Below are 144,179 nucleotides of genomic sequence, written 5' to 3'. Positions count from 1 at the left end.
TAAAATGCAGCCACATTCATTTGCACTCCAGACTGATGCCCAAATCGAGCTCATGTGTGCTAGTAAGGAATATCAAGGCTTTCAGCTGCAAAACACACAGGCACAGGGGCCGAGGTTTTTCCTTACTGCAAAATCTGCAAAAATCTTACTGCAAAAAAAATGCAAAATGCATTTCCCCCACCTCTGTGCACTCAAGGCAGAAGCAGCCTGGGATTTGCAGGGGGGCCCTAGTCTGCTGCAGAGGGGAGCTTATGTGGGGACATCTAAAGAAAATCCGCATCCACACATACAGCTGTCCAAAGATAGCTACTTAGAAGGACAGTGAGTAAGAAAAAGATAGTGATGTAGGTAGTGTGCCAGACAGCAGCGACAGTAACCAGGAAAATGGAGAAGCGGAAGAGGTCCTGTGGGGAAAAATGTGGAGCTGAGGAAGGAAGGGAATTAATAACGTAATAATACATCAACAGAAGAGACAATAAAAAACAGATGGAAGAAAGGGGGAATCTGAAGATTAGACTGAAATATGGAGAGATACTGGCTAAAAAGGGCCACAAATATCTGCATAATGTTAAGGTCTGTAAAGGTCACCATGTCTTTGTCCTACATCTCCCATCGGAAAATCTTCTCTGGGAGAAAGGGGGTGAGGGAAGCAAAGGGAGTTCAGAGGCAGGAGCAGGGAGCACGTCAGCACCTGGCTGGGGTCTGAACTTTTATAGCGAAAGGCCCATTTGATGTCTTTCCGTTTAAAGTTACAGCCAGCGGCTATCCAGCTCCAGCGGCTCTGCTGATCTGGGGCCTTCACAGACTGCAATGTGGAGTCTCGGCTTCCCTTTAGAAAAACGATGTCTGCAGCCCTTCTGCTTTGCCAAGATACAGACTTCACTATGTAAATCAATGCTCTGCTGTCTTGTTGAATCTGCAGCCTGAGGTATGAACATCTCCCATTCATCTTAATGGAATGTTAACCTCAAAGCCTCATTGTGACTATCCGAATGCTAATACTATATTAAACAAGTTGTTTAACATACAAATGCTGGGCTTAAAGCCACTCACATTTGTACTGGAGAGCTAGATCTAGCTTTGACTTTGCATCTGAGACCTACAGAAAAATCATCCGAACAAAACAAATACCTGAAATTCCAGTCAATCTGTGGTTGTCTCTGAGAATTGGTTTTGTTTTGGTTTAGACATTCAGGGAGGGGGCTTTGGTTTGAATGACTGCTGTATTTCCTTATTTATGATCTCCAGATAGGAAAGCGTTTCTTCTGTTTGCTTTCAGAGTTTCTCTTCCCTCTTCTCCCAGAGCTGGTCTCCGTACCACTTGGGTTTACAAACCTTTTCATTCATCTTTCTGGGCCAGCCTGTGCCGTGTTTATTCCCTTTCTCTGCTCTGTAAGAAAGCATCAATAAGGCATGGAAGAAAGAGTTCAACTACGAGGCCTACCAGGACTGTGAGAAGGCCCCAGGTGCCCCTTCGCTCTTGCCGTGGGCTGCAATGCTGCAGGGTGATGGGAGAAGACCCACTGTTGGTTACCTAACCAACGTCTCAGGCCCCCCGAATTCCCTGGTAGCCCTAGGAAGCCTCGGAATCGGCCTCGCTCGGAAGTCCCAGTCAAGCCCACAGCACGGACTTGGCCTTGAATCAGGATTTCAGTGCTGGGCTAACTACCAGAAGCGTACACACATCCATCAAAAAATAGATCAAAAGACAAATGAAACTGTCTCCTCAGATAAAGCCCTTTTCAAAAAGTTATGGGGGAGGGGGAAGGAAGGGGGGAAAAGCATGCAAGAGCATTTAAAGAAATATCTGTTGAAAGATAAAATAAGCAAGATACTGTGATGAAGAAAGTGAACAATGAAACAGAATCCAGCACAGACAGAGCAAGTGAAAAAAGCCCCACATTATTAATTACAGTAAAGATCACGTGTCTAACATGTATAATTAGAAATTCACACACACAAAAAGATAAAAGTGACCAGTGAATGCTGCTGTAATCAAAAATAATACAGCATTGTATATATTTAAAAAAATTCTAACACTCTCCAAAAATAGGCATAATGGGGCTCATTAATAGTTTTCATCTGAACTAAACAAGTTCCCTTTATCCACATCTTAATTTTTCTTAGCCTGCCAAAAGAAGCCCTCATGATAAGGCATTGCAGTCCAGCCCCCCCGTCCCACACATCCGTGGGGGAAGTTTAGCTACAGACCGGACAATGATCCCCAAAGAAACCCGCTCGCATTTCACAGCCTTTCCTTTTCTCCTGAGCTCATGTTGCTTGGACTGTGTCTGGAAATAGAGCACAGAATCTGCGTTTGCCTCTTTGTGCAGAACAACAGCTCACAATATGTCTCAACTCCCCCCAGTGCTCACACACACCTTTGGCTGAAATGCAGATGTTCAGTCAGTATGTGACAACATGCTACAGCAGAAAATCTTCAAGTGCTTTAGACTGACTAGTTAGAGGAAGTATTAACATTTCAATAAAATCTGGAAGGCTTAACATACCTGCTTAGGAAAGCATCATTTTTTTTTCTAAAAACAAACAAAACCCCCCATTTTTCAACAATGGAAGCAAGCTCTTTCCTCTTGATTTCTTGGAAGTTTAATTATAACGTATTATTATTTGCATGCTGGTATCTCAAGCAGACACACAGGCAGAGACAGCTGCTATTTTGAACTTAAAATTGGTTAGAGGGTCAGATTTCCATGCAGGTCACAAGCAAGAGGCCTCCTACCTACCCAGAGTCCCAGGTAAGTCACCAAAAATTCAGCTGTGAAAGCAAGCAAATCTAAAGAAGAGGGCATGATCAGGGTGCAGCTGTATTATCATGACACTAGAAAATTACAGTTTAGTATCTTATTTACTATTATTTCCAATTCTGATTATATGCTAACAGTACTGTGCACTTAAAGTACTCTCAAGGGCATTCATGACTGCTAATATTGCAACATTGAATCTCTACAGAGTGAAATTATTCTGGAAAGGCCATAATCTAGCAAGCTGGATTGTTTCTAGTCCCTCTGGACTATAAGCCTAGCAGAAATAGAGTGATGTGGAAACCTGTCTCTGAGCAATTGCCAACTCTTCCTGTTGTGCTACAAAGGACAATAAATATTGTTACACTGCACTAGATTTATCCTTATTATGTCTCCTAGGTGCCATTTTATGACACATGGAAAAACACTCATCAAAAAAAGCACTGAAAAGGAAGGCGACAGATAAAATATCTAGTCTATGGTTCTTAATTTGACTTTACTCCCTGTGCAATTTGTGTTTTTTGTTTTTTTTTTTTAACCTAAGCAGCCAAGTGTTTTGTGGATTCAGATGCTGAGCAAAGAGAGATGTTAGTGCTCAGCACCTCTGAAAAATTTATTTAAGGACCTAAATAAGAATCTAGTTCAAGTCCTGCAGGTTTAACATTTTGGGCTCTTGAAAACAGTGTCAGTAAGTCTCCATTCTTCAAAGGAAGTGGTGATTTTAAACCTAAACTTCTGTCCCCAAAGTTGGTTATTAATAATTGCATCATCAGTGGAAAAGAGAGACAAACATAAGACAGGAACTGAAGTTCAAAACCATCCAAATAGTAGATTTAGATATTATTTGTCTCTTATTAAATACACAGCACATCTCAAGCACTCTCTCTCATTAATATGATTCACAAGCAGCCAGGCTAACAAATACTAATTGAATTCACACCTTAAAAAAAAGAGAGACAGACAGACAGACAGACAGAAAGAATATATCAGTGATTCAGGAAAACAGCTATGTGATCTTTGAGTCAAATTTTCTTGCTGGAAACAAACATACAAAAAGTTTCCAAAGCTGTTCACAGAATAGTAGCAACTGCCAGTAACCTTCCTGCACAACAAGCTTTTATACACATTTTCTTCACCTCCGACAATCCGTGAGCTGTCTACGGTGAAGAAGGGATGAGGACACAGGAAGACGAGCAGTACGTGAAGAAGGGCATGGCAGTCTGGTAGGGTCTCCTAATGCAAGGGGTTCTACGGAACTGAGGAGAAAACACCTCAAGTTGCATATATGCTCCAATAAATATCATGAAAATCTAAATAGCAACTTATGAAGATAATAGGACCAATGCTTTTCTTACTGAAGTCAACAATAGCTTTACTGCTGACATCAGTGGGAGCAGGACTGGGGCCAATAAATTATTACAGACACTCCTGAGAGAAGCATTCCCAGCAATTGCCTGCAGTGGTTTGGATGAGAAGCTCTAAAAGAAGACCTTATTCTTCCCAGTAGCCTGCCCTGCAAAATCAAATACATTATTTCACTGGGACAGGGGAAAAAAAAAAAAATCTAAGTCATTAAAGTTATTAAAATACCTATCTTCAAACAACAAAAAAATCAGATCCACTTTATATTCTTCAGGCTAGAATAAATATATTTCAGTCTTAAATTTACCCGTTAAATATTTTTTGCCATCATACTGAAATATCTCCCCCCTGTTTTGCTGAACTTACACGTACAATGTGGGTTCAGATTAGCATATGATCAGTCACCACAGATGTTAAGTGCATTATTGAGATTAGTCAAGTATGAAATACTATGGAGGAAAAAATATTTCAGAGAAGATGTAAACTGACCTACTTTCACAGCCCATTGTTCCGAATTATCAGGATTTCACTAACGATTGTATTTGTTTCATCTTGTCAGAATGACTCGCAGCTCATGAAGTGCATTGATCTACAGGCGAGATTTAATCGTAGAACCCAGTGACTTCTGTCAAAGTAATATACTTCGTTAAAACCTTTCTGTTGGATATCTTTGTTGGTGTCTCCAAAATTAAAATTCAAAACTTAACAAAAGCACAACTCCCTAGAAATCTCAAAGTATCAACTAGAACTTAACAATTCTTTCTCATTTTGTATTCCACACTAAACCCAAGGTCAGTTAACAAAATATATTCTGTGAATAAAAGCATAATTATTGGTGTAATTTGCAGTGCAAATGAAAGAAAATCATTACTGCCTAATTAACAGTACATATGTCAAGAATCCAGTAAGAAAAATAGACTTAGAAATAAAATAATAATAATTTTAAAATCTAGAAGCTTTTTTATCTTCTGCTCTGAACAGAAACCACAAGCACTGTATGTTGCCTAATTCTTTTATAAATAATTCACTCCAAATTGTGGACATTTTCCATAGCAGACGTTTAAATCTCAAGAAGGCTTAGTGCACTAAATAAGAGGAGCTTCATTAATCATTCTCTATTCCTTGAAGCTAATTTTTAACTACGGCTTCTTGCTGCAGAAAACATATTTTTCACTTTAAAGTTCCATATGAGAACTTTTAATAACATCTCCTCTAGGATGTATAAGATCCTTTAGATATTTTTCTTAAAAAAAGCTGAGTGCTTTTTAGCAGAACATCTCTAAAAATTCTTTAAAATAGAGCGGGATCCAATTCCAATCAAGTTCTGCTGGACGCTGGGCCGAGCCCAGAGGGTTCACCTCTCCCATCGCTCCCACACCGAGGCTCCCAGGTACAGCAGCATGAGCTTAGCAACAAACATCTGGCTCAGCTCACAATGGCCAAAAGAAACCGCTGATTTGCTAACTGCTGCTTGGGGAGACGAGCAGAGAAGGCAGCTTAGCCTGCAGGGGTAGCAGCGGTCGCCCCAGGCCCCTGCCTGCCCTGCTGCGGCAGCGTTCAGCATCGTTCCCAGGCTCCCTCGCCTTGCAGCCACCCTCGGGGGGCTCGGTGGGGACCAAGGCTAAGAGCAAACCCCACGGTCGCCGGGGTACTGCTTGCAAAATAACGGCAATCCAAATCACTGGCTGTTTCCAAATAACGGGCATAGAGCAATGACATGAAGGACTAGTACAGAAGGAAACGGTCCTGCAAACTCTCAGCTAAAGAAATACTTTCTGTCAATAATCTCCATACCAAGGAGAAAGTGTTCAGGCTGAAAAGCACAAGGCTGCTCAATGTACAAGACCTGTCCCAAAACTGACATACTTCAAAGATGAGTATTGTTTTCCAGGATGGAAATACAGCTATGCTGCTGGTTTCTGTGACAGCTTTTGAAAAAAAATAATATTTGTAATAAGTTTTTCATTTCGAATATCAGGCAAGTGGTTTATCTTTAAAGATATACAACTTTAAAATGAAGTTTCCCCCAGGCACCATAACAAATAACAAAGTTCCAGACTAAACTATTCTAATAAAAGCCACAGTGGGGTGAAAGATATTACCATTACTAAGTTATGATGAAAGTGTATCAGTGAATAGTTGAAATCAAAGATAATTTATTCCTGCCAGTATACAAGTTAGTTAAGGCTTTTCTTCTATCGCATGTCCTATGGGCTCCATGAATACTGAGCACTGGGAGTGCCTAGACCACTCGTATCAATCCCTCCAAGGAGGTGAACATTGGGGATTTTGTCCACAGCCTGCTGTACGGGTAAACCACAATTACCTGTCTCTACAACTCTGCCCTAGAAATACTCCAGAGACAATAAATACTCTTTTTAGGTTCCCCACTCAACGCAGTCAAAAGCTTACTCTACAGGTAGGTTTTTAATAAACTAGGGACAACAGAAAACACAACTACCAGTTTCTAAACAAAACAAAGCACATTTAAAGCTACCCACCCAACTTGTCCAGAACAGACATGACTGTCCACGAAGCTGGGCAGAGGGCAGATTCAGAGACAGCTTATTACAAACTGGCCTCAAGAGACAGTATTCACTGGGTGAAACCACAGGGTGGCTCCAGATCATTAAACCCTTGTCTAGAGACATTCAGCTCTTCAGAGGACTGACACAATATTAGGAATAATTAACTGCATTAGCATTCACTACAGTGCCAAGCATTGTTCATCCCCTAGTAAGATGAACTTTGTATTTTGCCGTGATTAGCGGCCACAATCAAGGAAAACAAGTCTGAACACTGAAATCTGCAGACAATTTTCATGGCTGAGGAGAGAGCACTGTCTTATTTTGCAGCACAAGCACTGTATTATCCTTCAGTTCTACAGAGGAAGATGTCAGCATCAGACATACTATATGTGACAATTTAAATGCGTGCCCTAGGGCTTAAAGTAGCACAGCGCCAAAGTCTAGTGATACTAGCAATCACAGACAGGCTGACCTCAACTGCAAGACTCAGAAAATAGGCTACATTTCCTAAATTCTGAGCTGGACAAGGCCTCTTTATAGAAGATCCTGGGAAGGAGCTCATTTTCTTTTTTTAAATTAGATAGTCTGCCAATAACTTCTCAGAAGCTTGAAAGTAAATAGAAAATTTTCTTCCCTAAACCTGTTGTTTTTCTCCTACTGAAAATGATATTGTGTTACAATTTTTTGAATTGTTCCTGCTCAGACAAGGTACCATATGAGAGAACACATGGATGACATGCTCGGATAGCATGGAGCAGAGCCAGCACGGCAAGGAGAGTCAATCACTCCCATGCCAATTGGCCTTCTCCAAGGGGGCTTAGGAGCAGGACGGGGTAGAGATGTGTAGGTGAGGCCATCTGAGGGATTCAGGGGGGACATTTACTGACATCACTGCCAAACTCCCTTCGACTTCGATGGAAGGCTGGGCTGCAATCACAGAGCTTGACTGCAGCGGGACTGAGCCCTGCTAAAAGGCCTTGCCCCAGCTTCTGGTGCTCACCACGTCTGCAGTGCAGGCCCACTTCTCACATGAGGTGTTTGCCTGGCCTGCAGGCAGCTTCTCTAACAGCATAACTGTTTCAGTGAGGTTTGCAGTCTGGAGCAATGTGTAGCAATGCCTCCCAACACAGAAACAGCGCTAGGTTGATATAAAATGTCCTTAAACCATCATTGCAGCTCATTCTCCTCATGTGAGCACTTTAACAGTGGTATCACCACATAAACACACAGCACTATTAAGGTGGTACAAGCCTCTTAGCACACTTACAGCTATGTAGCTACAGCAATATGCTCCAGCTATTCTTACACAAGAACCAGGTGGCGTCTTTTCCAGGCAAAGCTATCCTAACCCAGGCAGCCATTCATGCCGTACTGTCAGATGCCTGTAAACAAATACTGCTCATTTTGCTTTGTGGTTTGAAAAGAGTGTAGATTAACCCTGCTCTGTGCTTTCCTCACGTCTGTACTTGCCTGGACCTCAAAAAGGGGGTCTACACCCACCCACGTTATTTCTGTCAGAGGCATCACGTCACTTCCAATGTGCCAGTGAATCTGCTGATATCTGAAATCCAAGGCCATTCCCCTCACAGGCTCTCCCTTTGCTCGTTTTAAATGGGTATTTGTGGATGCTTGTTACAGGTTATAATGTGGGGCCAGCAGAAGAAATTCTCTCACTGTAAATCTCCTATTGTCAACTCTTCATCCATTGAATAACACCCGGACTGTATCAGACTGGAGAAGGGCTCTCTGATTCAAAAACCAACAGCTTTGTATAAAAAACATACAAACATGCAGAAGTCTCTGTACACAGTTCAAGACATCAGAAGAAATCCATTTTCAACTATCCTTCAATGAGGATAGAGCAACCAGAGCTCTGCAGCTGGACCTTTCCAACTGAGTTGTGCTTTCCTGAGCCCACGGAGCTGGTTTTCACATGTGTCCTCCTCAGGCACTGCAGGCAGCAGTGTACAATTCTGCCTTCTGCAGGCTCCATTCATGCAAACTTCTGCCCTGGAATAACTTATCCTTGGCTGCTTAGATATGTCAAATACATATTACTGGGGGCTTGGTCCTACAAGGTGCAGAGATGTTATGAAGCCAAAGCCCTTGGCACCTTCTAGACTAGAGACGACACTATTCTATTATTTTAAAGCACCATTGCCAACAGGCTTGGCCACTTCTCCGGGCACGCCTGTCAGCTATTCAAAGACAAACAGGCTGCCTGCATTGCATTCCTTTTGTTCTCTCCAGCCTTTGCCTATCATCTGTTTTCCATCTCATTCCTTTACCTCCCGTTCTTTAAAAAGTATTTGTAGGGCTGAAAAGTATCCATTGGTCTCCTGGTCTCTGCTGCTGGAAGCAGACTCGTTTTTGCTACTTGTTCCAGGGAGCTGGCCAGAAGCAGCCAGTTGCAGAGATGGTCAAGCCAAGAGTTAGGGTTTTGTGGGGTTCACGTTTTTTCTTATAATCTCTGCAGCCTGCCTTGAGATTTTCCAAGCACGCCCATAGCCACTGGGCCTGCCTGTGACTCGTGCTTCTGGCTGGTCCCCAGCGCCCCAGGTAACTGCCCCACACACTGCTGCTGCTGCAAACCACCGAGCTGGGAATGACACTAGCCTTCCTGCACACACAGCTGCCCTGAGTTCAGTTAAGAATTTTAATTGATTTTAATTAAAATAGTGCAACTCCTGCACAATGCTCTCAATTTAGTCTAAGAATAGCTTATTTAGGTTTACTTTACATTTGTGCCTAATTGATTAAACCCAAATAAGCCACCTTCAAACCAGATTCAGTGCACAGGTTTAACTAACCCAGAGCTGGTTTGTCCTTCCAAATGCGTACAATAACAACGAGCATACAAAGGCATGGAGTGAGTATTAACTTGGATGGTGAAACACAACATTAATCTGTCACCCTCTGACCCTGCACTGTATTGCCAATATGTCAAACATCTTCACTCTGCTCAGCCAAAGTACATTCCTTGCACTCTGCTCTTTGTCAATAGCTGTTCAAATCCTTCTCTGCCAGTGAAAGTCTCAACATTTTCCTGCCCCCTCTAGCATCAGCAGAGTTTCTTAGCTGTTCATGAAAAATACAAATTAAAAATATCGACAAGCTTTTCACTGCTTTTAGGCGCATACAAAAAGCAGCTTCATCTGCTTTTTCCCTTCTTTGCAAAGGGAATGCAACGCCTGTGGATTTTTAATTCCATCTTCATCTTCAAAGCAGACTTGAGAAACTGAGAATCTGTTTTTATGTGGGTTTTATAAGAGTGATTTCAGAGCTTCTCAGAAACAGCTTAACTAAATTTCTGCAGTCCTACATGTGAACTGTTTTGTGAACAGCTTTGAGATCCTTCAGCACAAAAAATGCTCTGCAAATGGACAATATTTATCATTGCCACAATACACACACAAAAAAAACTGACAGAAAAGATCTCCCTGTAAATCAGGACACTTTCCACTTATCAAGCCCAGCTTCTCACAGCAGCGACCTTCTACTGCAGCTCCCCAGCACACCCTACCACCATCTAACAGAGCACCAAAAGCTCATCTCAGGGGGACACAGTTAGCTTTCAACTTCTTTCTGCTAGGAAGTACCTTGTGTTTTTCTTTTTTGTAATTATGCTAGTGACCAAGAGAGTTAACAGCAAAAGAAAAGGAGGCATCTTTTGATGTCTTGCAAAGAGAAGACCATCAGTGGAGTGCACACTTTCCCTCCCTGCTTGGCAGCTCAGCAAAAGGCCACAGCACAGCTCTGATGGATCAGGCATGGGCCACTGCACATCTGCACCCCTGCGCAAGCTATGGGCTGCCCTGGCATCTACCTCGCAGGTACCCAAACTACTTTTTAATATTAGAAATTTAAGAAAGCAAATGAGGGGAGGGAAATAAGAGAATACCACCAGACTAAAGTATTTGGGGAGAAGGTTTCTAATGGTTAATTGATGACTCTTGCTATTTTGGGGAAGGGAGAGAAAACATCTGTCTGATCCTTTTTGGAAGTGCAATGAAACCCCTCGTTCTCCACAGCCTCTTCCAAATGGAGCCCTAAGTTATTTCTGGAGAACTCTTCCTTGAGAGAGTTGCATTTATTACTGCTCTAGACCCCGTGCCCTGACTGAGGCCTGCAAAGTTGCACTGACTGCAGTGGTGCACTGCAAGGGTGGAGGGACCTTGCTCTGGGATGAAGACACTAGTGAATTAGTTGCTCTACTGAGACTACACATACTTTCTAAATAAATCATGCAGTTTGCTCCACAAGGGATTTGCAACTGCAAAGGCACAGACTTCCTTAGACCTTTAACACTCCCCTTGTAAAAAGATTGTTTCTCAAGTTCTCTCAATACTTACTACTGATCTAACAGTCTGCTGATGGTAGTTTCAAAGAGGAGGGAGCAAAGCAATGAGAGAACAGAGCACAAGTTACATTTTTCTGAACCTCCCTGAGTTTTTATTTAAGCTCCCTTAACTCAAGCATCTATGCCCTATTTCTCTCTGGAAGCTTCTTTTGTGTTTTTTGTACAGTTTTCCCAAATAAAAAACATAGCACATCAGCTCCAATGGCTCTGCACTGCATGCTGCCCCAGAGTTCCGAGCCCTGGAATAACTTCTGACGAGCCATGATTTATCTGGCTGGTCAGAGGTTACTGTACATAGAAATGCAATTTCTTCCCCACACTCCCTCTATCTTTCTTTGGCAACTCCAGCTGTCATCAACAATCTGCTGCATGCCATTTTATGGCCTTTCCTCCAGTATTTTATTCAACTGATGTCCCTTTTGCTGAACAACATCGCCTAGAAAGGTCCAGAGCTCTTTTCTCCATATATATTTAATTAGTGTAACTGCCGATTTATGCACTAAAGAGTTGAAAAGTCATTCGCCATAGTTCTGTTTCTGCATTGCTATCTGTGTGTTGCCTGAGCTTGACATTTGAAGAAAATGTCTTTTTATTCCTGACTGCATTCATGCCTGGAATGATGCTCCTCTCTGGAAATTAGTGTTCAAAATTACCTGTTTTCTCCTTAGTTTCTCAATTTCAAGTTACATTAAATACCTTTACGGTCTTGCATTAGGCTTTTTGAGTTCAGTGCCTTGATGACCCACTTGAGCCTGGCAACTGACAATCTCAGTCATTTTAATTCTTGGAAAATAAATAAATTTGCCCATGTTCCTGGTGTTTTAAACAGAGGGCAAAAAATTCTGTATGATGAAATAAGCCTTTACTACTTTCTTTGCAACAGTCTGTTGCTATGCTGCTTTGCCCAATCTCCTGTTAGATAATGAACATATATTATCAGCAGTCCTATCATGTACATATATAAGAATTTTCTTGGCTTTCTTCTGGTTTTTGATCAATGTCCCACGATAACCTACAGTAAACCACTCAGATCATCAGACTCGTCGTCTGCCTCAGCTTCTTGCTAGTTAAACCTGGGTGAAGAGGAAGCCTGCAACATGGCTGAGTCCAGTCGAGTCACAGAAACCAAAAGAAGTTTTTTCTTCTTAATTACTCATTTAGGATATTGTCAGTGACAAGGACAAACTATCATCTTTGGCTTTATCATATCTTTATTTGGTAGTGGCCATGCTGCTCTTTCTGCTACAAAATTTTCAAAATATTTCTATTGCCAGCCACCCACCCTTTTAAGGATGAACAGAAACAAAGAGAACTAAGAGAATGTAAGACCCAAAATACATTTCATTAAATAATCTTGATAAGTAATTGCTTGAGGATTTGCAGATTATGTAGGAGCAAGTTTGACACACAAATACTGCTACTCTGTCAGCTATAGTCTAGACCTGTGCTCCTAGGGAGGATGGGAATTTTCAGCTCCCTTCAATGGGAACACGATGAAGCTCAGGATACCTGAGAATGCAGCAATGACCCAAGATCAAAAGGACAATTCACAGTAAGGAAAGATATTTACTCCATAGCAATATAAAAGTTCTTCCCATTTTTCTTACTAGGTGCTCTAAGACGCTCTAAAGCCTCATTTATGGTATTCAAGATTTACAGCATTCAAAAATCCTATGCACACAGAAGCTTTTTTAATTTTTTCTTTTTTTTAAATAAACACAGAGGCCTTTTCCCCCTGTATGAAATAAAACCGATGTTAGATTACTGTCTGAGGCAAATTTACATGCCAGCATTCATCAAATGAGGCCACTGTTAGCTCATTTTAAAAATGCTTCCAGCTAGGTTTGCCTAGCACTTTCACCAAACCAGATGTACAATTATGGCTTTAGAAGGCTAATTTTTAAGCACCGGGGACTGAAAATATTGACCTAACGACAAGTCAAGAACAATACTCCCTGTCATTTAAAACTCACTGAATGAGAATGAAGGTGGCACAAAGAAGTCAGCCAGCCAGTGATCACATTAAAGAACAGACAGAAGAAATAGAAGCAGGCTCTGAGCACTGCTAAACCACTGGAGAAACAACAATAGACAATTTTAGCACTCTATATTACTTTTTAAAAGATTTAAATTCAAGCAAGTACTTCACAGGCATACTTTAATCTGACATTCAGTTTACAAATTATCTTCCAAAATGACACACACAATTCTCTTGAAGTCTCTCTAGGAAAAAAAATAGGCATCAGCCCTCATAGTATTAGGCACAATTTCATAGAGGGTCAAAAGGCTGAGCAAGCACATGAACAAAGTAAATATTATGAAAATGATCAACTTCATAAGTCTCAACATTAGCATCAACCATTTTAACCAGGGTAATAGTAATAAATATATTCAGCAATATATTCAACAACAAATATACTCAGAAATGTATAAACACAGCTTTCTATACCAAAACCCCCTAACAGTCCAGTGAATTGCTGGCGAGCGCTCCCGTTGCCTGCTCGTGCTCCTGCCCTGGCTATCACGGTGCCAAAGCAGGACAGAGTCTCTTCAGATCCATATTAAACTGATCAGGATCTTTACAACTAACTCTTATAGAAACACTTGTCTGGTTTCTGCCCCTTTTCTTTCCTTCTGTTGTTCTTGGTTGTTAGCTTGAACACATGCAGCTCAGACTGCCTGAGGAACAGAGGGCAGATCCATACAACAAACTTGCCAAACCTTTTGCTATATTCACAGATGATAACTCCAGATTAACATTAAGCACATGATACATTGGTTCATGTTACATTACTTCAACTGTAGCATGTCACGTTAGGTCAGCCAAGGTCAACACTCAGTGTGACATGATACGATCTAACACGATGCAAGGTTATTGCCTCCTGCGCTAGGAATCTCGGGCTAAGAAACAGAAATAGAACAAGCAGATACGCATAACAGATCACTGCATAATACTCCTGGGAAAAAGAGTCATTATTAAACACATTGCAAATTTTGCCAGTACCCTTCTTACTGGATTCAACTGGGTCTCCAAGCTACCGTGACGTGTTTGTTTTTCTTTTTTTCTTCTTTTTAAGCAGGACTCAAGACTTGGTGAGTCGGATTGGTACTTGGACCTCACCACAAGAAGAATTTAAAATAATTCAGTGGACTTCACATTCTCTGATCACTCTCCTAATATTTTCTGCTCTCCTAGACTTCAGTGACCTCTTGTTTCATGAATAATGTGAGTGACAGTAGTGAAAGAAAAATCCCAGGGGATTTTGATGACACTGAGTGATTGGGGTTTTTGGCCTGCAGACTGACAAGCCATAGAAAAGAAATGTTTAGCTGCTGCACCAAGCTCAATGTGTATCAGAGAAAGATAAAACTTTAAAAGAATTGATAAGTCCTCCAGGATTTTAACTTATTTTCACACACTGTGCAGCTTGCAAGGAGCAGGCTGAGCTCCGTCCTCACTTCCACCCCGTGGACTGCGCCCGGGCGTTGAGGCCAGCGCAGGACCACTGACCAGCTTATCAAATGTAACCTCAGGCATACGAGGCAAAGGGGCTGGTTATATTCAAGCTACTCCGTTGCATGCGTACAACCTCGCTGATTTTATTATTTGTGCCTACTATAAGCATAACCAATATATGAAGTGTAAGGATCACAGTATTCAGTTCTGCTGACACAAAAGCCAGCCTGATTCTCATAGAATAAAGACAGGAAATTCTCAAATTAGGTTAAACTTTTCTTTTTAAATTAGAAGTAATAAACTCCCATAAACTACAACAGAGTTATCTGTGGCCATTGAGATCATCTAATATCTGGCAAAACAAAAAAGCAGAGCTTCAAGAGCCCATCTTGTTGCTGATACAACACAAGGACGTATCTTTTTGAGAACAAAGGCTAAGCTAATCGCAGCTGACTTCACATTTCTCTATTTTCTGTTCGCCTTTGTAAACATGAAGGTAATGTTTTTCTTTTTAGCATTCTGTGACAACAGAAAACACAAGCATTATTTTATTAACCTTTAAATGCAATTTGGTTGTTCTCTTTCCATTTCAGCTCTGGAGCTTTGATGTCTGACTGACATTGGATATACCTTAAGGGCTCAAAAAAAAGTTCAATAGGCTTCATAGCCTCAGCATAAAATAAAGAACAGGGAGAGAAAATAAATAAATAAGTACATGCACACATTTCCCTCTTTTATGACTTTGAAAAGCCGCAGCTGTCATTTGGTTCCTCACTCTTTCCTCAGGGTAAAGATCATCCGATGAGATAGGAATGAGCATGGTAGAATCCTTAGATTGGAAGCAGAAAAGTCAGTATTTTTTACCTAGTCAGCTGGCATAGCTAAATAACCTCCTCCCCTCCCCACAAAAAACCCCAAACAAACAAATCCCAGCTCCTAAACCCTTAGCTCTAATCTCAGACAGGCCTGGGGAACCACTCCCCAAACCCAGAGAGCGCTGACATCAGCACTTAGCTGCACCACCCGCCTCCTACGTCTGTTTACTTGCCAGAATCCAGCAATAACCTGGACTCTTGAAACTTAATATTCCAAAACCTTGACCCAAAATCCAACAACAAAGCAAACACTAACTCAGGCCAGAAAAAATCAGTCCTTGGAGTGAAACATAAGGCACCGTTCCCTGTCCCTTATTCTGAGAAACCTTCAGCACCACAACCCCAAACCTTAATTCTAAATCGAACCCTAATTACACCAAGACAACCTACCACTACAGAAAGCAGAACACAGGTCTAGACCCCTTGTTGACACCAGCCTCTTCTAGCTCTGCTAGCAATAAACTGGATTCTTGACCCTTTCAATATCTAAATCCCTAACACTAATGCTAAGAAAAAAAACAACCCAAAGCTTAAATTCAGAAGAGGGATTGACCAGACAACAAAGGTCAACATGAGACATGGTCTCTACTAATATCACCTCTCTTCCAAATAATGTGATGTGTGCTCTGAAGGATAAACTGAGTTCTGCCACCCTAACCCTAAACCTCAGGTCTCCTCATATAAATGAGGGACCTATTGCTTCTGTAAAAGACAGTATCAAGTATTGGTCCCTGCTGACATCTGCCTTTTTAAATAGATCAGGCCTGCTTCTTGCAGCTTCTGGTTGCCAAATCCTGCACCCCCCCATCCCAAGCCTAATCCTAGTCTCACTTTAAACACAGCCAGGGAGTCAGTCCCTCAGTGAAAGATAACATATTTTTTTTTGTTTTGTCAACACTGGTCACTTGATGGTAGCTTTGGACAGTTTACAAAATCTAGTAATGCACATTACCCCTTAGACCCTTTTATTCCCTGACCCAGAAAACAAGTACCTAAAAATCTGGGTCATTCCCTGACAACAGTAACACCATCCGCTTTCTCACGTAGCGCAGGCTCCCAAAATGAGAGCAGACCAGAGTGGCCAGACACTGGCTATTAGTGTAATACTCTCAGCTGTTTTAACCTAGAATAATTTAAGACTCAGAATTTTGGTCAGAAAACAACTTCTGTGAAGAAAAGAAACGATAATTTTATAATTAATATTTTCACCAAAACAAAACCATATTTTGACTCAAAAGCCATACTTAAAACCACAACAGTTTTCAATTCTGATGTGCTGTTGGTTTATTGACGAAAATCTAAACAATTTAAAGAAAAAATGTTGAGGATAACTGCATTGTCACCAAATTTTAGTGGAAAGAGAATTCCTGAACCTTATGACTGCAGACTGTGATGAGCCCGGATTGACAGGGAGGTAGCCAGAGCACAGGAAGAACATCTTCCCACATGCCTTGCACAGGAATTTGCCACAGCTTCATGACTAGTTTCACGTGGTGCTACAGACATAGACTGCGCCAAAGGCCAGTTAGCAGCTTCCCCATCACACTTGTCTACAAAGCAGGAGTAGATAAAATGGCATTATTTTGCAAGCCACAGAAGACTAGGAAGGAGCACACTTCTCCAGCTCTCCTCTTTACCTGCTCCAGGGATCTAGAGCACCATGACAGACTAGCTTATCATCAGTGCTACCTATCTATCCGGCTGCTCTCGCTGCCCAAAACCTCCAGGCTACCTGCAGAGATGTAGCACTACAGAACATTGTTAGAAGAGCAAATGTAAGAAAATCTAAGTCATAATCCAACAACATGGTTCTAAAAACCATAACACAGCCATCAGAAATGGAAAATGAAATACGGGAGCCTGGTGGTAAATTATCTTGTTCTAATGAATAAACTTAGAAAATAAACTCTGGTTGGTCAAAAGTGCTGCAATGCTCATCCTGTATAGAATCATGTGGCATCTGCTAGAGACTGCTTCAGTCAGCATAATTAATGTGAAATTATACATTTCAGCAAAAGCAGATCTACAGATGTATAAAGTCAAACCTATCTATTATGCTCAAGATAAACTACAAATCAGCAACACAAATCACAGTCAAGCTTGCTACTCACAAGGAGAAGGCCATTGCATGGGCACATTATATAGATTGTAGAGTACGTATTACAGTAGGCAGCACTGTGACAGTAAATCAATTTGTGTTTCACATGGCTTTCAATAAGGGTGGCACATGATATGTAGTGTCACAGAGCCAACCTCGGGCTGGAACTACAGAGATGTCCGTTCCAGCATAGCAAGTCCCAACTCAGCCTTTGGTAAAGGCCAAGATGACCTGTATCACTACAGAAGCGGCAAATCCTCAGAACATAGTCTTCAAATCAAGGCTGCACCTCTTTCTTCAAGATATGGAACAGCTCAAATAAGTTTGAAACTTGGTTCAGAAATGAGGCAGTAAGCCTGCACCAGACGATCTGATTGTACCGATCCTCCTTTTCTCATTCAACGATCTGTATTGTAAAGATTTTTACACTTAGCTCCTGCCCTTACCAAAACAAAAAGAGCCAAGTTACACATTGCTTGTACTACTCTGTCATTTGTCAGCAAGCAAATGCAGAAAGCAAAGCAGCAGGGTGCTACAGTGACTGTAACTAAAGTTGCTAAACCTCACAACTTTTTCAGCAAGTCTGGATTCTCTCCTAGGTAAACAAGAGACGGTAACTGAGCTTGGTGACAATGAAGAAAAATCCGCTCCTTTGTGGCGGTGGGTGGTTTTGCTGACAGAGTTATGGGAGATCCAGTATCAGTGAGGTATTCTGATTTAAGCTAAAGGCGATTCTCTCCAGAGAGCAGGTAAATTCCTGAGTACTACATACCCAGGCAAAAGATAATATAAAGGACACTACAATTCCTAGCAAGAGATGATAGAGAGGAAATGGGCATTTACATTTCAATCCCACAACAATATTCACCGCAAGTCTTTGCTCTCTTGAAACAACCTGACAAAGAAACACCACCCTTTTTTTTCCCCAAGGCTTCTGCCAGATCTAAGCAGGCTACGATTTTTAAAGAGCATACTGAACTTCTAGAAACACTTAGTAAAAATGTAGACTACAAAATACTGTTCAGAAAAAAAACAGAGCTACAACACTAAGTGAAATCGAAGTGCAAAAGGAAGAAGATCCAGTACAGAAAAGCTATGAGAAAGCAGCAAAAGGGCCAGAAGCATCAGCTATCCTATAGGGATAAAAACAGTGGTCATATTGCCTCCACTGTTAATTGGGTAGGGCAGTGTCAATGCAAAAGTGAATGCAAACACTGCTGTTAAGCGCCTGCCTGAACAATTTAGCATACTTCAAATATTCAAAATCTACTTCCCTTTGAGTTAAGAGAACATTTTAACCCATAGAAGGCTTAAAAACAGAATGAATAACCATGGAACACTTTGCCTGCAAGTAGAATTTTTTGGCTCATACATCACATAGAAGAGAAAATACAGTGATTTAGGCTGCCAACCTTTATTGTAAAAATTCCCATTCAAGCTGAATGGCTGTCTTCTGCTTATGGCCTTGATTGAAGCCAGTCCTCTGCTGGAGATGTCATCATCACTTGTGCACTTGCAATGTCATATGCAAAGGACTATAACTTTAGGAGGGAGACTGGGAGATGGTATAGATGTGCTTTTAAGCAACAGAAAGTCCCTATTCATGTAAATGTTCCAAGCAAATGGACAATAAGCACTGAGAGATGCAGATCATATAAGCTAGTACATGCAGACGGATTTCAAAATAAAATTGTTTTGCATAAGTAGCCTGGGAAATAAGCAATCTTTTAATAAAGTGCTTGGAAAAAAATACCCCACTGAAGGCAAAATTTAAAAACAGGTTATTAGGTTACAGGGAGAGAAAATAAAAGAAAAATAAGAGATTATGTATGGGTCAGATGAAGCTATTCTTGATGTCAGTTTGGATGAGGTTATTGGCAAATATATAAAGATATTTTAATCTTGTGAAAGTTAGGGTCCTGTGCTGTCTTTCCAATCACTAATTGTGCTAAGAAATTTTGATACTGGCTTGACTGATATTTGACATAATGATCTTCAAAGCAGGAAAAAACATCTTTAACCAAGGCTGCTTAAGTAAAGGCAACATTGTCAGAGGATATACTGCAACACAGCAACAACCTCTCGTTATTTCAGCTAATGAGGACTATCCCATAACAGTAACGAGCCTGTGAAAGAAGGGTTGCAGCATTCTGATGTTAAGAGAACCATCTTGCTGGTCTTGAAGCGGAAAAACTGAAGCAGTGCCATGAACAAGACTTAGACTGGCGGAGGGAGGGAGAAATGGGGGATTCCAAGAATTGGATTAGCTTTTACAGGAATTCTTTCATATTGCCAGGATAGATGTATAAGCAGAAAAACAGAAATTGGGTAAACTCTGCCAAAAAGCATCCTGCCCTGGTAGCAATCTGCACAGTAAACTTGACACTCCTGCTTCATCATACATTTTCCAATTCCAGTATCATTAAATAGTAATTGTTCTGCTCTACTTCTCATTTTGAAAAATGCTGCATTTTACTCTGCCTTCATAAGAGGCTCTTAAGTCATTTAAGCTTTAATATTCTCACAATGAATGGCTATGAGAGGGAGCCTTGTTGAACTTTATAAATTTCTTTCAGGACTTTGAAGATGCCATCATTTATATTAGTTCACAATTATTGTAGCTGTCACTTCCAACGCCTCCATAAAGCAGAGCAGTATTAAAAGGAAAAATTTCAAAAGGATTCAAAGTTCCTGTTGTGGTTGCTGGATACAACCACCTACTATATTCAAGGAAAAAGCAGAGAGTTCTTTCAACAACATGACTGTGAATGACTTGGTTTCATGGACGTCCGCATCAGAACTGGGAGCCGACCACGCATCCACAGCAGTGAAAGGACCACCGTTCAAACTGGACCTGGTACTCATGCAAGCTGGGGAACAGCAATAACAGTTTGTAACAGCCCAACATTTTGCCTCTGCAGGATATATGGCAATGCTACAGAATAACATCACCCAAGTCCAAAAATATCAAGCAAGGGCATGCAAATTCAGGTGAGGGTAATGGTTTAGTTTACAGGAAACAAAATACATGATATACTCAGAGGTGGGAAAGACAGAGGTAGGAGGTCATGAGAAAACGACACTGGAAAATTAAGACTGAATGAGTAAGAAATAAGGACTGAGAAGAAAGGGAGGAAAGAGAAACAATAAATATCCATATATGTAAGCAATCTTCCACAGCTACCCTTGCATTCGAATACTCTCTATATGCTACATGTTGTGTTTGGTATATTCGGTGCTATACAGAAGACTCCCTCATCTGTGCACATGCACTTTCCTACTGAACTCCACTCTGTACATGAATCAAACAAGGATCAGCCACAGCAACAGGAGGGAAAATGCACTGTGGCTGCATTGCGCCCTCAGTCCCCCCCGGCTTGCTCAGCCAGCGTATCAGAAACGTAAGCAGAGCAGAAAGCAACATATCAAACGATTCTGTGCTGTCATCGCACTCAGCAAGTTTATAACCACTTTGTAGTGACACACACTCCATCACTGTGCTGCTTTGCAGTTGTCTTTCACAAACAACGCCGGGCGACAGGCGCACGCCAGCCGCGCGGCTCCAGCGAAGGAGTGACCATCGCTCCACCCGCAACAAGCTCTGTGCCTGCTGACACATTTACTGCCGACCTTGCCAGTGGTTAGAGCCTCCACTCACAAGTTCAACGAAGTCGAGCTGGACTTGTTGCCGAGAGGGCTCCTTCACCCGCGTCGACAGCGACATCTGATTGCTGGCCTAACCGCACGCATCTGACAGCCGCGCTGCCCGCTGCTCTGCCGCTCGCTCCAGCCCTCTCGACTCCCGACAGGGGACTCGGCAGCCTCTGAAGCGGCAGGCTGTGAGCAGGCGAACAGCCCCCAGCCCGCTCTGCTTCGCCCCCGGCACAGCGCCCAGGTTGTCACTGGCGGCTCTCTAAGCAGCAAGGGAGTTCACGAGGAAGGCAGAAGATCTGCTGCCGGCTGCCCCATAGGCAGCAGAGGGGATGAAAACACCAAAAGAGGACCCACAGCTCAGACCCGAGGCTGCGTGCCCTGGGATGAGGTGTGGGTATTTATGTGAAAGGAGCTAGAGACCAAAGGAAAGCAAGAGTTCGGATCATCCCAGGAGTCCCAAGGGAAGCGACAAGCGTGCAGGCGCAGAAACTCTCTTGCCTCCCGCTCCAACCAAGTAAAGCCCATTTCCAACACTTAATTATCAGAGAGAGTGAGGAAGCTGGAGAAAGACAAAAGAAAGGAACCTGGAAACTAAGTTAAAATTCAGCTGAGGGCCACTGTCTTGGAGTGGGAGTGAGGAACACAATCACGCGTTCGGGCTCTCAAGAGCTTCCAGGACAGGATAATTGCCTCAAAATTGGGAAATCCTATCTTCTGCAAGAAGGTCACTGACATTGTGCTACCTTATTTTCTGCAGGGCGATCTTAAAAGCCTTTGGTCAGACTGAAGAGCTAGATCACGCACATGCTATATGTCGACGCGTTCACACTCACCAGAACAAGGAGGAGTTGCAGAAAGCCTGCAAGGTCAGCTCCTCCCTACAGAAAGAACATTTCCCAAGGGGCTTGGGGCTTTCCTCCAAGTGACTTTCCACCCTGCAATCTTTCTTTCCAGTAGCCCACCAGCACTGCATTTAGCTATTTACAGATAGGTGTTCTGGAGGATGGTTATGAAGACCAGATTTTCACAGATAAAAGTAGGAATCCCAAAACCAATCTGACTCAGTTAGTGACCAAATACTTCTTGATTTTGGCAATCAGCACATTCAACAATTTTGGACATGTTTCTCCACTATTCATGTTTAGTAGATCCAGGGGAAATAGTTTAGATAATCCCAAGAGAAGAACGTGAAGGTGTGATTGTTTCCTCTGAAAAATAAAATTAATTCTGATCAGTTATCTCTGGAAAACCCAGTTCAGTCAGTGGTGTTACAACAAACACATGCAAATTCCCTGAATTTGTGTACTTCTGAATAAAAATTAAAAATCAGCTAAAGCTGAAAGAAAACTAAGAGAGCTCCTAAGTATAGAATTCAATTAAAAATGGTGGGAGGATAAATGGTGCAATTGCACTGATGTTAAGGGACCTAAAATAAATTAAATGTTCATTTCAACAGTGACAGTGGGTGACACTAGAACAGAACTTACCTAGATGTATATACTCTAAAATCACTATACCAGCTCACTACCCATGAGAATTAATTATAATACAAAACCATCAACCCAGTCTTTCTGTTAAAACAAAACAAAAAAAAATACAGTTGAACTGCAGTAATTTGAGTAGTTGTGCAAATGGACTGAAGTGATTAAATTAAATTGAGCTTCTGACCCTTCCTTCCTACTCGCTGACCTGTAGATAATAGAGGATTACCAGTCAGCCAAAGCTCCCTCAAGATCTCTGCTTTCTTAAACAGTTGTCCTACCATAATTGTGCATAATTTCTCATTTTGAAGTAACCCAATTGTTAATACTGTATTTTTGCACCAGTAACCCTAGTTGTTTCAAATAAAATCTCAACCCTGGTTTCATGAAGGATGCCCCCAGTAAGCTATTTCACTAGCAGAGCTTTCACCACTTGGACAAAGGAGATCTACAAGCCAAATTTAACTACTAGAGACAAGGAGGCAGAAAACCCCATTTACAGAAATAACACAGTGGTGAAAAACATATCTTTGCTTAGAAAGCAGGCTTTCTGGATAAGGCGAAGCGTTCTCAACTGGGCAAGGTTTCTCTACCCTCACAGCAGCAGCAGGAGAGGGGCCCTCGGCAGGCAGTGGGGTTAACTGGCCCCTGACGTTGCAGGGGAGGAGAAGAGGCAGAGGAAGGGCCGGGAGCTGGAAGACGATGGCAACCGCAGCAGAGAGGAGCTGCACCGGCTGCAGGAACACTGCTCCCCTGCCGCTGCGACCCCCTGCCTGCGTGGGCACAACCAAAATCAGCCCACCAGCAGCCGCCTGGGCTCGCAAGGCCCCAAGCTGGCTCTGCTGCTCGCCTCTTGGAAAGCAAATGCCAAGTGTTAGCAATTAAAATGATGCAATACATGACACACATCAGTCAGAAATAACCCAGCAATTGGATGCTTACACGCTGTTCTGCAGATAAGCAAGTGCTGATAATACTTGAACTTTTATGCCTCTTGCTGAGATATTTGCCACAATGCCTATTTTGTTCTCTGCTCCTAATTCTCTATGTTGAGTTAGTCTTATCACTGATCGCGGGAATCCTGTGCGGACAGAGGGGATTTGCCAAGTCCAGGAATAATATAATTTGTGTTTGAAGATGCATTTCACTGGGTTTTTTTTGTTTTTTTTTTTTTTTTAATCTTGGAAGTTATGCAATAATATTAAAAACTGAGCCACTCCAAATAGCTTGGTATGGAGAACTAGAGGGACAGACACAACCTGGAAAATCCCCTTTGCAAGTTGTTTTAAGAACTTGTCTCCACTGTAAAGAATATTAGCACATTTAAACACCATTCGGGACTCTGACAGGAGGCAAGAAGTTCAGTGGAGCACTCACCCCAAGCTGATTATGATAAATTGCAGTGTGAGGCACTGATGGCGACAAGCAGTTGGGTGGCCTGCGAGACCCAGGACCTCTACCAGGCAGCAGCAGACTAGCTGCCGCTGTGGGGGAAGCAGCTCTTCCCTGCAACACCAGCTGCATCAACACAGTACAAGGTGGAGCCAGGCAGAGAAACATGACTCAGTCTCTGCACAGCTCACTCGAGCTACCTCAGATCCTAAAAACAAGTCACGTTAGCATGGCACTCCTGTCTGGGCATGGCTAATGAGCCTTCATGAGTATTGTGCAACACTGCTGTCCCACTCCCTGTTCCACCTAAACTGGTCACACAGACAGATCTTCTGGCTCTCTTACTCTGCCCTGTTGGTTTAGGTCCCCCACACCTTCGAACAGGGCCTGCTGGTCGGTTTAACCGTGCCAGGTGCCAGCCTCAGGACCACGAGATGGACAAACCAAACAGGACCGGTCAGCCAGGATCCCCACAGTACTCGGAGCAGAAGAGGTTGAATGAGGGTTTCTCAGCCTGAGCATGGTTAAAGCTGCATGACCCAAAAGTTCCTAAAAAAGTTGAAAATGTTGCAATTGTTAAACACATGAAAAACCTCAGATCTGTACATGAATGGACAATATGCACCATAGGAGCAGGTGGCTGAAAAGGTTTCTATGTACCATAAAACAAGTGCCTAATTTCTGCTAGAGTAGCCCACATAAAAACAGACGTAAGTTACCTCAGGTCATATTTACTAGTGTTCCCACTTCAAATGAAACACCCACAACAGTTATTTCTGGAAACAAGTTATCTGCATGTGTTTGGTGTCCTACTACTACTCCACACTTAGAAATCCTGGCAATACCTCCTAGTCAAACTCAGTTACAGGTCTTACACAGACAAATTTTCTTCATGCACATAGGCTTATTCATGCTCAGTAGGAAAACGGATTTGAGCGGCATATTTACGTGAGTTTAAGTTTGCAAGAAATGATCTTAAACATGGTGATGGAGAAGTCAGTATTTTCATACCTAATGAAATGAATTCAGAAAGGTATATTGATGAATAGGATTAGACTATTATTAATACAGCAGATCAGCTTTCATTGCCAATCTGTTTTAATTATCAAGGAGCTTTTGGATAGGATTTAGTAACTGCAGAAATTCTGTACTTTGATATATCACATGCTGTCAGGGTGGTTTTTGCCTTTTGTTTGCCTAGGTCAACCAACTACATACCATGCCTCTAGCAAAGAGTAGCCATTGAACTGATCACTCCTTAAATTTCATTTCCCAGTCACACTTAACTGTCTACCCCAAAATCCCTGCTAGGGACAGGACAGTATCAGAGTGATACAGAGCTCACATCAATTTCTGTGACACTGACTTTGGTACTGCTGGCATTAGAAATGCTCCTCTTTCAGATGGTACTGCCTACAAGCCCAGAGCACAGTTCAGGGAATACAAGATTAATTAAGGGAAATCTAGGGAACTGGGACTCTCCGCCTCTTATCCAGGCACTTTTTTAAAAATATGACTTCAGACACAAGCATCTGATATTTTTAAAGATACAGATAACAAGAAACCTAGAAAGAGGCATTATTGGTATATGCACTCAATGCTTACACTTCACGTATTTCCTCCAATTCTGCAAAACAGGTTTTGATTAAATTGGTCACACATACACAACTTAGATTCAACTCTTTCCAAAAGGAAGTAAATCTAACAGTACAGCTTGCAGGCTTTAATGCATCTTATTAAGCCCACTTATTAGGAAAAGTGAGTGATCTCTCCACAGTCCTGTTTAGCGGACAATGAGCAGCAGACTTTGGTAAGGAAAAAGTGGTGGCTTTGAACTGAATTTTCTCCTTACTGGTTTATATGAAATAATATTTTTAATTATTTTAAGATGTCTATCAATTAAAGTAGAAACTACTGAATATTTTGTTCTAACATCATAATAGTGACTTTGCTGAAAAATGGAACAGTGAATCAAGTGTGTCCAGTGAGTAGTGGAGTGTCTTCAAAGAAGTTTCTTGGCAGCTTAAAGGCTCCTAAACATTATGATGTCAATACAGCTGTATTAGATTATTCACATTAATCAACACACATGCGTGGGAAGGTTCACTTCTCTGCATGGTGAAATAGTTCTGCCTCTCTGGTTTCCAATGGGACATTGTTTTATGGCTCAGTCCTAAAAGGAGATCAAAGTTGGTGAGAGCCTCAGCAGAGGCATTCAGTCCTACTGGTGGACTGTGCTTCCAGCTGCCGTTGCAGAGAAAAGGAGCCGTGCAAAGAATTGACACTGTATTTCATCGATGTCACTCGTAATCCTTTTTAAGAGATTAAAATTATGGGCTGCCTGGTTTTCAAACACAGCATCATCCAATTTGCATGGTCCAAGTCCTCTTCTGCGATGACTGATGGGCTCAGTAAGTGATATTTAGCAGCCTGTCATGGCACTGCATTGCAGCTAAGACACACTGAACCTACAGAAAGGCAGTGTGGAATTAATGCTCAGAAGCAATTCGCATTCATTTGACTCTTCTCCTATTTTACCTCTGTATCTCTGACTCCAGTGATTTCACATCAGGAGAAACAGGCAAAGCCTTGAGCACTCTCAGCAAACATCAGAATGTGAACTGCTCAAAATCTATGGGGATACTGCCAAAGGCACAAAATGGCAGCCAGGAATTCAACTTTCACTGATGACCCATGATACAGACGGAGTCAGGAAGCATGGGATAACTTAGCTGGCATTTTTATCTTTGAAAAGATCTCCCTGTGGCCAGTTACACATGTCTGCAATTTTGCATTGTGAAACCAAATGCCATTCTAAAACATACACCCATATAAAGGCACACGCTTGCACACGTTACACAGACTCACAACATAGATCAAATGACTATTTTTTCCTCCAGGAGCCTCAGAGGCTTTCAACTACTGAAGTTAACCCTTGGCCTTCAGTGTGTTCAAACCCGTAGTTTTACAGTGCTGCACAACATCTAAGACACCACCACTATCCTGATCCCTTAAAACAGAAGGGATTTAAAATGCAATACTGCGGTTTAGCGAAGACCACTTCAGAATCTACCCTGTAGCCATTCGTCGTGACAACGGCAGTGTGTAAGGAATACATGCAATACATACAAAAAAACCCACCACAGCTCTGCTGATGTTCACACCTGCCTAAAGGATCTAGGAAACCTACACTGTGCTGAAAGTGACGTTTACCCAGACAAATCTATACGGTTACATATCACTTGTTTGTATACACACAGGTAATATATGCGCAGTACTCCCACACCAAGTCTTCCCTTTGGGAGCAAACTGTTATGAATATAATTGCCATGACTTGTGTTTCAATGTCAGTGGGGCAGGAGAGCTTCCCTGCAATGTACTGTGCGCTGAGGCAAGTCCGAGGCACGACCTGCTCCTCTGCCCCAGGGCCCCCGAGCAGCAGGCTGCCGCTCTGCGTAACTGTGGTCCCTCCTCCAACGCGGCCGAATGTCTCGGAGTCGCGAGTCGGTTGCCGTCCTACCCGCAGGTAGTGCTGCTAACACCGGCGAGGACAGGAGGCGCGCGTCCCTTTGCGGGACGGATGCTGACATTTCCCACAGAAGGAAGCTTTCAAAGCAATCTCTTAGAAATAATCACTGCTTCGTTTACATAATTTCAAAACACAGTTGAGCCTGAAAGCGCCGGCTCCCCAGCTCCGAGACTCTTGGCTCAGCAACGACGCCGAGTGCTGCCAGGCTCCCCGTGCCCCCTCGGCCCCCCTGAACTGACAAGGAGCTGGAAGCCCTGGGAGCCGTAGGAGAGAGAAAAACCACGAGCTCAGGAACTGAGGCTGCTGCACACCTGGCTGGGCAGCACGCTGCCCTCGGAGCACCCACAGCGTATGCCAGGCCTTGGGGGATCTCCGGAGGCAGTCAGCATGTCAAGGCTACCCTAGAGCCACAGACCTCACAGACCGCCAGGAGCCCTGAACTCGGGCAAGAAGCCTGTCAGAACCCATCCCGTGTCTCGGCAGAAAACCACCAAAGCTGACGTCTTTGCAGAATATTTCAGTATCAGTGAATCTGCCTGTTCTGAGGGAAAACTGTTTCATCAGAAAGTTGCCAACTAGCTCCAGACTGTAGATGCCTTAGGCAGGTTAAGCATCAGTAGAGCTGCTATGCCCATGTCCAAAGTTCTTGTATAAAATTATCTAAACACTAATTAATTTAAACCATCGTTGCAAAGAGTCAGACTTCTACTGAAACCTTCAAAAGAAGAACGGTCCTGTAAATGATGTGCTAGATTGGACCAGTGTTTTATTCTCGGCTTCACGACTACACTCTTGTGCTCCCTGCAGCCCTGTTGTGCTTTAACATTCTTCTCTTTTTCTTTGTCCTGGCTACAAGCGCGCTGAGGCCTTTTCCTACTTCTTTCCTCGTGAGATGCTTTTGCAGTCATGCAAGCAACAAGTTCATATCAGTTACAACCCCAGCATTTTCTCTTTCAGAGGAGTGACCTCAGCAACATGTTTTTGCAGTGACTTTGTCCTCAAGTACTAAGCAGTTGCAAGAAAATAAAGCTGCCTATAAACTTAGGCGTATTTTACATTAAAAAAAGATCTCTCTTGTAAGGTTTTGGGCTCTTTTAAGGTACATTGAGAACACCAGTTAAAAGCAGGTGTTTTCATAAAATGAATTCCAGCAATACTATTTCAGTCTAAAGTAAAGTGTTCCCCTTTAAATCTAAAATGGATGCTTTCCTGTTGTCACTGTTGCACTGTCATTGCCTATATTTTGCATTGCTTCTATAAGCAGCACAAACATTCAAGTGACACCAGGCAGGAAAACTCCCCCCGAAAAAGTTTTAGTACGAGGGAGGAAGATATTATCTTTTTGTTCCAATGACAGCCTCGTAAAAGGTCTAAGCAATATTTTCAAAGCCCTGATTTTTCCAGACAAAAGCCATTACTTCTTTATGCAACAGCACAAGGTGTTATTGTAAGACTTCCCTAGTGAGCCCAAGCTACATAAACTAGCTGTAAAGCTTTTAATTTGTCTAAAGAGATACTTAAGCTGGATCAAGCACACTCAGGTGTTACAACTCAACAAAGGTGTTTTAAGATTATTCCTTTGAGAGAATAGGAATTCCACTAACTAGCATCACTTTTGTCTCAGGTGATCCAACACACAGTACCTAGCACAAATATATTTGATTTGGCCTAGTTTTTTTTAGCACTGGAGCAATACTCCTCACCTAAATTGCACACGTTTGCCATAGACTCAAATCCATGCACATAATTATTGATTTTATATATATATATATACACACACACACACATGTGTGTGTGTGTGTGTGTGTGTATATGTATATGTATACACACACACAATTTTTTGGGATGTAACCCACCCATGCACACTACCTGAAATTTGACTTTTGTTTTCAACTTCCAGCTGAATTAATCTGGAATAGCACTATTTATACGCTAAAATATTCCTGGTTCAAAGGGTGAGATTAGTTAGTATTTTATATCCTCAGTCACCTCCTTAAGACAACTACTTAACGGGCAGGAAGACTGAGCTAATGCAAGCAGGCACAATTTTAAATGTACTGCAAGGTCTGAACTAAAAGCCACTGAGACCAGTTGAAAGAAATTCCTTCGACTCCCATGGTTTCAGATCTGGACTCAGTAAATAACCTAATAAAGATGCTGATACATAACCATAACCTCATATTCTTTTAAATTTCACGTTAGTAGATGGACAGGGTTATCTGAGGTTTATCTCAATAAGATCTTTTTCAATCCATTTGGACACTAAAGAGAACAGGGAATTTAATGGGCTCTGGCAGATCAGGATCCCAGCAAGTTTGGATACTCTCTGGCCTAACTTTAGCTACAGCTTCCAGTGAGACCTGAACAGCCGCATTCTTGCTGTCATCCGACAGAAACTTCTAGTTTGGCATACCCCTACCAGCGTTGTTCCTTGTTTTACAGTTCAGCATAGGCTCTGTATTATTTATTGTAAAGAACCAACAACAGACCAACAGAACCTTTAAATTACACGCATGGCAGGCTGTACCACAGGCAGCAAAAGCTGCTTTGCAGCTCATCGTAAATGACTGGCAATCAGCAACTGCAAAAAGGCACCATCTTTATCTTTTATTTTACCCTCTTCCAACCGGATAATGGATTTTGTTGCTACTTTGCATTTCAAACCTTGATTTATATATATTTGAAAGATAAGCAGTACCGTACACTGTGAAGAATGATATTACACTACCTACGGTTTAAGCATCAACTAGCTCCTGTCCTTATAGCCTTAATATTAAAAGATTCATGACTCCAAACATGGTTAAACAGCTGATGAGCTGCCATCACTGCATATTGTACAGCCTGACACACTTCTCTTGAGTCCTTCCATTCCCCCTCTGTACCTAGTGGCTGCCGCTTGTCAGAGCCTCTCCAGAGCTTGTGCAGCGCCTAACACCATGGGTTACGGTCAAGAACAAGGGCTCTTTGGTACTGCTAGGCTACAAATACATTCAATGCAAGATACCAGGCTGATACGCTAGCTTGTTTCTATGAAAAAAGGATTCACAATTTGTTGCTATTTTCATTTTATCATGGTAAAATCTTTGTACATTGCAAAATCTTAATAGGAAGCAACAGGTCAATGAAATGCTGAATTCATTACTCACTAAAAACCACAGAATCCCAGTTTGGCATGAAAAGAATACTGTTAGGAACACAAATAAGGAGATGCTTCAGTTCTTACATATGTATATGTACATACACACACACACACACACATATATATAAAAAAAAGGTCATATCCTGAGCTGTATCAAAACGGTATTTGTAAAATACACTATGACTATGGTCCTTATGTAAGCAAACATTTCACTGATTCAAAAACATACTTTTCAAATACTTAAATGGACCAAGTATTCCAAAAACTAAGACAGAACATGCAGCTACAATGCTACTGGAAAAATAAATAAAACTAATCATTGCAGGTGAAGTCAGTAAAAGAAATGCTGCTAGCTGTGGTACAGCATAATGAAAGGAAAAGATTAGAGTTTGTTAGAAGAATTAGGTTTCCTAATGATTCTAAAATCTATATAGCAGCATAGGTCACATAGAGCTTTCCACTCAGTTTAGTGACTGGAAAATTTGATCCCCCATTTAATTTGATTTAAAGCTCTGGAACCAAAGCATTTATGTGTGCAACAATTTCCAGCCTTTTATTTTGATCAGTTTTCAGCACTTGTTTCAACAGTGCCTACCTCATAATTGCAATTCAGTCACTGACTTGTAGAAAGAAGACATTTAATTAAAAATGCCAATATTAAAACAGTCCAAGAACAGTCCATTGAAAGTTACGTTATTTGGGTCATTGGTGCCATTATAGATACTTTCCTGTTGTTACTTAGGTTGCATGGAGCCACTTCATGCCCATATGTGGAAACCATGCACCGACCACTTCTTTTGATCAATGAAATAGGAGCAGATGTTTTCAAAGCAACAGAAAATACAAAGGTGCACATACAAATTGAGTTACGCTAACCAACAGAGAGCTATTCCTGAACTTTATAGGTTTATTTTCTGAGAATTTGACAGCTGTTACTCTGGCCAGTACATATGCACTGCTGCAGTGTCCTGGGTCTGTTTTCCCAAGTGAGAATTTGACAGCTGTGCAATTATTTCTAGTGCTGAACAAGAAAATGCACCAATTATTGCCTTCACCTTCCTTTATCAGATTCAGTATCAATATGATGCAACATAGCTACTACTCACATCAGCTACTGGTTAGAATTGAAATTTGGCAATTGAAACACAAAAGTAGATGGGCCTTAGGTTAAGACAGGGGAAAAAAAACAAAGAAACAACAACAACAAAAAACTCGTTAATCATTTCAAAGACTTGTTTTTTCCATCCAGGCAGAACAAGCCCAAGATGAGCTGCTTTACTGGAAATGAGGCTGCCATGACCTCAGTCCAGTAGATTTCTCAGTGGTCTTAAAGTTCAAATTAATTTTCTGATTCCCAGCTCTTTACTGCTAATGCTCCTCAGGGACTATTTGACTAAGAAACATCTCTTTCCTATACCCCTTGAATTACTTTGCACTCTCAGTCTCACACTCCTCCTCCTCACCTTCTCCCCTCCATTCTCTTCTGTTTTCTAAATTCTCAAAAAAAAAAAAAAAAAAAAGTTGAGGCTTGGTTTGTGTTTTGGTTTGTTATTAATTTGCTGTGACTGTTCTCTCCCTCCCTGCCACCTCCTGAGAGCCTTCCTCCCCGCTGACCCAAGAGGAGCTGCATGTTGCAACTGGTGGAGCCCCAGTGCGGTTAATGGCTGAGCCAAGGGTGCTGGGGAGAAGAACAGAAGCTGAGACTGGCAGGAAGAGGGAAGCTGGATGATTTTCAAGAAGCTGACTACCATTTTATTCATAATAGAGAAGAATTGATTACAGAGCAATCACCAGCTATTGGCCTTTTACCAGTTCCAAAAGTCCACACAAAAAATAGACCAGAATATTTGCATAGTGTCTCTTATCCACAGGTCTCACAGCATATACCATCATGATCCCTTTTATTTGGGGGGGGGGGGGGAAATCAAGCTACAGAAAAGTTAGATGATTTTCCCACATTAGGAGCAGAAGGGTAGACCCTGGCTAAAATCTTCTGACTCCCAGAATGACCCCACCAGGTCCCTCCAAGGCCTCTGCTCACGAGAGCTCAGAGCAAACCTCGGCAGAAGGTCGAAGCATGGTCGCACCGAGCGCCAAAGCACTCGCTCCACTCCTTGGTGGGACTGGCAGCCCTTCCCAAGGGCTGGGATGCAGCACTGAAAGGCACAAGCTAACCCTGATGCCAGCGGCACAAACCACACGATGCAGAAGGCGAAGCGGGGCAGGCTCCACGTTGCAAGCACACCGGCTCCAATACCCAAGCTAGGCTGCATCTGCTTACGGCCTAACCTTCAGCAAATGCAAACCTAAGCCCTGCGCTACTGCAGTGACGTGGTTACCCGCACTTAAACCAACTAGTTTAAAGCCTGTCTTGCTGAATGCAGGGACTGTAGCATGCAGGTTGCTGAGATTTCCAATAGGGAAAAGGTAAGAAACTTCAACAAACAAACAGATTTCCCAATTCACCATGGTGACTCTTTCCTAAGGGATTATTCAGAATCTGTCATCAGTTTACTGCCTCCCTCAATCTGTCTTAAATTGTGCATGACTACTTTGTTTAATTTTGCTGACATTTGTGTTTTGTTTAAGGGTCTCTTTGTGAAATCCTTTGTGTCTGCTTTAAATAAACACTCTTCCTGTGCTTGTAGCAGCATGCCTGGCTTCAGCAAGATGTCTATCACTTAATAACCAAATGAAAAGTTTAATCACCCAAAAGCTAGCTTTCAACCTGCAGTTAACAAAACAGAAAAGCTAAGGGTGTTCCACATGCATTTTTCTCTCCATTTCTTCTGTTATCACACTTGCTAGTCCAAGCAAGTTTGGTGCTGTGTACTTAGTCCTGTAAATATCACCTCAGCATGCAGAAACAGGCAGCATTTATTCTTACTCTGCAGTTATCAGAATCAGTCCAATAAAGCAAAACAATTACTCATCCCAGTTCTTCAAAAATGGTTGTTTTTTGTTACTTATCACTGAGAATGTATAAAACAGAAAGAATATACACTAATGGCTTGCTGAGCACATTAACACCGGAAAATTGGGCAAGCATATCTGAGCAAAACATGACATGGAAACCAAACAGCAAAAATACAAGTCATGCCAAGGTGTCATTTTTACAAAGTGACTTTTTTAAAAAACCAGAGAGACAAGTTAATGCCCCAATATGGGACAATAAAGCTATGTTAAAAACACTTGCCATTAACAGCCATCTGCTCTCTGCAATTTGGGGGTAATTTTTATGTACAGTTGACAGCTTTGCATCATCCCTCCTCCTTCGTGAAGGATTGTCTCTGCCTCTAGCATGCAAAGCCTCCGAGAAGCAGGATCTGTCCACTACCTTGTGGCTCACAATAAGCTGCTGCTGCTAATAAACATGTAGCTTTCTGTGCTGGATTTCCAAACAGAAATCACACACAAGGTTTGGAAAAAATATATATATGCTAATAATATTCCAGTCCTCCCTCATAATATTCTGTTCATGTCAGCATTGCCTGTAAAAATCAAGAGGCAAAGTGTGCTCACTGCCCTTGACATATTGTGGTGGTAAGGAAAAATCAAGACTGCTTTCACGCTGTTCTCTGAGAACAAGGATAGATCTATGCTTAAGCCTATCTTTCTTGATCAGAATGTCTCTAGTGTCCTTACGCCTTCTCCTTCTGTTTGAACCTGTCTCTTCAGAATATTTAGTAAATACATTTCATGTTCACACCTAAAGTAAAGCTACCTTCTTTTGTTTTGTTATGTGTTAGAAGTCTTAAAATACACACACACAACAAATGGCAGGGTCACACTTCCCTCATTTGCAATCCTCGAAGAGAAAACTAAAATTCTATTAACATTCAAATTGTACTCTGACTACCATTTCCATCCCTCAGATCTGATATAATTTTAATATACATTAGGAATAAGACCAGAGAAGAAGAAGAAAAAAAAAAAAATGGAGCAGCTGCTACAAGTGATTTGCCTATTGCCTCCTGTGCCGCCTTCAACACACAGGAGATAGTGGTCAAACCTCTGTACACTTCCCCCAAATCCAGATGAACCCTGTGACTGTACCTCACCAACCACCCACCCTGTAAACACTAAGCACATTTACAGAGCATCTAACACATGGCAGTCAAAACTGTTGGCTCCAGCCTCAACCCGATGATGGAGCTACACTCAACTTGAACTTATTCCATGTTTTGAGCACCCCAAAGAAAAGGCTTTATTTTTAAGCTTCACACACTGAAACAAGAGAGGACAATTTTCACAATTAACATTCAGAATCAAGTTACAAACATCTTCAGCTACCAAAGACAAGTCTTGAGTTTGGTTTAGCTGAACCCACCTAAAATGCAGCTAACCTAATGTATTTTTCTCTTAAAGAAAACATATTTGCCTTAAGTAATTCTCTTGAGTAGCAATTTACACTTGTACGGACACACACTAAGTCTATTTTTGAGTTGAATTTTCTTTAACTTGTAGTGATCTACAAAATGGGGTCCACAATGTCATGCTAGTTTTGTTTCATGCCCTCATCTTCCTGATCCAAAACCAGAGGTATAACAATGAAAAGACTCAATTCTGACTTGAACTGGCTCTAGATCAGTGTCAAGACCTAATATTTTTCTTCTGTGTAATACCCAAGCCTTTGTCCAGAGGACTTAAGAGAAGGTTTCAGGCAATACTTCCCCATGCAAACTGAGAGCCTTGTGTTCCCACAGCTGTGAAGCAGACACGGTATTACTGCCTGCCATACCACCGAGAAGATGTATAGCTTCACTACCTTGGAGCTGAGCCTTTCTTCAGGTGGGCCAGTGTTTTCCTGTAACAGCAGCCATTTCTGTGGTACAATCCACTACACAACTCACCTCCAAACTGTATTGCAAAAGTACTGCAAATGCTTTTGAATCATGACAACACCACTCCATAATGCCCTCTCTATGAACGTTTCACCCTCCTAACTCTACATTCTGCTTGTAAGAAACATCACACCAAGTTGCAATCATTGCAGGTAAGCCCTCGCTCCCTTGACCCTGTGCTAGCAGTTCTGCAGAAGCCAGTTTCAAAAGGCAAGATTATCACATCCTTGCCTCTCGGCTCGATATTCTGCCATTCCCAAAGGCTCATAACCACATCCATCAGTTCATACCCACGCTGGCTTTCCTGAAATCCTGCACTGTACATGATCACAGGATTCCCAGCATCCCTGCATTCACTCTTAAGTCTATTAACATTTTGCTAGTATGGCTTAGCCCCACATAAATTCCAATTAATGGGACTGAGCACCATTATTGTAATAGCTCTTTTCTCTCACATGGCTGGCACCAGGTTATGCCGTTCCCTGTTTAAGAGTTGCAGGGGTTTCAGCCATGGTGCTCTCTGTCAAGTCACCGGTAAAACACTGGCCGCTGCGAGGCCGGTTGGAGAGGTGTTGCTCACCTCCCTGTCAGCAGGCTCAATGCTAAGTACCCGCAGCTCTTTCCAACCCGGTCTCTCTCCCATTGCCTTTGGGATACCTGCCACAAGTGCTCAGGCATTAATAGCACCATTCATGTTTCCTTTCTCCCTGTCTCCTCCCCAGCTCTAACTTCTTTTAATAGCTGCTAATCTTCTTTGAGAAGACCTTTCTCTGTCTCATTTCCCTGCCTATCTTGTCTTTCCTAAATGTTACACTTTCACTTCTTATAGTGTTTTGTTTCCTTTGAAACATTTTCATTCAGAACAGAAGGAAATTTGTGCTTTTCATGTCTGTAAGCATACAATAAGAATCATGCATGAGCTTCACATTATACTGACATGAATACTTATTCAGTTATCCATTCCAGATATGCATATATCTTACTTCCTTAGACCTCTTCTTTAACTGGAATCCACTAGAACTGAAGGACTCACTGCCTTCAATTCTACTTTTCATTGATTAAAATTAAGTATTGTGTCTTAGCATACCATTCAGTTTGCAGCACACTGAACATTTCAAATGTCTTTGCAAAGCCCAAGGCGTGGAGTATAGCTGGTACAGGCAAGCCATTTAGATTTTGCAAAAAGCTTATCAGCTAAGCTGTGATTCTGCACACTAAAACAGATCCAAAGTCCATTGAACCTGGACAGAATACCTTCTGCAGTTTCAGATTTCCTATTTGGCCCTTTTCTAGATAGAATTATAAGGGTATGAATGACTGAATTGGTTTGAAAACTAACTTCAACCCATGTCTTCCCCCAGAATTAGTCTCAGAGTTTACATGTCTCTGAGATTTTCTAACTGTTCTCATCAGCTTCTTCCTGTGGGGCCTGCAAACACATTCCAGGAAAGAAGCTTGCCAGGATATAAGAGAAATCTCACGAGAAAGCCTGTTGTTGGTTTATTTCCAGGAAAATTCTGCAGACTCAAGACATATAAGTAAATTTCTCCAAGTCTGGGAGACAATACCTGCGATATCTCCAACAGCAACAGTGATCACTTCCTGAAAGTTGTTAATGGTCTCATTTGTCAGACCCTGGTTGGATGTGAAAATGTCATTTCCAGTCTGAGCAGCACAGTCATAACCAAAACTTAACCCAAAATAATATATTTGTTTCGAGCTCTATGTATGGCTGCAGAGAGCTTGCTTGGAATTAAAAAAAATAATAAATGTAGAGGAAGAAAAGCCTTTACTTTTCCTCCTTCCCTTATTTTCTCAGGCATAAGACCTAGGTGTTTGTGGGTCTAGTAGAAACTAATTTTTCTGCTTGGGCCCAAGGCTATGGTTCCATGAACATTTCTTCAGCAACTCTGTCAACCTAATTAGCTCCAGAAAACCTGTGCCAGGCAGCAGGCATCTCTGCTGACACTTTCTGTGGGTACAAATGGAGGCCTCAGAAGAGTCATTGTGCTAAGCAGGGAGCAACACAGCACGCTTGGCCAGGAATCGGTAGTGCTAGCCAAAAGGAAATGGAGAGGATAGGAGGACATCCAAAATCTAGGAAAGCTTTCTTCAGGACTGAGTCTGAAGTTAAGTATCTCTGCCTACCTGTGAGCCACAGCTCAGAAGGCTCCTGCAACAACATCTTCTATCTCAGCAAGACGCACTTAAAAAAAATAAAAAAAAATCCAGGAGTGACAGGACTTAAAAAAGATTCTTTTTTTTTTTTTTTTTTAAACAGTCATTAGATAAAATCCCCAAGGCAGGAACCACAACCCAAATTTCCCTAATCCCAGTACCAGGACAGTATCTAATCCCTCATGCTCTGTCACCTTGCCTAACAAATTAGAGTATACGCAGACATCCTCTTCTGGATCCAGCTGCGCCTGGGGTGAGGTTACTGTTCCCAGCTGCTGTTACAGCCCTCCCCACCACCACCGCCTTGATCCAGCTAAGGCTGCCAATGACAGCCAACACCAATTAGAAAAAGTTCACACAAAACAGCTCTCTGCAGCCTGACCAAGGGCTCTGCTGCCTTCTCGAGTGCCCGGACCCCCTAAAAGGCCACCAGCTCTGCAGAACGCCCAGCGTTGTGGACACGCTACAACAACATCGGGCAAACTGGGCTCCTTGGAGAACACGCGTGAAGGAATCCCACTCCCCAGCGGCTTCGGGTCACTCCTAGATAGTGGCCTGCTCTGACTTGGGGCCTTCTAGACACTGATGCAGAAGTTCAAGCAGCTCAGAAACATTAGTGCTAAAAACACAGAATCAGTGGAATTCAGGCAGCTCCAAGGCCAGGTGGCAACTAACCTGGATCACAGTTGGGATTGGGTTTTTTTTGTTTTTGTTTTTTATACACTAAAATCCAATCTTAGAGACCTACACCTTTTATAAAATCTAGTTCCAAATTATACACCTTATCTGCTATACTTGGATAACATGAGGAGAATGCTTCCATGCTTAAGCCATTTGCATAAAATACACGCTAAATAATTCAGGAGAGTGATTTATAAAAGGTGGAGTCCTTACAAACAAGAAAGGCTACAAACAGAATTCATAGGAAACATCTCAGAGTCCATAAGTGTTCTGCTATTAAGCCTCAGTGCTTTCTTTTATTCAAGGAAGAGAAGGATTTTCATTTCTGAGACAGGTACTAATCTTCCAGAATACACCCCTTGGACACACACACCTCAGCACACCATTAGGCATACAAACTCAATTTCTCTACTGATGAAACACTTTCCTTGCCTTTAGTTGACAATTTTTACCCAATTGCTAGGCCTATCTCTAATCCATCATTTTATTTTTAGCAGTCAGAACACAGCATTCCCAGGCATAGTAAAATTAAGGGCCAATCTAAAGCCCATTAAAGCCAGAAGAAAGATGCTCCAGTTTCAGTGGGGCAGGGAACCAAGCAGATAGAAAAGTGCTGTGCAGCTATTCGCCACTGACTAAATCCTGGCAGTTTGCAATAAATACAGTTTACTTTGTGTGTTAATTTTATACTGAAATATGAAAGGTTCATCCCTTGACACAATCAAAGCAAAGCAGCATATCCAGATCAACTGAATCACAGGAAGTTCCCACTTATGAATCATAAACTTGTGTGGCCACAGAGCTTGCTGAATGAGGGCAACGATGTCAGCCTTTTACATTCTCCTTTAACTCCTTTAGCCTCTTTAAAACGATTTTTGTTGTTTTATAGTGGAATAACTATCGAGTTCATCAGGTCAGAGAACCTTATGAAGTTGCCAATCTAACCCTAACTACTATGGCCCAGGGTCACAATTACACTGCTTCAGCAACTGAAAGCAGGCTGTATGCAAGTCCCTACGAGAAATTCATCACCAGCACACCAGGCCCCTTGCTCTTGGGTGTCTGTTTGCAACCTGGATCTTTGCAAAGTGTAGTAATCGCATTTCAACAATAAAACTTCTAGAGATGATTTGATTTTACACTGCCAGCCAGCACTTCATTGCTAATACTTACAGTGCATTACGTATTTGCCTGAGAACATTAGCACTCAGATAATTAACTCCTCTGCTGGGTGTCCAGTTTATGCTGTTGAGTGAAAACACACTGCTCCCACAGAGACATGCCTTGTATATAAGCAAATCTAATCCCTAAATCTCTTATGTGGTCAGTAAATTAAAATCTAGGTTGTAACAGTTAAATGAATTCCCTTTTCCCCTCTCCCCCCTTTTTTTTTTCTTTTTCTTTTTTGGCACTTTCTAGCAAAACAGTTCACATACAATCACTCAGTGGCTGGAAAGCAGGTTTGGCAGACAGAGCCTCGGCTCAGCATGGCTCCAGTCAAGACAAATGGCTGAATTATTGTGACGTTAGTAAACAGGTAATTAGTTTTGCATGTCATTGTTCGCCACCTCAAGCTCATTACCAAAGTCTTACAACACTCGTTAAAAATTCAGACCTGTTTGACCTGCTACCAGCTATAGTGCATTTCAAGCACCCATGGATAAAGTGCAATCCTGTCAAACTGAAGACACCTGCTCCCAGCAGGAACACTACTTATGAACTGCCAAGTCTTTTGTTATAGTACCTTGAGATGCAATCATCTTTCCATCTGGAATAACCAGCGCTAACTTGGCTGCAACCACTGTAAAGCAATCCTTGAATATTTATTACCCTGTGAAGTATACAGGTACAAGCAGGATGTACATAAATGCAAAAAGCGAAAAGACCACTCAGTATAACTCTTGTTGTTTGCAATACGAGCTTTTGAAATCCATTTTTCTTCGGAAACTGGCTCCTGGCAACAACTTGCAGTTCTTTTTTCTCCAGCACTAGGTCTGTCAGAGTGAAATTCACCCCTGCTCAGGGGTGTATACAGCTTATTTCACAGGTGACAAAATTAACATCTCTCCTCTTTCTGTGTTATTCTCATGCTCAAATCCAGTCAACTGTTGCTTATCTAGGGGTGGAAAATTCAGTTTATGGATTAACCAGGCTCTGTCCTTGCCTCTCCCCCAAAGCCCCTGCTGCAGCAGTGCCATATGCAGCAGAGCACCTTATTCACTTGAGGCTCCACTCTGCCTACTGCTGTTTAAAGCTGCCTCTACTCCCTTCCTTACAGGCCTTTCGGAGGAGAGAGGTGTGTTTTTTTTTTTTTTTTTTTTTTTTTTTTTTTTTTTTTTTTTTGCTCAGGTTTCTGCTTAGTCTCTTTTCTTCAGCTACGCATTCTCCTGGATAGCGGACTGTGTATTTCAGTTTAGTTCTAGATTAACATCTATGTTTAATCTTCTTTGTTCTGAGAAAAGCATTAGTCACTGGGATAATTCTTCCCTTCTCATCTTCATTTTGCAAGGGTGCAAGCACTGATTTAAGCTCATTACTTTTTAGTTATTGTAGTCATTAATAATACAGTAAAAGGATAATCTAGGACTTGGATGGCAGTATCACAGAATTTGGACTTATTTTCCGCATTTTCTTTGCTTCAATGTCTTCCATAAGGGCAATGACAAACCTGATTAGGAGCTCAGTGTTCCTTCTCAGACTTCTGTAGGCAGCTTAATTCAACAATGCATTTCTTGCTATCTTCTCTGCCCTTAAGAAACCTCAACAGGCAGAGTCCATTCTGTGTCACTTAATCATATATATGTAAATGCTGTATTTACAATTTGGGGTCTACCGTGAGGCTATTCTTCTTAAGCTGTTACTTTAAAAATGTACTTCAAATCAATTTTGCAGTAAGTATGGGGTATGTTTCAGTAACAACCATTTTTCTCCTGATTAGTAAATTACTGTTGTTTCCCATGTTTCATTCTAACTACTACTTGCTCAGAGTCACAGGAAAACAGAGCACTTAGTCAAGAGCAACTTCCCTCTATTTCCATCTCAGCAAAGCAAGGTCTAGATTACTTTTGGAAAAACAGTTTTCAGCTGACAAGGTGAAAAATGTTGCATAACAGCAAACTTATAACCTGGGAAGAAAGTTTTAATAGAAGGATTACCACTTTCTGTTGTAACTAGTTTAAAAGTCCTTTAAGACTTTCTGCTAAGAACAGGCGATTATATTTGCAGTATTTATGTAATTTCTATTGGCTGGCTGTGTAATAATTTATGGAAGTTGTGACAGCACAATGCTTTAATACAGATGAAGCTGTATTGAAAGAGGATAATACAGCACACTGGCATTTTGCTACACAGCATACCAATCCCAGGATCACCTAGAATTTTAAAACAATTCTGTTTGAAAATATAAATTGCATTTTCCCAACCAATGGACAATCTCTCTCAAGCACACATTTTTCTCTATGGGGATGTATTATATCCATCTATCTCATTACATGATGTTAGTTGTATTTCAGACCCCATTTAGACAGACTTAGAAAGACACAAGTAAGTCATTCACATCACCTCAGAGAAAATAAATATCCTTAATACCATATCACTATGCATTCAGCATGGGCCATGTGTCTTAAAATTCATATTAGTTCTATTTGTATGCATTTCTCTTTGTAAGGCTGGACAGTCATAACATGAGTCTTAGAGGAAGGTGAAGGTTTCAACTTTCTAGTCCATGGCAAAACTGTCCAATATAGCTTCAAAGAGTCCATACAGAATAACTGTGATTGTATTGGTGCATTGTGGTGTGAAAAAAAAAATGAGGGTTGTCCTGTTGGAAAGCTAGGTAATTCTTCTTTATAATGGTATATAGCTCTCATCTACAGGCCTGATTGGTAGCCAATATTGGAGACCAGTTTTTCATGTAGGATTTACCCTTCAGGACAGTAATTGGAGGATAATCTAGGTTTTTCTTTAGTTCAAGGCTGTTTTGGGCTGCTTAATAATTTTAAGGTCAGGGAGATCAGAGAGCACAGCATCAGTGAATTGAACGAAAGTATAACATAAATGCAGCTGAAGACAAAAAATTCATATGTGTATACCTGTGGATGCATGCAAAAACATACATGCGAGCACATAAAACCTGCAGACCTACCTCTTCATTTGCCAAGTCCCCATTTTAATTAAGATCAACTATAATTGTATGGTAAGCTACGCATAGGAACAGTAATTAAGACCTTGGCCTCTTAAAACACATCAGACCCATACACACAAAGGCAAAATCCAATTTGGAGAAACGCATGGAGCATTCAAAGGTCAGTATTGAGATTCTATATAGGGTAACTAAACAAACATGCAAATCAGCCCTATTTAACAATAAAAGTGTTTTCTTGAGATCTCAAGAGGATTTCCAATTATTCACAAATGGCTAACCGTGCGCTCCCTTCCCAGAGTTATAAACGAGTCACCAGAAAATAGCAAGTTTGACAAAATTGTCTAACAGCCCATTAACTGTACAACTGTGCTAAATAGCCAGAGACAAGTCTAAATCTGCCAGAACCAGTGTCTCTTGAGTCTGCCAAGTGGACAGATATTTCAGCTGCAGAAATATCCATTTGCAGCTTGCCACCATCTGGACCTTGCAAACTAAGCACAGAAATGAAGAGCTGGCATGATTCAGCTCAGTAAATGGCCCTGTAGTTCTTAGGAAAATCTTCATAGTTAAAGATGGTCACAGTGAGAGGTACTCAGGGTTGTTTGAATGAGATAGACTCTGAAGAAATACACGTAACAACATAAAAGTTTTTGTGAATATAAATGTCTACTTGACACTGAATTCTAAAGATTAACTAAAAATACGGCCAGTTTTAGTTGTTTTCTGTTAAAACCCCTAAGGCCCCACAAATGGAATTTTTCATATGTACAGACTTATATATAAATTCACCTCATTTCATTTAATTTTAAGGAGTCCTGGTTCATCCACCTGAATCACACAACATGCCACGGGTGCCTGATCCAAACAGATCATCTGGAAGGAGGGCCATAACTTGCTGTCTGAAGTTAGAGTGGCCACATGGTGCGACCTGAACACAGTGAACAAGTGACACAGCAGGGCAGCAAACTTTTAGACGTATTTTGAAGAACCCAGCACACCCGTTGGTGCTGTAACTCACGTCAAACTGATCAGAATAAATCTAGTCTGTAACACGACCCAGGTAGTAACAAAACTGAGCATTTTCTAAAAGTCAGGTTTTCAGTACTCCAATGAAGCTTTTCAAAAAAAGTCCAATAAATTGGTCAAATAACCTTCACATCTTAAAGCATTTATTTACCAGAAGCAAGGGGGAAAGGCGAGAGAAATCAAAACTTGATTTTTTGGAATAAAATTTAATACTGTCGGTTTTGAGTTCAAGCAGTCTACAGGAGCGTGGGGAGAAGACACAATCACTACAGCTGATATTAAGAAATACGACTATACAAGATTTTCATAATGAAATGCATTCTTGGATATTTTTAGCAATGCCGTTGTTTGCTTTGCTATTGTGAAGACAGGATTATGAGGTCATGCTTATCTCCTTGTGTATTGGTTGAATACAAATACTTATTTAGTTCAGTGTTGCACCCTTCAAGCACAGAGTTCTCTGAAGTTTGTCATTTTGGTAATATTCCTGGAGAAAACTGGCATACCGAATATTGTTTTGAACTTCTGTTGCAGCAACAGAACTCACTCTGACTTGTGAGTGTGCAAATTAGCTTTGTTCATCTCATGTAAAATGATTCATAATCCATTACAGTGCTCATATCAAAGGCTTCCAGTAATCTTCAAGCCATCAGAGAAGCAGCCATCTCATCAGGGGCAAGCATACTTAAAGATCTTGTGAAATCACCCCATTTCTACTTGTGACTTACCAAAAAAGCAGTTCAGCCTCCTTGGAGACTCATGTTTGACCCTGACACCAATGAAACAAGAAGAAATCCTTCAGTTCAAACCTGAAGTTGTTCTCAAGCCATCAAACAAGTCCTACTTAGTCTCTCCAGAGTTGATTACTATCAAACAACATCACTCATCTCTGTTCTAGAAGAGGCATACATAAAAATGAGGGTCAGCCTTGCACATTTAACTTATTAGTTTTAGAAATATCATCCCTGGTTTACTTCCTTGAGCATTACAGGGCTTAAGAACTGCCTGTCTTTAGAGTTCTGGGGATGTTTCCGCATTTGCATTCACTTAACATTCACAGACTTGGACTACTGAGCACTCTTAAATCACTTAAATTCATTAAACATTTCTCTGAGGATGACTTCTTAGCTCACTAACAAAATCCTGGATTCATAAAGTTATTTAGGAACCAAGTTCCAGATACATCAACAGGACTTTACTTTTGAAAGTGGGCCATAGAATATGGCCTTAAGAAAGGCTAAGCACCCTCTCCTAACCCAGACTAATAGGCACTTGCACACTGGCAACTATCTGTAGATTAATCTCAGTCCTGACTTTAAGAAGCATTTCTTATTTATTGGCAAATGCTAAGCAGTGATTGAAAAGAATGGGTACTGCCTTTTTAGGGCCCTTGTTCTTTCTCTAAAGACATGTTATCAATTTCCTTAATTATCACAGTGACAGGAAAAGTTGGTGAAATATTTAAAAGGGGGAGGGAGGGAAAACCTGTGTTTATGTTCATTTAGGATCACTCAAAAACAGGTTACTTCAAAAATGGAAAGAGAAATCATTGGACATTTAAATAATTAATTTCAGCAAATCCATTAAATGGGAACCAGTGTAGCATTTTGACTGATTCAGCACAATCAGCTTTCACTGATCAGCTTCTAAATTGTTATTTCTAAATTGCCACTTGCAGGAATTCCAGCATGGCACCATGTAAATCACTAGTCAGTCAAGCACCCCATGTAGCAGACAGAGGGCTAAAATGCAAAAAGCCTGGTGACAGCCTGGCTATGATAATTAGATAAAATCATGCAAATGAACACAGAACTTCTATCATTTCCATCTCTACAAGCAGCTCCACTGTTTCTAAAATACTAAACAGTGGACATTTATTTTAGATAGTTAAGATTTACAGCAAATCTTCTGACACATTGTTGAGCACTAATATGTTCCTTTGGTTGAAAAGCAGAAAGCACGATTTCTCAAGCTTCATTGTTTTGCTGGAAGATGAGAAAATTAGAAGCAGCAGCCTGGTTAAGACTGCTCTTACCAGCATCTTTATCAAAGCAACGAGGCAGGATAAGAAGCCGCTTTTGCTGGACCAGATCAGCTCCATCAATTCTCTGCTGAAGAGAGCAGAAAGAGATTCAAAAACAGGCAGTTGCACAAGGTCAAAAGTAAAAAGGGCAGCCTCTTAAAAACTAGCCAACATTTCTCCATGCTTGATTTTTAAAGACAAAAATATACTTGTAGAGCATATACATCTTGCATTAAAAAAAAAAAGTGTATCAGCCCTGTACTGCAGTCTGAGCTCTGTCAAGCTGAGTAAGCTTAGAGAAGGGAGCCTTTCCAAAGACATTGCTGCTCTAAGTGCTCCACACACAGCATGGTAAGCCGCGCCTTTTTTTGTTAACGATGCAACAGTTTAAAATGCACGCTTTTTCATGAGGCTATGCTGACAACACAATGGTTTGTGGTTGTGCTTCTTCTGTATGAAACATTATTTAACCTGCATCCCAGCAAACTGCTTGTCACTGGAGTTGCAATTTTTCACACAAGCTATAAAGGCATTTGTGAACCTTTGAGTTCAGACCCCAATTCACATGGTACATTGTGTGGGAAAAGAAGCGACACCTCCCAATTTCCTGCCAGGTCCCAGCTGACAATTACATTCTGTCTCACTACATTCTCCCTGTACTTTGAGCTTAACACTGTGTTTTTCCATTTCCATTTCTATCACACGTCGTTTTGTTTCACTGTTCTGCCAAACAGCGACAGAACTGCTATAATCTATAAATAGTTTACATATCGATTTGTGTAGTACTTTGAGATCCTTCAGATAGAAGGTTATCACAATATAAGATTCCTTCATCTGTCATTTCAGGTAACCTTTAAAAGACACAGAGTTCAGTTCAGTCCAGAGGTTCATCCAAACCATTCTAAATGTCTGATGTCTGGAAAACCAGAAGGAGCAGGCTTTTGACAGACTTTCAGTACTACTTAATACCAATTCAGACAAACTATCATATCACCCTGTCACTGTAATCATATGGGATACTAATAACACCTACCATTTCTGCAGAACTTTATAAAGATGAATCAGCACACCACAGTCCTTTGCAGCATTATCCCCATTTTACTACTGAGGAAACAGGTCTGATATTATGTTATACCATTAAGTGACCTGTTCCTTCAATCGAAAAGGACAGCAACAGAAGATGCAGAAACTCTTACTGTAACTCTCCCAGCCTTTGTTTGGTTAAATGCTGTTTAAATATTTAGCTCTCACAAATTCTTTTTACCATCATAGCGTATTGTTAAAAGAGCAGGTCACTGAATAATCTCAGTGACGCTCTGTTTTGAACTGTGTCTTAGCAGCAATATTTCACTTTATTGCAATTTCAATCAGAAGAGAAAAGTTGGCTGAATACAAAGACACATATTGTTCACTCTTTCTCATGCAGCTTTGAATGTGAGATCCTATCATTTAGATAAAGCCATCAACTTCCTGAAATCAGAACAATTCACTAAAGAAAAACAACAACATTCACAGACTGTAGTGTAGTCTTATTTAATCTGTGGAAATACCTCCTAGTTTCTATCTTCCTTGAAAGATCAGTGGTGTGGGGGATTTTTTTTTTTTTTAATTCTTTGAAAAATCCCAGTCTTTGTGACTAACATCATGGGCCTTAAAGAACTTTGGGGAATGCTCTGTATAAACAATATATCTCTATTAGAAATATTAAAGACCTAAAACCAAGAGATGCTGTGTTAAATTCACTAATCATAAAAGCCAGAATGAACAAAAAAGCGATCAGCACAATCCTGGACTCACTTCCAACTGAATATGCATATGTCAAACTGTATACAAGCTGAAAAAAAATAATTTCTGCAGTAAAAACAGGCTCTACAGAATTAATCGAGTGCCAGTTTGGGCCTACTTCATATTGAGCAGAGTCGATTAGTAGAAACTGTTGAAGAAGCTGCCACGATTCCACTTCCAAACCCAAAAAGTCAGAAAGCTGGGTCTTACCATGAAACACTTCAGTGCAAGTTTAATGTTAATTACACTCTAAATGACAACAGACACTAAACGTTTCCTGTTATGTACTGACAGAACCATCACGGTTCCATGGTTATTGTTGCCAGTTTGGCATTTTCTGGTGAAAAACTCTTCAGTCAGAACCATTTTGAGACTCTACCTGCTGGAAGAAACCAATTTACAAGAAATGGGCCTCCCCATCCCAGTTCTGCCCTTTGCAGCAAACTGCAGAGGTACCAAAAGAGGCTTTCATTGTACCAGTTCTGTAGACAGATGGAAAAATTAGTTTTATGAGTTGTATATCTGTATGTAAATGAAGAGGGATCACATGTTCATATGGTTTTTAACCAAGAAATCATAATTCAGAAGTAATTCACAAATAGAATATTGCATCACACCATATTAAAAAAAAAGCATTAAGTAAAATTAGTAAAGATGTATCTGCATCATTGCAGTATTACTATAAAACTAAAGAACAGACCAGGCTCTCCCACTCCATTTTCATTAGGGAGTCATTAGAGGCCCTAAAGGGTGTTCAGCTTTTGACAGCAGTACTAACATGATAGTAAAGAGTCTCATCCTGTCAAGCACCCTCACACTCACCCCACCACCAAGCAGGAAAATGAATACCTCTGTTTCTTTTCTATTCTGGAAAAGATACCAACAATCAGTCTGTGTACCAGGGGAAAAAAAAGAAAAGCCTTGGAAACTCAGAGCAAAGCAAACTCCCAAATGCTGCATGTGGTATTGCATTATCTTTGATATCAATTCTTTGTGGCAGGACACATCCCCGTGCATAGTGTACTTTCTAGGCACAACATTAAAACTGGCCAGGGGTATTATTTCAATTTCCAGAAAGGGCAGCTGATAGAGATGAGAGTCAGTGCTGTTAGCAGAGGAGACAGCAGCACTGACTCACATATTGTAACAAGGATGTGTGCATGTGCAGGATAATTCTGGTAATTCATATCAAAGCTATATATATGAGAGGTGCGGAACCGGGCAGATGATGGTAATTGAACATGAAGACTACAGCAGTACATTTTCATAGTGTGTTTGAAGATATTAGAGTAACAGGCTTTAAATACGTGGATGGTGAGGGAGCTTCTATTTTAAAACCATCCTCCCAAGGATGCTACAGTCTATGAAGCCAAACTTCAAATCTGTTACAACCCAGATTGAGTTGCACTGCACAAAAACACCTTCGATCCGCAATTAGTGTTTTGTTGCATACCACCCAGCTTCCTAGCAGGCATTACTGAGTCTGCTTTAGAAGCAAGTTTACTGAGATATCAGGTGGCTGTACCCACTGTACTGCATGTGGAGGCACTCCTGTTCTCCAGGATAGCAAGTTGCCTTGCCATTGTGTCCCATCCTCACAGCCAGTGCTCTGGATTGGACATTTTGTTGAATTCAAAGAAATTATTTTTCTTATAAAAAAAAAAATGACAGCCTCATTGTACAGACAAAATATCAGATCAGTCTGAGTGACTTCTGGTATCCTGAAATGTTACCGCCAATCCTGGTCACACCAGTTCTTGAGCACTATTCTTTCATTGCTATCAAGAAGTCTAGAAGCAGCATCCATCAAATTAATTGGGTATAGAAAAAAAATATATATATAAAAGCATGCAGTATTGTTCTCAACCATCTCAGCCCCTTTCCAGGGGTCATTTTCCTGGTCCCAGAACTAATACAGAACTTTAAACATTATACCCACAGCCAATTTATACGGCTGCGAAAGTCACCACACAATTTTTCCATTGTGTGTCCTAAGGGCACCATGGTAATGGCACTGGTGTTCAGAGAAAGAGAAGACTGATAGCTAACTCCCAAAACATGTCACAAGGATTCTGTTGGACCCCAACCCCAGATTCCCACTAGATTACAAAAGAAGTCGCAGAACACAAAACATGGAAAATCCCCAAATGCTTCCACCATAGTAGCAATGCATCCTGAGATCCAGTTTTGAAACATCACCACCCACAATGCTGAGGGAAGCAAGGTTACTGCAAAGCATTTAAGGCCTATCTAAAAATCTACATCCAGGTGAAAGTAATAGATGAGACTGAAATTTGTATCCAACTAGCCAGCAACCAGTCAACATTTAGAAAGAGGTGACTGATGATCAACAGCATTTAATTGTCTGTCCCTTTGCCACATCCAGCATCTGTTCATTACTCTAAAGGGATGAGAAATAACTATGAGCTTCATAAAAACAAATGCAATGCTAAAATGGCACTAAAAGCCTGTATTTGGAACACTTGTATCTTAGAAAAGGATGGCACTTGATTTTTGCAGGCTAAACCTATGTCACCATCATAAATGTACTGCCATTTCCTGATAGCATGAACAATGTATTTTGAATTTTGATCTTCCACACTATTATGAAGGAAGACAAGTTAGAGATCCAGAACTCTCACATTTCTCAGCATTTTCTAAGACAAGCTATAGAGGAGCATTATGGGTCCTCTGCACAAGGAAAAGGTATGGTTCACTCTCCTTCTGAGAAAAGACTTAGTATGTACGACACAACCCCTGATACAGGTATAGAAAACACAGAGGGGCCTCATTTTCCAATGCGAAGGGCAAATCTAAAGACGAAGTCTGATAATATTGCCGAGACAAACAGTAGTTACTGGACAGCAGCCAGGCAGATAAAGCTACAGTATTATCAGAAGCAATATTGGTAGTGTCCTTCTGGAACAGTGACTTTAACTACCACCAGTAGAGAAACACAGTGGATTGAATACCTCTCTAGTTGCTTCATGCACTGGAAAGCTGCTCTAATTATGTAGCTGTGAATTCTCCATGAAAAGGGAATCCCTGGGTAGAGAAAACCAATACAAGAGACATTGGACACCTGCTTCCATCTTTTCCTGGGCTGACTGGGCTTATTTTAAGTGGTCATGTAGGCATTATGCAGTCTCCTCTGTCTCTGGCCATTGCCTCCGCTCAGTCACATTGCAGACTGATTTAAACACTGAGCAATGAGGCACAACAACAGTTGCCCAGTGTCTTCACTAGAAAATGATCCTTATGAGAGAGTGCTCTCATGATGTAATTTTTATGGATTTTCCCTTAAGAGAAGATACAGATCTGATTTGATGTTTTAATGAAAGAAAGCCTGAGCCTAATAGTAGTTAATATAGTCAGGTAAAACAGTCTCCCCCCTCCCCACCCAAAACCCCAAAGCCCTCCACGGGTATCTCAGTATATTCTAGAACTATTCCTCTTACTACTCTTACTTTTCCCACTTTTTTGCTATTGTTCTGTTGACTTTTTATCTTCCTAGAGAAAACCTAATGCTCTTTTTATTTGGATATTCACATAGCCATGCCACACAAATATACTATTACAGTTGATAAAGTTTCTTCTTCTGTTTTTAATGGCCTTAATTCAGAGGATGATCCTAAGGAAATCAGAATCACATTGTTAAAAATCAAAACATTACTTCATTTGGTTCCAGCTATTTTGGACCTTGCCAGAATTCAACTACAATAAAATGTATTTGAACAGGAGTAGAAAAAATGCATAGTTTTCCCAATACCCATTAACTGTTCTGCCTCACCAAGCTCCCAGTATGGCATTTCACAGAACCATTCCCTATGTCCCTGATTCTGTTTTCAAACAGATCTTAAACCTTGGAAGTCAGAGAAGCAAGTGGAACTAATTAAAATCAAAGGGAAAAACAGACCTAGAACCAAAGGGAGAAGCCATGTTTAGAGTGAATGGAGAAAGAGCCAGCTAATCTGGAAGAGGTGTCAGGTGAGCACTTCAGTGCGTTTACATCATAGCACAGACGAGCATTAACCTTAAAAAGGGGTGGGAAGATCTTGCTTCTAATTTTCAATTTCCTAATCACATTGGAGACCCGGAAATTGGTCAGCCACTGTACATAGAGCAGGAAGATGCTGCCACCTACAGGTGTGAACATCATGAAGGCACTAAACCATAACTCCTGGATCTCCACTAAATGCAAAAAAGTACATTAAGAAAAGCTAGAAATCCATAATTACATGGTACCTACAGCAATGAAATTTCATCCTATTTCTTAATGCTCTTTCATTATTCCTATTGTTCAGAGAACAATACCTGTGCATAAAACGGGACCTTCTAGACAGAAGAAAATAAAAGCCCTTGTTTTGTAGTTTTTAGAGTGCAAGGATCCACTCCAGGAAGTACAAGACTTCTTTCAATCCTCAAAGTATGGCACTTCTACTCCAATGATGCAAAGATTAAGTAAGTTATCCTTGTAAATAAATCTGAGAACCTGATCTAATGTTCCATCATGTTAGCATTCAGAGAGGTCAAAATAATTCACAAGGTTGTGCTTTGGCTTGAAAGTTGTATAAATTTGTAGCTTAGAGATGTTTATTTTTAGTTCCATGGAGAATTTATATGTACACTTATAAAGTATGTGCTCTTTACAACAGGAGCCCAAGAAACGCTAAACTGAGAGAAGTTTTTAGAAGAGGCTGAAATGATCCAAAAACTCGGCACGGCGGAAGAAGAAAGCTGTCCATTACTGTAGTTCTCAAGGAATCGGAGCTTGGCATGTAGTTACCATACTCAGTGAACATATAGGCAAGGGCTCCATTTTACAGTTACTTGGGAAGTAGAGCTCCGAATGAAATATGGAAAGTCTCATCTCTTGGGTCCAGTTTATAAGTGTATGTTCCCATAGTCATGCAATAGTAGTGATAAATACAAAAACAAACAAGCAAAAAAAGCTTGCAAAACAGTAAGTTTTAGGGAAAAAAACAGCTCCTTTTATAAGAGCTTCTTCTCACGAGCAGTGCGTTTGATTGTTAAACCACAGTTTGGAGTGCAAATACTGTATCATTTTTATTCAGTAATGCTCCCATCAGCATGCCAACCTGCACAGCTTTTTGACTAGGAACACAGCAAACCTACAACATCTGCCAAACTTTACTCCCATAAGATGTTAGGGGGTCTCATGAACATAGTTGAGGATTGAACTTCCCTGACTGTTGTGGGTTCTGTCTGATTAATTGATATTTTACATAACTCTAGTGACCATCACAGCAGCGAAAGAAAACAAAACAAGTAATCTACAGATGCAGGGGGCACCTCCTTCCCACATTCCCTGTTCTAAACTCATGCAGCCAGATTGCTTCATACTGTGTAAATAGTGACTAAGCTAGGACAGACACTGGAGCTCAGTCTGCTACAACTGCCACATCTTGTGCCCTGGAATATGAGTCTTCTTTCTGAGAAGCAAACAATCCAATCCAACCTTAACTTTTATCGAGGCAGAGAGACTTGTAGGGTTGAATCGGATCTACCCACAGAGGCACCCTGGACTTCACAAGCACTCTAATGGCCAACAGCACTACAGGATGCCTGCAGGGAGATATGCATGTGAGACAGCTAGCTCCTCTGGCTGCATGCCGAGCTGGGTGACCAGGAGCCAGCTCTACCCTGAATCCTGTAGATGCTTGGAGCTGCTCCCCTTGGGTGCATTCCTGAGACAGGCTGCACAGATGCCAGGACATCAGTCATGCATTAGTTTGCAACAAGCTCATATTTTGTGTATGATCTCTACTGCAAAAGCTGCAGTAACATTGTATAAAATTAATACATTTCTTGTCCCCACACTTCAGCCTATTCCTCTAATGAAGCATACACATCAGTCCTGTCAAGGCTTATAAAAATATCTGACACCAGTAGACAACTGCCACCCACTTGCAACACACTGGGGACCTCCATAGCTAAAAGTATGTTATTCACCAACTTGAATAAAGCACTAAGGCTTTGTTTCTAATGGCTGTAATAATTCACACCACCTGTAACAGGCACAGAAGACTACCTGAGACACATTCATGCCAGTGGATTACACATGCAAATTGCACTTTGTCAGGCAAAAAGATTAAGCCTGAAGCAGTTGTGAGTTTTTTTATACTCATTCCCATTCTATATCTCATTGCATTTATCAAGATCTAGACAAATTCATCATTGCTATCAATACATTAGCTAACTGAGTATATGCACTCTAGGAGGGGAAAAATAGAGACTTTGCTGACTTTCTTCACACTTATTACTAGTTGGTCAACCCTAGATCAAGCAAAGCTGCCAGTTATATTGGCATAAAGTACAGAAGAATCAGGCTTCACGTGTAAAAGCACAATATGCTAAAATTTAGGATAACAAATTCTGCCTTTAAAAATTCAGTGATAATTTTCTTAATTTAAACTCACTTACACTGTGTTAGAACAAAACAACAGCAGCCTGCACATCAACAATGCTGAAAACAGCTGACAGATATGGGTAAGAAAACTCCTACTTCAATGCCATTTTCCTCATCTTGTCTTGCTGAGCAGAGCTGGAAAGTAGTTCTGCAAATGGAATGCAAGAAAGTGAATCAATTCATTGCAGCACATATAAAAATACAACACTATTATATTGCTCACATTTCCCCCCACATGCAACAAGCAATATATTCTGTTTTCAATCTGGAGGATTTATTTCCAATTATGGAAGACAAAATGAGAAAATGCATGTCTTGATACTGCAAGCAGCTCTATGCAGACAGACCACTGTGTCTGCATGAGTCTCCTGGCAGAATTATGGTCAAAAAGAGTAAAAACAGCTTCACCTCATTCTCAGTCTAAACTGGGGTGCCCAGGAGAAGACCATCTCAGACATCCCTGTAAATTCTCCTAAATTTAAATCTGCAGCAAAGAAACCAAAAAAATAACCCAAAACACAACCCCTCCCCAATTCCCCAAAGAAAGAGATTTCCTTTTCCTCCCATTTTTGTACAAGTCCCATGTTCAAACAGACATAAGAATTAATTCTTGGCCCAGCTCATTGCTGTATATCACTGAGGACTTTCATCATTTATATCCAAAAGCAGAAGGAAAGCATCCTTGTTTCCTTCTTGCAGCATCTACTGTAGCCCAAAATCAATTCCTCCTGATCCCAGCAGCCAGTCAATGTGTGATCTAAAGCTCACAAGAGCTTAGCCCTTCTTGTTTTGTAAGTTCAGTGAGAGACACTAAAATATCAAGTCTTTTTTATTCTGTCCATCATTTACTCCCATTTAATACCACAGGACCATCTAAATATTGTTATTGTGCTAACAGATGGCATCAGCATATTTCCATGTAGTGATGTCCCATCACTAAGAGCTTACTATTCATCCCCAACTGAGTTGCAAGCTGGATGTTCGATCTTGACTGTCCCAGATTCAGTCTCCTCCTTACAAATTGGCTTTTTCTGAAGCGTAAGGGAGAGGGACATTTTAAACAAAAAAACCCTAAAATTTCATCCAAACTTTAGAAGTACAGTTAGGAAATCTCAGCAGACAGGTAATTTTGTGAAGTCATTTTGAGAAGCAAAACCCAACCTAACCCTAAACTTCATGGCAGTAAAGAGGCTTCTAGGGTTGAATCAGATATACACACAGAGGCACCCTTGGACTTCACAAGCACTCCAACAGTCCAAAGCAATGCACACCAGCACACAGTATTAACATCTGCAGGGAGATGCACATGCAAGATGGCTCCTCTGCCTTCATGCTGAACTCACCAGACAGGAGCCAGGTCTGCTCCAAAATCTGTAGATGTGTTAAGGCAGACGGCACCCCACCTGAACAGCAGTAGCCTTGAGTTCCTGGGTGCGTTCCCTGGCCAGTCTGCACAGATGTCATCCTTGCCACTCGCATGCAATGTCTCTACTCAGCCCTTCCCACTGTACAACTCGACCGAAGATGATTTTTCTGAATTTTCTTTTCTCAAGTGTAATGATGGATCTCTCTGTTCTCTACGTGCATTTTGCAATGTGACTCCAGGTTTCAATAAATTTGTCCATAATCCCCATGTCATGTGATAAATGATTGAGTGCTTGGGCAAGACGGAGTGACACAAAGAGGGAGACTTACTGCTTTAATGCTGGGATTGTGTCTTGGGACTTGTATCATCTAAAAGATCTTTCGTTTTGGCAATAGAAAGTTAAAACACTACCATTTTCACATTTTGTAGCGGCAGAACTAACACAGCAAATCAATACAAAGCACCTCTGCAGTGGTGAGAAACTATATTATTCAGTTCACACAGTTACACCAGTAAAATGGGGTAAATCAGTCCATAATCTACCCTTGGGCAAAGGGCAGGAAAAAGACTTTGAAAAGTCTCCAGATGGGTCTAATAGGTCCCCAGGGGAAGCCATCTGAGCCTTCTCTTTGACTCAGTTGATCCATAAAGCAGTACAAAAGCAGATCTGAACAGAAAGTGGATTCTGTATTTGAGCTGCTCATTATGAAATTCCATTACAAAATTTCAATATGAATTTGTGTGTCAATATTTTACAAAATAAAAGAAGATGGAAAGAGAGGGGAAAAAACTGCAACTCAGCTAGGAGCAAAGAAAAACATCTGCTAGAAATGTGATAATCTTCACTCTCATTAATTTCCACAGCACAGTCTTAAGAATTTTTGAAAAGTTTAAGACTTTAAAAAAATCAAGTTCAGGTATGTCATTATCAGTAGCTTTATACTGATGAAAATAAATCTACTAATACTAGTAAAGAAAAGTCATTCTACACAACTTTCATTACATCTTTGCATGTACCTGCTCAAGGTCTGGAGTTCGCAACCTTGTTTATACATGCATCTCTTTGGGTACAATCTTACTGTTGGGGACCCAGTGGCAAGCCACATGATCTAACACTGTCCCAGATGTTCTCCCATGCAATTATCTTGGCATCTCTCTCTTCATCTAAGAGGCAGACTTGGGTTTTTCTGGTGAAACCTAAACAGTGGCTTCTCTGCTCTTATGCCATCCACTAAGTGATCTCATTTTCAAACTTAACTGACTAAAGCCAACTCTCCATAAAAATCTTCATTTAAATTAACCTGTCTAGCCCAGAATTTTTAATAACATTACCTTAAAGCTCCAAAATAAAGACTCAGCTCTACACATTTATTTAAAATTAACACCCAAGGCATAACATTTCAGAAGAACAAAACTTGAAAGCAGTACTCAAGACATTTACAGGAGGAAACCCCTTCCCCACTCATCCCTATGAGGTAATACTTGGTGATGCTCTGATGAAGACTACTTCTTTGTTCATAAGTTACCTATATACTGTACAACCCACCATATGGTTTTCACAATTTGTTCATACTGTTGAAAAAGAGAACCTCTTCTGATGCACACAAATGAGAAGCAGAAGAATAAACTAGTACGAACTCTGTCAATAAGTACACACCTTGAAAAATAGCTTCCTAGTTTATAGCAGATTTATAGTTCTTATCTGAAGTTTCCAAAGTTCATCTGAATCTCCAATACAGGGAATTTCAATGTATCAGTAAATCTTTCAAGCCACGAAGAAAACTCACTCAAAGAAGCAATGTCCCTTATCGGTGGAAGAAGTGATAAATCTGAAATAATATATAATTCATGATGACACATATCAAGACATTACACCAAACACTGACACAAGACCTATTTATGACATTGCTTTGCTAAGCATATTCCCTACAGAACCATCTCCTCTCGTATTCTGAACCAAACACCTGCTTTGATAATGCACATCTCTTCAGAGCTAGGGAAAAAAAGCAAATCTAATTCAACAACCATTTCTCATGATAGAAAATTAGTGCCCCTCAGTCAGAAACATATAAAAGTAAATGAAAATTTAGGTGCATATCAAAAAGAAATGCAATGCATTATGGCTACTTAAAAAAAATATATATATATATGACCTCAGACATCAAGCTATCCCATTGTCTAAAACATGCTAATATGAATGTTAAACTGTCCTTGGCTGGGGAGCAAAGTTTTAGTTTGGTTCATTCATTCACAATAGCTTCCTCAGTCTTCATAGTTTAACACATATAAAGGTTTACAAGCTCTGAACAAATGAAGAGACTTTTCAAATCTTTCTAATATGGTCCAGTGAGTTAAGGATCATGGATGTGCTGGTCAGTAGGCATTAACGCTGCTGCTCTGACAATCACAGCCTGGAAGTACTCTGCAAACATTAACTAGGACTTGCAGCACTCTTGGGAGTGAGGCCACTATCAGATACATCTTAGAAGCGCATTTAATTCAGTGGCTATAGGTGACATGACTGGTATAACGTATCACATGAGTCAGTATCGCAGCCCTTGAATAGTAAAAATAACTTTTTGAATAGTTAAAATATCACTGAAACTACCAGGAATAATGTAGAGCTTAAAAAAAAATATATATTTCCTGCCAAGGCCATTACTGCAGTTCATTTTTGAATTAAAGTCACAGAAACAAAAGAACTTTACTTTCACAAATATTTCTTGGAGAACCCAGCAGGATAGACAACATTTTCTCAAGACAGAGAATGGGGAAGTAATTCCCTGATTCTCCCTGTACCATCAAACCATGCCTCAGGCATTAGCCAAACAACATACTTAAATTGGTTGGCAAATTAGGCTAAAACTAAGGAGACACCAAAGACTGGCACATATATTGCCTCCTGAGTGTCCTGAGTTTCAAGCTATTTCACCAACGATGGCTTTCCCTCTGATCTTTTTAGGTCAGGGATACAGAATAATAACATTTCAAATGTTAATCTTTGTTCTGACCAGAGAAAAGATGCCAAGTCTGGCTGCACTTCCGTTGAAGCAGCAACATGCTCAGACCCAGTAAGCAGCAGCAGAAGTGTTGCCTAGAAAGCCAGTTCAAGAAGGTCACCAGCCTGTGAGATACCAGGACTGTTAGAAGAACAGATAGGACATGTACAGGCTGAATAGGATTACATTTTCACAAAATAGAGTCTACTTTTTTTTTTTTTTTTAAAAGGACCAAGAAAGTGTTAAGATGAGAGTAGCCTTGTGGAACAGAGAAACAAAATGCAGACTTGGAAAGTTTATAGGGAAGCCACACAAGAAGAAAAAACAGACAAAATAGATAGGTAAGCACTAGGGTAGCCCTATTAACGCAGTGCAGCAGGAAACGGTATAACGTCTAGAAACAGGAGTGGAACAATAATCTAATTTCCCAAACACATGATTTCTGAGCATGCATTTTCTTGTCCAATTTAGTTAGGCTAAGGGCTGATTGAATCTGACAACAGCTTTTCCTCACCAAAAACAAAAAAAAGCACGCAAAAGATGATTCCCCAAAGATAGGCTGCAATGGCAATGAGCAGTCCAGCAGTTCAGCATGCCTCGTTCTACATGTCAGACTATCATTTTGCAAGGGAATTTTCACTTATCTTCTTCACGATGGCACACGTTGAGCAGCTGAATTTAGAAACCTGTACTGACTGAGTATTCCTGTTCACCAATGCCTTGGGCTGCCTGATTGCCTCTTGCAGTGAGGAACCGAAAGCTCAGTGACATCCACTGTAACCCAGTCCAATTTCCCCCTTAGCGCAGTGAAAACCTGATCATTTCTGGCAAGCTCTTGTGAAGCATCTCCTCTGACTAGGACAGGCAATGTTGACTTTTTCCCATAATAAAAATAATAATAATAATAATAATAATAATAATAATAATAATATTGATGATTCTTCAGCACCCTAAAAGGGCAGTCTGCAGTCTTGGTGACGCTCAGAGAAAAGCCTCAACACAAAGTTTCAGTCATGACATGGAAAGCCAAAACATACTATATCCATGCCACTGTGGCAGGAAAAACACCCCACACTTTGTTAGGGTAACACAACCAGACAATGCCATTCTCCTGTTTGGTATTACGAAATGAAGCTAGACACGAAGGGTCTTTACAAAACAAGACAGATGTTCTAACAGGTGCTGGCAGCGCGTTCTCGGGCCAAGCCTCTGCTCCATCACAGAAAAGGTGGCAGAGACCGGTACTGTCCAGATCGTGTACTGAAGGTGCCTCACCCAAGCACCACTAGAGAAAGCTTTGAGCAGATAAAGCAACTTTCCGCCCAGGATCACCAGACCTTGGCTCCCCAATTTGTTACTTGCCCGCAGAGAGCTTAGGGCTGGCAGCCTAGATGGTATGTGTTTCAATCACTAACTGCTCTCCTGAATTTAAATTCAGTAGTAATTGGCACACCTAAACTAGGCACAGCTAATAAGTGATCTGAATGTGGCCCTTAACCAGTCAAGTGCTCCAGTTTTCCATCTTTATAATGGTCTCACAGACAAATGGGAAAAAGAGTCCATTAATAAATGTGCATCACTTAGATCCTGTGATAATGGAGGCTTTACAATAAAGCTAAGATAAAGAGAGGCTAAGACATATGGCAGCAATTAAACTGTCTACCTCATTGAAAAAAAATGGAGAAAAATCTCACAGCTAAGCATATACGACATCTTTCACTAAAACCAAAACATTTTCTGGTGCAATCGTAACAGCATATTACAACACATGCCATTCCATTCCCAGGTGTTCACAGTTTTTAAATGGCACAAAAGGACCTGTATCACTACAGCCCAATCTAGTTCTGTCAATGAACCATAAGTAAAGAAGTACCTTAAACAGTCCATAAGCATTTACAGGAAAACAAAACAACACACACACAAACTTAGAGGGAAGGGGAAGGAACCCACATCTCCAGCTAATCTTTGTGTGTCTCTGGAGAAATTCACTTTACCATCTTCTTTCCTAGTCATCTGAGCAATAGAAGAAAACAAGGCTGCTCCTGAATACAATATATTCTGTATTTGAGCTGCTTTATGTCATACTAGGAATTTAAAAAAATGAAACATTACATCAACATTTTACAGAATAAAGGAAGCTAAAAAATGAGGAAGAAATATTCATCTGGCATCTATAAGAACAGAAGATGAAATGACTGATGGAAAAGGGAAATCATCTCCAAACACTAGATAACCTTGTCTGTCACTAGTCTCAGAAGCACAACCTGCAATTAGAGGGTTCTGAACAGCAGAGAAACTGCACAAGCACAGTTGCATTGGCATCAGTAAGTCCAAGGCAAGGACAAGTCTAATGTTCAAATTCTGCTTATTGGTTGCAATTATTCTGTTCCTTCTTCCTCTTTTCTTACAGAATAAACAGAGTCCAGTGAATTACCCCATAAATTACGCTTATTTCTAAGAGAACAAGCAAGTAGCAAGTATTCTCTTGACTTCCAGTGGCTGAGAAACACACCCAAATATGTAAGAAGTCAGTTTATTTAGTAAGTGTTCATGGACTGAAACTCTGAAGATCTTAAACCAGTTAAGTATCACAGAATGAGTGCTTAATGTCTTGCCCTTTAACAATCCTTTCCTTTTAAGGTCATGACAACAGAATAGGTGAGGACTTTTACAAGATCTCCAAGGAAAACTGGGAAGGACGGGAACAGATATTTCTCTGACAACTCCCAGCACTATGTTCACGACTGAAAGATCATCCTTTCACACAAAGTGTCAAGTAGGAATGGCTTGATAATGGGTCACATGAAGTACTGGCCACTGATGTTTTTAAAAGGCCAGATAAGTTTGGTAAGAGAATAACGTGACTGAGTTTCAAACCGGATGCTTTAGGACTTTGTCAAGACATAGCATATCCCATCTCCTCCCTCTCCAAAACAAACATACATAAAAATCTCACAATAATTCTGTTAAAATGAAAGAACATCACCACTGAAATCTCTATGACAGATCTGAAATATAATGCTCTAAACCAGCTTAATTTTCAGCAAACATTGTGCAGATGCTACATAGATGACATATTTCTTATAACATCGTAAAAATGATAAAAGGTCACAATGGAGGTATTCAAACAAGCAATAACAGGAGATCACCTTCACTGAAGACTAAGAGAGACTTTTCTTTTTTGGACAGTTATTTACATGCAAGGAAACACACTAAGACCTAAAGTGGTATGAAACAGTTTAACTTTTGAGATAACAACACTAAACAGTGGAAAGACATTCAAGCCATTTCCCTATAGCTTCACTAATGGGGGACATTTCCCTTTTTCTTATTGACTTGCTTGTCTCTCTGATGTAATAGAACCTCACTAATTCACACTAATGACTGGGAGGCCGATTGCAAATTACCAGACCTTGCAAATTAGCAAGTAAGCAAACAAACGCTATTAAAAAAACCAGTCAAGGATATCACGGCACATCATTTACTTCATTCATTTATTTTTCAAAAGCGTAATTTAGTCTTATAATGCTCCATAGCATACCAGTAAGAAAGCCAGGCAAAACAAGTACAAAAGCCCCTACCATGAACATTCCTTTTTTTTGGCTTTCACAATCATCTCCACTCAACCCATTTGAAAAGCCAAGGCTGTGGTCCTAGGGACATTCAGGAGAATAAAATTGTGATGGCAGTAGTGCTACGCAAGGGAATTGGTGCAGCCTCACTGAATGTTCACAGATGCATAAGGACCCTTCCAGTCCACAAGCAGACATGAGGTGCCCTACAGTTGGGATTTGCCACCAGCAATTCATTATATTCTGTGAGGGTGTCTGAGCACTGAAACAGGTTGCCCAGAGAGGTTGTGGAGTCTCCTTCCTTGGAGACATTCAAAAGGTGTCTGGACACAATCCTGGGCAACGTGCTCTAGGTGACCCTGCTTGAGCAGGGGGGTTGAACTAGATTATCTCCAGAGGTCCCTTGCAAACTCAACCATTCCGTGATTATTGTAAAGCAGAAGTCACCACAAAGAGTTTAAGCTAAATCATGTTAGCATAATCTATCTGTTGATCAATTCTGATGGAGGCTGAGTCTATAAGAAAACTGCAATGCCATTCGCAGGTAATCTGCAACAGGATGAAGGGGCTAGATTCATAATATCAATGGCTAGCTGTATCTCCCCTGTTCTTACTGCCAAGGTACCACAGTATAACTAAGGATAACTATGAGAGCTCTGCTGCACTCAGTTATTAATACTGCAGAGAAGTGGGGCAATACAACAGGGTTGTGAGAGCTATCAAGTCTGCAGTCCTGCAGGGCTGGAGACATTTTCACAGTATGCATTTTGCCTCAAGGATTTACTCTGTACATTTAATTCTGATAGCTTTGTTCTTATTACTCCTCCCAGTTCTCTGACGGATTTTTTTATTTTTTAATTTTTTTTAATAGTAGGAATCTATGACACATGGTACAACTACCTGGGTGGTGAGATAGCGTCTGCTGCTCAGCTACAAATGCAGGCACAGACATACTGGCAGCAGACTAAAATTTTAGCGGTATTAAGGCATTTCCATACTACTCTGAGACAAAGGTGCCCCAAAGATTCTTTAACTAGCTCTCCTACAGACAACAGAAGGGTTTGGGTGAAAGAAGAAAGACTCTCTTTTGGTAATCCCTCACTGCTACAACAGCCCTTTTCAATGTCTATTCTACACACTTGGACCCTGAAAAACAGTCTGGTACAGATCAGTCAGCAAGCAGCAAAAAGGTGCTTTGCGTTGAGGCCCTCCGAATTGCAAGCTGAGACCTGGCTCTTTAGAGGCACTTCTCTCAACTTGTACATTAGAGCATATGGTTCAATTTCTCCTCTGCCTTGCTATTTGCAGTCAATTCTTTACAGTGAGTTACTATTCTGCATGTCTTCCCTGTGAAAGAGCAATGTTAACCTTTCTGTTTTGCTCCATTTTCAGCAAGGGACACCTCACTCAAAGAATTCTGCAATGGAGCCTTTCCCTCCTGCACACCTTTCCTTTACACTCTTCTGTTCAGAAGTCCAGACCATGCCTCTGACTAGTTCATACTTTCTTAGCCCCTCTTAGGCAGCTGATGGGCTCTCTCTTCTGTGTTTCAGCTTAAGGAAAGGGAGCAAAAATAATCAAAGCCAAGTTTTCCTTCATTCTTTGCTGCTTCTCTCATTTGTTTTTTGCCTCATCATATTCCCAAGGTGCATTTTTTGCTCAACACACTGCCCTCTTTTGACCTTCCCAGTCTTTAAAAAAAGATTTATTTTCCCATCTTAAAGTCTTTGCAGCACTCAGGTGACCCAGCCTTGCCTGCCCTCTATAGTCTCTACCAGGACAGACAACTTGCCTTCCTCTCAATCAACCTCCTACTGTTTGGCTCAATTTTTTAATCTAAAAAAAACAAAACAAAACAAAAAAACAGAAGGATCTCTTGATCCTTCCTGACTCATGCTGCAATTCTCTACGTAGCCTACTGCATCAGGTTCTAAATGTGCTTTTTTACACCTGCTTTTAGAAAACAAATTCATATGATAAGCACTTCCCCTTGGGTCTCCCTTTTCTTCCTCCTTGGAGACCCAATTTTCATTGGAGTACATAGTATTAAGATTCAAATTAAAGCATTTCAGCACTGATTTCCACCACCTCCACCACCCCGGCAAAAAAAAAATAGTACCTGTAACCTCCCATTCCATGTCCACAGAGCAAGAAGTCTGAAATTTGTAGGACTCAGACGCACATCCACAAAGCAGTATTACACATTGTCTCAAGTGAATGAAATGTGGGGTGTTACTCTCTCCATCAGTCCAACCCAGTGAACTAACAAAATAACCTCCCTCTTCTCCAAACCGATAGCATGGCTATGCAACTAACTGATACAGCACTAGAACTCCCAAGCAAAATTGCAACCCCAAATGGTTTTATTTATTTTCTCCTTTGGGCCCTGGTCTAATGTAATTTTTCTGCTGGATCAGAGTGGGCTGTTTGCAGTGGAAAAGCTCTTCCCTAATCTCATTATCCATGAAATTTGATCACTTTTCTCCACTGTGAAATAACTTACACCAAAGCAGAATTGGATGAATGACAAGAAGTATCAAATATTAGTGTTACTTTGGATGAAAAACTCTCACAGCTCTGTCAACTCTAGAACTTCAGTATCTTTCCCAAGGGATTCTGGAGCAAGTCCTCATTGTTCATGTGCTTACAGATTTTTTCATATTGTTTAGGTATAAAATAAAATTAAGTAGTCCTTAATATGCTTTAAAATTCAGTCTTCTTTCTCAGGATTTGAAAAATAACTCTAAAAATTGCAAAGGGCAAGTCCTGTGCCTCCTAAGCCTGTTTTGGGCCTTTCTGTGCCCAAAGTCATCTGCCCTCAATGCCATTCCAGTGTGCACTCATCTGCAGTACCTGAGGGAATATACTTAACACATTCCCTATGACATCTCCTTTACAAACATGTTCCCATATAATTGTCACTAACCTCTGCAAACTTTCAAAACAAAACAGCCTTACATAATTCTGTCAAAGAAGGTCTCTTGCTATGATCTTCCAGCAGTTCTGCTTCCTGTAGGTTCAAAACACTTCTTCCTCCCCTCTCCCTTTTTTGCCCTGCAATTCACTGTATTTTTACATTATCAAGCAATATCACAAGGTACCAAAGCTAAATCCAATTTTAAGGGTGAACACATTCTGTTGCTTATTTCCTTCTGTTTATTTTGGTCATCTCAAAAAGAAAAACCGAGAGACCTTCTCTTTTCCTGCATCTCTTCTACGGCACACAGTCACGCTGCAGAGGACCACGTGGGGAGTCTGCAGAATGAGACCAGTGGGCCACATGACAGTTTCATCCTCCGCAACTTCAGATATAACATGAAACCTGCTATTTGCATTCCTTGAACTTTTAAACTTGTAAGCTTCTGGGCTTTCTTCCTCCCCATAAGCCCACCATGTGTCCAAAAGATGAACAGCGCTTTCTTCTCAGAATGCGCCCAAAGCAGCTAACTGGCAGCAAGGAGTTTACTAAAGCAGCAGTTTGGGGCTACACTTCCTACCTCCTTACAGCCCTCCGAACTATTTCAGGGTTTTTTTGTGCAACTGTAAGGGGAAACTGGAACCTCTGGGAACTATGATAACATAAATTAATACTCAGCATCTATTTCCTGTTCACAACATTTACAAAGATCCTTTTTTTAAAAGCAAAATCTAAATAGGCATTGCACTTCACAAAGTGGAGTTTAAATCACAAGCAGCAGCTTATGAACTTTGTCATCGCTAGTTAAAATGGCAAAGAAATGCATTTCCAGAGAAAGAATAAAATCATCATGGTTCATCATTCCAATTTAACTGGGCCAGATCCTTGGTTGGCATAGCCTAATACAGCTGTATTGACTTAAATCTCTGGAAATGGGCATAGCTTCAGCAATTCCAATGCCAGAAAGGCCCATTATGTGCATCTAAGTTAGTTCTTTTTTATGACACAGGCCCAAGGAAGATACCTATTAATTCCTTCATCAAGCCCAATAAAACCTACTTCTTAAACTAACCTAGAGTCTGTCTCACATATAAGGGTACTAAAATCTGATAACACAAACAGCTGGAGCTTGTTGCCAGTCTATACGGTGTGCTGCCCAAGGTGTTGAACACCCATATCACGGAAGGCAAAAGAGGCACCAAGGGTTCCCAGCTTAATCTTCTCTTTTCTCTCCATGTTCCCTGTGATATTCACACGCTTTCTGCCAGCCAGTCCTGAAGAGAGAAAACAGAGGTCCACTGCAAAAGGAGCCCTGACTGAATGAACCATGACTTCATTTCATCCCACGAGCTGCCCAGCAGCAGTGTAACTGCTGTGCAATTGTTCAGAATGCTTCTTCGAGGATGCCTGTAACAGATATCTTGTTTAGCCCTTTGTGCAGAAATCCCAGGCTTTGTTACACAGTTGGATTTGCTTTGAGAGCCGGTTATCGATATCCCTTTGGAGGGAGCTGGACTTCACAGGAAGCTCAGGACGCACAGCACCTTCTCTCCCCTCAGCACCAGACCCAAGGCAGGACAACTCGGGTGTGGAGCGCGCAATTTCTTCCAGCTCGCACAGCAAATGGAGTCAGGTTTAAGGAGTGGCAGTGGCTATTCTTAGAACAGATGCTACAATGATAGCACAGGTCCTGCCTGTACATTGAAGCCTGACCTATGGGTCTACATTTGCAGCAGTATATTCATCCACCCTGATAACAATACTAAAGTCAACCACGGAAAGTTTTTTAAAATATATATTAGATTCCTGATATCCTTGAGGAAATTATTTTGACCTTATATTGCTGAAAGTTCTCCCAGAGTTATACTGCCAGAGCTCCTTTGTGGCATATAAGTTTATTAAAAAAATGCCTGTTGCAGATTTTCTGATCAGAACCTAGTAATGCAAGTCAGAGGCTTCTGTTCAGCTGATTCAGTGATAGCTCTCTTCAGCAGGGAGAAATTACTTTTGTGTAAGAAGCAATACCCAACTTGTTTCAAACCTCAGCCTCTGGCAAATCTGTCATAGCAGGAGACATTCCCTGTTTCTTTGACAGATTGGCCTGGGGCTGAAAGTTAATCTAACATGTCAGAAAAAGTATACAGTAGGTAAAGAAAAAAGCTAAAGCTAACCCTCTCAGCATTTTATATTAGGGCATATTTGAAAGAAATGCTCATTTATAGATAGTGAAAAATATTGCTGTAAGTCTTTAAATTAAAAGCAAAAGGCAGCATAAAGATATGCTAACAATAAAAAATAAGCTTACAGAATAAGTGGACCAGATTCTGTAACCTACACCAGGGATAAAAACTACTACCCCCAACTAAGATCTAAAACTGCTTATTTTTGCTATTACAGACCAATTTTCTTTCTCCTTATCACTCAGCATGCCAAATTAATAACTGGTTTCAACTACCAGGATGCATGAAAACACGAATTTAGGCTATTATAACCCTTCAAGAAAAATCATACTTGCCAGTGCTATCAATATGTGATTTTGTTGTTGTCGTTCTATACATCACCTTACTCAGCAGCAAGAATTTGTTTCAGTTTCTCTGTTCTTTCTTGCTGATAAGGCCCCTGAAGTTATAAAAACCATCACTGCTTAGAAACACACAAACATGCAAACACACTGTACTTTTTGCTTTAAACCTTGGCCCAGATTTTAGGCCAAGTCAACAGAATTACTATTGGCGAGCACTAGTCTTAGAAAGCCAAATCAGACCAGAACTACATTCTCTGTGGGAAGTGTAGTTCTGTCAAGCATCTCAATATTTTGCAGGAATATTTCAATGACTTAATTCCCTTGACAAGTACTGAAGCAAGAAATGTTGATGTTATTTTGTTCCAAAGATTTGATTTTCATTTGTACCAAAAGAGTAAGATTATATTTATGATTTTACATTAGTAAAATGAGAATACTGAATATCTCAAAAAATTACTTGCCATTCAACAAAAAAAATCTTAGAGTGGGGGAGAGGAGGGGCAAGTTGGAGAGAGGAAGGGTCTAATATAGAATGAAAACACATTTAGCAGTGTTAGGTTTTCCCAGGGGGAAGTTTTTCCAGCCTGTTTCATCCAGGCGATTACACCAGAATGAAATACTGCATGCTTAATATCATTCTAAACATGTAAGGAAAATTTGATTAAAAAACAAAACAAAACAAGCCTTTTCATGTTGTCAACTTTCTCGGGCAAAGCAAAACTCCTGATTTATCTGGAAAGTGTTTATATTAAAAGGCTAAAATTGCAAGAAAGGAGTGTAATAGTCTTTAATCTTTGTATCATTTTATAAGCTAAAAAGAATACAAAGGAAAAAGCAACTCATCAGCCAATCTAAAAGTTCTGCTAAGGCTCTGAATGCCCTTACTCAGTGTCACCTGAAGCATCATTTTCCACACTTCAGGTATTTAGCCAAGATGAGAAATCAGGCCCAGGAGCACCACTTAGTATAAGTGAGCAACTTGCCCTTTCTGCAGGGCACCCTCTCTCCTCGCCAGAGTCCTACGAGCCACAGTGCCCGCTGCCTTCTCCCTGCAGCTCTGCAGCAGTGGGCCAACTGGACATCTCCCACTGTGTTTACAAGTCTCAAGTAAGGATGAGAGCAGCGGTGGGGAAAAGGGAAGAAAGTTAAAAATATTTGAAAACCAGAGACTGGCTTCTACATTGACTAAAATTCTCTTTCCAAAATTCTGCTTAGGCACATCTTTTGTACATCTGAAGATGATTTCATGAATGGCTGAAAAGCACCTTGAAAATATAATGCACTAAGCATTGTTCTTTTTATGATGTATGTTTTGAAAAATTGGCCAGGCTCATATTAATCTACTAAATGGCAACTTTCCAGCCTGATAGCTTTATAATGGGTATCTTGGCCTTTCAAGAGTCTTTTCCAATCCCTCAGAGAATATATATTTGCAATTGCATGTGAACTATCAGCCTTAAGAAGGAGGAGGTTTCACATTATATTTTGCTGCTAGCAAATTTCTTGTAATGAATACACCAGGATCTTCATCCTCACCATTCTGATTTTTCAGGGGAGTATTTTTGACAGCAGGCATGAAGAATCACCTCTGATTTTGCGTATATTTTGCTCTCACAGTTTTGGAAGAAGCTACAGCACATGAAGAAAAAGATGCAACATTTCTTCTTTTTATAACAAGAAAGAAATCCAAGTGTTATTAACAGTTATCCATCAATGTAGCCTTTGTAATAGTCATGGAATGAGCTCCACTTGCATAACATGTGAAATAACTTCCACAAGATAAATTCAAGCTTCAAAAGACAAAATTTCACAGACTTTAATAGCACAGAAAGTCAACTTCAGTTTCTCTTTTAGATGAGTTCTCCTATGGTGCACTAGTAGCACTGCACTGACAGATGACTCGAATGAACTATATTGTAGAGATTAGGGATTTCTCAAGCTTCATTCCATATGAATCCTCCAAATAATCACTAAATACTTCAGTCATACTCCAAGCACGACAGTCAATAATTTTGATGGTGTCATCAGCAAGGAACAGCATCATACATCTGCTAATTGGTACTGCCCAACTTCAGCATCACATGAATGAAAATATAGGTGTTCATATGGAGAGGACCAGACACTTCACACTAGACTGAAGCCCTTTGCTGATCTTCACATGCATTCCTCAGCGCAGTATACTGCAATGATCTAGGTGGAAGCGACTACAGGGATAGGCATGAAAGCTGTGTGAAGAACAGAGGTTGGGTTTCATGAAAGGTTCTGAGCTTTCAAACCTTCAGCTTTGTTCCAAATCTGAATGGAAATTCATGAAAAAGCTTCTCATAAAATGAGTACAACTCAAACAAAATGTCTGTTTTTCACTTCAGTTATATGCTATACATGAGACAAAAATTAAAGCTTTAAAATGAAAAGCTGCTTTCAAATTAAAAGATTCTTTCAATCCCCAGAAGGTGAAATGAGAACAGCATCACCAGAATTTTTTTCCAGTTTTCTTCCAAAACAATGTTCCAGCTAAATCAACCTAATTTGGCATGACATTTCGGCTCCTATGAATGAAAATGTTTTCTTATTCCAGAAAAACATGCTTCTGTCAGAGTTTCAGACTAGCTTTGGCAGGCCTACCACTCCTCAGAAAGGGCTGATACACTACACTGATAAATAGCGTGGCTATTTGTTACCAGATAGAAGAAACCATGTGAGCTGCATAAATCCAAATGAGCAAAAAGAAAATAAAACAAGACTCTTCATCTAAAAGTTCAGTCCAGACACGATCACTGGCTGTGTAGCCCTCCCTTCCCACAGGGAAGCTTCCAACCACGTCAATAAGTGGCAAAGAGACCTTGGTGGCCCGAGAACTATGCAATATTCAAGAATGCTGTAGCATAAGGGTATATCTCAGAAGAACAAAAAACTTACTATGACCCCCAAAACTATTTTTTGGCCCTGATCTTCTACTTAGAGATGGACTACAGCCTCTGATACTGTATGAACAAGCTGTTACCATTCTTCCCATCAGATATACAATAGGCACCATCTAGTTAGTTTCCTGTTTCACCACGTGAGGCAGAGAGTCAAACCGCTGCTTCACAAAGGTCCCTGCCCTTTAGCTCACAAATACCAGCTTTCTAGAAACTGCTGCCAACTACGAAAGCACATCAGATTGGCATCAACGGAAGAAAAATATTCCCCCTTAGGATACTGTTCTCAAGCGCTCCCACCAAAAGCCTTTTTCTTCTGAAGGCTTCCTCTTAGGATGGAAGAAGTCCAGTGCTTTGTCCCCTGTGAGCTGGCATTTAGAGCAAGACCAAAGGAGCTCATATGAGGAGTTCTTTGATTACAGGAGAACAGTTGCAGTGCTGTCAGCATGGCACATGTGACCTTGCATATGTCTTGAGTAAGAAGGGAGCAACAGATGTGAGGGAGAGAGCACTGCAAAATGGAAACAATCCTGTTTCTAAGTCTGAATGCTCAGAAGATGTCACAGTGCAGCTTGCCCTCTGTCTCAACAGTCCTTGATTTTGGTTTCTAACATCACAGGCTAAACCAATTTCCCTTTCTGGACCAGAGCTGGAAGAAAACCTTAACTAAAATGTCTTTGTCATAAAGGATATTACTCCCCTGCAGTGCCAGATGGGTCCAGGGACACGCAATTTATCCAATATCAAGAGGTGAATATGGGGTTAGCAAAACCATTTTCTCAGTACTCTCTTAAGCCTTTCTTGCTTTTGCAATCCCACACTAAGGTTCATGATTTCAGGGTTTTCCAGTATTGCAAGAATTTAAATCCTGAGCACAGGACAAGAAGGGAGGAACAACATGTGCTGAAGAATATTAACCTGAATTAGTTTTCAAAATGGAATCATTAAACAGAGCCCCTCTGCAAACACTCTCAATGAAAACTAACATGGCATTAATTTACTTGGGAAGGGAACACAATCAAATTTTAACCCTTTAATTCTGAATAAGTGACTATATCTGCATGAGCTGAACAGCATATGACTAGCAGCCAGCAAGGTAGTGAAATGGCATCCAGAGGAAGTGGGGGAGGCTTGTTTGTTGACACAGGGAAGGAGACTTTGTTTAGGACATGGCATGTTCCTGCTCTCCATGAAAGGAGTCCGTATCACTCAGTTTGCCTAGAGGAATCTAGCAACCCTAGGATCACAGCAATAGACATCTAGAGAGAATAGAGCTGATGCTGATTGCTAACTGTCCCCTAAGTCTCTGGTATCCAGTGACTTTGGCTGAAACCATAAGCAGGCATCATCTTATCCAGGTGTGAAAGAAAGATCCAGATGGGTTGTTCAAGCCAGCCAACATTACAGAATTGTGACCCACTTTTCAGGGCACACAAACTGGCCATATCCTCTGCTTTGGGTGATTTAGGAGACAGTGGGAATTTGGAGAACTTCATGACAGTCATGAACTGGTAATTTAAGACCAGTTCTCTGATCAAGTGTGACCCCTTCCTTAGCTGGACAATCTCCTCTCTATTATATGATACAGCAGGTACAATTCCTTTGCTGGAGCTTTTGTCCAACTCAAGGGTTTATTATTTTCCAGAATTTGCAGAGGACAGAACACCACATTTATGGGGAAGCATGAAGTGTCTGCAATATCAAAGTAGAGAACCTACACTCTCATTTGCAAGAAACTGCACGGAATATGTATCATATCAAGAACGGGAGAGAAGAAGGAAGAGACTTTCCCCAGGACTCCCACTACTGCAACACCAATACATCACCTACACTCCTAGTCCACCTTCCTGGCTCCTGAGAACTGGGCAGCTCAGCACCTTTTCCAAGCACAAGGGTAATAGTCCTCACTGTCTGAAGACTTCTGAACACATTTCTAGAAAGTCAACAGGAAAAGTTAAACTCTGTTGGTTTGAAAACTGCCACACCTAAGGAAATCTACAAGCAGCAGCAGAGAGAACTTGGACAAGACTGCTGGGTCAGGCCGAGATCCTGCCCTCACCTGGAAGGTGTTTCTGCAGCTCCAAGGAGAAGATTTGTGTTGTTAGAGAAAACATATTCAGTGCAAGTCAACCGCGCTCATCCTAATAAATTTCCTACTTCTCATTGATGGACAAAATGCGTTTACCCCTAGTTATATTTCCTTTGTATTCCTGCAATTTTGGGAGAGCACTAAGGATTTTTAACATCATGTTTAAGGCACATTGCTCACAAGTAGTCAGAAGAACTTCAGAAGTCTCCTGCCTAACCCAGTCCGTTTTTGCCAGCCATTACAGATCCCAAGCGCAGGGCCACATGCTATGGCTAGCCTTCCCCCACTTCTCTTCACCAATAGATATACTGCTCACGCACAGTAACAACATAAGGAGAAAGGACAGAAAAAAAGAGATAGCTAGGAGCAGGCTATCCCAGCTAAAGAACCACTTCATTTGCCTACAGACCTCTTCCAAGTTATCCTGGGAAGCTGGCCAAATTAATTACCCTGGTGGACCACACACAGCCCATGGGTAAGCAGCTTTTGCCTTGAAGAACTGACTTGAATTACGAAACTCTCTCTCTTAAAAGCGTTGTCAGAGATGCCAGGCTTGAAAAATAACGCAACACAACCCTACCCTTATTCAGATGCTATGTTTTGAGTTGTTCTAGCTTAGGATTCAGCCTATTGCACCATGTTAGCAGACTGCTGTTTGGAGGGGGAGGGCAGGGTTTTAGGAGGGGAATTACAAAACTAACCAGATTCTAGCCTGTCAGCAGGAGGACTTCCAGAACACCAAGTCTGTTTTAATCACAGACACATGTATGCATTTCCCACTGTTCTTCTAATCACCCTGCCAGATCCACTTTATATGAATGAGCAAGGTATCGAAGCCAGCAAGAATCCTGCTTTCTTAAGGTCCAGAAATGCAGGATTCTTGTGAATCTCGGATCCTGCCAGGTAAGAGAAGCCAAGGGACCACACAATGCACACTAGGTGGGGACTGAGACTACTACCGGCTCACCAGGCTGCTGCAGAGCCAGGCTTTCATCAGTCACGCATTTCCACATTTGTTTCGGGAACCAGCCTTTGAGCTTCATGCAGAAAGAACTGCAATTTGACTGCAATGCAAAGTCATACTTTCTTTAGGTACCCAAAGTGCTAAATGACCTCACAAGTATCCAAAGCAGCACAGCTGCACTGGTAGGGCCTCCTGAGTGCCATGCTATTGCAGTGATCCTACGTCTCTATAGCCACGCTGGCTATATGCACCATCTGAACTGGTAAGCGCTTGAGCTCCAGCATTGTGTTGGACTGCTCCAACCCTCTGTTCTTACAGCACAGCTCACAGAAGAGCACACACACCCTTGCCTGAAACACACTGACATGGATTAGCTTAATCTATGCATGGATTTGCTCTGTGTGAAAGAGAGGTGGTGTGAGAGAGAGGTGGTGTTCCCTTACACCAGCTCTGCTGCAGGGAAGGCAACCTCTAACAGAGGGACAGTGGCAGATCACTGCAGGGCAACGACAACAAATTGCTGCCGCTGTCTGTTCAGCGCACACAAGTCAGAGCAGTTAGCCTTACCTGAACAAACAGCAGCGGGGCTGACAACTCGGCAGCAGGCACTCAGGCCACAGAAGGAGACTGAATCAGCCACTCTGAGAAAGATAAGCGTTAAACAAAACCAGGGGAATTTAGGGTCCAAGAAGCAGCTTGGATGAGAGCAAGAGACTTAGTCCAAGGCAGTAACCTGCGAGCCTGCATAATAAAAGGACTTAAGCATCTTCCAAGGTTCCCTTCTTAGACATGGAAAATGCTTGCAATCAGGGCTACTTGGACCATCCCATCTTTGTTTTCCACAGCTTTCGGGAATGTTTTTCCTTTGTCTATCTGGATTTATTTTCACAAAGTAGCTGACAGCCTGACATAAGCCTGATATACTTTGTTTAGTTATTGCTAATTACACAACACCTCAGCAATAAATAAAACAGTATTCATATAAATCCTGCAGGAAGTTATCTCAGTAAGCAACTGTTTGCAGCAAGCCAAGGAGTGAAACTTAAAATCAATGCTTGTAATACTTTTCTCACTGCTGGTACTATGCCTGTGAATTTAAGACTAACTTGTTACGAGCTGAGCAATATCCACTGCCAGAAAGGAAGCTCACAGGCAGGTGGAAGAAGGAGCTGTGTATATAAAAATGGCAGTAGTGGTTTCCTAGCCAAGTACTATGAGAGGGTAGGAGCTGGTTTAGTGGGACAAATAGAAACTTCCTAGAAAAAGGTTTTTAAAAAACAAAAACTTTTTCTCACGCCAGAAGCACCCTCCTAGAAATCTTACTTAATAAACTACTAATGCAGAGAAAGTCCCTACAGCCTTCCTGAAAGGGCAACAAAGTCGTAAGTCGTCAGGGAGAATCACCAGAAAACAGCCTGCAGTGACTCTCAAGTGTGAGGACTTGAGTTTATACACTCTCTTGCATCTCAGAATTTGAGTAAAGGTTGATAAAATCTGTGCAAGTGGCAATATTGTCAAATACAGATCCTCTCTGGAATAAGAGGAAGAAAAAACAAGCAAACAAGAAAACTCAAAAAACAAAAACAAAAAAACCCCCCAAACTCACAAGCCAAAAATCTCTACCATAATAAAGAGGCCAAGCTAAGCAAGATGGTTCAACTTCAACCCTGACAACAGCCAGATGCAACTATTATCAACACTGTGCACCATGAGCAATAACTACAGCATTCAGCATCAGCCCATCATGCAAGAAGCCCACTTTGACTGACTGTAAGTTGAAGCTCCAGAAGCAACAACAACAACAAAAAAAATCTTGAACTTTCAGCCACAGACAAGATGAAGGCTGTCATCTAAAGAAACCCAATAAAAGGACCACTGAGGACAACAGTTCTAAAATTAGCTAAAGATATGGGATTATCCAAGTTGTTTTTAGAAAATCCTTTTTAAGAACAGGACAAGTCTTGATAGTCAGAAATCACCATCAAATAAAAGCCTTTTTCTTTAAGTTTTAATATATGTGTGTCTATATATATATTCATATATATATATATATATAGTGTGTGGCAGGCAAAGCTCTGTCTCATGTTGGATAATTTAGAAATAGGAAAGTCAGAAGCAGAAATAAATGCAAGAAACTCTAATAGAAAGTTCACCTTAGAGTAGTTAAGGGATGCACAAAATACAGACCTGGGGATGCAACATATAACTTGAGAGTTCCTTACAAGGCTTTGCATGAGCACAACCACTGACTTGTCTGCATCATATTGCAGGATTAAGGCCTATTTTAAGATTCCTAAGCAAAATAGCCTGTAACAATTTCAGTCAGAAGTGAGACCAAACCAAATCTAGATCTAAATACTTTTAATACTTTTCTACGAAGAGAAAAAGACAGGACTCAGTTACTGATCCAGACACAAGATATATCACCACACATTAATGAAGTAAAAACGTGGTATGTACCACCCCTAAACTCTAGAATTTTAATCTCACAGTTAACATCTGAATCCACATTTCTGGTTTGAAATCACCTCCAATTACATACTGTTGGGAGGGACAAAGCCACCTTAGGTCATATGGAGACAGACACCAGCAGTGAGAACAAATAGCTCCCTAGACTGCTTAGGCACTGATAGCTAATCTCTATTTCCTTCCTTTTTTCCCCTCATTCTCTCAAATTTGGATGGACTTCAGAGGACACAAATGAGTCATTTAACAGGTTTCAGTGCCATTCTCTCCACACCACATTAAAATAATAGCGTGCCAAGAAGTTAAAAAGAAATGTTGTACAATAGAAAAAGGATGTTTATGCTTTATTGCTACATGTTCTCTTTTATAAGAAACAGTGAACAGAAAAACACCTGCTGGATAATCAGGTCTTTCTATCCAGTTCAGAATTACTATCCATCAAATATTCTATTGATACAGCATTAGAGGTTATTCACCAAAAAGTCAAAACTGTTTATAAAACATTGTAAGTTTAGCTGGTGTTTCCAAACAAGAAAATACTGTAACATGCTTCTAAGTAAATCACCATGTGATTGTAGGGCTCCATATGTAACATTTCAGAGGGACAATTTCAAATATGCAAGAGAAAATAGACCAACACCTACACTGCTTGTTATTAAGCTCACTGCCAAGCAGACTAGGGTTTTCAACATAAAAACAGCACAAAAGCTTTACAGCTGGTTTCCCCCGCCTGGGCACTCAAGCCTCCCTGAACACATACCAATTAAGGGGTTTTTAACTTAGGTAAGACCTTGTAACAGAGTCAGACTATTTCCCAAACATGGGCACCTACTATTTAGATAACTAAATGCACTAGTACCACTTTGCTCTTTTGTTCACCTTCACAAAAGAAAGAAATTTGTCCACATGCCTAATGTAAACATTTACATAAGACACATTCTGCAAGCAACAGAAACCGAAAAAGAGAATTCTCTGATACACAACTCGCTGAGGCTGCATATGTTTTCAGAGCAGGATTCTATAGAACATACAATGTTTTTCCTAGATTAAAGAAACCAACAGCCATTCAACTATTACAATCTATATTACAAAGGAAAGGGAACGCAAAGAAAGCAAAAGAATTACTTACCAGTACTACTGATTGCTTCTGCCTTAAAAATGAATGACCTTTGGACCCAGAAAGGGTATCAGGCAAGTTCTGGCATGTATTCCACTGCACTGACTAACTGGGAATTATCAATACTTAAACAACCACATCAAGAGCCAAATTTTTTTTCCAAAGGTAAAACCTACCATTTAAACGAACTACAACCATATTTTAGGCAACAGTACTGCTGCTGCTATTTCTGCCATGAGTTTTTATCAGTTCTTACCCACTTACACCTAAAGGAATCCATAAGGCGATAGCAAGCTATGCGCTCCTGGACATGTAATTAATAAAGCCCTGGTGTTAGTCCACCTAAGTTACGAATACAGATGGTACAGGAAAAGAAAGCAAGCAAGAGAAGGAGAGAGAGAGAGAGGGAGAGAGAGAGAGAATGAATTATAAATGCATCTAATTTGGCTATAATACAAGCTGCACATGTGGACTGAGAAGAGTCCGTGGCCCACAGTGTGTAAGCTGTCAAACTGCATTGTACTAATAATTCATATCCATAGCCAACAAATTAAGTCAGCCAAATTGCCACCTACCCAGGTAGCTATGCTGACTGTGTTTAGATATCAGTTAAACACCTACAGCTTGCTTTTGCTTAATATGGCTTCTCTTGAAATTTTGACAGCTGGCTGAATGCTCTAGTAATTTTTAGCCAAATTATTGTAAGGTTTCAATTTCCATCTTAAACCCTGCAGATAGGTAGGTAATCATATTATGCTAATAAATAACCAGTGCTTTCAAGGTCAACAGAGGAAAGGGATCTAAAAATTGTGCAAACCAGAAATATAAAGAAGTCTTAAGCACGTACTAGCTCTAATTTATTTCACAATGATGTTCAACACTGTTGGTCAAATAAACGCTGTTTTGCTTTCATTTCTGCCATTCATTCTGACATCCTGAGGTACTGTCACCAGCAGGAGGAGAACATTAGTTCTGATGGAACATTTGCTTTCCAGAAGCTCTTAAATTCCCCAGATATCTTGACTGCATATTTGGGTATATAATGGTGGATACATACTACCTGGAGTAAATGGAAACCTCAGGAAAACCTCAGCTGTTTTACATACACAATCTTACTGGCTATTCATACAAGCTAATTACCTGAGAAAAAACACTTAAGAGTACCTGGCTGTGATTATTTCACTTTCAGAGTATAATGGCAGTAAGTATCATTTACACACATAGATTGCTAGATCCACAATGACTTGGACTCAAGTATTTTATATTTTATTATGTCCCTCCAGAACTTCACGTGACATCAGAGCATGGTTCCCTCTGCTGCAAATGCACAGGACTTATCACTTCAGTTAAAAGTAGATGGCCTCACTGTCGGAGTCCGATGTATAAAAGCAGTGTAAGATTCCACACAATGGAGGACAGCAGTATTCCCACACTGGTCAGCTTTGCTACCTGTGCTAATCCAGTGTGGTTAAAGAGCCTCATTTTTTACTACTTATGCAAAAAATAGAATATCTACAAGTATTCATGAGCATAGCTGCTGATTAATAACCACCCTGTTCGCACCTGAGATTTGTCTGCAGTTGGATACCGCTACCAAACATCTGGATCTGTATTGGCACCTTTGAGACTAGGAGCTGAAGGTTGCCAGAACTTTTTTGGTAAAATTTTCTCCCATGAAGTATTTTAATTATAGCATATAAAACTCAGTGCCGGAGAAGGAAACCAAAAGTATGGCTCCTGAATGCCTGAATCCGACCATCTTTCTGATGTACTACATACATTTTATTTCTATCAAATATGTGTGTGTGCATGCGTGCATGTGCACACACCTAAGTATACAGGCCTATTATCATCAACATTGATATGAAACTAAGAAATAACTTTTATCCTTAAAATTGTTAACATTAATAAAATATCAGTTGCACACTGCAATTGTATATAGAGGACACAGAATGAGGCAGCATGTGATGGCAGCAAGCTCTAGGGAGTTAGGGTTACGTCACTGATAAATCCACCTGGACCTCAACAGATGCCGTCTCTCTGTCAAAGCTATTAGAAAACACTTGATCACTTTTTCTTGCTTTGTCTGTCATGTACAGCATAATTAAGAAGATGACTTCTCAAGTAACACCTATTTTTAGACATTATGATTTTTCTGCCTCTACACAGAACACCACCACTGTCCCCATTTTAAAGGCACAGAAATGGGAGAGATTTGCTACACTCACCCAGCAGGGCATTACGGATCTTCAGTATAGCAAACTCATTCCCTCTTATGGAACCCACAGTGCACTAAGTGCAGTTACAAAAATATTCACCATACGCTGTTGTTTTACCTGTTGTAAGTCTCTGTTCCTACCACTGGATTTTAAACACATTCTTAGCATGACTGCTCAACAAGATCAGGCTGTAGATCTTAACACACCACTCCTGCATGAATACCAGCTGACCAGAAACTGCAGCCAGAGCACTCAGTCAAGCATGGGTCTTGCCCAACACACTGAGAGCTTGCTAGCTGAAAAAGACAAGACTGCAATAACCTTGGGCCTTTAAGGCAACAAATACTAATCAACACATGACACCAGCAAGTTTTGCTTTCTAGCAAAGTATTTTCATTTTCATATGTGTCATCTTGAGTCACCACTCTATTCCTATCATCACATTTTTAATTGCTTCATACACTGCAATGATGGTGGCCAAGACCCTTATCTTGAACTCGTAAATCACTGGGGTCTTGTTATGCAACGATGGCGTGAGGAGACATTGCTACCCATGGCTAAACACTACGTGCAGTACACCTGTCAGACAGGACAATCATTTCAAATCCGTACGTGGAGCAGGAACAAACTTATTGGGAAAAAGGGAAACTGTAACACTATATTGCTTCCATAATCATTTTCAGTTATCGGATTCTCTCCTCTACATCTGCACACACAACTGTCCATAAATATTAAAGGGAAGTACGTGACAACAAATGGGAAAATACAACCTTTGCTGATCTCCCCAGTAGCTTTAAAAATATCCCTCCTCCTCCGCCCCTTAGTTTTGAATGATCTATGTGGACATAAGTTATCTGAAAATAGCTGTAGCCTTTAAAGCTTCCTTCTAGCAAAGGATACTACTTAAACAGGTACAAAAATACATTGCTTAAGTTCATTGATCTGAACCTCACAGGCCTCTGCCACTTATCAACACCTACCAACCTCATTTAAGTGGTTTTCAGACCAACATGTGTTGATACCAGCAAACATTATAAAGAAGGCTGATGAAGCAAACAGTGACATTAACAGGAATTAGGGAATCATACTAAAACATAAGGAAAGCATACTTGCTGACTCTATGATCAACACTTTGCACCTAACCAAGAACACCTGGGTAAGAGATTTGCTCAACCCCGGAAAAACAGACCACCAACAAAAAACAGCCACGTAAAAAACAGGGCAGCTGTTCTATGTATGTATTAGACAGTTTGACTTTTCTTATCACAAGACACCAGACAAAGGTAGCATCAAAAATGCATAAAAGTGTAGTCAGAAAAGGAAGGTGGTTGGCCTGTGTCACACACACGCATGAGGTGTCAGACACTAGCTATGGAAGATGAAAATAAACACAGGACATTTTGAAAAAGCACACAGCTCACAGATGATACAATAAGGGCATCAGTGTTACTGGGAGAATTGTTGCCCGGTAGGTACCATTTCAGATTGGCAACATAGCTATAAACCTCTCCCAAAGCTAGTTCTATCTTTTACTTCTCAATTCCAATACAAATAAAAATTACACTGTTTCCTCTCACTGTTGCTGATGTGGATTTCACATGGGTCTAATGCTCTATGAGATGTGACAAAGTGGTGAATATCTATATCACTTTACAAATATTTTGCATAGCTCCATTTGATTGCTTGAGACAGATAACTTGCCATAGATAAGATCAAAGAGGGATGCTGGAAGAATCAGGCAGGAAAGAAGAAGACTTAGATGAGGAGCATCCCAGCAAACATTCAAAATACAACAGACAGGCTATTAGCTGTGAAGAAACAACCTGCCTGCAGCCAGAAAAGTTATATGGCTGCTTTTCCAAAGCTAAGGGGAGAGATAAAGAATAAATAAATAAAAAGCATAACAAAACATTGGCCTGTTAAAGGAAAGGATGAGCAGGGCCAACACACTGATGCTTTCAGAGCACGCTGCAGTCAGCAGCCAATCCACTCTGCAAGAGCCAGAGTCGAGTGGCATGCAAACACAACAAAGAAAGGTCAAAGATGTAGCAAGACTCACCAAAGCCCTTCCTTGGGTTACTTTGCATGCTATTTACTTTTGAGTGAAAGAACAAATGCTTTGGACTTTCCATGGAGAAATAACTTGTCTCGCCCCCAACTGGGAACTGCTCAAGCAAGAGACCACCAAATAGCACTTCAGCTAGGGAGATGAGAAAGGTAGTCTTTGATACACCTTAATAGTACATCAGCACTACAGACAGCATCATAAGGGAGCATTAACAACCAGGCTTGAGACCTAGAGGCAGCCCCACCTGCAGGGCAAAGCTCAGGCAGAGCCAGCTAACACTACTTAGAAATACTGTCCTCCTCTGCTCCAAGGCTAGACTGCGAATGCCAGTCCAAACCAGAGCATGTCCCACAAACCAACCAGGAAGCAAACTGACCCAGGGGCATCCAGTTTTGTCCTTGTGTCTCTCTCTACACCAGCTGGCATAGTGGGGGGAGAGCAACATTCATCCCATTTCTTATCCACCTCCATGGAGGTGCAAGAAGCATACAGGTAACATACAGGAAGTATACAAGTACTTTATGCAAGGACCACTTTATGCCTCCCTTGGCTCAGAAGCAATGTGATGGTTGCGATCTGACCAACAGTATCAGTCAAATATGTCCTTAAAACCCCCAGAGTACCTCTCAGTGCAGTACAGATTGATTCTGCCCAGGACAGTCAAATGTTTGGCCAGTTGTATTCGTGTACAAGTTCACATAATACAACTTCTAAAAACTGAAGATTTTTTTTCCAAAAATAATATATGAAGCTCTATTGGAAGCACACATTCTTTGTCATGTACCTCCCTTACCATGCTCTTTGTTGCTGGGCCCAAGGCCAGAACAGTTCTGCTTTCCAGATTCCAATCTTGCTTTTCTCCGGATGAATATTGAAGTGAGTATATTGGCAGAGGACAACACAGTGAAACCCTCCTTAGGAGGGATGAAGGTCACAGCATTGTGTGGCAGCAAGTTTCCTGCACTGCCAGCAGTAGGAACAGCACTATGACATGTTCGGCATAGAAAATGATTTCAGTTTCTATTCACATAGTCATGGTCACAAACACTGTCCTGCTAACATGATGAACAACACATGCAGCTCCTCTCAATGAGCTATGCTTTGAAAGTTGTCTTCTTTGAGCAGCCGGAGGAATGCTGGTCTCCCAGTCCTCAGGCCAGAAAATTTAAGAACTACTGACAGCCTAAAAAAAGTTCTGTCGTGGTACAATGCAACAGGTCTAACCTCTTACAAGCCATTCCCAGCCCCGTGTTGCAGGGATATTTTTATGCTATCAATAATCCATTAAAAGGCAGAGGACAGCTTTAGTTATAAGTATCAAAATATAAAATTTCACCACAGATAGTGCTGGGAAGATAAAGTCTCTACTCACAGACTAGAAGTGACAGCTTTGCATTAGAAAGTGGCAGTAGATATTCAAAAGCTCCAGGAAAACCTGGAGTAAAGGCACCAAAAATCAAAGTGCAGCTGCTCTTTTTACTGTTTAAATCATTATATATTAGCAACAAATCTTGTTGTTGGCCAACACTCAGAAATGGCATATGGCCAATAAAAGGTTCAGTGGAGTTTTCCATCTGTCACTGAAATCAGCTATGGCTCCAGCTCATACATAGTAAGTTTAGTGTCATAATTTGTGTACTAGACGTTAACCATTCATTCTAACATAATCATTTGATTATACAATTTGCTAAATATACTGCCCAAGCAAAGCACTATATAACCACATATCTGAAATGCATGGATTGAGTTTCAGTGTACAACAAATGCATTTATAGTACAACACTAGCACTAACAAGAGGTGTACATGCAAATAGAACATGGTCTCTTGCCACAATAGGTTATGCAAACAGAAATACTCTAAAGTATCCTCTGGATGTGCAACAAATGGTAAGAGGCAACTGTGCTTTTATTAAAATCAAAGCTAAACCAAATTTATGCAAGACAGCAAGTCGGTGAGTGGTTACCACATCTTTTTGTCCTGCTTGTTCATTACAAATACTAAGCACGTGGATTTACTTTGCAGTCTTTACTGTCCTGCCAGTGCAAGAAGGTGGACTGACAAAGCTTTAAATTATTTATCTAGTTTCAGTAAATACCTTGGTAACAGGGTTCTTTGCATTTTTTTAAAGTCTTCCCACAGTGTTTTCCATGATTTTTTAGTAATGTCAAGCAACAACAATGATGATTTTTTCCCTGTCCTCCACAGCACTCCAGTATTATGAATCCTGCACTGTTAGGTCTTTAGGACTGTATTTCTATCTAGATCTCCAGAAACCTGGATTTAGATTTCAAACAGCCAAGAGCCACAGTTTGTTTGGGCCCAGATCTGGGTGCAGGCACAAGCACATTTCTATTTTCTAGTTCAATCAGAAAAATGCGTAACCTTACCAAATGCAGAACTTTGACACAGAAAAAGATTCTCAGCTGTGCTGGAAGTCAAAAGCAAGAGCAGAAAAATACTGGTTTACAGTTTGTTTGTGTGAGTTCACAGCATTACTCTTTCTCTTCCTTGAGCCTCACTGCTCTGCATCTGCTACAAGGGAACTGCCAGAGAACTTCAGAGCTACTGGATCAGGCCTGTGACTGGTCCTCAGTGTAGAGAACCTGGGTGGTGAGGAGCATGGGTAAAGAGGGATGCGGGAATTCACTGAAACATTTTTTAATATTTAATAATCCCTTTGTGGTTTGGTCTGAGCTGGCACAACTTCATAGCAATGAGCTGACATGCACAGAAATGGGCTCATGACTCCAACAGATTATAGCAATTCACAGGGACAGTCTTCTGCTGCAAACAGGGTCCTATACAGAATGTTCTTTTGCTCATCAGAAGAGGGAGGAAAGTGGGAACAGATTATTCCTATTTATTAAACTCATAAATACTGACAATAACATAAGTGCTCAATTCAGATGCCTAAACATTGGTTATCTTGATTGGTACTGGATCCTTAGAGTATTTATGACATTCATGTGAGACTAGCTGACATAGCAGGACCTATTCCAGGGCAGCAGCTGGAAGGCAAGTAAGATACCCTCAAGTATCTAAAGGGCAAACACTTATAGTTAAGCAACTGAATAGGAGCCTACAATACGTTCAAACTCTTGGACAGCAGGTATTTCATAAAGCAGAGCTAGTAATCAGCATCTCAAGGACAATTAAACTGAACTTTTTTTTTAGAGTCTATTTAAATTTGCATCATTTTCTCTATTACTTCTGTAAATTTAAAAGAAATGTTTAAATCAGAAAACATATGAGAAAAACGTTTCCAAGCAGGGCTTTTTAAAACCTTGAATCTTATTTTTCTAATTGTTTGTCCTGTTTTGAAGGTTAAAGACTGTGCAATATGTCTCACCAAAAGCATGAACTCACTAGACAGGCTGGAGATGAATCCAGAAAGAATTTGAGGAAGTCCTTCAGAAGACAGCTTTAAGAAGACCCCAGAAAGGAACTGATTAATACACAATACATACTGTGAGGACAGTTTCCCTCACCTTAGAGGGATCTGTAAAACTAGGAACTGTTAAACTGAGTGGAAGAATTAGAGCAGGCACACTCACTTCATGGTCACTTAAAGGGAAAAGAAAAAATGACCAAACACTTCACTTCTTTATTTACATAAAATGTAAGTAAATACACCACACCCCCAGGGAATCAAAAATAAGCATAGCAGGGAAGGAGAAGAAGATGACAAAGAAGTTGCATTATTGCCAGCATATCGCCAAATATTGACAGCATAGTACTAAATATTTGTCTACATTTGATTCATCAGCAGAATTCAGGCCAACGCTCCTAAAACCCCTGAGAGCACAGATGTACACATTCAACAATTCACTTAACTAGGAGACATTGTCTCGTCCTTCATGTTGACCAGAGCATTGTATTTGGTCTCTCAGAGATTTCATAAGAACACAAGAACCTTGGCTCAGGTGGGTGTAAGCACCAGAAAAGCACAATGAGAGGCTCCACACAGTCTCAGAAAGAGCTTCGGCTGCTGACCAAATGTAATGTAATCCCAGCTAATGGAAATATAGTTGGGAGAAAGTATGGAGATACATCACAAAGCTGAGGCTGTCACCACTTCTTCTCCTCAAACAGACAGGAAATGATCATGAAAAAACTGTCACTTTGACTAAAAATTTCTCAAAGTCGCAGATGAAATTCAGCAGCAATGTACTTGAGAAAGGAAAATCCTAGCTCTGCATTTACAACGACCTCTACATTTACAATGACCTCTGAACCAACTATTCTCACTCAAGAAACAGATTTTGAAGATACAAAAGGTAATTCAGTGAAAACCATCAGCTGAATGCATAGCAGCAGCTGAAAAAGCAAATCAAATATTGGGAATTATTAGAAAGAGAACAGAACAGAAGATATCTTTATGCTATTGCATAATTCCATGGGGTACCTACATCTCGAATACCATGTTCAGTTCTGAGCACCTTTTCCCAGAGGATATGGTAGAATCAGAAAAGGTATAAAGGCCAATAAGGACACCTAAAGGAATGAAATGACTTCTACACAAGATACAATTACGTGCACTCTGCAAAACAGATGGCTGAGGGGGAAATATGATAGAAGCTGAATGATGTGGAGAAGAGGAGCAGGGAACAAATGCTCAATGTGTATTGTAATAAAGGGAGAGAAGGGACAACAAATAAAATGATGAGAGGGCAGGCTGAAAACCAGCAGAGGCAGTTGTTGCTTCCTGCTACGTGTAGTCAGCCCGTGGAACTCGCCACCTCAGGGTGTTACAGATAATAAGAGTTTCCAGGTGTTCGAAAGTGAATACACGAGTTGACATAAGCAAAATCCATCAAAAAAAAAAAAAATCTACTGAATGCGAAGATACCAATCCTGGGCTGCAGTTGAAGACTGAAAGAATAAACTAGTAAAATATTCAAATGTGCTTGCCCCCTACTTAAACTCTTTGTTAGAAATCCTCTATTGCTGTTGCCAGAAACAGAACCGGACTAAACGGGGCTATGATCTGATCTATTAAATCTGTTCTTGTGTTAACAAAGCATCTGCAAAAATATCTAAAGGGACACAGGATTTTGAGACGAAACTGTTAACCCAGGACGGGCTGGAACTGGTTTCTGTGCTGCGTACGGCCTCATCGCACAATGCCAGCAGCTACACGAGGCTGACTGCTGTCTAGCTCTTTGCCTCTGTCAAGCACTTGGGCCACAGAGGAAAGCAAGCTCAGCGCCTGCTCCAGGTCAGTTTTGTTAGCTTTGCTTGGTAAGCAGAACCAGTACCAGTAGTGGATGGGGAAGGGAGGACTTATCAGGATCTTTCCTTTCCCCAACAGAAAGCTTTGTCTCCTCCAGCACAGACAAACAGGTCATTTGTCATTCAGTGCAGCTGAGAGTGCACAGGGTTGGGGTGGACATAAGACACTGGAGCAAAAGCTTCCTAAAGCATATCCACTCACTTCACCAGTTTCCATCAACAAAGTGTCTATTCTGTTGTTGCTGATGTGCTTATTTCCCCAACAATTCTTTTAATTCCCTGCTGAGGACTTCCAATTTCTCTGTTATGCTGAATCAGCTATTTATTCAGTCAAGCTCTATCTGAGAAATCTTTGGCAATAGAAAACTTTAAAAAAGTTTTCCTGGGTCATTTCTAAAATGACCCAGGAGAAGGTAAGCTGAGAATAGTTTGTAAAATGTTTATCAGTAAACCCATCAGCACTGAAACAGCCTTCCTGTAAAGCTGGCACAGGACAGCAGCTGCAGACCTGGCTGCTGCTCCAGTCACCTGGTTTCAAGGAGAACAGTCTGCAGAGAAAGTGGTGTAAACTTGCATATACTGTGCACATCATCTTTGTGGCTGCTGATTATATTGATTAGTGACAAGTCACCACAAAGAAATGATGTTTCCAGAGGCTAGGGAACAGATGTACAAGCTAGAAGCTTTTAAAATGGATGAGAAGACCCTAAATTATACAAAGGTTATGATACTTGAGAAGGTGACAAACAAGCTTTAGTGACATAAGGATATAATAATTGTTCTATCCTGAGGGGGGAAAAAAAAAGTTTCAGCCCTACTGCATCAGTCTCTCTGTAACCACAGTATGCATCTTGTGAAAGATAACACTATTATCTATATATCGTGTGCTAGTGATTAAGCCATCAATATATTCATTATTTTAAGGCCTGAAAAAAACTTTGAAATTGCCCTAGAAAATTAAAAATTTTATGTTCCAGCATTTATAGCAATGACAAAATTCCTCTGAAATCTGTGAGGTTTTATACAACTTTAAAAAGCTCCACTGTGGAACGGAAGTTAACATCGGAAGGAATTACTGGAAGGAATGATCAGTAGTAACTGGCCACAAGTTTATACGAGATAGGGAGAAACTGAGTTCTCAGACAAAATACAATCTGCATGTCTGGTGACGAGACACCTCATGAGGAAGCAGTGGGGGACTGCACCAAAGCTCTCTGAAGACCCACATTCTCAGAGTCTGCAAGAATTTTATGCTTCAGCTGCCCACACAGCTCCATTTGAACAGTAATAGTTGTCATCTCCTTGACAGAAGCAGAGAATTGATTTTGTTCCTTCGTCCTCATGTAGAGCTTACAGTGTTTGCAGAGGAAAGAGAGGCATATGCATACATGTGCAACTCGTGTATTAGTCTGGATATAATTTACACAAACTCTACACAAAGTATAAACCAGGAGAACAAGTTTTTCAAAACGTTCCAGCTGAATTTCAGCCAGTGTTCATAAACCCCATGTTCATGGAGCTATCTATCTAGACCATCTTTTTGGCATGCAGCCACTCAGCTGTATTTCACCAGAAGCTTCTGCTTTTCGATCTGTTGCCTTTCCTCTTCATTGCAGGAGCCGCACCAGGGTGACGCTGCGTTGTCCAGCCAGGCCGCCACAAAGCCCCTGCTCCGGCTCCTCAGAAAACCGTCTCCGCTCCCCTCCTTCCCCCTCCGAAGGAAAAGCACAGCCATAAACCAGCCAAGCGGTTGCTTCCCCTGCCGGCCTCAGCCCTGAGGCTGCACAGGCGGGAGGGGAGGAACAGCGAATTTCCACAAGGATATCACAACATGCACAGTTACAGTAATGAAGATCAGCACCACAGATTCTACACCAAAAACTGAAGATATTTTAAAAGGCAAGGACTCTCCTCTAGTTTGATACACAGTAACATAAACCAACATACACAAGTAGTATTTTTGCAACACACTGTGTTTTATCAATCAATTTCTGAAACACAGGAACTCCCTCAAATCAGCAACACCTATTACATTGTAAATAATGCTAGCTGTTATCTGGTGAAACAACTTGGTAGCCTATAAAATAGAATTAAGTGCGTCTCTTCTCTAGCATGTCAGTAATTATTATTATTCTAATGCTTGTTCAGTTACATGAATACATGAAAAGAAGTAATCGCAGTGAAGAAAACACTGATTGATGTTGTTCATACACAAACACTTACATACTGAGAGTTTGTTTCATCTCCAAAGATATCACTGAGGTAACAGAACTTGCAAAAAATAACTACAAGAATAATATTTTCCATTTTATTTATGTAAAATGTAAATGCCTGAGTGTTTATGAACTCCAGGTCAACTGAAAGTTGCCAGAGAAGCTACACTTTCATCAGCAACACGCACACACAGAAAATCCAAAACAAAACAACAACAACAACGCAGACTCCCCAAAACTGCAGAGGCTGCGACCAACTTCATGACATAGCTCTTGATCTCCAAACAGTACAAGGGAAACATCCAGAAAGGATGGCAGGCAGTGGATGAAGCCAAGCCTCAAGACAGCCCAAGCGCAGAGCTAAAGTAAAAGAGCCATAGAAAACAGACTTGAGAAAGTGGGGAAAACAAGCACACACCCCAGCGTAAGTACGAGCACGAGGGTTTGTTCAAGTGCCTGCATGAACAGGAGGAGGAAAAAAACAACAAAACAAAAACACCACAGAACAACAACCAAAAAAACCCTCGCAGAAACCATAAGTGGAAGCCCCCTTGAGAGGGGCCAGAACTCCATGCGCAGAACTGGCATGAAAAGACAACTTGGAAATTGCAAGCAAGGCAGGAGCTTCCTGTTCTTTGAGCCTCCTGTGTCCAGGGAAACACGACTTTGCATATTCAAGCAAAAAAACCCCAAGCTTGTATCAAAGAAATGGCCGACTCATCTATTATCAGTATCTACTCCCCCCAACGTGTTTTGTGGTATATTTACCTGCCCTGATGACATACCAGTGTATCAGAAACAGAAAAGGTGGATGTGTATTTGTTGTATACACATACTGATGTGGTGACAGGGATGGAACAGAGCACCCCAAGTGGTCATGGTGCATTGTTACTTTTATCCATACAACTTCCACACAAACCTCAACATTTTGCTTCAATTCTTGACCATCCTGCATGCAAACACCTGACTTACACACTTCAAGCTTGCTGGCTCTATTTGCAGAACATCCACAGTTTTCTATCTTTTTTAGACTAAGTGCAGCCTTCTGAGTTTCACAGCGTTAAGATAATCTAAAGGCACTAGATAGATCAAGATATCAAACAAGAACTTTACATAGAAGTTTCTCTACAGAGCATCTTATAAGTCTCATTACTGGGTAGCAACAGCCCTGCTTTCCGGGCAGTAGTTGTGCTTCTGAAAGAAGGCTGCAATATAAATAGGATTATCTAGCCTTTGAGATAAGGTTTTATGATGTGATCAATCTAAGTAGTCAACCAGCAGCAGACGTTCATTTTTGTGATACCAAAAGCATCGACACCTATAACGCATTCCAATTGTCCTAATGAGGGCTTTTAACCAAAGGAAAGCAGTTAACATGGAGGAGTGTTAAAGACACTACTGGAGGAGCTATTTTTGACCTAAATCCTAGGAATGTTTAATCTGGAGCATGTCCGATTTTCAGTTTGAGAGATTCTTTGGATGTTCTTAACAGATGACGACACCAGCCAGTGAGCAAGTCAAGACCATGACAGCTACAGCAGAACTTCACCAAAGAGACAGCAGATTAAGTGAGAAAGGTCTTTGGGCCTGAAAATGGGAGGCACAATTCTGTATTATTGAATCACTGGGAAAATAAAAATCCACAGGCACTATCTTCTCCACTTCATTGTACTACATTCTCCTTTCAAAAGGCACTCAAGAACAAGCAAGCAAAAATCATACCAAGCAGTTTCTAGCTTTTTGAACATTGTAGGTAGCCTTAACTAAGTCAGACTATGGCATTGTCAGGCCAAGAACACAAGTCAGGCCTGCAAGGTGGATGAGATCCACACTACCGCAGAGACTGACTTTACTCCATTTCAAAGCTTACATGAAAAATATTTCACAACTGCAATCCCCAGAGAAGAAAGTAGTCCCAAATGATTTCTCACCACAGCTACTCACCCTTGATTACGCAGCCTGCATGCTTCCACAGTCTGTTTGTCAATAAGTTACCTCTTCACTCACTCTTAGTGACTGAAGTACAGCTGGAAGCAGTCAGACAGCACAACTGAAAAGCTGGAGGCTTCCTGCATTTAGCTTACTGACATATTAACATTGAAGTCCAATTATGAACCACCTAAAAACATACACTTTTCATGACTTCACAGCTTAGAGTCAATAAAGAAACATTCACCTCACGTGCAAGCCCAGAACGTGAAGGCCAAAAGTTGTTAACTTCACATCAGCTCTAGAAGAGATCCGAGTCACACAGGCTTGTTTTGCCTACCACATGCTATTCCTTCACAGCTCAACAGCTTTTCTGGTTGTCACCAGGGATTGCAGTTTAATTGTGTTTTACAGTGATTTTCAGAGGTATTAACAGCAGAACATTTGGCTCTTGTCTGTCTCAGGGAGCTGAGGGTCAGAAATCCAATTCTTCCCCTTTTCATTGTTCTAAAACCATGAATTAGCCCCATCACCCCTTACTCAAAGTCGTGAGACTAACTTGAGAATAATATTCTAATTGTCATGTGAATCTGAAGTTCTAATGCTCAGAGGAAAATAAATGCATTTTTAAGCTTTCTCTGAAACTATTCATTTGAAAGAAAGAAAAAGAAAACTAGGATTCTTGTGTGGCTAACATACATCAAGAAGCTGATGCTTTAAGAAAAGCAGCAACCATCATGAGAGTTGGCAACTCTCAAATCGCTGGTTATTGAGGAAAGAATATTAAACAGCTATCATAAATCTATCTAAATCCAGGAAGTGAGCCGTGAAATGCTGACAAAGGGGAATATCTGGCCTGACAATGACAGTATATTTATCTTTTAAACAAAGAATAATGGAGTTACGTTGAAGAGACTTATTTTAATTCTGAAACAGTAAAATATCTATCTAAGTACTTAAACATCCCTCATCACCTTAGGGTGATATCCGAGCACCTCAGGGTAGGAGAGAGAATTTATTCTATCAGCTCTTTTAGAGACCACCCTTCCACCTATGTGGTTACTCTATCCTCCGAAAGAACGCTACCAGTAGCATGAACAGAGAAAGGGAATGTGGAAACCAACCTTCTGAATCTTGTGTCCTAGCACAGCCTCCCAATGCAGCAGTAGTCCAGTCATTCCCTTTTTCATCCTCTGCTTCTTTTCTGCCAAATGGGGATAATACCAGATTAACACAAGAATAGTTTTTTTGAGGAAGAAAACATTTTCAGTTATTTTGCTTCCCAGCACATTAGGCCTCATGACAGGGAGCATATCTGGAGGATCACATGAGAAAGGCATGTCTCTGCATAGGGTCACATACCAGGACAGGAGCCATAACACTAGGGCACTACTAACAGCCAGCTGCACTCCTGCCAGCCCTGGGGCTCTCTGAGCAGCATGCCTTTAGTACTCATCCCACCCCAAACTGGGCTATTTTACACAGACCATAGTGAAAAAGACAAAAAACAAACAAACAAAAAAAACCAACCACCACTAGCTCTCTGCCAGCTGAAACAGCCTACCACAATACAGACAGGTATAGTAGACCTTGCACTGGACAGGGAGAGCAGAGGAAAAATCAGTGCCCAAACCTTGACCTGATGTGAGACTGAAACAGTAGGCCACTGCTTGAGTTAGAAGAGAAATTGCAAGTACATAGACGACTCAAGGAAATCAGATATACTCAGTGTCCAGTGCACAGCTATATACTATCATCTATACCTACCAGCTACAGACACCTAACTAGGGGACTTGGTCAGTTGAATCCACGAGCCTGCACCTCCTTTCCCCCCCACCCCAACAAGACTAGGGCCTAGTCCTCACAAAAATTGTTTTTGCTGTTGAACTAGTCATGGACTCAGCATCCCATCCCCATATCTTTTTTTCATCTGAGGACTAGACCCTGGCCAAGCTACTGTCCTGGATCCTACCAACAAGGACTCATATTTGCCTTATATTCTCATAAACTCACCTGCTTTTTTCTTGCCTGCTGATATTATGAAGAAAATGAATACATCTCAAAAGACACTTGGCAAACTCACAGCAAAACTCTTTCTGTGCCTGGTACAGAAGCACTGAAGTCCTACCCCACTCACAAGAAAACCAGCACCTGCTGTCTGAAGGCAGAACAGCTGATCCCAATACACCATTTCTCCCACCTCTTCCTGTTGTCCCATCAGCCTTTCCTTCAGACTCTGCCTCCTATATAGCACTCAGGTGGAGTCAGCCTCATCTCCTGCTTTAAGTGGTAGCAAAGTGGATTCTTAGTCTTCCCTTGAGTGGGGTCTTTCAGATGTAGGATAGGCAATTTACACCTGAATGAGGACACTAAGGAAGGAGGGAGCTATGGCTCCTGCTTTTCAATGCTACCTCACCCTTTAAGAAGTGTGGGTCTCCACAGCCGCTGGAGGTTGTGGCACATCCTAGTTGGTGGCAGAACATTAGCGTTACCAACCTGACTAGCAAATGTTGCCCTTTTCTCTCCTTCAGAAGCCCTGAAGAATTTGTCTTTTTTTCATTTTGTTTTGTTTTACCATTAAGGACTTGGACTTTATCTGAACAGCAGCCAAAAAATGCAGCAGCACGCAACAGATCTGCTCTACTAGTTGACTCACCTTAGCTTTGCAGGTGCCCTTTCAGACTGAAATAGCCCAGACCAGGCAGCCAGGAGCCATGCTGAGGCCAAAACACAATCTGGCTGTCAGTATTTTTGCACTGGGTCAAGCATGCAGATACGTATCGCATGGTTCCTCATGCTGGGAAGCTCTGTTTTTTTCTTTTTGTTGCTCTCTCCAGGGGTGTCCTTTGCAAGGAGGGCATGAGTGTAGCAATCACACAACTTCTCAGCAAAATAAGTGGACTTCAGTCTTCACTAAAATCAAAACTCTGGCTTTTGCTTCAGCTATGCACAGAGAGGGAGTACCTGTAGAAGGGAATTAGAGCTTGAACATGGAGTAAAAAACAGACCATAGTGAAACCTCCAAATCCTAAAACCACATGACTAAGCTTTCCTAACTACATAGTAAGCGCTATGTTATTCCAGAGAAATCATTCTCATCAAAACAGCCGGCTTGTATGTAATTTAAACCTGTAAAAGACAAGCATGCCATCAAAAAAATGTCTAAATTGAAATGAAACAGCAGATACCAGAAAACTGTGCTGACATTTTAAGAGTGGACAAATTATAACTGTAAACTTTGAGGATGAAATTCAGGCAATGGCAAGGAAGCTGCTCACCTTGGTAATGAAACACTTTCTGTTGGCCTATGTAAGGGAAACAGACACCAGCAATCTAGCCAGGACTCTGGAAATTCCTATTGTTTTATTCTGGTGGAATGTGGGATTCAGAAGAAAATCCTTAAATCTTTCAAGAGCAAAGTGATTTATTTCCTCCTCTAAAGCAGGAGAAGCAGCAGCTGCCACAACTCTGCTTCGGTCTGCTTTTCAGAAAGCATGGACAACTCATTCTCTGAAAGTTAGCTGTCACCCCCAAAATCTTGACCCTTAAAATTACTCTTAGTCTAGTAAAAAGCATTCTAGGTCACAGGAGAATCAGAAATAGGCAATAGCAATTGCTGCAGTTTGTTGTTCTAGAATACTTTTTATGAGGGCTGGTGTTCATACTCTAATGGTGGCTGTACAATATTTTATCGATTCAATCCATTTTATTACAGAAGAAAAATATTCATCCACTTTTTCACCTTATCTCATCTCTTGTATACTACAGTGAAGTTGATAACATATTAGGCAACATGGATTTAGGGAACAAGAAGAATTTAGAAGGATTAGATGCAATGTAGCAAAACAGTATTTTCCAGTTTGTGCTTATTTCTCACAAAATGTGTTAGCCCTGTACCTGATCAACAATTAGCAGTAACACTGGCACTTCAAAATGTCACTTTGCCTAATAGTATTGAAAATGTTCATGGAGATAAGTTTATAAGTAACTCACTGGAAACCTAGCTCTGTTTCTTTCCCAGTAACCAGTGCTGGGCGGAAGGGGGTTACAAAGCCATCTTGCTAAAAGACTGTATTTTACTGTTTAATCCTCAATCATACACATGACTTCACTAAAGGTCACCAGACAAAGAAGTTTAGTTAGCTGGGTCTGAAGCGAAGGCTCATGTGGCTGATCCCCGTGGTGCTCCGGCTGAACAGCGCACCCGAATCGCGCCCACAGCTCTTCTGCCTGCGGGGAGGGCGAGCCCGACACCCGTACGGCCAAGCACGGGAATCGTGGCAGAACTTTATTCTGTGGGAATAAACTGAAGTTTTTGCAGCAGGAAGAAATAGCCAAAATACCGCGCTCCCCACGAACACGAGAAGGGAGACGGCAACTGCCAAAGCCCGAACGCGGCGCCCAACCGGCCCCGCAGGCGCAAGGCTCCGCGCGCCCCGGCCCGCGGCGAGACGCCACGGGGCCCAGCGGGCCTCGGGGCCCCCGCGCCGCCTCCCCGAGCCGGAGCCCACGCGGGAGGGCGGCGCCTCCCGCCGCCTCCTCCTCCTCCTCCTCCTCCGCGGGGCGGCGCGGCGCGGGGGCTCCCCGCCGCCGAGGCCCGGCCCGGCCGCCCGCGCTCCCCTCCGCGGCGGCGGGGGCAGCACCGGCGGGGGGGCCGGGGCCGGCTCCCCACGGCCGCAGGCGGGGGGAGGCCCGGCCCCGGCCCTCACATGACCCTGGCGGCCCCTAAGCCCCTGCTGCCTCCGCCCCGCCGCTCAGTGCTGCTCGGGGCCGCCGCGATGCAGGCGGTGGCGGGCGGGCGGCGGTGGCGGGCGGCGCCGCTGCCGGTGCCGGCACTGCTGCTGCTGCTGCTGCTGGCGGCGCTGGCGGCCTGGCAGCCGCCGCGCGCCGCGCGGGCCCAGCGCCTCGGCGCAGACGCAGGTAGCGAGGGCGGGAGGGAGCCGGCGCGGCGCGGGGGGCGAGCGGGGCGGCCCCCGGCACGAGGCGGGGGGGGGTTCGGGTGCTTCTTTCGCCATCTTAGGAGCGCGGCCCCCGCGCCGGCTCCCTCCCTGCGGCCGCCCCCGGGGCCGAGGCCACCTGGCAGCAGCGGATCCGCGAGGTCTCTCCCCCCCCGCTGCCTCTTTATCGGTATTGCTGCGGCTGTCCTCCCCCCTGAACTAAAAGGAATCTAGGTAAAATAAACCCGCTGAAGCCGGCCTCCGTTGACAGTGAAAAGCCACCGAACTCCTACCGCCTGAAAAATGGAAAAGGCCTGTTAGGATGCGTAACCCCCTTGCACTCGGTTTTCAGGAAACAGGACGAGCTGCGTCCCCTCCGCTTCATCAGAGTTTCCTGAAGGATTTTTTACACCGCAGGAGAGGAAGGACGGAGGAATCGTTATCTATCTCATAATTATATTTTACATGTTTTTGGCGGTGTCTATTGTGTGCGATGATTACTTCCTACCTTCTCTGGAGATCATCAGTGAATGTAAGTGCGTGTCCTGATGCTCCTGCCAACCTAACGGCTCCGGGCAGCACCTGCTCCCAGAAAAGCTGCGGAGCTGGAGCGCCCAGAGACAGAGCTGGAGAAGTCCGGTGTCTCCGTGCACAGACTCAGACTTATCAATACAGTATTTAAATTGATACAACATATCAATACAATATTTAAAAACAAACTCTAATTGCATTCCAAGTAAAGCACTTAACGCGTGCTTTCCTTATGCCTGGAAAAACAAACCTTAAAACTTCCTCAGTATTAACTAAGCTGACAATATATTGGGGTAAGCAATATTATGTCTAGGTTACCAATAAAGGCCCCCCCCCTTACAAAAGCCTAAGAAATCAAAACTCTTCCTGTATTAAAATATGGGAAATAACTTCCTGCTAGTATTTCTCTCAAAGGAGTGAACAAGTATCATCATGTGCTACTGCTTACATATTGAAGGTATGACACAGGAAGAAAAGAAATTCCACAATTACAATAGCTTGGCGAAATCTAATCAATCTGTAATAATTCCCCAGCTTCAGTAAGCTATATTGAAGTATGACTGAATTAAAATATCAATGAATTAAAAAGAAGATGGTCTTAGCAACTGTCAAACAAACAAACAAGGCTAGGGAAACACATCCTTGAACACTGGAAAACATTCTCCAGGATCAGAACATTTACAGGCATTGTAAGCTTAAACATTGCTGTGGAGCTGATATATCTCTTTATTGATGATAAATAAGCATTTTTCAGACTGGTTTTCCACAGTTAGCCGTACTGCTCCTAGTGCGTGAACTTGATCCAAAAAGTGATAGTTACATTTCAAAAACAGTCAGCTTCAGAACAAAAAATCTCATTTCATTCAAGCAAGACGCAGGCTCTTACACTGTCCATAGAATTTGACTGTAAGATCCAAGCAGCACTGGTTTGAATTTAACTCGTATGTCTGGTATGCGAAGACATAGCAGCATGGATTTCCCTGAGATGGATAAACTTGATGTGGATCAGGTAGCCATACCACCCTAAAGTCCAAGAAATCTCCCTGCAACTGTTATCTTTATGAAGTAGAATTAAAGCCTAAATAAGCACACCTATTTTAAGATCATGCCCAAATCTCTTGTATTATCCATAGTTCTTTTCTATTATTTAAACTAATTTTTGTAATAAAGTTAGAAATAAATCAGCCCAAACATATCTGCTAATAAATAAGCCTGTTTTCAATATATTATTTTACTAATTTCAAATAAATACATGCAAACTGTATAGAAGTAAGCAAAGCTAATTATATTACAATGTAGTAGCTTCTAACATACACAGACTGTGTATGTAGTAAGTAAGTAAGTAAGTAAGTAGTGGGTACAAATTACTGAAGTATATGGTGGGTTTTTTTAAGCAATTCTTTTACTCTATCCTCAGGCCTTGGCCTCTCTCAGGATGTTGCTGGAGCAACTTTTATGGCTGCTGGAAGCTCTGCTCCAGAGCTTGTCACTGCTTTTCTAGGTAAGAGATGCATGTTTTGACTCTTCAGAATTTAGAATTCTTTTCCTTGCATGCCGAACTGGAACATAACCAGAAAGAGTGACTTTCCTTACAGGAGTCTTCGTGACAAAGGGAGATATCGGTGTTAGCACCATCCTTGGATCAGCAGTCTATAATCTTCTTGGTATTTGTGCAGCTTGTGGGCTATTTTCTAGTGTGGTATGTATCATCTTTGATAGTTACGCTCCTCAGAGCCAAATGATTATCCTTTCTGATTTACTGACAAAAGCCAAGAGAGACTTACTATGACAACTGTCAAGTTTATTATTTAGTAGCAAAAACAGCATGTAATCAGTTTTAAGATAACTTGCTATGAAAGTTTTTAAAAACACTAACTTGTTAAATATCATACTTAAGTCATTCCTAAGAATCTTAAGTTTTTACATAATATAGAAACAACATATTGATGCAGCATTTACAGCACTTAGTGAAAGTATTACAGACAAGTTTAAAAAAAAGTAAATGAATGTGTTCTGCAGGTTTCGAGGCTATCCTGTTGGCCACTGTTTAGAGACTGTCTGGCGTATACAGTTAGTGTAGTGGCTGTCCTTGTGATGATATCGGACAACAGAATTTACTGGTAAGAGCACAAGTAATGTTGAATTCATGTTGACTGGAGATTAGTGAGACAGTGTTTAAAAACAAACAAACAAAAAACACCAAACTTCAAGTAGCCTGAACTGCCATTTACTAACAGAAATAAACATCCTGCTGGCTTTAAAAATGTAGAAAGTCACAACGCTTGTGAAAATTATTACAGAAACATTCAAACCCTGCGTATTTATAAAGTCTGATCTGCATAGGTTTCTGTCTACAGACTTCAGAATTTGTATCATAACTGTTTTGGCATAGCATTTAGTCGTCTTAGTTTACTCATTTCAAGCATCTCCTTGAATAGCATCACTGCTACAAGAAACATTTGTCTGCCAGAAGCAGATCATGAGCTGCTGATGTTAACTCCCTTCAGTCAACACTGAAATTCCTGTTGTCTTAGCAAGTCAGACAGGTCCAGTATTAGATCTCTGAAGTTTGACTCAAAATACCACATACTATCCCTCCCTTTAACCATCACATGAAGACTCAATTTTGCAATGTGAGTTGTTCAGTCAGTAAGCTCCCCTTGAACACATGCAGCTATGCAACAGACAAGTAAGACTCTGCAGGGTAGGGGAGTTAATCAAACTGCTGAAATATAAGGAGACACTCATGAACTTTCATGACACTGCCCATGCAGTGCAAATAAATGCTTTTGTGTATTCTCCTTTTGCTACCCAAACAAATTAGTTCTTTCTCCTTACCACAGCCATTTTAATGAGTTAATGGTTTTTTTCCCTTAATTACACATCATGTAAAATCCCTTTCTTATCCTAGGTATGAAAGTGCTTCCTTATTGTTTATATATGGATGTTATATTCTGGTACTGTGTTTTGACATTAAAATCAATCAATATATCATGAAGAAGTTCAGTCCCTGCTGTACATGTTTTGCAAAAGCTACGGAAGAGAATGCTGAGCAGCAGCCGCTAGTTGGATGGAGGGAAGAGAATGGACCTCTAATTCGTCAACAGCCAAGAAAAGATAGTGGAATTTTTCAAGATGAGCTGGACTACTCACAACTTTCAACAAGTTTGCATGGGCTTGATGAAATTTCTGAAGGTATAAGTATTATTACAGTTGTCTCTATGTGCCTCATGCAGGCACTCTGCATGACTGTCTAAATCAATTTTAATGAAGAGTAGGTTTTAAGATGTTCTTAATAGAGTAAGAGTGACTTCAGCAATAACTACTGCTGTTATCTGCTACTGGATACTGTTACATTACGACAATGGCAGGTTCATAGCCCAAAATATGCATTATAGCAGAAGTAAAGGAATAGCCATGATGTGGCCATCAGTTTCCTCTTCACTTAGGTTAAAAAAAAAAAAATACAGTAATTCATACCTATTCTTGATAACCATTAGAAAAGTTCATTTTTAATCTACCTTGGTTCTCCTAGTGACATGGTAATACAGTTTGATTTCAGAGTTTAACCCAGTCTGATGTAGGTAGTAATAAGGCTACAGTTAGAACTTGAGAAGAAATTTCTTTTACCTTTTTCTGGTATTCTCACAAGTAGAGGCATGTTGTATGATTGTATGCTAACACTTTAAACTTAATGCTACAGTTTAAAACAAGTTACTTTTTCTTCAATAGATCGTCCAAGCGTCTTTACCATGCCTGAAGCAGATATGAAGAGAATTTTGTGGGTGTTATCCCTTCCTATTATTACACTACTCTATTTGACTATACCAGATTGCAGAAGACAATTTTGGAGGAACTGGTTCATAGTGACATTTTTATTTTCAGCAGCATGGATTTCTGCAATGACTTATGTTCTTGTATGGATGATAACAATAGCAGGTAGGTACTCAAACTGTTGCTGCTATACAGAATCAACCAGTCAAGAATCACTGAAAAAAGAGCAGTTTTCTTTCCCACAATTGATGGTCAGAGCTTAGCAGTATATATTTCACTGTGCAAAAAAACAAAACCCACAAAAGTTATGTTTCAGACTGCTTAGTTTACCTTCTTCTTCCCTCTAATGAAAACCACTTTAGAGTTGAGCTGCTTCAGACTGCTTACCATCACATGAATGAGAACTTGTTCACACAGCTCCAAAAAAATAGCCTACATTTAAAGAGACAGACAGTTTCATTAAACTACTTCATGAAGTGAAACAATTAGATATATAGTGTTAAACTTGTTAAGCTGAAACTTGACAAACATAGAATCCACCAAGACTGGAATTAACGGTTCAAGTTTTCATAAAAGATCCATTACTTCTAGATCTGTAGATTTTTTGAATACTTTTAACGAGAAACTTGGCATTAAATTAACTGCCAAAAAAGATCCCCATATTTGGTACCATTCTATTTGAACTATAGTGTCATGTGTTTATTAACCATTCTTGTTGTGCATGTATTTATTTATCTCTTACAAATCTGCATCATAAAGTGAAGCAGTAAAAGCATTACATTTAAGTCTTCCTACCAGTGAGAAAAAGGGTGCAAACTTGCATAAGAAAAGCAAATAATTTTTAATACCTCAAGGTTTTTCCTGTCTCATTTCATTGTTTCTCCAGCCAGCTTGTGAAAAATCAGATTTTTAATTTTAAGAACAAACAAAAAACAAAAATCTCCAAACAAGAAAATAAAATGATACAAAGCCTGCCATTTCCACGTTATAGTTCACCAATCCTCCTCAAGTATTCTGCTGGTTCAGCATCTTAAACTTGTTTTCAAGTAAGTTCAATGAATAACTCCTTATCACGTGCAGAAAAAGACTCACACATTCAGTAGACCTTTAAGAAATTAATAATAGATTGCTGGATGTAACACCCACCAGGCTCACTCCCTGGTCAAATAATTCTCCACTTGTATCTAAAGAGCAATGGTTTACTTTCTGAATGCTAGAAGCCTTTAAAACAGAACTCCCATGATTTAATTAAAGTTATTGCTGTTCTACTAGACAAAGCACTAATTCATATGAAAGCAGGTACACTGGAGTTTCAAATAGCTTATTAGTGTTAGTCCACTTTGAAAAGTCATCACAAGCAGCATTTGGGTCTTTGTCCCACTACATCTAGATCAAATATGTTCTATTTACACATTAAAACTCTAAAAGTTACATATATATATATTCTCAAATCCAGTTTTTTTTCATGAAGGATAATTCAAAAAGGTGCTATAGTTGCATAAACTGCCTATCAGAATCTCATAAAGGTACCATAGCTGGGAACTAAATTTTGAAGGTCAAGAATTAATCTAATTTAGTACACCAACTTTTTGTTGCCTGCAAAGAAGTTTTGATTACTAGAGCAAGATATTGCTACTAATACACAAAATGAACTAAAGGTTAGAAAAATAAGACCATTCTCTCTTTATGGCCAATTGCCAGAAAAAAATTACCCTCTAATTAGAAGATAAATCTAATAAAGAAAAATCAGGTTCACCTGAGTTTAGGTTCCATCTTATAACCTTCAGAGGGGCTATAAACTAATGTTTGGTGCATATGGTTAGTTAATTCGTATTTCAACTTGGTTCACTTGGCATGAACCATTATTTTCCAGCCTGGATGGTTTACAGGCTGATCTTTTTGGTCCCTCAACCTATAAATCTCTTGCATTAGAAGTGATGGAAGAATAAGTATATGGGATCATATTCAGCCCCCTTGAACAGACAAGCAGTTTCAGACCTACCTAGACTAAGCTAACATGCACTAAGCAATCACTGCTGGCCTAGCTTATGGTGCGCTGCTTTGTATTTAAGAAAACTTTGCTTATTATTGCCAAACTATTACAAGTAAGAATCCAGATTTCAGCAAAAAAAACCTTAAAATACTTTTTAGTCACCAGAAATTTAGAACAACCTGTAATTATGTAATAGTTTCAACAGAGATATCAAGTGCTTCAGCATAATCGATCCTCATGAATGCTACATTAGAAGAACGGCTGCTTTGAAGATGACCTGAATCCCTGTTTTAAGTGAGAAAATAATACACTTTCAGAACATGAAGGTCTAAACATACAGTGGGAAAGAAAAGAAGATCTGCTGTTTTAGTAATAATTTAAAAATTTTCTTAATTTAAACCAATATTTACTTAAAGGAAACTGATGCTTCTAAAGGATTATTAGCACTTATGAGTTATTTAACAATTCTTCCTTTTGATTCTTCTGAATCCAACAAGGAACTGAAAAACTTCAGCTTTCTAATTGAATTGAAATGTTAAAGCCATATAGTTGAGGAAGTATTGTAGCAATGATCTTAACGACCTTCCTACCTAAGAAAATTCATGTGCTTTTTTTCTCCTCCTTTAAAGAGCAGGCAATTATAAGAGTTATTGCTTCATGTGTTATTGAGCACTAACAATGAGATGCCCCAAAATATAAAAGATTACTATATGTTTCAAAAGTGGAAGTGGGGGGCAGGGGGGATATTTAAATTTTTACTGTATCTGAAAGACCAGTTCATAACTGGCACTCTCTTGAGCACTGGAGACCTTGTACTGAAGTCTTTTAAAAACTTAGGAAATAAGATGGTTATTATAGTATAGTTCCTCTTTTTTTCTTTTCTTTTATTCAATTGAAGAACAACAACAGCATGGTGTTTATTTTTTTAACCACTTTACAGTTCAGTCAGTTTATATTTAGTCAGGTTAAGTCAGCTGGCAGATTCCTTTTGGAATTATATGATTACTAATCCTTTCTTTAGCACACAAAGTCCAAAGCAATTTTTTTGGATAAAACTAAAGCATACTGGCATTTTCTACCATTATTTATCAACTGCAGGTGAAACATTGGGAGTTCCAGAGTCAATAATGGGCCTTACGTTACTAGCAGCGGGAACAAGTGTACCAGATACAGTTGCAAGTGTGCTGGTGGCTCAAAAAGGTAAAGATTTTGGTATTCAAGCTCATTCCATTGAATGTGTTTGAAAGGAACTATGGAAAAGAATCTTGTCAATATCTCCAGAACTTCAAGGAGCAACTTTAAATTGTTGTTACCACTTCTAGAGCTTAAGTTTACTAATACTAAATAAAGTAGCTTACCTGAAGTAGCTGTGGCTCAGCCATTTAAGAGCTCTAGAGTATCTCAGACAGGTATTCCAGATTAGCTGGATTTGCTGTTGATCAAGTGTTACAGTTTTACTACAAAACACAACTGTAGGTCATGGTATTTTAAACATGACCAGATTTTATAATTGCCTGACTAGCTTATTTTAAGTGCAACTGTGCAGATGCTGGTGAGCTAGGGAGACAATTCTTTTTATGCCTGTGGTACCCAAAAACATGCTCTGCATAATCATGTCTGTAGTTCTTTCAATTAAAAGTCTGAAAAGGGTGCTCTGTGAGAAATTGAGGGCTGACAGTCTGTTCCTCCAAAAAAGTTTGGCAATTTCATATGATACAGTTAAGCAGGCTCATTTATCTTTTTTGTTTTGCAGGAAATGGAGATATGGCTATGTCTAACATTGTAGGATCCAATGTATTTGATATGCTGTGTTTGGGAATACCCTGGTTTATAAAAACTGTCTTCATAAATACATCAGGACCCATAGAAGTGAACAGCAGTGGTTTGACATACACAGCCATTTCTCTTATCTGCTCTGTTGTTTTTATTTTTCTGGCAGTTCACCTGAATGGCTGGAAAATAGATAAAAAATTGGGAGCAATCTGTCTTGTACTGTACTTAGTATTTACTATATTATCAATTTTATATGAACTTGGCATCATAGGGAACAATCCTACCAGGGTCTGTGGTAACTAGTTTTAATCAGTGATTATACTGAAGAAAAAATAAAAGCAAGAGAGAAAGATCCGTTTCTTCATTTAGTCAAAAAAAAAATCCAAAACTCCCACTGGGCTCTAAATCTTATTTACAAAACTAAGTCATGGCATTAAAGTAATATTAAGTAGAACAAAAACATCACAGCCTATTTGGAGCCCTTTCTTTTAGAGTCAAGAATTACAGTATGACTACAATGCACATATAAAACCAAAATTCTGAAAAAAGACATCTAATTTTTACATTACAATGTTGATACAGGCTGGGGAAAAATCAGAAAACACTAAACAAATCCCACTATGCAGTCTTGAGATTAACAGAGAAGATGGCTTATTTTATTAAAAACAGTATAACCATTCATTTAAACTGAATGACTAGAGACACTTGGCCTAATTTTCCAAAGGCGCTGAGCATCCAAAGCTCCCACTGTCTAATGGGACCTGCAGGTGGCTCAGTGCCTCTAAAAAAAACAAAAAAAAATCAGGCAAATTGTCTTTAAAAACCAAACATAGTAAGATTCAGTTAACAAGTATCACAGTATATTAAACACTATACTGTTAAAGGCTGGTGGGATTTAAAAGTTCGTTTTTACAGCTTTTGTAAGCATACAATGTTACTAAAAATGACTTACTAGAATAGAGAAGCTAAACAGACATAGGAATGTTCCTGAACATATAGTTTTAAATTATGCATTGCGATCCAAGCGTACATCAATTTCTCTGCCACTGATTTTTATGCCGTTCATTATTCTACAGGCTTTTTCAGCAGATTCTGGTGAGTCAAATCTGACTGTTCCACAGCCTTTTGATTTTCCATTCTCCATTTTTATTTCTGCAAACATTACATGACCTGAGTAAATAAGTTAAACAGCAGTTATTTTAAGTCTTCAGTGCACTAACAACTTAAAGAACTAATTAAAAATGATTTTAAAAGGCATTTTTAAATGTAATCTGTGAAGACGTATAAAATTAGTACTTTCAGACCGATGACCATTCAGAGAAGGTGACATGGGTCAAAAGAGCAGTGAGGAATCCAAATCAAGACCCACCGTTTCAAGTCTTTCTTTTCTAGTAAGACAAAGTATGGCTGTATTTGACCTCAAGTTTGAAAAAAGAAGTGTCCTATTAGGTGAAGTTTTGCGTTTCATTCAGCCACCCTGCCAAAAATGTGACTATTGAGATCCATTAGCTGAATTACAGTTCAATTTAATCCCCCATGTTCACTGCAGTATGACAATCACAGTAACATACCAAGTAATCACAGCAATCAAGTAATTTTGTCAGGAAGTTGCATACCAAGATTAGAGACTGAAAAATAGTAAAGTTACCACTTAAGTGTGGGGGAGAAGTAGCATGCAAAGCCCAATTCCTTTCTCTGTTTTCTCGAGGATAGACACTATTTACTCATGAGGCAACATTTTTATACAGACACCTTCATACTGCAGAAAACATTGTGTTTGGAGCTAATGAGTTTTTGATTACGATACTTTGTAGCACACCACCCCTGAGCCCCAAAATGCTAGTAAGAACAAGCAAGTCTCCCTAAAATACATACTTTTATTTTTAAATGTCATAATAGAAGACTAGCCTTTCACTGAAAGAAACTGAACACATGGAGACATATTCTTTATAGCCCCTTATGATACTGACATGAAAACAATCTGTTGCTTATATTTGTGCTTATCATTCTTAAAAAAATCATTTAACATAATTACTACATCTGTTAGTTGCTGAGGAGATAATTATAAAAAATCTGAACTCTTTCCAAAGGTTGTCCATACAATTAAAACTTAAAAAAAATAAAGAGAACCTGTTTAGCTATATCCATTTCTAGAAAACAATAACCCCTCTGTATAAATGTAAGTATATTATGAAAAACTTGGCGTTAACAGGATATCCATAACTTTACAAAAATGCAAATGTTCAACATAAATCACTTATGGGGAGGGAGGGGGAGAGAGAGGGAGGGAGGGAGGGAGAGGGAGGGAGAGGGAGAGTTTATGTAGTGCTTTAGTTAAGTGGAATCCTTAGCCTAAGGCTAAGATATGGACCTGCAACTCCCAGGAATTACATTAACAGCAACATAGCCCTGAAGGCAGTAAAAGGCGGAATTTCACTCTGAAAAGATGGTGCACTAGATTTGATTATAATTCAGCAACAAGAGCTTCGAGTCCTTGAAAGCATGCATACTTCGAGTTCCTCCAGCTACAAAACATTCGAACACCTGAAAGTCAGCGTAGTTTAACTGCAAGTTCTAACTTATACCAGATTTGCAAATGGCTATGTGAAGACTGTCTTCACTATTAGATATCAGTACTATGTTTTAAATTATTTCTCTTTCCTGTCTCTCCAAAATAAGCAAAGCTGTCCTGTAAGCCAGTTAAAACTTTCCATTCTGAAAGTGAGTTTTGAAAAGAAAAGTCATTTATTTCTACATCCAAGCTTTACTTTTCATTCACTTGTGTAGAAAGATAAGTTTTCTAAATTAGAGAATTACTGGATATTCAAGAAATCCTGTATCTTGCATAAAAAGTGATTTTATTTTTTTAAGGAAAAAGGAAGCATTACAGCCTGCAAATATGCTAATCAGGATTACTTACCTTCATAAAAATATATTTGCCACTTTGGCAAAATTACTGACTCTGCCTCAATGCAGTACCATTTCTGCAAGGGATGTATAACCTGGATGAGGCCCACAACCCTGCAGGCATTTGTCTCAAAATAAGCACATTGTAACAGACTATGTATCAGCCAAAGGATACATAATACCTGCTTCAAAGCAAACAAACAAACAAAAAAACACCTCAAAGGGAAATTTTATTAATGGAATGGATTAAAGTGTGTAACATCTGAGCACTCAGAGCCAAGACAGGCCATATTGTACCTTGGTTTCATGTTGTAGAATCATGTCTAAGACATGGCTAAAAATTGAGTTATATAACTCTCAGGAAAGCAAGAAAGATTAGGCTGGCCAAACTCTTCTTTAGGATAAGGCAACAATCTTATCCTACTGTGCTTGTCTAATACACACCATGTATTATGACACCATGAAGTCAGTGGAGCTTAGCAGAGATGAGATTCACATACATACCACATTGACTGAATTTCTCCTTTAGCTTCTGCCAAGTCAAGTCAAAAGGAAGCTAGAATAAAAAGAGGTATTAATAACATTACATATAAAATATTACATGGAGGGGAAAAGCATGTAATCAAACATGCACACAAAATAATCTAATGCTTTCTATGTATCCAAATGCTTACATTTCTGACAAATATCTGGTTGCCTTTAGAGCCTAATCTCTCTCTCATGCCACCTCCCATTGGGCCAGCCACAAATCCTCGATCCAAATCGATGTTCCTGTCCAGGCCTCCACCCATAGCTGGTCCCATTCGATCAAAACCAGAACTCATCCGATCCATCCCCATTCCCATTCCACCAGGCATACTGCTCATACCACCCATTCCACCACCTACACAGAGAAAAAAAAAGGAGATAAAAAAAATTACTATAAATGCACAAGTACATTGTAAAAATTAAAATTCTTTTGTCAGGAGAAAAAAAATCTTAATACAACTGATGCAATACAAAGCATAACTTCATGTATGCAGTGATTCATACAGTGACATGCCTAATATTTTAAGTTAAGAGTCTTAGAAGATACAAAGTGTCAGTTCAAAAAAAAAAAATGCATCAAGCTGCTAGTCATACCATCTAGCATAGTAAATGTTGAACAACACATGTAAGAAATTGAGATTTAAAGACTGTCCAGTTTCATTAATAAAAATCTTATACATCAAAAACAGATTAAGTAAATAGCCATGGAAACATTAAGATATAGATAACGACCATATATACCACTACGAATGCAGGAAGCAAAATAAATATTCAGCTTTACTGAATGCAGCTATACCCACAGTTAACACCACAGTCTTCTAAAGAAAGCATACTCTGCAAAGAACAGATGTTACTGCAAGTACTGTGAAAAGTAGAGACTTTTCTATGATACATGCAATTAAATATATTAATGCATAAAAAACAAGATTAATGGCATTCAAATAATCCATTAATTTTTAATTATGAACCTAGAAGCTTTTAGTGCAAAGCAAAACTATCAAGATCATCCATGAGGGACCTTTTCTTTAAGCAGTATGCCTCTCAGGATAACCACTAGCAAGGTCTAGTTTCTCATCTGCTCTAGCTTGAAGGACTCAGACTTTTGCCATAATATGAACTCAGTATTGGAGCTTTGCACAGAATTAAACCGAGTGATAATCGGAAATTCAAGCTCTGATTGGGTACGGCAATAATTTCTCATCATTGAAACAACTAAGTTCTCCTTTATGAAGTTCACACAAATAACCCTGCCCTTTTTTCTGCAACACAAGTTTACTTGAAATACTTCTCCATCAACATAAAGAACAGCAGAAGTCCAAATGGTTTCAAAGCTAAGATTAAGGGAAAGACTGCATTAATACACTTTCCTCTGATCTTTTACCTCAACAAAACAGCTTCATAAACTATTAGATCTGCAGTCACAAGAGACAGAATTCTACTTTTCATCACTGACAAGACACTACACCACAACAAAATCCCCCGTGTACATGTTCACTATATCATTACCTTGCCTACACATCTGCATTCTATTGAAACAAGTCAACCTACTCAATACAGATCCTACTGGGCCCATGCTAGGTGCTCCCATTCCTCCTGCAAAAACACCAACCATTGCACCACCTAAACGGGGAAAAAAAATAATAAAATGACATACGCTGAAACTACTAGTTAGTGACAACAACAAAGCACACACCAGTTAAGAGCACTGATCTCAATGTTACCTGGCAATTCTTTTCTATGGGACATTTTCACCTGTGCCTTACTTTATTATGCAAACTAGGTAGGAAACACCCAGTAAGAAAAAAATAGTTCCCCCTTCTCTATTACAGGTTTTAAGCTACTCCAATTTCTTTCTAGCTACAATTTTCTCTCCTCTGACCATCTGCCAGCAGCACAAACAAACTAAATAAGCCACTTCTCACTTTGGGAAGAACAACCTCATTCTCAAGGCTGAAGGTTCATCTTATTTGTACTTCATCAGATAGAAGTGCCCTAGTTTCCCCCATTTTAAAGAAACCAATGCAAAACCTAGGAGTAGCTCTCTGGATTTCCCTCATTACAGTATATGTAGAAAGAGTCAATAGAGTTTGGTGGGAAAAAGGGAGAAGGAAAAAGGAAGAGAGAAGATGCTTATGAAAGGCTGCCTGACAGGAACATGCAACCTCCAGAATGGTATCAGAGATGATGATTCTAGTGTGGATTAAAAAAATGCAACCCTTTCACTGAAGTGTTAAGGTTCAGAAAAGTAATCTCAAGGGAGCTTCTAGAATTGCAGAAACTATATTTCTTTTATGGCAGAACAAAATAAGGTCTGTACAGATTCTGTAACAAGCACTTCCATTTGTTCTAGAGAACAAACTAGGCAAAATTCATTCCAATAAACCTAGCGTCTATAAAAAAAAAAAAAGCACTCTGAAGACAGAAGAGGCATAACAGCAGTACTGAACTGACACAAGGCAGGTTCTTAAAATAATGGGCAAAATTTTCAGAATATAGGTAATATAATCCCTGCTATTAACCTGTATCAAAGGAAGCGGTAATTTGCAGATAATTCTGGAACTCAGCTACTACATTTGTATTGCTTGATTTTCATCCCCAAAAGAAACAGCTCAGTTTTTACTTATGGCAAAATAGGTTAATAACTGGCTTCTTTAGGCTATACACCATTCTTTCAATATCTAAAAAGGATCACTTCTGATAGGGATATATTTTCCACATAAGCAGACTTCCGTCATATTCGTTTTCTCCATACAGTTCAGTACAACAACAATTATTCTCTGCCAGTCTCTTGTGAAAAAACATTTGTCTCCTCCAGACAAGATGCTGTCATAGCAATACCCAGACCTCAAAAAATGGACTAACCTGTTTAAAAGGCTATGGTTGTTCAGCACCAGCAGGATTATTCCCAGTACTTCAGCCAACAGTTTATTATGAGGAAGCTCTTAATACTTATTCATTAGGGTCTTGCACTGAAACACCAAGTCAAATTTTGAGTTTGCTGTCAACGGGACTGTATTTTCCCCCCTAAATGGAATTGGGAGGGAAAAAAAAAAATCCCACTTTTCCAGAGATAAAAAAAGAAAACTTTAGTTGTTTGTGAGTGTACCCTAGCTACAGCCACTCTCTTTTAAAGGGGGGGAAAAAAAAAATCTCTGTAATGGAGTCTACTAAGATGCAATAAAAGAAAGAAAAAAAACCTCAGGCAATTCTACTAAGCAAGCATTCAGCAGTTTCTGACCTTAGAAACATCCTCTCCCTGTCATTTTCTCCAGCTGACTTTTTACAAATGAGGAATAGTAAGTTCAGAGATCCACTGTGAAACAACCTTTGATTTCTGAATATTTCAGAATTCTAGCACTTTAAATGGGCAGTTCCAAAGATTCTGCTGCAAATTAAACACCCTCATTTTTATTAATTGAGGCCATAGCCCAATCAAATACTGTCTTATGTTGCCCTCCCTGAAACTGGCAGAGAACTGAAGCTGAATGCACTCTTAGCACTTTCCCTAAGTAAGTTGTCATTAACCTAAAAACTGAAACAGGAGTACAGGTCTTCCCTGAATAAACATGGCATTTGTTAACTGTCATGTGTGTAAAAATCTAAAATTTCCATTCACTAATTACAGATAAGTTGGGAAACATAAGTTGGTTCTCCACAATCCATAAATTTTAAAGTCATGCAGCCTCAGAAGAACTTTATTTCAGAACATAACAGTATTTAAACTGTAAGATTGCTGAGAAGTTGTAAGCTGAAGCTTGCTCAGATCTACAGAACAAATGACTCCCACATCCACAGTGACTGTGTTTATGTCTTTCAGTACCAGCCTCAGTATGACCAGTGCGTGTTACTAGAATACTCAGAGGTCTATAGCTTGTACGAGCATTTATAACTAAAGTGACTTTGGATTTTCACTCAGGAAACAGATGAGATGTTTATCCCATGTTGCAAGCACAGTGAAATCATATGCTTGATTTTTAATTCCAATTAATTCCAAGACATTAATACTAACTCAACTAGCAACTTTACTACATTTTTACCACTTCTACACAGTTACAGGTGCTTGAAAAGAAGCACACAAAAGCTACCCTTTGCTAAGAAGAAGAAGAAGAAGAAGAAGAGGAAGGAAAAAAAAAAAAAAAAAGAGTTCAACTTTTCCTAAAGCACATGAACCTTATGCCCTAATCGCAGCTCTCTGCTTTTGGAGTGAGAAATTAAAGGAGCAAGGATGGGGAATAGAAAAAACAACAACAACAACAACAAAACCCCCCAAAAATCACCTTTCCCCTCTAATGCATTCATCCTGGTAAGAGTACAGTAACAAACTGCAAGACAACTCTATGCCTGGGCACTTCCAGGCCTCTTATGCTCTATTCGGACAGAAGATTGTCTCATTTGAAGGAGCCCAAAAGTAGCAAAATGAAATTTAGTCAACAACACAGCATCCATAAACTAAACAAAGCTAGCCCAGCTTCAGAAGAGGTCAGTAAATCCTGTTCTAAGCTGCATGAGAAAAAGCTGGAAGAAGCTAGCAACTGCAAAACAAAAAGGGCAGGGAAAAATATCTAGAGGGCACCAGAATTTACCATTCCTATCCAATACTACCCGATTTGCAATAAGAACAACTTTTCTAGCATGCCTTTGCAAAAGCAGGCTCCCACAAGTTACAAGGTCAGCACATGGACAGCTTGTTCAGGATTCCCAAAAGTATGCTTTAGTACCCAAACTACGTAAAATCTGACAGCTAACTGTATGAAACTAAACACTTTATTCAAATCATTATTTTACTTATATTTTACAGAGGAAAAACCCCACACTTTAACCCTACTTCAGAGATGGCTATAATGAACACTTAGATTACACCCTTACAGTAAGGATGGGGGAGAAGGGGACAGGGAAAGATGACCAAATGAAATCAGGTGTTTTCTTGGTTTCTCTATTAGTAAAGCTTTTCCAATATTATGCTGTGATTTGCCGCAGGAAATTTAATAGTTATCATACCCATCCTTCCAAAAGAATCTCCGAAACCACGGTTCAATGCCATGTCACTACGCCCAAAATCTCTGTCCATATTTCCTCCCATTCCACCACGGAACATTTCTGTAAGGAACAAAGCACAAAATGGAAATATTCTGTCATCAAAGCTGATATCAAAGCTTATGTTCATAATAGACTTGTTTCACAGCTGCTTGTTGAAAGAGAAGTGAGTTTAAAGCATGTCGGGGCATTTACTAAATACTTCCCATGCCAGCTGCTGTACCTCCCATGTCAGCTCCTATGCCTCCACTCATGCCACCACCCATATTTCCTCTGAAGTCATCTACATTATTCATCCCGATATAAAGGAAGGGGTTTTGATAAGGCTCATAGATTAGCTGTAAGAAGTGAATAGGAACAATATTCACCTACCTCCCATTCGGCTGACTCCAAATCCTCCCATATTAGCCATTCCTTCCATTCCACGAAAGCCAGCAAGCCCTGTATAATAAGGCAAAGTGTTTTCTATACAATAGTTAAAAAAAATTACTTAATACAAAGAACTTCACTGCACATACCGCCTCCTATTCTGTTCATTCCACCAAATCCTGGACCATCCATTCCCATACCTTTAAATCAAAAAGACAAACACCATTTAGAAGACAGTTAAGTTCCTACTAGATTTCATAAATGCAGAGACAGTTAACATTTCAAAGGCACACTACACAAGGCTTGCTTTGATAGGAATATATCATTCTTCCAAGCACAGAAACAACAGAAACTTAAAATTCTGTAACTTAGAAACTAAGAGCACAGAATTACCTCCTGGACCTATATTGCCCATTCCACCACCCATGCTCAATTGTGTTGCACTGATGGGTTGTCCACCTGGTCCAAGTCCCATACCAATGCCACCAAGACCACCTTGAAAAATCAAAGTAAGTATCATCAGAAAAAAGAACTCCTGTATCATAAAACCACACAGCTATCTGTACAAGTAAGCACAAAGTAGTATCAAAACAGTTCCAAGACACTATATCTGAAGTGGGGGGGGGGGGGGGGGGGAAGAAACCTCTCCCCCTACCCTACCCAAAAGACAAGAGTCTGTACTCACGAGGTAACTGTGGAGTTTTGCTGTCTGCAACACGGAAATCTTCATGAGGAATTGATTTGTCATCCTGATTAAAAAAAAGGCAAGGATATTACGCTAAAATCCTTCTAATGTTTTAGCAGAGATATGTAGGATAGAAATAAATGTAAACAACTTACCATTTTTACATGCATGGGTCTATCAAACAAGAACTGTCCATTGAACATAGCTGAAGAAATGTAAGTCAAGGAATTTAAGTACAAAAGACAGTTCATTTTAGAGAAATCATTGTAAAAATTAATTTCTCTCACTGTTTTTAGCAGTCCTATCTTTCCTTGTCTATTCTGTAAAATGACAAATCAAAAATCGCTACATTTCACTTTAAAAGCTTACTCTTAGCAATGACTTAAAGCTGTGGTAGAGAGACTATATAAACTATTGGGAATATGAAAGTTGGTTTCGTACATGCCATGTTCCATATTTTAAGCTTGTTCAACATTATCAGAAACACCTTTTTAGAGTTTAGCAGTAAATTCAGTAATTAATAAAAAAAAAAGAATATTATACTCTAGTCCCTATACACTAGCTGCAATGCAAATAAGCACCATCTGCAAAACTACACTATTAGAAGCCATTAACCAAAGATTAATCCATATACGACCAATTATTTTTCAAAACCAAGGATACATATTGCTTGAACAGCTTCAATTGCTTGTTCAAATGTAACTGTTCCCATTCCTCGACTTTTGCCATCTTTGTCTTCTTTGATGTCTGCACGTTTTACAGTTCCAGCAATGCTGAATACCTCCTTCAGTTTCTTCCAGCCAACTTTGAAGTCAAGCTTACATATAAAAATATATGAGTAATTTCAGTGCACATTTCTGTTCTGCTATTAAGTATGGAACAGATTTTCTATACTGTAATAGGTTTTCTTCAGTTCCCAAAATGCTTGATATTCATAAATTGCTACAATTTTGTAATATACACACACTATAACCAAGCCTAACAAAAACTTGAACTTAAAAACAACAATTTATACATAGTATACCTATTTTTATTTTCAAATTAACATGCTAAAATTGAGAGAATGGGGTCTTCTTAAGAGCAGCTGTACCCCATGTGTCCCCCATTAGATATATTATAGTCTATTTCTTAAATTCGTGCATATAAAGAACTGATGAAGTGAGCATCTCCACCAAATATAACTAAATTAATCTAAAGTAATTAGCAAAATAATCTGATGTGCATATTGAATTTAAAAAAATATAATGAAGAAATACCATTGTAAATACATAGTGAAAAGATGTGCAACCATCTGTTGATCAGAATTAAAATTTTATACAATAATTAAAAGTGTATGTCAACTTTGAGAGTTTAATGTATCTTTCATGTCCAAAATCTGGCTACATATCCTGCTTTTTAACCAAATACACTAATTGTGAACTAACATTTCTCATTTCCTCTTTATATTAAAACTGAATTATGTAGAAATATAATGCATTTCAGGAAAATCAAATACCACAGTTTTAAAATTGATACTTAAACTTACATTAGCAACAAAAATAGTGGACCCAAGCCTGCCTGCCTGCAAGTTACTGATAACCTCAGGAGGAATGTTTGGATTATTGAGAATAGAAGGTGGTAAATTCATTAATCCAGGTGTCATATCGGGTCCATGTCCTCCTGGAAACTGTCCTCCTACACGCTGTAGTGCCCTACGAGCATGTTCACCATCAGGATCCTGTAACATGTGCAAAAATAAAGCTAGCTTAATCATCAATAGCAGGACTAGTAACAAAAAAAAAAAAAGGTACTATTTGAAATTCTACATAAACCCATCAAAATTATCAACTAGTATCCTTGTCCATGTCAGAGGGATCAAGAACTGTATTAGCATGGAGACCTAATTCCCTCACCTCTAGAGGTGGGTCCTTTCAGATGAGGGTTGAGGCATATTGGCAAAGCACTTGTTGAGGAAGCGTGCACTGCCACTTCACATGCTGTACCTAGCCTATGGACAAGTAGAAAAGATTTCAATCTAAAGGACTGTCAGTCTAGCACCTTCTTCCAAGAACTGAATTAATTTAATTAGTTTTCTTTGATGTGTTAATACCATTATTAAAATTATAAATGGACATAAAGAACGGCATCAGACACCATTATATGCTACAACACTACAATAAAAAGTTGACATTAATTTCACTTCCCAATCCGCACAAGTACCCTACTCCCAACACCCCCTGCTTTTTTTTTTTTTTTTTTTTTAAGTATTTAGTAGTCTGATACTAAGCTTGTTCTGCCCAAAATCAAATTTTGAAACAAGTAAATAATCTGAACATAACAGCAGCGGACAACACTCAGGTAAGAGTATGAGGTTAAAGATGAGATTGTTTTAAAGAAAGATAGCATTTGATTATTTTGACTTTAGGACACAGTCTTTTCGTCAGTTCCTGTGACATAGTATCAAGATTTTCTGCAAGCCAGCAGGCACTTTAGTCCATTAAGAAAATATCAGAAAAATAATTAAACTGGAAATTACACAAATAAGACACTCAGAAACACTATAATGTCATTCCAGTATTTAGTGTCCTCACTATTTCAAATTAAGAACAGCAGCAATATTCATACCTCTTTAATATTCAGGGGTCTTCCACTAAGATCATATTTGTTCATAGTTTCTAATGCTTTCTTAACAAATTCTTCATCTTTGAATTCAACCACACTTAGAGGGAACAAAATATTTGGAGCATTAAAACAAAGTTTAAAATGTTAAAATTAACAGAATATTTGGATAGTAATGTGTCTCTACACACACAGAAAAAAGAAACTTACCCACAACCCTACATCCACGATGATTTGTCATCATATGTAAAGAGAAAAAAAAAAAAAAAGTCAGTCAGCACATATAATAGGGTATTTAACATTCCAGTTAAAGATCCCAGCTCACTGTTAAGTAACTATTCATCAAGTTATTTTCAGCTTCAGAAATCATAATACATGTTCTTTACATGTAGCCAAGCTGAATTTCTCCTATTCTTTTAACATACATACCATTGAAATGCAAGAGAATACATTATATTATATTTTATTCTCTTTGAGCCAAACCAGAATTGGACAACAGAAAAGTGCCACACAGATCCATGTAAGGACAAGTGGGGGGGAGGAAGGGAACAGGAAAAAAAACCCAAAACATAACCAAAAACTGATCAAGACACTCATTGTGTCATTAAAAGCTGACAACTGACTACAAAATTCAAATCCACATACATCAAATACACCAGTACGATGAACAAGGAGTCTGCATACCTCTTCAGTATTGCTAGCATATTTGACAATTACTTTGTAAGAAAATAACCTTATTGACTGCACCAAAATCCTTCTAATAAAGCAAAGAGTTTAGGATTGCTCTAAGGAAAGCAAAGCTGAAAGCATGTTTTAGTTTTAACAAGCATTGAAGAAAGTCATTTACAACAATTGTTACAACTTCATTTAAGACTCAGACCTGCATTTCTCATGTTCTCACTGCAGGTTTGAGCTGCTATCGGCCAAACTTTTGACTATTTTTAAGAAGACAAAGGAGCTTTAACCAATCTTCACTCTCAGTGCCTCATTGCTGGCACTCCGTTGGCTACCAACCATCTCCATCCATTTAGTTTTAAAAAAAGCAAATACATTAATCCAGTGTTCAGAGTACCAACCCTGCAAAGCTGTCAAATCAGGCACTTCAAACAGCATATTCTTAACTAACATTTTTATACTTACTGGCCTCAAGAAGAGAATACTACACTAACAAAATTTAAATCTAATCAGTGGTTTATTGAACATCCTTTATATGAAACAGATTTGTAACAAAACAAACATTTTTGGCTAAAAAGAAGAATTAAGTAAATGCCATTTGTTAACATTTACAAAGTATTGTCCTTTACAACCAGCTAGTTTGAGTTGTATGGAAGTGTCAGACTATTTCTAATACAGAACCCTCAAGGCTATCATAATGAAAATCGATGTAAAAATGAAACTTACTTTCCAATAACTGGTACAGGTATTATACAAAAATAAAACTGCTGAGGAACTTTTAAACCTCTAGCAGATTGTTGCCCACGGCACTTACCCTTGATTTTCCTTCAGCATCCTTAAACAGCTCCACGTATGTAACCTCACCAACTACATAAGACATACAAAGGGAAAATACCAAGAGACAATGCATTTAAACACCAGTATCTTTCTTTACTGTGCCCCTGTGCACAACTCTACAGAGAAGCACCTATTATTCACCAACAATCAAAACCAGACCAACATACCTCCTGTCAATGGCTATAGAATTTAGCTAATTTTCAGAAATATTCAGCAGCCACATTCTCAAAAGCTAAAAACAAACAACTATGTTTAACCTAATTCATACTACAGATCATATTTTGGCCAGTATGATATAGTTGGTGAACAAATTCAGAAATACACATAGTCCCTTAACCTAACAAATGAAACGTCAACGTTCACTGAAAAGTGTTACATTTATCATCCAACTCACAACACCTGTTTTAAGGTGACTTTCTACCTGAATGTCTTCAATCATAAGTTTGCCTTCAATAATAACCAAATTTACACATCAAATATTTCACAGCAAGCCACTCACTTTCTAAAGTAGGAAGTTTCAGTAAATAAACCAATCAAATAGTCATGTCACCTTACAACAGATACACCAGCAGTGACAAAAGGGTTTTTTGGCATTTTTCACAGCCTAGAATCCAAGTGTGCTTTGCATTACTTTTGAAGAATCAATATTTTCAAGAAAAATACAGGACTAACTTTTTACGGAAATCATATATTAGGATTATTTTCCCCAAACTTAAAAATAAGGAGTTTGGGGTATTAAGATTACTCTATCGAAACTGCAACAATAGTAACAAGCTTTTAATATAAATCTCCAGACAAACAGTCATGGCAGTAGTGACAATGCAGACAAAAGTTAATTCCACAGCCAGATTCCACCAAAGAAATACAAAACAACTTTTGAAAGACATCCTTTATTATTCGTATGTTAACACACTATATGTGTTGCTTAAATACAATAGCCCTTAAAAAAAAAAAAACTACAAAGACTACAACTAGACAAAACACAATCTCTTTAAGAAGTCATGCATATACCCTCTACTGTCACACTAGAATGGCAGAAGATCGTAAACACTTCATTTACCCATCCTATCCTGCAATGCAATTGTCTCAGATGAAAGAGGGGGAAGGAAGATAGATGTACCAAGTAAAGGCCCAAATAAATAAATAAATAAATAAATGAAAATCTGTGTGGCTCAAAGGATATATATATATTGTATGCAAGTTCTTCCCCTTTCTATAATGAAGTGCATTATCAGGAATAAGTTACCTTTCTCTCTCATAAGATCTTTAATAGCTTGCCATTTCATGTCATATGGGATGTTGCTAATGAAAACTCTATTACGATTAATAGTTTTCTTCTCTCCAGTGCCCACATTCTTGTCCTTTGAATAGGGATGGAATCTATTCTTGTTTCCAAGAGAAGGGATTGCCTTCGGTTTTGGAACATACTTCTCTTTCATAGGTGCTTTCTCTTCTTTTGCTGTCTCATCATTATCCCTACATGTCCAAAAAAAAAAAAAAAAAGACACCAAAAATATTAGTTTTGCATTGGATAATTAGACTATTACACTAGGCTCTATACTTCCTATGTTATTAGAACTCCCACAATGCCAAATTCTGCTTTTCAAACTGGGAAAAATTATTTCATTTTACCAGTCTTATTTCAAAACATTGTGCTTTATTCGGAACAAAAATGGATGATAAAAGATTTATTCAATATTGTAATTGCAGAAATCATATCTCACTACTTCAGTTACATTCCATTTCCATTATGCCTTTCAAGATTCAGCAAGACAATATTATGAAACTACTACAAACATTAAAATACAACTGGCATATCTCAGCTGAAAAATAACCCACAGCATCCATACTTTGGTGCTTCAATAGCTTTCACATCAGACTTGGCTAAGTTGCACAATATTCACCACAGAAGTGAGAGCTGAAATAGTCTAATTCATGGAAGAGCTTGGTATATTTCATTCAACGTAATAATAAAAATTAACTCTAACAGGCAAATTATATTTTGTTTACAACATCAATTCATTTTTATTCATAATTTGTGCCAGATCACTTTTAGACAGAAATTAAAATTCAATTAAGAAGCACAAATGCACATTTATTTTTATTGGTTAACAAAGCTATAATTTGAAAATATGCCAAATGCATAGGAAATAGGTGTAGTAAGACACGCTCTGCATCTAAGACTAATTAAGTCATCAAGTATTATCCACTAAAAACAAACAAAAAAAATCTGGCCCTTAGTCTTTCAAAAATTTAGAAAGAACAACAGTTTTTCTTTTAAAATGTCTTTATTTTTAGATGAAAAATGCAAGAAAAATTTTTAAAGCAGTCCATTTCTTAACTTTGATAAAACCATACTCTTTGAACAGAATTAGATGAAACATCCAAAACAGAAGCCAAATCTCTTCAGCACTCTTGAAAGTGTTACTATCAAAAGGTGATTTAGCATGCTAACAGAGGATCAAGGTGCCCGACTTGTTACCTTCAAGAGAGCTGAACCACTGAACTGAAAGGCTCCAATGATAAAGCCACATAAATGTGATCTATTAAACATATGCCACTTAGATATAGACATCTCATTCAAATCTCACTGCAACATAAAGGGAAACTTAAAAAGGACTTCTACACAAATTTTCATTTTAAAAGGTCAGTGTTAGCCACTTGAGTTAGAACAATTACTCAAGTGTCCTACAGGACTGTCAAAGAGACCGATCGTGAGCCCTCTTTCTTGAATTACATTACTCTCTTTACAATTTTTCCCACATTTCAGAAGGTCGAGTGAATCTAAAGTTTTTATCTAGTTTTGACACTTCAGGATGTATCTGGGTGTAAAATAAGCCAGAATAAGTATTTCAGTTTTACAACTACAGTATCTGGCTAGATCATAGATTTTAATTTATTGAAATGAGCATTTCCAGCTCTCTTTGCAAAGTTATTAACAAAACAGTGAGTGACATTTTTATACTCAGAACATGTGCAAATTACCATCCATGTAACTAAATTTTTTATCTACTCAGACTTGGGCACTTTTCAGGGAGGAAAAACTTCAAATACATCACTTTTCTCCCATGATTTTTTCCCCAATTATAAAGCATTCATATGATATGAACTTCATGGTCCATATGTTTACAATTGGATTAACGTAGGACTGTCTACTGAGATATGTGCGGACACTGCTCTGGGTTAAGTATTCGTAAAATTTAAAACATTCAAGGTCAACAACACATTATCAAGTTCATGCATCCTCCAGGCTCCCTCTGCATCATCCCTCCTCCACACCCTCCTGTCTGTTGTGGCAGTACAGTTCTTGTGCGGCTCCGTAATGAAGTGAAATGGTGGGGGAAACCATGCAGCTGCAAAATAACTGGAGGCGAACTGGGAGAGAGCAAGGAGTAGAGAGGACAGAATATCAGTTTTCCAGTTAGATCAGTTCCTCCAAACGCAGTTCCATCTGTGAATGCAAAACTTCTGTCCATTGATGCCCCTAGTAAAATCTGAGTTCTTCCTTAAGTTTTAGGATTAGATCCATGGATTTCTATTAGCCTTTTAAGCTCTTTCCTGCTTAAAGGATTATGAAACAGCACCTAGGTGCTCAATGTAGTGCACAGGAAAAGCTAGGTCTCCAAATATGGAATCCACAGGATCTACAGGACTTGGCTGTATTAGCCAGTAGAAAGCATAGAGGAGATGAATCTGGCACAAACTATAATTTTTTAAAGAAAATTAGAAGACACACAAGAAGACACTTCACTTGGTCCAAGCATCATAGTCACACACTTTCTTGAAGTTAGGGAATTAAAAATAAATAAATAAATAAATAAATAAAATCAATCCTTTTCACAAAACTCATCTACCAAAACCATCAGGCCAGCGACCATTCTGGAGGCAGGGATCTCTTTCAACTAGTCGTGTTTAAGATGTACTGTTTTTTAAGGAATTTCAGTTAGAGCCTCCGCGATTAAAACTGTCTAGGTGCCAAAATCCTTTTGTGAATCTAGCCCTTACTCTCCCATCTGAATATTAAGAATACTTTCAATTGAAGAATACATTCAAAGCAATGTTGCCTTAGTCACTTGTAGACCACTGAAAAGAGCCTCAGAAACTATGAATTGCCCTTTCTCAAAGCAATAGTATTTTCTACTCTTAATCTTTTTAATGAACTAATTACTTTATACAGGGATCTGTCTTAATATTTGCCTGTAAAACCACTAGCAGATTTCTAGGGTTGAAAAGAGATGTCTATTTCTTACAAAAAGTGATTTCTTACAAAGAAAGTATTTCCTCATTGATTAAAACAAAAAATGTTAACCTTTTGAAGAATAATGGCTTCAAACTTCCAAAAGAATTTTGGAAATCAAAGGCAAGCCTTCCATATATCAATACAAACATAGAAGCCCCCAAAACATTAAGCACAAGATAAATCACTCTGAAAACCCCCAAGTGCTGATTTTTTCTGCAAACTTCTATTTCTCTGCTCACAAATGGCCCTATAAACTGTAAGATCAGTGAACAGAGAATTACAGAAATTCCACAGCTGCATGTGTGATTCTAAAGCACATACATCAGTTTAGCTTTGTTGTGCTGAACAGTTCTGTTGCTCAATACAACAGACTTAGGGAAGTGCAAGTTGAGGCCAAGATTCCTATCCAATTTAATCTGAGTGTTAAATAAACCTGGTTACTAAAATTAGGTAGTAAATTTCACCTCCACACTGACAGCTTAATCCTTTGCATATGTGTTTTGGGGAGGATTGGCAACTGTAGTGAAAGAATAAGATTTGAAACCCTGCCACCAAGAACTTCTTTGCATTATGTTCAAATTTAAGGTTGTGATTTCTGCCACACAGAATGGCCGGGATTTTTCATTTGATTGTGTTTGGTTTTGGAGGGGGAAAAAAGAAAAGAATGACAGAGGTAAGGATACAGAGAAATAAAGTAATTGTTTTAACAGTAACAACCTAAAAAGGCAGTGAAATATTACATCCCTTGAAGATGTGAAAGGGTAACAATCTTCCTGTGAAAATGCAAACTATAATTCGTGTAGCTTGAAACCTGTGGGCTAGGCCCAGAAAAAAAATATAATGTTGTCTTGTAGTAATGTAAGATTTATAAAATATGAACTATATGAATTTTATAGGGAGTCAAGTAAAGGCATGAAATATGCCTTTATTCCTTAAGCTTTGTACAGAACTTGATCCCGTATGTATTTTTAACACAACGGTATCAGACTTCAGCTGCTTGTAACATGTCAAAACATCACAGATCTCAACAGCCTTGATGTACTGCCACAGTAAGTCTGCCACAAAATGTATTTTCCCTCCAAGATGTGAATGAGATAATAAGAGAAACTGAAATTCCAGCGACATGAGGCCAAAACCTAGTTCAGCCAGAGAATGACAACCCTGGAAGCCTGACATCAAGAATAACAAAAACTTTAAGAGGCCATTCAGTGAATTCTTCTGAGAGATAATATTTCAAGCTCCCTTACACTAAACTCCTTATAGACAAGGCATGGTTTACATATTCCATATAAGACAGCTGTACTATTTAGAGAAAAAGTTTGTGTGTGCTGTTTTTAGTAAGTCACTAAAGGGCTTTCTCACCATTCTCACGTGAATAACGATTAATTCAAAGGCTTTACAAATCATACCAGTAGAGTAAAAAGTGGAAAAGTAAACAGCGAAAAAAGGAACAACGCAGAACGCTTCTTAGAAACGGATCCTGTGGGAACCGGCCTACCCAGAGCACATTACAGCACCCGGAGAACCAACCTAGCGGAAGCGCCGGCAGGGTTTGCGCTCTGCCTCCCGCCCCCGCGCAGCGCAGCCGCCCCGGCGCCGCCTCACGCCCCCAGCACCTGCTGCCCGCCCGGCCGCGGCCCCCGGCGCGCGCGCCCCGGCCCGGCCCGGCCCGGCCCCACCGCCTCAGCACCGGGCCGCGGCCTCCCCCGCGGCCCCGGCAGAGCCTAACGGGGCGGGAGCCGCCGTCCTCGGGCGCCCCGGCTCCCGGCGGGGGCGGAGCCCGGCCGCGGCGGGGGAGGAGAAGGCAGGCCGCCTGCCCCCACCGCGGCCTGGGCGGCCCCCGCGCGCCCCTACCGCCCCCGGCCCCGGCCCCGCACACACATTTTGACGCCATTAGCGCTGCCCCTGCCGCTCTCGGTGGCTGGCGCCGCCGCCGCCGCCGCCGCCTCGTCCTGCGGCGGTTGTTGTTGTGGCGGCTGCTGTTGTGGCGGCGCCGGTTGCTGCTGTGGCGGCGGCTGGCTGACGGCGGCCTCCTCGGCGCCCCGCGGCGGCGGCACGGCCGCCGCAGCCTCCGGCTTGTCGTTCTCCGCCATTTCCTCGCCGGGCTGCTGCCCCCGCTGCCGCTGGGTTTGAAAAGGGCCCGGAGCCCCTCGGCCTCACCGCGCCGGCCCGGCCAACTCTCGCGAGAACGGGCTGCGCGGCGGCGGCGGCGGCGGCGGGGGGAGGGGCCGCGCCGCGCGGGTTGCCATGGCGACGCCGGTGGGCTGCGGCGCCCATGGCCGCCGCCGCTACCGTGTCCCGCCTCCCCGGGGGCCGCGGAGCCTCTTCCCGCCGCCCGGAGCCGCCGGGAGCCCGGCGGTTATCTGCCCCCGCAGGAACGGCTCGGAGCGGCCGCCTCCCGCGGGGTCGCCGGCCGCCGCTGCGGTGCCTGTAAGGCAGCAAGGGCCGCGGCCCGCCCGCCCGCAGCCCTCGCCCAACGGCCGCTGCCCCCGAGCAGCTCCTCCTCGTGCTAGGAATTCTCACCCCATCGAGGGCGTCTCTCTAAACTACCAGCGTCACCTGCTATAAGCTAATTCCCCTTACCTGAAATAGCTATTTCTTGCACTGCCCAGGGTGCCCGCCCAGCATAACGCCAGACTCGCTGAACCTGAACGCGACTGCTCGTTTAGCACAATCCCAGTCACCCCCAACGCACCGCTCCCAAACGCCCAGCCGTGAAAGGGCAATACCATTTTCTTAAGCTTAGGAATACCTGCAAAGCTGTATGGTGCTAATAATAAATACGCTATTGAACGTTTTCAGCTCTTCACCTTTACATTTCTAGTAATATCCACTGCAGCAAATGGCTGCTTGACCCTTGGTTTATCTGAAGTGCATTGTGCCCACTGTTTGGTGACCGTTTGCATCCAAAGCAAGACACTGTGGTCATTGCTTTTTTCTGTATTCCAGAAGATAGACTGTAATTCATTATACAAATGTTATGCTATAAATACTGAATGAATCAAAGTCATGATCTCTTAAAATAAAATTTGCCTTGCATTTTTCTTGTGTTTTTAGTCTACTCATTCCTTCAAATGTAGTCAACAAAATTAAAGTACTCCTCCTGCCTATAAGATGTTGTATGGTCTTTTCCCACAAACATTTCAGTACCTCCAACATTAAGGTGATCCCCACATTCATGAGGAAATGAAGGTGCCTGAACATCATGGACTCAAATCACCCCCTAGCCTGTGCTGAGGTAGCTCACAGACCAAATATAGGAACAACCCATATACCTAATCTACTTAGGGATGCTGTGCCACTCTTCTAGTACTGGCTAAAAATAAACAACCAACCAAAAAAAACACCAAAACCCAGCTTGTACCTAAATTCTTCACCCACTGCAGATATTTGTCTAACTGTGGGTCATTTAGTAGCCAAGGCACAGAAACATCCTGGCCACTTCCTGACACCTGCTGAGGTGAGACCTACATGGCTGCAGGTATGTGCTGGGGTGAGAATAAATTTCAGTGTCCGAATGAATTCCTTTATCTCTATCTGTACCATCAAACAAAACATACACTTCTCTTCTTTGAGAAGAGACTACCTCAATCCACAGCTTCAGGACATTTCTGTATATCCTCTCACAACCCCCTTTGAGAAGATTGTCACAATAATGTTATCTTGATCCATGAGTTTGAAACCTTTGCCTCACTTCCCCACACTGATAACTTAACAATTATGCATTGCCATAAAACACTATCAGACAGTCTTAATACACACACGTATATATGCAAACATAACAAATATAAACATATAAACCCAGTGGGTAGATTTAAGGGCAAGTCCAATTATAGTTAAGGCATTAGAAGCTTCTATAAGGGCATTTATTTTATTGTTAAACGTAAATAACAAAATTAAATACAAATAGATGTAATTCTTCTATAAAAATATAAAATTACATAGTCCATGCCACACAGATACTACTAAACATTCTGGATTTTCTATTACTTGTCCTGGAAGATGTTCATTTACTTACAAAGTAGATTCTGAGACATGTTCCTCTCAGCTTCCTTTGACTTACTGAATGACAATTTCTCTGTATCATTTTGGGAAAAATGATTTTCAGCAATTTTTTTAAAGAAAAAAATAATTTATATTATTTGGACAAAATTAAATCATTCCACTAACCACAGTTACATAAGTATTTCTAAAGGAGTCAACAAATGATATATCAACATCTATTATGTAAGGAAAACCATTCTGTTCTCTATAGCGAATTTAGACCAGTGGCTTCTGGTGGTTGACCCATAGGAATCCATACACTTCTTTTAAGAAATCCATAAATGAAAGGTAAGAAAAGCTAAGTAGTACAGAGGTTCCACACCTTTATTGGAATTTGTTTCTAGCAAGAGACAGTTAAGAATCACTGATCTGAAAAAAAATGGATTTTTGAACTAAGTTATTTTTGAGCTGCTGGAACTCTCTTTTGTTCCTGTCTTCATGACTGTCCCACTAAGCAGTGTTGGTAACGCCTCAGATTTTGGAGGAAACTAGATACTATGAAACACCCTAATAATGTACATCCCAGATGAAGGTTAGAAGGGCATGTATAGAGGTCAGGTGAGAGGAGTAATGATTTCTGTTCACACATTAACCACAATTAGATAAATAATTTGGTATTTGTGATAATCATCATCGAAATAGTTAATATTTACTTTAAATTGCTGTCATTACGTTTTACAGTTCTCACTTCTACATGACAGGAAGCAATTCACACATTCAGGTTACTACCCTGTTACTGGCTCTGCTGCTTAATCGTGCTTTGCACAGAGGATTGCAAGCGTTGAAGAAAAGGGAATCCTGTATTCCCCAACTCAGTATGATGGCACCAAGCAGCTAAAGGTGAATTCTCCTGCCTATGGGCCCATGGACACCACTAACAGGAAAGAACACTGAATTTCTTAACACACATTTTGTCTACTTGGTCTGGATATTCCACTGGCTATTCCAACTGCTGCCTCCTCAAGCACTAATGTTTTTATGCCTCTTTGGTCCAGACATAGTTTTGCACAAGTAAAATTAGTTCGGGTACCCAAAGTCTTTTTTAATAAATACTAATAACACTTCAATCTATACACTGATACACATCTATAAATGTAGAGGTGTTTTGTACTAGAATTGCATAGGGGCATAGCTTAGTTTAAAGTTTGGAAAAGGGCTATTAAATTTGCCCTGTCCCGCTCACACCACAACTCCTATTTACAGCGTTCTGTTTACCTCAAATGCCAGTTTCAGGCCTTTCATGGGAGTTTTACATCCTTTTCTAGAAGTGTCACACATAATCACTCAGTATTTCTGGCTCCAAAGGACATAATAAAAAAATGAGAGAACAATGCCACGAGGAGCTGTTAGGGAGCTGACAGAGGTGAATTAAGATTAAAATGTGAGATTTCTTTGGTCTACAAAGCTGTGTTGAAAAAAGTCAAAGTTTTGCCCTAGAAAAATTTCTAGGAATAAAATGATTGAAATAAAAATAATAAAATCTCCTTGGCACAGTAAGTGGGGGAAAAAAAGGAAAAACGGTATCTTTCTGTGCGTTGTATTTGTGCTGAGAACATCTTCATTGTTACAGTCTACCAATCCCTCCTGAGAATATTTTAAAATTATCTTTTGATACACAGACTGCCAGCATCTCCTCTACCTGTGTTTATGTCCTTACAGGAGACAGACGTGGTCTCTGAGGAATGTTCTTATTACAAAAAGATCCCTCATATAGTACAAAACTGCTAAAAGTGTTCTTCATCTGCTGACCTAACAAATTCCTCTCATTTTCCCCTAATGTAAATGGTGTTTATTAGTTATGGATAGGGTGTATGGCATTATGGGTATATATTCTTGGCAAGCAGACAGCTGACAGCACTAATTTACAGAAAGAATCAAGGATATTGAAGTATTATTAGTAGTCTGACATGTATATGTACATGTAAGCATCTGTAAAGGAAGTACTCTTGGAAGTTTCTTGCACAGGAAGTACTTATGGATAAAGTAATTATATCACATGTTCTAAGTACCAGCATTCTTTTAATACAGTAACTCTCCAATAACTTCAAGTCTTAATTGACAAACAAGTCACTGCTCTCAACTTGCCAATGACCAAATATATATTACCATCCTTTTAGAAAGGATCATTTTAATGGGTCTTCAGTTTATTTCAATACCTTGTAATTTTGTTTTTAGTTAAGTCATGATCAAATGCAGTCCATCAACATCCACATCAGGTGGCACTTGTGAAAATGTTCTATCCTACTGAAAGTCAACTAGTTTGTATGTCACATTTGAGCATGGGACTTCTGAGATTCATACATTTTCAAACCACCGACAATTTTTCTGTAGATTGTTTTCAACCAGACATTGTTTCCACCTATATGATGCCTGCCTGGTGAATGTGTGTGGCACATATCATTACTTTTCTTATTCCTTTACTGTAGCACCTAAATATGCCTAGCATTCTCTAAACTGTCCCTTCTTTAGAAAGCCCTGTTTACAGCTGGAAAATGGTAGCTTTAACAACAGATTTGCTTAGTAAATCACTTGACTTTTGCAGCTCATTTAAAGATTCCTTTCTGCACTGCCACAAGAATTTCCAAATCACTCTGCCTTGCCTAAGGCTGCACCCAGCCTACACTGTTTTACTCTATGTGTTAAAAAAAATAATAATAATAACTCTACTCACCAAGTAGGCACCTTTTTTTGCATAGGCATAATGGACCTGAAGGCAAATATTATCTTCCCCAAACCCTTTCTTTGCAATTAAACATCATCTCTCCAGCCTGAGAAAATGTGTTGTTGTGTTTTAACTTTGGAAAAAAAAAAAATTTTATACTTCAAAGGGACAAACTATCAAATGCAACAGCCTGTCTGCCTGCAGACATCTCCCAGACACACTGCAGTTGTAGCACAGCCATTTCACAACTAGAGCCCACCTACTGCACAGACCTTCACACCTGCAGCTGTGGCACTGAGTGCTTCTCCCTCTCGCTCCCCCATCCTTTCAGCATCTTCCCAGCTTGCCTTCTCCATCCTCCTCTCCCTCCCCCATCTGGAATAAGTCATCGACAGCACTGACTGGCTCAGACCCCCCAGATAAAAGATTATACAGATGCCTGGTACAGGATTAGTTCTGTCCATCATATATATATAACCAGAAAAACTGTGCAGCATCCTATACCCACAACATGGTATCAGCCATATAGGAGACCAGCTCTACTTGATCTGCAGGGATCTAACCTCTTCCCTCCTCCCCCACCCCCTCCCCCTGAGGCTTAAATCTCCCTAATCCTCATCAAAATCTTCTTCAGTGTTATGCAACCCTTAAACACAGTTTAAGGGCCTACAATTTAATGCCATATTTTTTACCCCTAAGAGTAAAAGGCTGGATAACAACACCAGACCTGGCCTGCTAGAATTTCTACTACTCTTACATTGAGACAATTTACATACCCTCTCTCCCCCCGTATCATTACCGCAGCTGATGAAGTTGCCAAGGAAAAACCTTGAGCAACCCACTTGCAGTCTGGTCCTTCCACAATGCCTGCAGCCTCTTCTGATGGGCTGAGGTCCCCTAACACAACCACCACCTTCCCTTTTCATGCTGAGGCAGCAAGTACCTACCTCCTGCAGGTCTAAAGAGAGCCCATCAGAAGCCCTCCACCCTCTCCCTGCTGCTCAGAGGCTTTCCCCAGCCCTGTAGTGGAGAGCTGGGGACACACCTGGGGACACTTCCCACCACCTCCTCCTGTGCCAGTCCACTTGCCTCACTCATACCAGGTGGCACTGGTGGTTTTCACTACCTGCACACACCCTTCCACCTTCCAAAACGGTAATGCTGGCTTGTGCTAGACTTAAAGCAGTGATTTGCAACCACCTTCAGTTTCTGAATCCCTAAATATTTCCTACCAGGGGCATGGGGCTATTCAGGCATTTAACATATGTAGATTGCTGTGCAGAACTTGCTTTTCTGATTCATTCTTGGCAGTCACCTGAGAAGTCTCTTATGGATCTCCAGGATTCTACAGGCTACAAGTTTAAACCACTGGTGAAGTCAGTACTGCTAAAAGCACAGTCTTTGGAAGAGCAAAAAGAGAGGTTCAGATTTTTTAAGAACTGCAGAAATAAACATGGTAAAACGGAACTGTTTATCCTTGTCAAAACTTTAAATACCCTGAATTAAAATACACAAAACAATTCCCACTTATAACTCAGATCAATACATACCTTTATATATAAACCTCCATCTTTCATTATGCCCCCAGACTCTATTACTCCTTGCATCTCACCCATACACTACTGCCTTCTGTTGGTGTACATTGTCATAAATTTGCTCAGTCTTGTAGGAGGGGAATCTTGACTTGATATGTTTCATAAGATGCTTCTGAGCACAATCTTCTTTGCTGACTCTACCCTCATCAGCTCATTTAAAACTTTTAGCAACTGAAGGATGGGTTTGTTTGTTTGTGAAGGAGGAATAGTCAAAAAGCTGTTTTAAGCTAAATTTAAAAGCAAACTACAATGGAGTCAATTATCCCTCAAAATAGTTACATTTTCTTGACACTTCTGCCACTCAAACGATCCTCAAACATTAAAAAACCTCAAATAGAGATAATAGCTCTAAGAGTCCCCTATTGCCATTCGCTCACTGGCACCCACTTGGCTGTGACTTGCCGAACCGTAAATTAGGCCAGTTCAATTTGCAGAGGTCAACGTACCAAATTACTAGATGATTATAAATTTCCTATTTCTGTTCACAGACTCTCCTTTGAGGCCACACTTAACCCTCCCTAAGATAAGGATCAAATCAATGGCAAAAATGACTGAAGTCAGACGGAAGTGATAGTTATTGTTCTATTCAACACAAAAAAGGATGGAGCCACATAAAGAACTGAAAAGTGAAGCGTCCATGCATCCAGAATGGCCACGTTATCCCATCTGCCTTACAAAAAATCTCTGTTTCTGTGCAAGGACAAAACTAGTGACTTTCAAATGAAAAAGCAATGAAATACAGGAAAAAATTAAGTAATTTCATTGCTTTTCCATTTTAAAATTTAACACCTTCAGCAGTATTACTTGTGTGTTGACAACCAGCGGCTGAAGAGGGAGTAGGAGTCTCATTCCCAGCTGCTGGCTGTCAGTTTCTTTTCCAGCTTCATTTCCATGAAAAGTGGCTCTCCAACACATAAAAACATCATAAAGAAGAGTCTTTAAAATTGAACAGTGAGTGTCAGGTTCATAAAAATATTCACATGACTTCAGCATCCTCTATACTGCAACAGTACAAGAGGGACAATTAATTCATGGGTTTTTTTATCTCAATATTCAATCCTACAAGAATAAGAGAAAAGAATAATATCTCATCATATCATATCCTTGGGGAAGAAGATCCCACAAATATGCCTTTCCCAGGGTAAGTGGTAATTAAAGACCCAGTATCCATGCCCAAAACCTGTCAAAAGAGACAAGACCTACACTCTCAGAGGTTATGTATTTCCACTCCCAACACTGCCCTTCACCCCCGGCCAACGCAGATGAAGTGGTCCCGACCACTCCCAAGGCCTACTTAAAGAAAAGTACAGTGACACTCAACAGTTACCAGAAAAGGCTAGATTTATGTCACTCTCCCCAAAAAGGTTGTGCTAGATTCATTGGGGACACCATGAAAATCCGAGCCCTTGTGTTTTTGTTAATCCCAAACCTGGTTGTTCCCCTTTAGCAAGAGACCTTCATAGGGCCCCTATTAAATCAGAGACAAGACTGAAAAAGAAAACTAGGCCCCCTTAGGAATGTAAGAGGCTCCTTTCATATACATATTCTGAAAGCACAATCTTAAACTATTTAAAACAATCTATTTATAAAGTCTTCATGCATCCTTAAACATGAGAGGCACTTCAAAAATTAGCTTGAGTTATAATTTCAGCAATAGACATTGTTTATCACATGACACTGCAACATTAGAAGACCAAACTAATAACCATTAGTGCATAGTAGCATAGGCATTAACCATTACTTCTACTAGCAATAGAGAACATTTTTTTATGAGAATACTAAGAGCTTAGAAGCCCATTGCAGACATAGCAGAGGCATCAGGCATTATCAAGGTAAGCAGTACAAAATCCTTCCCCCAGCTTGTGTTAGGAAGAAGGTTTAACCTATCATAGTGTTACTGCATGTAACAAGAAACGGTTGTGGGGTTTTAAAATTATTTTCCAATGAATAAATTCTACTAGTAGCTCTACAGCAGCTTTCAAAAATCTCATCATGCATGGCACTATGATGCACTCCTGTTTCACTGACCCATGTGCGTGCTTCCAGAGGTGTATTTGCCATGGTAGCATACAAGCATGGAATCACTATCATTTAAAACAGATTTGCTATTTATTAGTGCAATACACAGATCCAGCTTTGGGGAAAGAAATCCTGTTCCCTTATCTAGCTTAAACACCTGCTGTTGTGGCAAACGGAAGGCTCTTTAATATACAGCCAGCATCAGCAAAATATAGCTAATGACAGGAAAAAGCGAGAACTACGCTTCGGCACCAACAGCAGCTCCCAGCCATATGTTGCCACATGTCCTATACTTTAGTCGTTATTATCATTAGAGCTGCCGGGAGGAACCGAGCCCTCGCTGCAAGACGCAGGTGCGATGTGAGCGGCTCTCCGAGCTCGCCCCGCAGGGCACCGGCGCGGGACACCTCGCCCCTGCGCCGGGGCTGTTTCGAGGCCGGCGGAGCGGCCCCGCCGGCTTTAACGCGGCTCCACAGGTCCTGCCGGCGCGGCTGCAGCGCCCGGCGAGGGCCCCCCGGCATCCCGCCCCCCGTCCTGCAAGGCCCCATCCAGCGGCGAGTGGCGGGCGGCCGAGGAGGAGAGGAGCCGCCCTCGCCCCCGCCGCCGCGCTCCGCAGCGCCCCGCCGCCGCGGGCCGGGCCGGGCCGGGCCGGGGGGGCGGCAGGGCAGCGCGCTTACCGATGCGCCGCACGTAGTGTTTTGCAGGAAGTTTCCACGCTCCTCAGTTTAATCCGTACAAAGGGGGGTTGGAGAGGAGCGCGGCTGAATAGCGATGAAAGGGGGCGGGCAGGAAGGAGGAGGAGGAGGAGGAGGAGAAGGCCGTGTTTAATTTGTTAATTAGGGCGGCTTGAGCATCTCCCGGCGGGGCCGCACCGCTCGGCGGCGAGGGGAGCCCGAGCGAGCCGCCCCGGCGGGGGAGCGAGAGGCGCCCTCGCCGCCCGGGAGCCCCCCGGGGCCGGAGCCGTCGGGTCGCAGCCCGGACTTTCAGCAGCTGGCGAGCGGCGCCGGGAGCCGCGGCCATGGGCAGCGCGGGCGCGCAGGAGCCGGGTGCGTACGGCGGGGCGCGGCGCGGCGCGGCGGGCGGGCGGCGGGGCTGACCTGACCTTGCGGCGCCGCCCGGCCCGGCCCGGCCCGGCCGCCGCGGGGCAGGCAGCGCCCCGGGGCGGGGGGCAGGCAGCGCCCCGGGGCGGGGGGAGGCAGGCTGTCCGTCCTTGAAACGTGCCGCCCCGGGGCGGGGGGGCGGTAAAGGCAGGGATCTGCCCTCCCCAGCAAGCGGGGCCGATGAAACTACGCGCTGCGATACCATCGTACAGCAACAATTGCTCTGCAGCTGCTCGGCACCGTGAGGGCAGCTCTAGGAGCCTCACGGCTGGGGAGGCAGGCACCGCTTTCCCACGTTCACAAGTTAACGATGGCACTACTGACTGCTTTATTCTCCTGCCTTTGTTATCCAAATCTAGATCATATATATGAATTCAAAGCACAGCACAGGATCTCTTGTTCAGTGGAGACTCTAGGCTTGTGTATTTACTAAGGATAAAATCTTGTTTCTGCAATTCATTGCTTGTCTGAAGGCTGGAAATGTCACTGCCCTGCTGCTGCTTCTTTGCAGAGGAATGCAGCTTACGTGAAAAAGTGCTGCCTGCACCCTGAGTTATCATGCTGCAAAAACACTGCACGCCTTTTGGGGGCTTTGCTACACTCACAAAACAGTTAACCATGCCCCTCATTTGCTGGGCATCTATGCATGCACCCCCTCCATGCTGTCTTGGAAACCTTACTCCGAAGAACAAGTCTTTCCCCCGCTGCGATTTAGGGAATACAGGCATGCAGTGTGCAAACAAGCTGACGCGAGGTTGGCTGTGCAGCCACAGAGCTGGCTTTGTAGCATTTCTGGACAGGTGTTGTTAACTCAAATGGCTCAGATCCTTTGGAGAATTTCAAATTCATGCTGATTTTTGTTTCTTTAGGTCTTCTCCATTGTTAATCCTTTCACCCTACCACCAATTCCTCCAATAGCACTCTTGAAACAGTTCTGTTTCCCTGAGCAGCTAGCTAAGTGCAAATGAGGTGCTTCTGAAAATCCCAGAGGATGCCTGTTTATGTCCCTCAACACATAAACACCTTTTAAAGTCAGGTTTGCTGTCACTCAAAAACACAAGCCGGGGACTGAGGCTGTTTGAAGTACCTTCAGAATGACCACATACACGAACTAGCAGCTGGGCCTACAGCACATCCAAGGGGGAACAGATGGCAACTGATTTAGTTTATTTTTTTACACACTGTAGTTTATGAAGTGAGTTTTCAGGCACCTGAGGCTTAATCATGCCAAGGGGATGAATGCTCCCAACTTCAGCAGATGTTAAAGGTGCTCATTTCCAGTACCGGGCCATTACAGAAAAAGCTGTTTGTGTGTGTGTGTGTGGGGGGGGGGGTTGTTATGTGAGAGAAGGGCTGAAACCCAAAATATAAGGAAGATTCTTGATGAAGTCTTTATTTAACACTTACTGGCTACTTTCCCAGTAGCCAGTGGAATTATTTAATCTCAATATTTCTGAAAACATGAGAGTGAAAGCTAAGTCTGAAAAAAAAACATTCAGACCACCAAAGAGCTGGGATTAGGATCCTCAGTCCACACCAAACATTGGCAGAGTTGGGCTGGTGATGCTACTAGAATATTATTAATAATTTCAACATCTTTCTTCAGGCTTCCTCATAATGCCCATGGTTCTTCCCCTCGTCCTCCACAGGTGCAGCCAGCCCCCCCCCCAGCACATACTTCCACGCTCCTTACCTCGGTGGTCTACATGCTGAGTTATTTTCCTAATTCATATTTCCTCTTGGACTCCAAATGTTTCTTCTGGTCTCACAAGGGCCTCCAACAGTTTTATTTCACAGCAGGATGTTAGGGAGCCTTTCTTTATGCTAGTGTTTTTATGTGGGGAATGAATCAACAGATGACTAGAATCCTGACCTATAAAAAAAGTCAGAGATCGGTCTGAGGCCAGCCCCTACAAAATGACTCTGCAGATTCTAGCCAATAGCCTGTCCCCATCATACTGCCCTAGAGGTTATCTTCAAGGATTTTTGGATCTAGGCCATGATAGTACTCATGGTCTTTTGACTCAGGATTTTACACATACTCTAGAGCAAGTGAAAGACTATCTGACTAGCTGGGAGAGGACTTCTAACCTGTACACAGCACTGAAATGTGAAAACAATAAAAATGTACTGAAGCTCAATCTTGGTATCACAGTTTTTGTGATACATAATTAGATTAAAATGTTCTGTGAACATTAAGGCCTCAATTACAATTTCTGCAGTTCAGGAGAGGGGAAGGAAGAGCACAAAACTGCATATTATAGATTTCCAGAACCAATTCCCACACATGGGGAATAACCACTATTTTGTCATGCAGTCAGCCATGCCTAGTAGGCTGTTCCAGCCAAACTCCTGCCGACTGAGACCGAGATATCCATTTATCACTGCTCCATGTTTCAGTGCCAGTCAGGATCTGCAGAAATCAGTCCCATTATTCCCACCATCAACAAACACGTAACGCACAAGCAAATCCCACTGATTTCAGTGTGTAACCTGCTAAATCAGTAAGACTGGGTTTAAGCTCAGTCCTTGGAATTTGACTTTGGAAGCAGAAGAAATGTCACCTAGAAGATGTACACATTTCTCTGGACTCACCTGAGATGCAGGATTTTCCAGGACCACACTATCTGAGATTTGTGCACATCTTTCAGGAGAGCAGTATTTTTTTTGGCTCTAGCTTTCCAAGGTAGTGTCTACATATCATTTCCCTATATAAGCCTTTCATTTTAATTTTTATATCCCAGTGTCTTAGGACTTCTGGAAAGATAATTTTCTTCTTGACTGGCTGTTGTTCAAATCAACTGATTTGTGACACCATTGAACTTTCTGTGATTTTTTCTACATAAGGTCAAACTTATGGAAAAACTGGAAGTATGCCTGTTGAAAATCTGTATAGTAGGTGGCTTTATGACAGATTCTCAGAAAATAACTATTGATTATTGTTGACATTACTGTTAATTCCCACAGATTGTATCTGGATCTTTTCTACAACTGAACAGGAATTAAAACACTATGACCCAAGTAGCAAAATATCATTCAAAACAAGTAAGAATCTCATACACAGCTCTATATAATAGATTGTTGGGTTATTATGCTCTGCCAAATGTCTAAAGAATGTAATAAGAAACTGTACTACTTAATACATACTATATTAAGGAGAAGTGCAAAAATAAAAGAAAGAAGGCTTGTGTCCTGCCCTTTTAATCTTTCTTTTAAAATTTTCATTCTTTGGATAATGTTTAAAATCCCACAGATTTTTAATGTGAGAAAAGAGACACCAAACAAGATAAAAAATCTGGTTGTTTTTGTCTTCTCAGGAATATGAAATCTTGTTTTTACTTCTTTGTTGTTGTTAATTCTAGGCTGACTCAGGATATGGCTACAGTGCAGTATCAGCCATACAGACTGCAGTACAAAGTAGAGATACTAGAGCTCTCTTTAAACTGGCTAGCACAGGTACCTGTAACAGTGTAGCCACGGCAGCACAGAGATCTGAGTGGCCTAATTACTCTGCCAAGAAATAAATGGATACTGGGAATTCCCTGGGGGAAAAGATGGTTGAATTGTTAACAAAAAGAGTTTTCCCCTGAGGCACGTTAGTTTAATAGGTGTTAACAGAGCCAAAAATCCTGAACTTCAGTGTTAGAATAAAATACCTTTGTCCTTTGCCTCTTCTGATGTCCCAGTCCTTCCAATTCTCCTGCTGTCTGTAGAGACATAAGAGAGAGAGGATTTTAGTACCTGATGGGAAACCTAAAATAAAGCAAAAACCACCCCCTTCCCCACTAAAACCTATACATAAGGTCTCGGTATAAAGACAAAAATAAAAGTCTCTTGGCTGGAAATGCACAGAGCTCTAATGATGGTGATGGCAGGATGGAGACACTCAGTGGAAAGGCTGGTACTCAGTGCCTGCATGGGATGAAGGTCTGTGTCGGTCCCCTGAGCTCCAGGAGGGGCATGTTCAGATGTGATGCTTGCTGTGCCTGTAAAAATGGTAGAATGAGAGCTCAGTAATTTACTAGTCTCTCAGGGCTCACCTGAGGTGTTGGTCACTGGCCATGCTCCCCAAGCTGCTTCACCCACTTCACTGGGATTTTGCTAGCTTCTAGATGGGCAAGTGTCTCTCCCCTTTCCTTAGCCCTCCGGGGACACAAGCCCCAACACAGCCTATTTCAACACAGGCACTCCAGAAAGGATGAAAGGTTCCCTGATGGCCACCTTGGCCAGCATCGTTACACAACAGCAACAAGGATTTGGTCCTTTGGCATTCCGGGCACGCACCCAGTTCTCACCCTCCCCACGAGAGGGACCACTGTCTGGAGTGTGTGAAGATGCAAGACTTGCACTCATTGAACTTTTTGAGTAAGAAATCTGTTTCAAGGTTCCTGAATATTTGGGTTTATATATTTATATATACTTACATATGTATGTATGTATTTAATGCAGAAGAGCAAGGAGAAGAAACCATAAGAGAAAGATTTAGGGTAAGGGAATTTACTTGTGTTATCTCTTCTCCCACTAACCTTTCCTCATACACGAGAATATATAGGGATTTCTAATTTTTTGGCATAAAGACATATACAGCATATGCCCTTGCCAGCTGATACATGGCTGGAACATGACCCCAGTGGCTCAACCTGCCAATCTGAATATATCTTTCAATAGTTTGTGTTCCTATGCAGTTTTTGATTTTATGCACTAGTGAGTGGTACTCCCTTCATGGGCCAGTATACAGGAAAGTGAAGGGGCAATTGTACTAATTCCTAGTTCTTGCAAGCTCAAACCATCTGATCATATGCACATAGCACTTTTCTGAAAATGGAGCCTGAGACTTTACTAAAATGACACATGCAATTTTTTATTTAACAAGTTGGATCTACTTATTTAGATTTCTAAGCTAAACTACATGAGCAAAATCCACATTACTTGGCTTAAACTCCCTTTGAGGTCAGAATTTAGTCCTAGTTTAAGGACTGAGGTGCAAAGCCATTAGAGAAAACATACTTGTTTCTCCAGGTGAAGACCTTGTGAGTTCTGCCTAATCAAAATCTGCAGGCTTGTGTCAGCTCTGACAAAATGCTGTTTGCAACAGCCATGAATTGAACTTGCTCTATTTTGAGAAGGGAGAAAGACAGAAAATTATGAGTTTGCTGTCTCATTATAAGGGCCAGTAAGTGAATGGTGCATAGGAGGCTAAAAGGTGTAATTTTATCAGATTAATTTAAATGTGCAAAACCCAAACAAACCAAAAAACCAGGATGCTACTGAAATCCAAGCTGTTTTTCATTTCCAAATGTTCATGTGCTGCCACTCAGACTTACACACCCCACTTAGACCTAACCAAACTGATTTCACTTTTCTATACAGGCAAAGAAGCAATAGAGGTGAAAATCCCACAGAGTCATCAGGATGTGATGCCCAATGATGAGCAGTAATTACTGCAGCAACTCTTCAGCCAGCATGAGTGTCAACGAAATGTCTGCCTTCCCTCTGACTTTAGAGCAAAAAACTGGCTTTGCCTTTGTGGGGATTTTATGTGTTTTCTTGGGACTTCTAATTATCAGATGCTTCAAAATCTTGCTAGACCCTTACAGTAGCATGCCTTCTTCTACGTGGGAAGATGAAGTTGAAGGGTTGGATAAAGGGACATTTGAATATGCTCTTGCATGAAAACTCAACAGAATATCCTGCCTTAAATCTGATGTTGATTTCATTTTGGAAACCAACTGTTGGTACATTTGTTATACATACCTACATTTTGCAGATATGCTGGTGGCATCCATTTTGTGAAATAAATATTTGTTGCAAACTAAAAAGGCACTTCATGTTGCTTTTCTTTGAGGAACAGTGGAACAGTTGATAAGAAACAGATAATGGCAAAGAAATAGTTCAATAAACAATTCACTAGCAAGTTAACATGGTAGAAAGAATCTGATCATATTTGCGGATCCTCCTTCACAGGAGGATCCTTTTTCTAACTTGTCTCATGATGGGCAGGACGAAAAGAGAAAGGTGAAGGACAAAAGACAGGGATGGTAGATGCTTAAATAGTCACTCCTTCCTTCTTACCTGACAGTATTTTTTGAAGCTCAGAAGCTGTGCTTGGATAGTGAGAATACAAGATTGGAGGACAACAAATGGTCATGGCTCAGGGGAAGTGGCTGCAAGAAGTAGTTTATTTGTATGTGTCCACATTGCTGAGATAGGAGGGACAAAGGTAGGTTCACAGACTATCAAAATTAAGGAACTAAAGAGAAAACTAACAAATCACACAAACTCACCAATCACTTACTTCCCACCTTCCAAGAACAGCAGTTGCTGACTGTATTTGTAAGGACAGCGTATATTGCTTCTCCTTTGTGAAACATTTCTGTGGTCCTCTGCAAACAATGAACAGTGCTATTCCTTACTGCTGGTCTGAGAATTTTTTTTTATATAGAACAGGTCTCCTTTCTCCTGCTCTACAGCAACAGAAAGTCAGGCAGAAATAGTGGAAGGGAAACAAACTTCATTATGGATATTCTGAATTCTATAAACATTCTGCAATATAGACCATATTACCTGCTCAAAAACGTAGTCAGAACAAAGAACCCCACAGTCCCACGAAGCAACCAGTCTTCCAGTCTAACTGAACTGAGCAAGGCATGCCACCTTCTTACTCCTCACGGTTTCAGGGGATAATTCAGTTTAAACTGGAACTTAAACTGTTGCAGTTCTAGCTGCAACATATTCTGGCTGGTTAATGGCTCCCAGCAGAAATTACACCAGCTTGGCATGGTCAATCAAAGCAGAGGCAGTCACGCTACATACTCATTTGAGCTCAGCCCCTTAAAGGACTGTGTCCTGGGTTGGCTGGAGATATCTGTGCCCTCCAGGTCCTCTCCACAGCTGTTCATTCTCCTTGTGCTCCTGCATCCTTGCACTCTGTATGGTCCAGACCGTCACTCTGAGGAACTGGTCACAGGAGATCCTATCAAGACAGAAGAACTAACAGTGAAAGCAGAGACTAAAAAATAGTTATTCAAGGTCACCTTCACACATACAGCTCTTTAGCAAGTGTGACAGTACTTGACAGAAATTCAATTCAGTTTCTGAGAACATTGGCATCAGAATTTTAAGCACTGTCACTTTTGCTAAACAGCTCTGCAACTAGGTGCAAAGACAAGGAGATCAGTTACAGCAGATGGTTTCTTTTGCACGTATTCTGAAAAATACATATTGCCCCTTTTGCCCTATCTGCTAGACGGGGCAGCCAATGGAATGCTGGACCTCAAATGCCACTTGGAACATGAAATACAGGATCGTACAGGGATGCACATGAATCTCCTGCCTGAAGACTGTGAGAGAGAAACAGCCAACAATAATCACACTGCTCTATCTAAAGTATTGTGTGAATTCACAATTGTGTGAATATAAGAGCTTTTCAACTGCTTCAGATTCTGTATAAGAAAAATTGCCAGACCCTCAGAGATTCAGTCTATTGCATTTATCCTAGTCAAATTTAACCATAAAATCAAAGGCAGATTTTCATTCGCATGATCCGATCCATTATTGCTGGATTGGACCATCCACTGCAGAAGTCTGACACTGTTGTTGTTGGGTTTTTTTATGTACACCTAATGGTGTGCACACTACAAACATCTCTTGGCATCTAAGTCAATTTCCCAGTTACTCTTCCAGATTTTGCAGCTTGTGCTGAGCTCTCTGCTGCCAGGATAGAGTGTTGAAGGTACATAAATTATCTCAGTTAAATATAGTTCAGGTATCTCTAAACTACACTGCAAACAAGGTAGACATAGCCAAAGAAACCAAAATACTGTCATATTTCTTTCGTTCTTGACCCAAGCTATTGTTGGAAGCAATTATCAAATTTCCTTTTGATTAAAAAACTTCATAATTTCCTGCCTGCCCCTCTCCGCACCCCCAAAAGACAAAGGAGCCCCAGAAGGACTGCACAAAACACAAACTTTCAAAGATTTTCTGCAAATACACATAGTAAAACTTTGAACAGGGTTAGGAGCAAATGGTTCAAAAACACATGTGGGACAAGGGGACCTACCTTGGTTCTTAAAGAGAACCTACCCACCCACCAGTGGGTCTTAGAGAGTATACAAGGCATCCCACTGACTTCACTGGAATTTCTTCTGCATAAACCATGCAGAGTGGAAACCTGAACAGAAATAAACTCTTGTTATGTCCATTCTTAAATATGAAAAACTGAAAATAGAGAGATTATGATCTGTGCACAGAATCAGGATAGCTGAGAGGGAAATGGAGGTAATGAAAGCGTCTTTGAGCCCCCTTGGAAATTTTGCAATACCATAAACCCTATAACGATGACGGATAGGAACTTAGTTTTTTCACTGATTTTCATGGAAGTGCTCACTAGGTAATGTAATATTCATCTTGAGCATGTAGAACAGAACTAAGCAAACTGTATTCAAATATGACTTTCTAAAAGCAAATTTATAATACTAGATTTGCAGATGTTTCAGTTCAAGTAAGGGAGAACCCAGCCACTCCTTCCCTTTCTTCTACCACCCCACCTTTCTGAAAGCCCTTTTGTGTAAATGTTTTTTTTAATAAAATGAAAGCAAAAAAATAGATTTCAAATGATATTATCTCTGATCTTAGAAGAAATAAAGAATATACTGATACCTTGGTGCACATGAACAGATCCATAATTGTTGACTAGATCTGCTATACCAGCTCAGGATGCCTACAAATACATTTTATGAATCTGAAGAAACAAACTAAATAAACCTATGAAAGCTTTATTTCTTCCGAGAATGAATAGGTACATTTCCTGGTTAATAATTAACAACCTAGAATGTTTCTCTAAATCACCATCTAGAAATGTTTTAAAATGTGTTTCAAAGAGAGGGATTGGATGGTTTATTCAGTACATTAAACAGGAGAAAGATCTGGCCAATAAGACAGAGTCTGTAATGCCTCAAAGAGAGGGACACACTACATACATGAATAAAAGAAAGAGGAAGATTGTCCTTCTCTAAAAACACAGGATTGAGTGGTAAGTTGAACTACCCTGAATAAGGTAAATGTGCTAATTTATGCATAATGCTAGAATACAGAATGCAAAATTAATGGCAAATAACAGTTGAGAGACCCCTGGAAATACACCGTGAAAAACAAAATATTATTTTCAAGAACAGCAGCAAGGTAAGAGACTTTTATTTTCTTAGCAAAGTAGTAATACTATGGAAATAAAATAAGACAGTGAAATTATGTAATCATTTTACTCGGTAGCAAAAGTCTCATTGTCATCAAAGAATCAGAATTTCATTCAGTCATGGAAAGTCATGGAGATGGAAACACACCTAGTTTCACTGATCTTAACGACAAAAGATTTGGTGTTGCTCCTTCATGCCTGGAGATGAAACACTTCCTGACAATTTTAAAAGGCTGAGGGAAGCAGAATGCTATATATGATCAGAAATGTGTAATAATAACAATAATATGAATCATCCAAAACAGTACAAAGTAAAAAAAAATAAAAAGAAAAGTAACATGTTGCTGTGAAGTTACAGAACATTAAACAGGAAAAACAACATCATGGGTTATAAATATGAGGGAGTTATAAAGTGGTATCATTACAGAGAGGTTACAGCAGAACATCATCTACAGCTGATGGAATAAATCAGGAAATATGCTTTAGCTATATCTCATACTGAATTTGGAGGACATCTGATTATCAGCTCTTCAAATTATAATTTTGAAATGTGATTTTAGGCAATATTTACATTGCCCAGGTATAAATATAGATACAGTATTTATCTTTTAGTGCCAAAGAGCCAAATGCATTTCACAGAATCACAGAAAAATTTAAGTTCGAAGAAATCTCTGGAGGTCATCTAGTCTAACCTCCTGCTGAAAGCACAAAACTCTGAAAATTTTCTTCTAATGGGCTTATTTACCCAAATTTTCAGTTCGTATATTCCTTTATTTAGATATATTTTGTTTCCAAAACTTTCTATTATATACACTTGTAAAGTTTCAATGTCTAGGCATGCTCTGTTTTAGCCTGTTAGAACAGAACTGAGCTTCCACTGAAATACACAGGTCTATAGACTCAGTCCTTTAACTCCCTAGAAAAATTTTTCAAGATGTATAGAATGGCATTGCCTATATCACTTCAATAGATCACAAATAATATGTAGTGCACTCCATTTCAGAGCTCTCTGGGTCATCATGCAAGTTGCTGCAAAGTACTTAACCCATTAAGGCCTTAAATGTAAATACTCCTCTTGCTCTTGGGGTTTTTTGTTTGTCTGGTTTTTGAGGGGTCTGTGTGGGGAAGTGGAGGCGGGAAGCAGATCGTACAGCCATCATGTGTTCACCTCTGTATGAGCTGCCATTCAGAGGGGCCTAGACAGGCTAGAAGAATGGGTAAACAGGAACCTCGTAACATTCAACAAGGACAAATGCAAATCCTGCACCTAGGACAGGCCAATCTCCTGCACCCACACAGGTGGGGCTTCACTGCTTGGGAGCAGCTCTGCTGGAAGGGTCCTGGTAGGCAGCAGGCTAAAGAGGAGTCAGCAGCATACCCTAGGAGTGAAGGTGAGCAGTGTCCTGGGCTGTGTTAACAGGAGCATAGCCAGTAGATCAAGCAAAGTGACTATTCCCCTTTACTCAGCACTCATTAGACTGCATCAATTTCTGATTTTATCCCCCACCCATATCAGAAAGACGCTAATAAACTTCAGCAAGTTTTTGGAGGGCCACCAGGATGATCAGGGCTGGAACACTTGCCCTCTGAGGCTGAGGGAACTGGGCTTGTTTAGCTAGGAGAAAAAAAGGCTTTGGGGGAACCTAAGCAACCCTCTGTTACCTACATGGAGGTTATAGACAAGGTAGAGCCAGATTCTTTACTGTGATGCACAGCAGAAGAGAGAGAGATGATGGTCATAGAGAGAAACAGGGGAGATTCTAACTAGATATACAGGCATACCCCATTTTATTGCGCTTCGCAGATACTGTGTTTTTTTACAAATTGAAGGTTTGTGGCAACCCTGCATCGAGCAAGTCTATTGGCACCATTTTTTCAACGGCATGCGTTCACTTCGTGTCTCTGTGTCACATTTTGGTAATTCTCACAATATTTCAAACTTTTTCATTATTATTATATCTGTTATGGTGATCTGTGATCAGTGATCTTTGATGTTACTATTGTAATTGTTTTGGGTGCCACAAACCGCACCTGTATAAGATAGCGAACTTAATTGATAAATGTTGTGGGTGTTCTGACTGCTCCACTGACTGCATAGAATATCAAACCAGCCGCAACATTCCCTTAAGCCAAAGCCTAATCCAGAGCAAGGCCCTAACTCTCTTCAATTCTGTGAGGGCTGAGACAGGTGAGGAAGCTGCAGAAGAAAAGGTTGAAGCTAGCAGAGGTTGGTTCATGAGGTTTAAGGAAAGAAGCCGTCTCCATAACATAAAAGTGCAAGGTGAAGCAGCTACATCAGAAAGTGCTGATGTAGAAGCTGCAGCAAGTTATCCAGAAGAT

General features: G+C 40.6%; 2 protein-coding genes and 1 long non-coding RNA gene across 4 annotated transcripts; 1 reads left to right on the top strand and 2 right to left on the bottom strand.

Moving 5' to 3' along the window:
* Positions 1–53,769: 53,769 nt before the first annotated feature.
* On the bottom strand, positions 53,770–93,300 carry LOC106496446 (uncharacterized). Its single transcript, XR_001294601.2, has 3 exons — positions 93,002–93,300; positions 91,470–91,549; positions 53,770–53,896 (listed from the first exon to the last, which is right to left on the bottom strand). It is a non-coding gene; the product is annotated as an uncharacterized lncRNA (long non-coding RNA).
* Positions 93,301–95,003: 1,703 nt separating this feature from the next.
* SLC24A5 (solute carrier family 24 member 5) lies at positions 95,004–104,351 on the top strand. 2 transcript variants are annotated; one of them, XM_067305812.1, is made up of 9 exons: positions 95,004–95,265; positions 95,635–95,814; positions 97,231–97,314; positions 97,409–97,512; positions 97,833–97,933; positions 98,725–99,008; positions 99,546–99,752; positions 102,679–102,780; positions 103,334–104,351. In XM_067305812.1, the coding sequence occupies exons 1-9, from the start codon at positions 95,055–95,057 to the stop codon at positions 103,654–103,656; spliced, it is 1,596 nt and encodes a 531-aa protein (XP_067161913.1). In that variant the 5' UTR covers positions 95,004–95,054; the 3' UTR covers positions 103,657–104,351. The 2 variants fall into 2 exon arrangements, with proteins under 2 accessions (XP_067161913.1, XP_067161914.1); XM_067305813.1 differs by lacking the exon at positions 95,635–95,814 and having other exon boundaries at positions 95,006–95,265; positions 103,334–104,350.
* MYEF2 (myelin expression factor 2) lies at positions 103,982–123,394 on the bottom strand. The gene is made up of 17 exons (XM_067305814.1): positions 123,108–123,394; positions 118,233–118,462; positions 116,964–117,016; positions 115,685–115,692; positions 115,481–115,574; positions 114,402–114,593; positions 113,540–113,693; positions 113,032–113,081; positions 112,877–112,940; positions 112,585–112,686; positions 112,341–112,391; positions 112,195–112,263; positions 111,787–111,885; positions 108,337–108,408; positions 106,935–107,143; positions 106,765–106,816; positions 103,982–104,523 (listed from the first exon to the last, which is right to left on the bottom strand). Exons 1-17 carry the CDS (start codon positions 123,317–123,319, stop codon positions 104,360–104,362), a joined length of 1,875 nt encoding a protein of 624 aa, XP_067161915.1. The 5' UTR covers positions 123,320–123,394; the 3' UTR covers positions 103,982–104,359.
* Between the last annotated feature and the right edge of the window lie 20,785 nt (positions 123,395–144,179).

Source organism: Apteryx mantelli, chromosome 15 (genome assembly GCF_036417845.1).
Source record: "Apteryx mantelli isolate bAptMan1 chromosome 15, bAptMan1.hap1, whole genome shotgun sequence".
Classification (NCBI taxonomy): domain Eukaryota; kingdom Metazoa; phylum Chordata; class Aves; order Apterygiformes; family Apterygidae; genus Apteryx; species Apteryx mantelli.
The sequence above is the reverse complement of the archived record's forward strand: the minus strand, read 5'-3'. Positions and strand labels throughout refer to the sequence as shown.

What these genes read in the sequence shown, in the direction of transcription:
- SLC24A5 (XM_067305812.1), top strand. Translation starts at nt 95,055, where the DNA reads ATGACCCTGGCGGCCCCTAAGCCCCTGCTGCCTCCGCCCCGCCGCTCA. An exon ending in TCTGGAGATCATCAGTGAAT is followed by an intron (nt 95,815 to 97,230) that starts GTAAGTGCGTGT and finishes CTCTATCCTCAG; the next exon opens with GCCTTGGCCTCTCTCAGGAT. An exon ending in GTGGGCTATTTTCTAGTGTG is followed by an intron (nt 97,513 to 97,832) that starts GTATGTATCATC and finishes TGTGTTCTGCAG; the next exon opens with GTTTCGAGGCTATCCTGTTG.
- MYEF2 (XM_067305814.1), bottom strand. Translation starts at nt 123,319, where the DNA reads ATGGCGGAGAACGACAAGCCGGAGGCTGCGGCGGCCGTGCCGCCGCCG. An exon ending in CCACTATTTTTGTTGCTAAT is followed by an intron (nt 113,694 to 114,401) that starts GTAAGTTTAAGT and finishes TTTATATGTAAG; the next exon opens with CTTGACTTCAAAGTTGGCTG. An exon ending in GGAGAAATTCAGTCAATGTG is followed by an intron (nt 104,524 to 106,764) that starts GTATGTATGTGA and finishes TTATTTACTCAG; the next exon opens with GTCATGTAATGTTTGCAGAA.